The 144,179-nt window shown below is 35.9% G+C and overlaps 1 protein-coding gene across 1 annotated transcript; it reads right to left on the reverse strand.

Moving 5' to 3' along the window:
• Window positions 1-6,499: 6,499 nt before the first annotated feature.
• Window positions 6,500-118,864, reverse strand: LOC141398700 (uncharacterized). Its single transcript, XM_073976271.1, has 8 exons — window positions 116,651-118,864; window positions 37,140-38,476; window positions 33,442-33,739; window positions 32,507-33,380; window positions 32,137-32,443; window positions 31,904-32,061; window positions 31,631-31,786; window positions 6,500-13,802 (listed from the first exon to the last, which is right to left on the reverse strand). Exons 2-8 carry the CDS (start codon window positions 37,835-37,837, stop codon window positions 7,759-7,761), a joined length of 8,535 nt encoding a protein of 2,844 aa, XP_073832372.1. The 5' UTR covers window positions 37,838-38,476; window positions 116,651-118,864; the 3' UTR covers window positions 6,500-7,758.
• Window positions 118,865-144,179: the final 25,315 nt, after the last annotated feature.

Genomic DNA, 144,179 nt, shown 5'->3' on the forward strand with positions numbered 1-144,179 from the left:
ATCAAATACCACAATTTAACTGTTTTATCTTAAAATTACGAAAAAAAATACTATAAATTTCCTATACGAAAAATATCATTTGAAAAATATTTGGTAGTTAATCGTTTTTGGAAATTAAAAGAATATTAAAAAAAAAAACATAATCAAGACAAGATTAGACTCATAAATACTGTAGCGCAATTGTTATTAAAATTTTAACACATTTTGATGATTTGTAAATAATTAAAAAAATATATGAACAAAAAAATTAATATAAACAATTATTTTAACTACTTAAATAAATTACTACAAATAAAAATAAAACTTTATAAAATTAAATTATGCTAAGATAAAATAAAAGACACACACACAAAATTGAGTCATTTGCTTTTTTCCTTTCCAAAAAGTGGAAGAAGTAAAACTATTCTTGAAGAGATAGAGTAGAGAGAGAGAGACAAAATTTGTTTTAAGACTAAAATAAAAATAATTTGTTAAGCATAGATTTTTTTGTGTGATTTTTTGCATTATTTTTAATTTGAACTTTGTTAAAATCATTAATTTCATTATTTTATGTTATAAATATAAACTAGAGGTTTTTTACAATTGTACAGGGTGTGGCAAAATGGAAATGAAATGATTATCAACAAGAAGGCAGAAAAATTATTTAAATAATTCTTCGATTATTTATTCCCAATATTTCCTTACCCATTTGGGTATTAAAGAGAAATTTTATATTTTAGAAAATTTAGCATTTTCCATTGTATGCCCACATTTTGCCACACCCTGCCGCTATACATATCCTTTATGCATACATAGATATAGGTTTTTACTTATAATTAATATTTATATATTTATTTAATGATGCTGCTCTTGTGTTCTTCATATATTGTGTTTTAATTTAAAAATACTTAATTCGTAGATATTAATGTTAATTTTAAATATCTATTGGTTATAACATAGCTTGCTTGCTGTTGTTGTTGTCTTGTCTATCAAATTAATTTAGTATTAATAAAAACAATAATATTTATAAACTTTTACTGTTCCCCATAGAGAAAAAAAATACAATACAATGATAAATCGCATACTTTTTTTGCTGAGTTTCGTTTTTTCTTTAGTTTCTCAATATTTAAAAATTTTAATCAAAACCTAGTTCGTCGAAGTTGAAAAAAATATAATCACAACATTTTTAAAACTATTTGTTTGTTTTTGTATTTTTTGTGAAATTAACAAAAAAAAACGCATTGGCAGACTTTTTAAAAATAATTTTAGAATATTGCCATTCTTTAAAAAAAAAAACTAAATTAAGTTTTCGAAAAGTTTTCGTTCATTCATTCTTAATGCCGTAATTTGAAGATCCATTTGAGAAAATATTTAAAAGTTATTGGAAGTAAACCTTTATGCACGATATTTATCATTTATGAAAAGCCACGAAATTCTCCTTCGTATTATAAAATATCAAAAAGCTTCTAACAAAAATGCTCATTACAAATCTACTTACCAACCCATTATATTATCAAGGGGGTTATATCACCAGAAATCAGTGGTTATTTTCTTGGCCACTAAAATTCGACGAATAAATAGTTCAATAAAAATAGTTACGGCTTGTTGTAACCAGAGAGTAACTTATTTATCTACTTTTTTGTGGCCAAAAGATAACTACTGATTTCTGGTGGTAGGTAGGTCGATTTGCAATGAATATTTTTGCTGGGCACTGTTTCGTACACAAAACAGAACTTATCAACCTTGGAAGTTTTGAATTCCCATATTAACATTTTAAAACTACAAATATTCAGAAAAAGGAAATACACTACAATAAAATATGTTTCCTGTATGAAAACAAATATTTGAGTGCGTCCAAACAAATAACAAAGTCAATTTCGTGTGGACTACACAAACTAATTATGATAAACAAATTCACATGTTGATAAAATTATTTATCAAAATTACTTTCATTATTTGCTTGTACTCATCTTTTTCGATAGGACATATTTTTCTAGAAAATTTCAATATTTTCAGAAAACTTTTTGGCAATTTACATGAAAATGTTCGAACCTAAAGAATAATTGTGATAAACAAATTCATACATTGATAACACTGATAAAATTCTTTATCAAAATTATTTTCATTATTTGTTTGTATAATTTTTTTCCACAATTTCAATATATTCAGAAAATACTTTAATATTAACAACAAACATTTTTCGCTTTGGAAATGAAGTGTAGGTCATGGGCAATCTGAGCCAACTATATCGACACAACGGATGAAAGTTTTCTGCAAACTACGATTACAGATTGCCAAGTTGCTCGAAATTTAAAGTTTTTCTTTGACTTCATCAAATATAATGTAATGAGCAACATCCAATCTTTTAAAATTTTCAATAAATAGGCGATTACAACAAAAGTTCAGAAATTAATGGATAGCTTTGCTATATGTTTAATAAGTTTAATTGGCACTGATTTGAAGGTCTGCTAGCCTTATTGATTGGAAGGCTAACATGTTTTTACCAAACAGAAGCGGAGATATTTGTAATTAAATTAAAATTGTTATAGCCAGATAGTCGATCTTAGCTTAGTTCGGCCAGTGCATGATTTTATGAGTTTTTGTTCAATATGGCTGATAGCATGAACTTGCCCACGAAAAGAATTAAACGTTGTAATCAGAACCACAAGAACTATCTTCGATAAAAAAAAATTTAAAAGGAATCCTCGGACAGCCCTAAAACTGCCTTTAAGTGAAAATTTTGAAAAAATACGATCTCCAAAGTTTCGGTCAAATGGGAAACTCAATTCAGAAGTTATAGTACTCCTCAGTAATTTTAGTTGGTGCCGACAGGTTTTAATAGAGCTTTTGGGCCATTTTGTTTTAACGATGTATGGACTTGTCCATAAAAAAACATATACCGTCGCCATAGAGGCCGCGAGGACAAGCATTTGCAAAAACAATCAAAACGATTCGAGAGCTGATGTATGCCTGGAAGGAATATTACTAGAAACAAATTGTGGATCAGATCGGTTGATCCGATCGGGAGTTATCGAACTTCATCTTAGTTTGGACAAACAAGTAAGAAAGTATCAGTCAGCTGTGCCGACAGAGATATACCCTCAGCCTCGGACCTAAAGAAAATAATTAAACACAATACTCCTGACGTCTATAGGGGTTTTTTGACTTTTTGGACCAATTTCTCAGGAAGTATGGAACCCGAAAACAATTGTACCGACGACCCTAGGGCCGCATACACATGTTGTCAAAAATTGTAAATTGATCCCAGAGGAGTTCTTAAGCTGTACTCTTTTCAAACTTTGTGTGATTGGTGGGAGGCCGATGTAGTCAATATTCGGACGTAATCCGAGTCTGTAAGAAATAATACAAGGTGGCGCAAAAGTAATCCTCCTATCAGAAAATGCTATAAATTTTGAGATTGACCCCTAATGCCAGTTCTGTTTTGACATTTGTGTAGTAAACACATGCGAAATACACGTTAATAAACAATGTTACGCTACACTGCTCCAGAACGCGGAATATTGGTGACTATTTATTTGACCAATAATCGGTAGGTGACTTTGGCACAATTTTGGCACAAATAATCACGAGTGATGAGGCGCATTTCCATCTTAGCGGGTACGTAAATAAACAAAATTTACCCTTCTGGGGCACTGAAAATCCGCGTGTAACCCATGACGAGCCATTACACCCGCTCAAAGTCACTGTATGGTGTGTTGTTTTCGCTGGAGGAGTCATCGGACCTTTTTTCTTCGAAGATAGATGTCGCGGGACAAACGGTTGCTGTGAATGGTGAGCGCTACAAAGCAATGATCAACGAGTTCTTTTTGCCGAAACTTAATGAATTGGGATTGGAAAACATGTGGTTCCAACAGGACGGTGCAACGGCACACACTGCACGTGCCACAACCGATATGCTGAAGGATGCATTTCCCGGGCGCCTAATCTTCCGTTTTGGCGATTTGCACTGGCCAGAAAGATCGCCTGATTTGACCGCTCCAAACTTCTTTTTGTGGCGCTTTTTGAAGTCGCGGGTTTATGTCAACAAGCCTCAGCCTCTTTTAGCTCTTAAAGACAATATCCGTCAAGAATGTGAGGACCTATTGCCGGAAGTTTTGGCCAAAGTGATGGAAAATGCCATAAAAAGGGCTCAAATGACAATAAACTGTGGCGGTGGCCATTTTTCTGACATCATATTCTCGACTTAATGTAAAAAAAAAATTAAAAGACTAAATAACAAGTAAAAAAGTGTCGGTCGGCTTTGCCGACATAGGTATACCCTCAGCCAATGTGAATTGAAACTTTCATCTACGGACAGATAGAATGTATTAAGGGTCTCTTCAGAATTTTGTGGCCCTTTTTCAACATTTGAACTTGGCGACAAAAATGTGGATTAGGAATTAACACAAATGTTGAACTTTTGTGGGGGAGGTACCATTAGGGAGGACCGATATGGGCCATTTTAGAAGTTAAACTAAATTTTGACAAAATTTTAGGAGATCCAAAGTTTGCACCAAATTGGTTGCACCGTTCAAGTGATATCGTCCTAACATTTTAGTGACATTTTTTAAATATTGGGGAGAAGTACCGGAAGTTGGGGACCGGTATTGCCCCATGAAACTAAGTTTGGATAAAATATGATGAAGACCAAATGTTGCACCAAATCGGTTGAACAGTTCGAGAGCCACATATGGTGACATAGGGCTTTTTACACCTTTCGGGATGTTTTCCCAAGAACTATGGACCTGCACATGAATAAACTTTTACCGTCGTAATGGAGGTAGCGACTGCAAATAGCTTCAACAAAAATCAAAGTGATTCGAGAGCAGGTCTTAAAGTGAACTTATCCGAAATTTTGTGTGAGAGTTACCAGAAGAAGTAGACAAATATACTCCATATTCGAAGTGTGCAAAGTGTGGATTACATCGGTCACTCCCTTCAAGAGTTATGGTGCACACAATTTTTTCCAACATTTTTGAACTTTTGTGGGGGAGGTACCTGAAGGAGTGGATATGGCTTATTTAAACTATGTTTGGACAACATATTACGAAGGTCAAAAGTTGGACCGAATCGGCAGATCCCTTCGAGGGTTATCTTGCGTTTCAACCACAACACACGGTGTCACAGGGGCTTTTTGCATCTTTCAGACTATTTTCTCAAGAAGTATGGACTTGCCCCTGATGATGTACCGTCGTATGGGGGGCAGTGAATACAATATATTGCAACAAAAATCAAAGCGATTCAAGAGCAGTTCCTAATCGGAAATTATCCGAAATTTTGTGTGGAAGGTACCGAAGAAGAAGTGGACCGATTAAATCCATATTGGAACCTCATATATGTCTGGTAGAAATTTCACGATGTGCAAAGTATGGATAAAATCGGTTACTTACTACAAGAGTTATCGTGCGCACAAATTTTCCGAACATTTTCGAACTTTTGTGGGGGAGTGGACCGATATAGACCATCTTCGAACTTCAACTAAGTTTTGGGCAAAATATTACGATACCCAAAATTTGGACCGAATCGGTTGGTTGATCCATTCGAGAGTTATCGTGCGCTCCAGCTAGCCAGACAGACAGACTGACGGACATTGCTAAATCAACTCCAAATTGTCTGAAACACATTTCGTCCAAACATACTTGGAGTCTAAAACCATTATTTCGATGAGGCACATTTTGCCCGTATGAAAGTGTATATACCCTTGTTAGCATAAATGCTGAGGGTATAAAAATCAAAGCGGTTCGAAAGCGGTCCAAAACTGAATTTTCCCGAAATTTTGTGTGAGAGGTACCCGAAGGAGTGGTTAAGGTTCCAATATGGATTCTATTGGAACTTTAAGGAGTGGACGGATATGGCTTATCTTCGAACTTATACTAAGTTTGGACAAACTATTACGAAGTCCAAAATTTGTACCAAATCGGCTCATCCGTTCGCGAGTTATCGTGCTCTACAGCCATTGCTAAATCGACTCCAAATTGTCTGAAACGGATTTCGTCCAAACATACTTGCGGTCTAAAACTATTATTTCGATGAGGCATATTTTGCCCGTATGAAAGTGTATATACCCCCGTTAGCATAAATGCTGAGGGTATAAAATCCCTCGTTCGCGCTGTGCCGGATCGCACAAAATTATATTCCGTTAAATTCCGTGGCCTACAAATACCTACACTCTTCTGGAACTGAATCTATTCTATATCCAAAATGGCATCCTCTTGGTAACTTTTCGAACATTTTAATTTTTATCCCATCCCATCAGACTTATCATATCTGCTTGAGATATGCGCATCCTTTTTTAAAATATGTCAAATCGGGCGGCAAAATATAGGCTATGTCCACAAAATAAAAATGTATTTATTATTTTTTTTAACTAATCCCGCAAAACTTTGTGAAAATCGGATCGGATTTTGATATAGCTATATTGAGCCCAAAATCGGCCAAATATATATATATATATATATTGGAACTATATTAAAATTCGAAGTTGTATATCGATTGAACTATAATTGCGGCCTTCTTCTTCTTTATTGCTTATTCGGCCTTTATTGCGGCCTTAAGAGAATTTTCTTGAAAATGCGTCTCGCTCGGTTGGCACGAGTTAACTTTAACCGATCGCCATGAAATTGGATATATAGGGGGTTATCATGAACGGCAATTCCCCGTGAGCTTTTTCACTTTCTCCCTTAAGTGGCAACGGTGGAAAAACAAAACTCACGGGGAAATTCCATTCATGATAAACCCCATAAGGTTTTAGGATCAAATGGAAAAAATAGAGGGTACGAAGAAGTTCCAAAAAAAAATTTTTTGGGTCGTCCTTATGTCCACATCTCTTTGCCAAAGGGTTTCCTACCCAAAGCTAAAGCAAACTACCCGTAATAGGTTAAATAAGTAATATGAAATTACAGTCAAATCAGTTTTAATATTTCGAAATGTTTAATTGCTGGAGACTGAACCAAAAAGAGCGTTTTAATAGATAATTTTCACAAAGAGTGTTCTCTAACCACTTTCGAACCAAGAATACCAATGTCAAATTGATTAGGAAAAGTGTCCTGAAATGAGTTTTTCTATCTCAGATAAACTAATTATAAATCTTACTTTTGTATATTTTGAGAATTATATGACCTTCTTCCTATCGCTAAGTTTTTTATTGCTAAGTACGTATAAAAATATTGGCGCCCAAGCAGAGGCACTGATTGAAAGATACATATCATTCAGAACATTTACCAAGGTCCAAGGTTAAAATCTTTTTAAAATTACTAAATCATGGATGGACATATTATAGCATCCATAGTTTTCCCATACGAATCAATATTTTTTTGTTCCACATTGGACAAATGGTATTTTTCACCCCATATCCCCGAAAATTTACTTCCACATAAGCTTTGAAAACATTCAGTAACTTAATAAATATTTTCTCAAAACATTTTTGGATCATTCGGTAGCTTTAAACTGATTCGAATCTTCAAAAATTTTCTGAGCGGCAGAAGACGAAGGAGAATTAGGTTCATTATTATTCTTAATACTACTACCAGAACTATGGCTATTACTACTACTACTACTAGAATCGCCACCACCATTACCCGTATTGCTGCTGCCATCGCTTGGATAATGATGATGATTGCCGTCCACTGTCATTGTGTTATCCTCCTCCTCCTGCCCCATCGTCTCCTTGATAACAACAGGAGAAGGATTAACAACAACAAATATGTGGCTAAAATACACCACATATATATAATAGAAAAATATCAAACAAAAAATACAAAACAAACAAATGGCTAATTCTTATCTCTTACGTCTTTTGGTTTTCTTTTTTAAAGCCCCCGCAGCTGTTGTATTGAGGGCTAAGGGTGCAGCACCGGCACCACCGGCCGCCACCATTGCTGCCATTGACATTGGCAGGACAGATGAGGTGGCCGCACCGGTAAAGCCAGCAGCTGCCGAGATCAATGATGTGGGAACCAAAGGTGAGCCACCAATAATGGCATCATCACGTTCATGATGACGTCCACCCAATTCCACGCCACTTTCCTCTGCCGAGGATGTGGATGATGAAGTAGCCGCTTCAATGGCAGCCATTAAGTTGATTTTATGTTCCAATTTTTTAGTTTTAATTTTATGTTGCTGATGACCCGAAGATGATGAGGCAGCAGCCGAAGGCATAATAAAGACATTATCATCGGATGTTGTGGCAGGCATGGGACCTTCACTATCGGTTGTGGTAGAGTGGTTGAGAGTATTGTGGGACTTCAGCAAGGGTTTCATGGTGAAACTTTCATCCAATAGAGAAGGCAATGGCGATGTTGAGGGATTGACAGCGGCCGCGGTAACAGTTTCAATTTGTGATTCACTCATGGCAATCAAGGGTCTCAACTCATCATCATCCCCATGAGAATGGTGGTGATGATGATGTTGCTGTTGCAATTGTTGTTCCTTTTGTTTTTGCAATTCCTGCAATTGCTGCTGGCGCTTACGTTTCTGTTTCTTGGTCATTTTCTTTTCTTCCATAATTATGATTTCCTCGGTACCCGAAGAATTGGTGGAGGAGGAAAATTTATCATTGGTTGTATTGGTGTTGGTGGTGTAGGTATCTTGAGAACTTTGTTCCAAACTTATGTAAGGGTCATCATTTTCGGTAAGGGATTTATAATCAGCCATGGAGGGTTCATCAAGAGCCGATGAAGAACGATTGGAGGAAGAGGGAGTTGTGGGCGAGACATCTGATTTCTCAGGTGTAACTCTTGAACGTTGTTCATTTTCATAGTGCAAGGAGCCGCAGAGAGCAAAGATGAGATTTTGTTCGGTAAAACCCCGTGGAGGTGGGGTTATTTTAGGTTCCAAGGCAGGATTTTCTTGTAGGGGACTCTCGAAATTAATCAGGCTAATGTCTTTGAAGTTTGTTGAACTCTTGTCAGCGGTGGTGTCACTTAAAAGTTCCAAAGGTTCTAGAGTAGGCAAGGGTGGTAATGCATCCAAGGGCTTTAAGATGGGAAAATCGTCTAAAGCCGAAGATGAGGAGGAAGTTGTTGGGACATTCTTAGATTTCTTACTTGCCAGGGATTTGGTAATTCCACTTAAGGGTTCCTTTACCTCTTTGGGTGTGGGCAGTTCGGGTAGTAATTTTTCATTGGCTTTGGGGGTTTTTGGAATTGCCCCACCAGTTGTTGGCATGGGGGATGTGGTAGCTTTTGGTGCTTCCTGTTTGTTAAGGTTTTGTGATATCATTTGAGCTCCACTAAGAGTTTTCCATGCTGAGGCAATGGGTGGTGGCACAACTGTGGGCACCGCTGACTTCTTGTTTTTACTTGGACTACTGTCAAGGGTATCCTTTGAGGGTGTTTCTATAACCTTGATTTTATATTCCTCTTCACTGGAATTTGATTGGGATTTTGAAGATTTTTCGGAAGAAGAGGGTGTCTTCTCTTGCTTGGTAATGCTGGCCCAGGACGTTTTCTTGACCTCCTCAACTTGGGGTTTGTTGGTTTCAGAGTTTGTTTTCGTCTCCACCTCCTTGATTTCTTTGGAGGGTTTCTCAGTTTCGGGTTTCTTGGAAGAGGACTCTTGTTTCTTTTTGGGTGAAGAGGGAGGTGTGGGTTTATTCTTTAGCGATTCTTTTTTATTTTCTAGCGGTTGTTTTTTCTTGTCCATCGTTTCCACTTCCTTCGTCTCCTTGTCTTTCTTTTGCAGCTTGGGTTGCTCAACCACAACTTCATCTTTTTGAATTGATTTAGAAACAAAAGATTCTTTTGCAGAGCTTTCTTCTAATTTGGAATCCTTTTTATTTTCACTTGACTTCTTAGTAACTTCAGGAACAACTACTTGCGATTTTTGAGTTGTCTGTTTGGACTTTTCTTTTTCTGCTAAACTCTCCAAGGGATCAGATTTCTTGGGTTCCTTGGTAACTACCGATTTTTCACAAATCTCCGCTTTGTCCTTTCCGACTTGGGTAAGAGTTTTCTTAGCTTCTTCGTTTTTCGTTCTAGCTTTTGTCTCTTTATCGCTTTCATCACTAAGTTTCTCCTTTTGGTCGGATTTTTTCAATTTCATAGAAAGTCCATCTGTTTCAGACTTTTCTGTAGCCTTTTCTGGAGACTTAAGTTCTTTTACGGCAACTTTGTCTTTGTTGTCCTTAACTTCCTTCTTTCCTTTTGTAGCGATAACATCTTTTTCACTCTCTTCGTTGTCGGTGGCTTTTTTGCCACATTTCTCTAAAGTTCCTTGGGAAGATTTCTCTTTGATTTCTTCATTACCAACTTTGGTTTTCTCTTCTGATTTCTTCATTTCTTTGTTAGGCTTTTTAACTGTTGTCACCTTTGATTCTTCTTCTACTTTGCCTTCCTCTTCACTTTCATCACTATCTGCAGCTTTAAGCACTGTTTTCTTTGCCTCTTTGCTCTCTTTAATGTTTTGGGCTTTTTCATTTGCTTTCAATGACTTTGGGGTAGTTGTCTCTTTAGGGGTTTCTTTCAATGCTTCGGCAGCAGCAGCTTCCTTGGAGAGTTTAGCAGAGAGTTTCTCTTTGCTTCCCTTCTCGTCTTGCTTTCTACTATCCTCTGTTTTAACTTCCTCAGTCTCCGATTTGCTCTTTTTCTTTTCTGTTGCGCTCTTTTTGCTTTCTACTTCGCTCTTTTTGCTTCCAGATTCGCTCAGTTTCCTTTCTGGTTCGTTCTTTTTGCTCTCTGACTTACTCTTTTCATTGTCCTCCGATTCTTCAGAAGATCTCTTGGATTTTACACTTTCAGAGACTTTTTGAGAAGGTTTCTTCTCACTGCCTTCCTTAGTTTTCTCTTTTAATTCTTGAGCTTTGAGTTTCTCTTCGACATTCTTAGTTTTCTCTTTGTCACACTTATCAGAATCAGATTCAGCACTAATTGTTGGAGTTGAGCTCTTGGATTTTTTACCTTCATCTTGTTTTCCCGATGAAGTTGTCCTATCACCCCTCGATTTTTCTGAAGCCTCTTTTTTTGAAGTTATTTCAGTGGAACTTTCTTTAGATTTTGAAGCAGTATCTTTCTTTTGAGGCTCTATTTCTTTTACAGTAATTTTGTATTCCTTTTTCGTTTCATCTTCCAATGATTTTTCCTTCTCTTGTTTACTTAGATATTCTTTTACAGTAATTTTGTATTCCTTTTTCGTATCATCTTCCATCGGTTTTTCCCTCTCTTGTTTAGTTAGAGATTTTCCATCTACTGTTTCCTCGGATTTCTCTTTAGTTTCTACCTTCTTTGCATCTTCGGACTTTTGGTCCTTCGATGAAGGCTTAGGACTTTGCTCTTGGTCAATTTGAGACTCTTTCTCTTGAGATTTTGTTTTTACAGATTTCTCTTGAGATTTTATGGGTTTCTCTTCCTTCAAATCTTCATTTTTACTCTTTATAGTCTTCTCCTCCTTCAAGTCTTCCCTCTTACCTTTCATAGGCTTCTCTTTTGTCAAATCCTCACTCTTCTCTTTACGCTCTTTAGTTTGACTGAAACTAATGAACATTGTTTTCTCCATATCTTGCTCCTTACGCTCCAGCAAGCTATCTGCCAAATCTGTAGAACTTTCTTCCGAACTAACTGAGGATTTCTTGCGAATCTCTGGGGTGGTCTCCTTTTTCGAAGATGAGGATGGTTTGGTGGTAATCTCCACAATTTCTTCTGTCTCTGAGCTGGAACCCGATTTTTGTCCCTTCTTTTTATTCTTTTTTGAGATGGGCTTGGTTTCGGGTGCCTTGAATATTTCCACAGGTTCTAATGTGGGTGTGACAACCTCTTTTGTTTCTTTCTTAGTTTGTTCCTTATTCTTCTTCTGGGTTTCTTCATGGCTATCCAGTTCTATGAGACTATCAGCCAAATCTTTGACATTTAGTTGTTCGGTCTTTATACGGGTGGAGCTGGTTTTGGAATCGTCTTCCAATTTTTTAGCAGTTTTGTTAGAGTTCTCCTCAATTTTCTTGGCAGCTTTAGGTGATGCAGTTTCTTTTATGGGAAGGGATTTTTCATCTCCATCTTTTGGGGCAGTTTTCTCTGATTTTTTACCAACGGCAGCTTGGGGTTCTTTGTGTTCACTTGATGCGATTTCGTCAGAGGATTTGGTGGATTTTTCTGTGGTTTCCTCTACAACTTTCTGGGCGACCTTTTCCTTAGTAGTCTTTTGATTGTCTTTAGCGGAGCTTTTCTCTTCAACAGTCTCTTCTGCTTCCACTTTTTTCTTGGACAACTTCAGTTCTTCCTCCTCCTTCTTTGCCTCCAGTTCTATCTTATTCTTTTCGATTTCCTTCAACCTGAATTCTTCCTCCTTAGCCTTTTGCTTTTCGATTTCCTTTAACTTAATTTCTTCCTCCTTGGCCTTTTGTTTTTCTATTTCCTTCAAACGGTTTTCTTCCTCCTTTGCCTTTTGCTTTTCCATTTCCTTCAATTTGTTCTCCTCCTCTTTTGCCTTCTGCAGCTGTAATTGCTGTTGTCTCTTTAATTCTTTTTTCGTTAAAGGCTTTTGTGGAGTGCTTGCAGGTTTTACTTCCGCCTTGACAGGTGTCATTCTCTTAAATTCCATAGGCTTATCATCTTCTGAGTCATCGGTAGTAGTGGCAGATTTCAAGGCTTTCTTAGCTGCAGACCTAGGTTTGGGACTAAGTTCTCTTTCAGGTGTGGTTTTTCTATCCTCCTCTGAATCCTCAGCGGCAGAAGAAGAAGAAGTTTTAAGAGATTTTTTAGCTATGATACTAGGTTTGAGACTTGCTTCCTTTGCGGCAGGAGTTGGTTTTTTATCCTCTGTGGAAGATTTTGGTTTCTCTTTTTCTACCAATTCTCTTTCTTCACTTTTGCGTGATTTACTTAAGCTCTTAGGTTCCACTTTTGAACTTTTTACATTCTCTTCATCAGATACAGCCTTGCTCTTGACACTCTCTTTTGTCTTTTCCTTCTCTAATGGCTTCTCAGGCGACGACTTTGCTGCCTTTGACTCCGAAACAGGTTTTGAACTCTCTTCCTTGGTTGGTACCTTGCTTTTACCACTCTCCCTAGTTTCGGTGAGAGGTTTTTCCAACACCAAACATTCCTCTATGGCTTCCTGCTTTTTTACTGCATCTTTTTTACTCTCAATTTTCCCTTGTTTACTCTCCACACCACGTGGTGTTGGTGGTTCTTCCATTTTCTCACTTTTTACATCACTCTTCTCTTTTGGTTTCTCTTCCACCACCACTTTAGATTTCCGATTTAACGAAGAAAACTCTTCAAACTTACTTTGCTGCTCTTGAGCTGTCATTGCCTCACAACTCTCTTTATATTTCACCTGTTGTTTATTCTTCTGTTGTTTCTCTTTGCGATTAAGAGCATCATCAACTTCTTTAGCTATAACCGGTACAATTAATTTATTGCTAATATTTTCTGGTGGCTGACACAATTCCCGTTCTTTGCGAGCCTCTTCTTCCTGCTTAAGGCGGGTCTTTTCATCACAAAAGATTGCCACCACTGGGCGGAAAAGACTTTCATCACAATTTTCATGTATCACAGTATCTTCGGCGGCCAACTGTGACACTACCTCATCCAATATATCTGTTTTAACCTCAGCCGTTAGGCATGAAGTCACTGTGGTCACGGTACCCAGGGGATTTACAATTTTCTCTATGGACACATTGGGTTTCTTAAGGGAATCTATGGACTCATAACTAGAACTATTATCATACGAATGGATATTGGGTAAAGCCGATGCCAAGGCTGCTGCCGAGGCATTACGATCGTGTAGAAAATCCGTTTCCTGGTCATCGTGATCATCAACGTGCTCGGCCAATGCATCGTAAAAGGCAATATTATCACTAGAACACCCTGTCGTTTCACAACCACGACCTCCTATATTGTTGTTGGTTGGTTGGTTGGTGATGTTGTCGTTGAGAAAAGCAAAAAAATAAAAGAGAGAAAGAGAAGAGAAAAAATACCATGAGAAAGAGCACATTTCCGTTTTGGTTTTTGTATTTTTTTAAGAGAAAAAAGCCAAAGGCATTGGTTTTAGTGATGGTTTTTTTTTCTGGCGGGGGGAATATTTCGTATGAGAAAATGTGAATTTGAAGTTTTGTTAAAAAGTTGGGGTTAAAGTTTTGAAACGAAAGCGTATTTAGATGTATTACGAACATAAATAAAATTCTCATTTAATTTGAAAAATAAACTGCGCATTTACGAAATATAGTGCAAAAAATCTAAGTTAATTGTAGTTTGTTCTTTACAAAAGAAACTAATAAAAAGAAAAGTGAACTAAAAAAATGTGATTTGAAAAACAAAACAAAAAATTGCAAAATAATGTTAATTTTTACGAAAATTTATTGTGTGTTTTTTATGGTGAAGTTTTGGAAAAGAAATATTTGTGTTGATGAAATTGATTTTATGTTTTTATTTTTATTAATGAATAAAATTATTTTAAGCCAATAACACTTTATAAACCGAAAGAAGCTAAATTATATTTTAAATTTCATTGGTTACATTTTTAAATCAAAAGGATTTTTAGTTGATTTATTTTAAACCGTTTTGCCTTTCGTATTATTTTTTCCCACTGTTATTTAGTTTATATTATTTTTATTATTATTTTTAACATTAATTTTTCGCGTTAGTGATCCCTAAACAGTTCATTTTTTAACTACCCATTAAAAACTTATTACAAATGTTCTTACCAAGCTATTTTTACCAAGAACATGTTGCCAGAATAAGTAGTTTTTTGGCCACTTAAATAAGTAGATAAGTTAAACTTTTGCATCGTAACTAGTTATTTTAGTGGCCAAAGAATAACCACATATATTTGGTGTCATGCCCTTGTTAAAATAATTGGTTAGTAAGGACATTTGCAATGAGTTTTTGCTGGGTATGTTCTTACATTATGGTAATAATGATTTATTCAGTTTTCGAGATATCAGTCCATTTTAAAAAGTTTGCAGTAATGGAATAATTAGTTTCCTTTCGTGTATGAAGAAGACTTAATACTAAATTTCAGCAATTTCGGTAAAACAATGTGAGGCACCATTCTATGGGGGCTATTTCAAAACGTCGATCTAAACCGACAAATTTCTGACGGAAACTTTTTAGGCTCAAAGAAGACTAAATACCAAATTTCCTATATTTCGGTAAGAGAATGTGGCTAAAACTTAAAAAATACCGAAAATCAAGAAGTACGCTTCTATGGGGATGTAGGAAGACGTGGACCTATACTGATAATACTCTTCTGGAATATTTTATAACTCTTGGAAGACGAAATAACGAATTTCAGCCATTTCGGTTGGATATTGACGTCACAATCTTCAGTATTACGAAAATCGGGAGGTACCGTTCTATGGGGGCTATATCGAAACGTGGACCTATAACGTTGAATTTTAGTCGGAAACGGGGCAATATTTCTGGCGAACAGTTTTTTTATCACATTGAAGACTAAATACCAAATTTCAGCCATTTTGGTGGAATATTGAAGATATAGCCTTCAAAATACGAAAAATCGGGAGGTACCTCTCCATGGGGGCTATATGAAGGCGTGGACCAATACCAACAAATTTAAAGGGAAAGTTTGAGTACCCCCAACGAAGTATAAATACCAAATTTCAGACATTTCGGTGGAATATTGAGACCACAACGTTCAAAATACCGAAAATCGGGAGGTACCGTTCTATGGGGCCTATATGAAGGCATGGACCGATAACGACAAAGTTCTGGGGGAAAGTTTTACACCACCAACGTAGACTAAGTACCAAATTTCAGCCATTTCGATGTGATAATGAAGCTAAAACCTTCAAAATACCGAAAATCGGGAGGTACCGTTCTATGGGGCATATATGAAGGCATGGACCGATAACGACAAAGTTCTGGGGGAACGTTTTATACCACCAACGTAGACTAAGTACCAAATTTCAGCCATTTCGATATGATAATGAAGCTAAAACCTTCAAAATACCGTAAATCGGGAGGTACCGTTCTATGGGGGCTATATGAAGGTGTGGACCGATACCGACTAAATTCTGGTATGTTACATTTGAAATGAAATTATTAGGTACTTTCGATGCTTCAAACCGTATAAAAAACACAACTTTAACAGCAAGACCTGCTATTTAGACTGATAACTAATCTAATACGCCCTTGAAATCCGGATAGTATATAACCATCTAAGGGACTTTTAAATTAGAAATTCAAAAACGTTTCGGCAATTGATGTCGAGAATAAATAACCACCAAATATTTGGGGTATGTAATCAAAAAAAAGGGAATTTAGGTCATCGTATTCTTTGATTTGAGCTCATCTAGGAGAAACGCCATCTACTACCAGAAAATACAATAATCCGTCTAGCAAAGACACACACCATCGTAACCTAAATAGTCGAAGTCCACACACGAGTAATATCATGAAAGAAATGACAAATTATGTTTTGTAGGTGAAAACGAATCATTTCAAGATGTATTTGTTATAGGAAATCACCATGGTGCAGTGGTAAGCACGTCCGCCTTGCACTCAGAAGGTCTGACCAGAAAATCCAAATTTTCTGAGATTGCAAATCCCTTCAGTGTAACATTTCCTGAGTATTTGAACCATGAAAAACTTCTCTGTCGGCGATAAACAATAGGTCCCATATCATTGAGCCAATATGAATCAGCGTGCACTCATTGATAAGGGGTGTCCCAACTAGAACGCAATTTTTAAATTTGGCGCCGTTCGAAGTGTCATTTTTTGCTAGTAGCAGGTACGAGGTTAGTAAAAATTAAGCGCTACACAAATGAACAACGCATTCTCATTGTGAAATTGTTTTACTAAAATGGTGCAAGTTTTGCGGGTACATTTCGCAAATTGCGATAAATTTGGGGTCACAATAATGCTCCAAAAGAGTCAACTGTAAAGAGATTAATGGATAAATTTGCCGAAACTGGGTCTGTTAGTGATGTATAGACAACAACGCGCCTTCGACCAGTTCGATCGACCGAAAATATCGCAGCTGTACGTGATGATGTCGCTCAAACTCCATCCACCTCAATTCGACAACGAGCTCAGCAAATTTGTGTCTCCAAATCCACTATGCAGCGAATTTTGACGAAAGATTTGCATCTTCATGCATACAAAGTTCAATTGACTCAGGAACTGAAGTCAGCTGAGCATGGACAGCCAAGGGAGTTTGTTAATTGGGTATTGGAGAAACAACATGAAAATGCTGATTTTGCCGATAAAATCATCTTCAGTGACGAGGCCCATTTCCATATTGATCGCTTCGTCCATAGGCAGAATTGTCGCATTTGGGGTGAGTGAAATCCTCGAGTGATTCACGAGAAGCAAATGCATTCTCAACGTTTCAATGTGTGATATGTATTTTTGGCTGGAGGAATCATTGGACCTTTGTTTTACGAAAATGAGGCAGGTCAAGCGCAGACAGTCAATATTGTTCGGTATAGTGAAATGATAACCAGTTTTTTCTTGCCTAGAATTTGGAGGGCATGTGGTTTCAACAAGACGGCGCCACATGTCATACGGCCAGAGAAACAATTCAATTGCTGCATCAGTCATTTCCCGGTCATGTTATTTCGCGTTTTGGAGACCAGAATTGATCGCCTAGATCGTGCGATTTAACACCTTTAGATTTTTTCTTTGGGGTTTTTTGAAGTCGATGGTTTACGCGAATAAGCCGATGACGACTCAGGCCTTAAAAGAGGAAATTGAACGCTGCATTAATGAAATACCGCAGTATTTATGCAAAAAGGGTCATTTCATTAAATGATCGCGTGGGTGCCAGCAAAGCCGCGACGGCCATCTGCACGATATCTTGTTCCATACATAACCTCATTCTGTCCACATTACGATATAATAAAGTTTCACGATTTTTTAAATATCTGTGTTTTATTTAAATTTTAAAAATTGCATTTTAGTTGTGACACCCTTTATAATAGAAGTCTCTCTCCCTCCATAAACATCCTCTAGGGGGGACAAGGGAGACTTCTCTCAATGAGTGCACGCCGATGCATATTATCTCAATGATATGGAATACAATTTTTATAGCCGAGTTCGAACGGCGTTCCTTAATGCACGATAAGTAGAGAAGATTTTCATCGTTGAAATACTCGGGAAATGTCGCCTACATTATGTTGGGGGGTATTTTTGCTACTGTTGAAAATATGATGGCTTGGGAATCGAGCCCGGGCATTCATGAAAGGCAAGAGATTTTTACATTAAATAATTAAAGAATTAAGACTTTCAGTGAATGCTACATTTTCTCCATACACAATTCAGCCTAATAAAATAATGCGGCGTTCTCCTAAAAGTATGCTTCTGTTTCCTTATTGATTTAAATGGCTTTTATACTAAACAGAACGTCTTTTTCCATAAGCCGAACTAAGAATAGATTTCCAAACGTTTCTGTTGCCACTCCTTGAATTAAGGTTCTTGTATTCTTTGATTCGAGTAAATCCAGAAAAAAGGACATCTACTGACAGAAAAAATTCAACACTCAATTTAGCCACTTAGAATGTATATGGGGCCACATTTGATCAGCTGAACACCATTAGACTGTTTGATATTAAATCGCTGATCCTGTATTTCGAGTATCACTTATTTATTCCAAAATTGTAAGGTCATCTGCATCTGCTTCAGATTTTAATTGGAACACATAACGGACACTGTTAAAGCCTTTGGATATCGATGCTACAACCCTTTATCCACAACCTTTAAGCTGACTATGATGGTAGATTTGGTCCACAATTTGCATCTCGTAATATTTTGTTCAAAATTAGGTCATGTTAGAAGACAGACCATAACTATTCACGAAAACTATCGAAGGTAGCAACAGATTTGGTCAATACTTTGCACATCGTAATATTTCTCCCAGACGTAGATTAGGTTCGAATATGGACTACACCTTTTTCACATGTAATTCGAAAGATTCCAGTTGTAATTCGTAGCATTTCATTTGTAATTCGATTATTCTATTTGTAATTCGTAACATTTTATTTGTAATTCGAGAATTCCATTTGTAATTCGAATTGTTTTATTTGTAATTCGAATTATTCCATTTGTAATTCGAATTATTCCATTTGTAATTCGAATTATTCTATTTGTAGTTCGAATTATTCCACTTGTAATTCGAATTATTTCATTTGAAATTACAACTAGAATATTTCGAATTACAAATGGAATAATTCGAATTTCAAATAGAATAATTCGAATTACAAATAGAATAATACGAATTATAAATAAAATAATTCGAATTACAAATAGAATAATTCGAATTTCAAATGTAATAATTCGAATTACAAATGGAATTATTCGAATTTCAAATTGAATAATTCGAATTACAAATGGAATAATTCGAATTACAAATAGAATAATTCAAATTACAAATGGAATAATTCGAATTACAATTGAAATGTTTCGAATTACCACTGGAATTCTCGAATTACAAATAAAATGTTACGAATTACAAATAGAATTCTCGAATTACAATTAAAATAATTCGAATTATACCTGAAAAGGTGTAGTAGTATTCCATTTTTAATTCGAGTTATTCCATTTGAAATGCGAATTACAAATGCAATAATACGAATTACAAATAAAACAATTCGAATTACAAATAGAATAATTCGAATTGCAAATGGAATAATTCGAATTACAAATAAAACAATTCGAATATAAATAAAATAATATAAATTACAAATTGAGTAATTCGAATATCAAATGGTATAATTCGAATTACAAATAAAATAATTCAAATTCCAAATAGAATTATTCAAATTACAATTGAAATGTTTCGAATTACAACTGGAATTATGAAATTACAAATAAAATGTTACGAATTACAAAAGGAATTCTCGTTTTACAACTAAAATGTTTCAAATTACATCTGAAAAATGTGTATATCGGTCTTGTTGTTGTAGCAGCATAAAAACCTACATAGAACCGTAGGTTTGATGCTGGGTTGGCAGCCGCTGGCCGAACACTATGGTTTCGGGTCAATCCGGTACGAAAGAACCCGCTGCCGTGGGATTGGTGTATATCGGTCGATAGTGGCTGGTACGCACAACAACCTTCGATCCGTATACTGCGTTGGTCCAAACTGCGAATATTTTTGCGAATCTTAGATAAAGTTCGAAGATGGTGTTTATCGGTCCCAACCTTCCGGTACCTCCCCCACAAAAGTTCACCAATTTTTGTTTAATTTTGTTTGTTTGGAAATGTCAAATGGCGCCTGGCAGTATGTAGTATTGCCAAGGCTAGGTTCCTCCTTAATTTTGCTAGTGTAAGCTACATATCGGTTATAGCGACCAATTACGTCGGCCCTTTGATCGCCATTATTAGCGATTTCAATTATATTTTCTAAGATATGGCCCGATGCACAGAAAACGAAATCTTCTTGGTATGAAGCGTCTATCTGTTCCCTCTGGAATGTGACCAACAAATTGCTTCACCATTGATATCGTGTTGTTGTTGTTCTTTTAGCAGTATAAAAACCTACGTAGAGGCATGGGTTTGATGGTGGGTTGTCAGCCGCTGGCCGAAACACTATGGTTTCGGGTCAATCCGGTACGAAAGAACCCGCTGCCGTGTGATTGATTGATCTCTTGAAGCGTGAGCTTTTTGTAAGATGACCTACAGAAGTTCCTTAATTTACTGACAGGTCATCTCTGGTAAGGACCATGAGATATACCATCTATACAACGACATTGAAATAATTTAACGTACAGATGTATAACGATTGCGTTCGCAAGGTCATGCCATAGGAATGAGCAATGGTGTTCCCATTAAAAATTCGAAGCAAAGCACCGATGGAATGAGCAAGTTGCCAACCAATCATATCAAAAAGCGTCGCATTCAAAATTGTCAAGATAAGCAAGAGATCGGAAGGAATGGGATAGGCATAGATTACGTTCGAAGGTGGCCTATACAAGTCTACCTCCCCGAGTAAGTCAACCAGATTGTTTTGTAAATTTTGCTGCGGGCGACACCTTTTTTATACCCTCAGCATTTATGCTAACGAGGATACATGTATACACTTTCATACGGGCAAAATGTGCCTCATAAAAGTAATGGTTTAGACCGCAAGTATGTTTGGACGAAATGTGTTTCAGACAATTGGGAGTCAATATAGCCATGTCCATCCGTCTGTCTATGGAAAAGTCCAGTTTAGGGCCTTCTCGAATAGCTTTGATTTTTGTTGGAGAGGACGATAACTCTCGAACGGATAAGCCGATTTGGTCTAAAATTTTGCGTTCATAATATTTTGTCCTTTCCCGAAACTAAATCAATTTACTAACTACAACCCACTTAAAAAAAATCTTGTTGTTTTTATATTTTAAAAGCAACAAAAATTACAATAAGCTGATTTACCTTAAAAATAATAAGCAAAACTCTTCTCAACAAAACTACCAAAGTAAAGTCCAAACATAGTTTAGGTTCAAAGATAGACCATATCGGTCCGGCGCACTCCTTCAGGTACCTCCCCCATAAAAGTTTTAAAATGTTCGGAAAAATTGTGCGCTCCATAATTCTTGAAGGGAGTAACCGATTTGGTCCATGCTTTTCGTATCGTAATATCTTTACGGGATCTATCATAATGACAGTTGTTTGTAAATAGTAGGTAAATGGACCCCACTCACCTAGCCGTGTTAGAGAAATATTGAGGCCTACATGCTTCGATACCTCCAATAACAAAATTTGCATTTAGATCCACATCCCAGTCTGTTACCGATATCTCGAAAACTTGATGTTTTAAAGTGATACATTTTACGATTATGGTCTATATCTAAAACCCGCTCAAAAGCTTAACGCAACCACGATTTCTTTAACAAATTGTTCGCTTATTATTTTTTATTCTAAAAAAATATTAATTATTTAGCAAAATAACATTTTATTAAATAACAATAAACAACATTGAAGCCGATTTTGAATTAATCTTTTGTTCTAGGAAAAGCTTTTAAATTCATAATTTATCACAAATATGTTTTTAATGCTTTAAAAGAGGGGTAAAGGAAAAACATTTATTTGAAAAAAACGAACGAAACTTTGGCTTTTTATTTTTAAATAAATAAACAATAGTTTTTGTTTATGGCAGTGCTTTTTTGGTAAAAACGAATTTTGGGGGGAATTTTCTTTCTTTCTCTCTCTCACAGTAATTAAAACTCTTTCTCTCATTGTTTTGCTTGCTTTTCTCTCTTTCTGCTTATTATATAACACTGTTTTTGGAGTTCACTTTTTTGTTCACTCAATAAAATAAATTTCACTTGCACTTGATTTTTTTTAGAAAATTTAAAAAATTTAAAATTTCTTTTTTCATACAAAACAAAACCATGAAATTGTAAAAAGAAATAAAATAATTTTGCATTGTTTTTCTTTTCAAAAAAGTAATTTGTTTTTTGAAAAAATATATAAAAGAAATACACAAGCAATGAAGAAGAGTTGCTCCTTTATCAACTTTTATCACTGTAATAAAAGCATACTTTTAGGGGGATTTCGTATATAAAAAAAGAAAAGAACAAGCAAACGTTTTTTTGTATAAAATAAAGGTTTTTTGGGGTATGGTTTTTTGTGGGATCAAGTGTTTCTTTTTTGGGAGGGAGAAAGTTGGAAATGGATTAATAATGATAAAGAGTTGTGGTAGGTGGTGGTAGCTGGCTGGGGTTTATTTGCTGTTTTGGTTTTTTATAGCCAAAATTATTTTGAGCGGATAGTATGTTAAAGCTTAAGCTTTTAATAGAAATGTAAAAAGAGTAGGAATGTTGATTGATTTGTATACTTTTTTATTATTAGATTTTGTCATTATATAAAATATAATTTTTTTATTTATAAAGCTCACATATACACTTATTGTATGTATGGTTATATGAAAAGGACTATCACCAATTTGTATGAATGTATTTCTTTAAAGACACAAACACACATAACACTTTAAGACACACAAAATTTGTTTATGTTTTTAAGTATCAACATTTTTAAAGTTAAAAAAATAAAAAATAAAGTATATGACATGCATTACAATAAATAAAAAATAAGTTAGTTATGATTTGTTAAATAAAAAAAAAACTAAATTGTTTAGAGTCGACATGGCCGACCCACAAAAGAAAGTAGTCCTTGGGACCAAATATTTTTTTGGAAACTAATTTTAATCCAAGTGGAAACTACGAATTTAAAAATAATATACATTTCCAATAGGACCAGGAAAAACACTATTACAACACTCAAGTCCTCAGGGTTTAAGGAATATTGCCTCTAAGTCAATTTAGTCGTCATATCCAATCACAATATTTCCAAAAATATCATCTCAGGTACAGGGACTCAGGGAAATAATCTAGAAATAAAATTTAAAAAATCAATATCCATTGGACTGGAAAATGTTGTTGTATTATTTCACACGAAGAATTACAGAAAACAACGTTGTTTACATAGAGAGTTTGTTCGACTGAACTGTTGGTTTCCCCAAAGGGTCAAGGTTAGACTACTTTCATATCAAGGAATGCAGCCCGATCCTATTTTAAACTCAATAATATCATCCGAGAAGGAAAGCCGTGCTTAACATAGAACTTAGTACCACTTTGGAGTAGACAATTATGCTAATCTCTCACGGCGCGCCTTAACTAAATTTAAATGAAAGGTGCTTACACCCGGGAAGTTTTTGCGGTTTCTGAAACTATAACTAAATCGCCGGAGGGATTTTCAAATAAATCTTGGTCAAAGTTCGAATTTTTATACCCTCCACCATATGGAGGTTATAATTAAATGTGTCATTCCGTTTGTAACACATCGAAATATTCGTCGGAGACCCTATAAAGTATATCGTCTGCTCCGTCGGAAAAGGTCGTAAGTCCACTTTTTTTGGAAATCGCGTTTTTGTTACAAGATGATAGTACAAGTCAAAACACGTCGTATGATACAAAGAAAATGGTAGTATGTCGCGTTTTTCTATATGTTTTGCCCTTGTTGGAAAAGGTTGTAAGTCCACAAAACGTACAAATTTGAGTACGAAAAGGTCGTAAGTCCACAGGAAAATGTATACTTTAAAAGAATACTACAGCTAATGTAGTTCATATATAATGTTTAACGTCATCCATGGTTGGGGTACAATGTAAAGAACTAGCCTACACTTTTGGATGATAATCGGATGATATTTGGCGAAGCCTGTGGACCAAACTTTTGAACAAAAATGTGATAATTTCTATATTGCAACGAAAATTTACATTTGAAATCTATTTTCCTCTATAAGCGAACTGATTATAAAAGATGGACTTCTGGCTTTTCATTGATACCAATTAGGATGCTGTATGTGTACAAATGCCTAACATATTGAAAAATTTGTAAAAAAAAATCATAACTTTTACTGTTTTTTCTGTCGTATATCTTACTTAACTTTATCAACTGGTCATTTGTGGTTTCTCGAGGGACATTCATAGGACATAGGACATTCACATAACGAGATTAGTGTGTATTCTGAATTCAATAAAGAAATACCTTCTAACGGACGGGTAAGTGCAATGTTTATACTATTAAATGATTCTATAACAATAATTGATTGAAATGTTATTAAACTAAGAAGTCATCATGGTTTTTGCTAACAAAGAGCAGTATGAATTTGGAATGGAATTAGACGATGGTGTCATGGGTCTAGTTCCCTATGGTTTTCACGGTGATTCTGAAAGCTCTGATGATGTCAATACCAAACATCCAAGAAGTAATAGAAACTCTTAATTTCAAAAGACGGACAGACGGTCATGGTTACACCGACTTAGAATTTTACTCTGGTCGGGTCTTATTGCTAAAATATGTACCCAGGATGGGAGAAACGGAATCGTTCGTAAGTTATATATAGCGCATTTAAAAAAATAGGGCTCCGTTTTAACCCGCTCCTCCGAAATTCAACAAAATATATAGCCTACTTCCACCAAGGGACATTCCTGTGCATAATCTGAAAATTACATGGAACTTAGGGTCGGAGATTCAGCAACCGTTGTCTCGCAAATTAATTTTCTGATTCTTTCATAACTTTTGCAAAAAAGCGTTTTTTTAATAGGGCCAGCCCCGCCCCTCCGAAATTCAAAAAATATAAAGCCTATTTTCACCTAGGTTGTTCCTTGTATATTCTCTGCAATTTTCAAAAAAAAAAAATCGGTTCAGCCGTTTTTGAGTCTATGCGGAACATACAAACATACACACATTGTCTTTTATGTAAAGGATTTCACATAAACATTTTTGTCCATTAAACCCGCTAATAATTATCTCATCACCATGTTAAATTGCAAGCTTATTCTTTGTCTTAAACTCAAATCATTCTTAAAATTTCGCTCCGATCGAAATATTACTGCGATCTACAGGACAGCAACAAAGTCGGGTAAAAATTGTGGGTCTGGACCATTTCAGACCTTTCGATCATAACCAATATCTAATGGGGTCACTTCTGGTCGGAACCCGACCTCTCCACAAAATTTCGTGACGATCGGTCCAAATTTGAGGCCTGGAGCTTTATTACAATTGTTAATGGATAGACGGACACACATAGCTAGATCGCTTTATCTCATCAAGATATGAAAAAATGGCAAGGGGAAGGGGTCTACGACGAATACTTCGCGATGTTACACGAATATTGGACAAAACAAACTTATAATACCCTTTCCACAATGTTTTGTAAAGTATAAATATTTTATTTTAAAAACGTCCGTAAATTGTAGGAAAAGGTCGTAAGTCCCTACAAAAATACAAAACTGTACAAGGAAAAGGTCGTAAGTCCAAAGACTTCCAATTATCTCCCAAACGCGATGGAATTTTATCAAACAAAGTACAGATATTGAAGCGGAATAAATAAACGAAAAATACTGCCTTTACCACCATAATAAAATCTTTAATACAGAAAGCGCTGGAATGTTTTTTCTTCCTCCTGAAAAATTTATTGAGAGGGACTTACGACCTTTTCCGACGGAGCAGACGATATATATTATTGATCAGCATAAACTTCTATGTCGATTTAACCATGTCCGTCTGTCCATCCGTCTGTCTGTCTGTTGAAATCGAGATACAGCTCGCAATTTTAAAAATAGAGAGTCAATATTTGGTACAGAAGTTTTTATTACTTGCAGGATGGTTGGTATTGAAAATGGGATATATCGGTTCACGTTTTGATATAGCCCCCATAGAACGGTACCTCCCGATTTTCGGTATTTTTAAGGTTTTAGCTTCATTATCTTACCAAAATGGCTGAAATTTGGTACGTAGTCTTCTTTAGGGGTATAAAACTTTCCCCCAGAATTTTGTCGGTATCGGTCCACGCCTTCATATAGCGCCCATGGAAAGGTACCTCGCGATTTTCCGTATTTTGAAGGTTGTGGCTTCAATATTCCACCAAAATGGCTGAAATTTGGTATTTAGTTTTCAATGTGATATAAAAATGTTCGCAAGAAATTTGTCTGTATAGGCCCACGCTTTCATATTGCCCCATTTCCGAATAAAATTCGTCGATATAGGTCCACGTTTCGATATAGCCCCCTTAGAACGGTACCTCCCGATTTTCGTAATACTGAAGATTGTGACGTCAATATCTCACCGAAATGGCTGAAATTCGTTATTTAGTTTTACAAGAGTTATAAAATATTCCAGAAGTGTTATCAGTATAGGTCCACGTCTTCCTATATCCCCACAGAAGCGTACTTCTTGATTTTCGGTATTTTTTAAGTATTAGCCACATTCTCTTACCGAAATATAGGAAATTTGGTATTTAGTCTTCTTTGAGTCTAAAAACTTTCCGTCAGAAATTTGTCTGTATAGATCGACGTTTTGAAATAGCCCCCATAGAACGGTGCCTCACATTGTTTTACCGAAATTGCTGAAATTTAGTATTAAGTCTTCTTCATACACGAAAGGAAACTAATTATTCCATTTTACTTCAATACAACTTGTGGTGGAGGGTATAACAAGTTCGGCCCGGCCGAACTTAACGCCGTTTTTACTTGTTAAGGTTTTTTAGGGTTTCACGATATTGCTTGGAAACCGCAAGTCCTATCGAAATGGGGCTAAAGAAAAATTTGTAGCTGTGTAAATTCTCCAGAGGATTGACCGTTATGAATTATTCCTAGAGTTTACCATTTTTGAGATATAGAAGTTCAGGTCACATTTTTATGTTTTTTGTTAGGTCTTCACGATTTGCTTGAAAACTGTAAGACTGATCGAAATGGGACTAGAGAAAATCTTATAGCTGTTAAAATTCTCTATAAGATTGGTTTGCGAAATTTTTTGCTAGGTTATACCATTTTTGAGATATATAAGTTTAAGTTGGGAAATTGCAGTCATGACCTAGTTTTATAAGGAGACGATACAGTCAGTAAATTGTCAAAATTTGCACTTCTGTATCTCATAAATAGACAATCTTGTAGAGAATTTTCACTGCTACAACACTTTCTTTAATCCCATTTCGATAGGGCTTGCGAGTTTCCAAGCAAAATCGTGAAAACCTAAAAAAGCCCTAAAAATTTGAACTTTGACCGCGATTTATTTGAAATCCCTCCGGCGATTTTTTTTTTGTTTTTTTGATTTTTCTCATCTATGAACATTGTAGTTTCAGAAACCGCAAAAACTTCCCAGGTGCAAGCACCTTTCATTTAAATTTAGTTAGCTCTCCAAACACGAGCAAATCGAGAAACCCGTTTAATTGTTTGATTGTCTAAAAACCCAAACATATTTTTGTATGCAGTTTGACACTAGATTTTGAAGACAAGAAACTGGACGGCAACACGCTTGCCTCACCTACCTATCAACTCCTACTGTACTAAAACATATGTAAGTAAGACCAAACTTCCCAGCAGAGGCGTCGGGATTAGCAACTGAGCGTGATGAGCTTCGTCGAGCCAATCCTAATGACCCTGAGTCAGGGAGCTGACACTGGAAGTTAACAGGCTGGTTGGCGAACATAAGCGGAACAAGTGGTTAAATCATCTGAAGAGTTGCAACATTGGAGCCGGTATAAGTGAATTGTGGGCAACGGTTAAGAGACTCTCGAAATCTGGAAGGATGGAAGATAGGATCTCAGTCACATTTGGCGACGTTACTTTGACTGACCCGAAGAGGTGCGCAAGTTATTTCAATCAACAGTTTGTCGAGCATCCAGAGAGTGACAGGTCGACAGGGAGAGTATTACGTCGCATCAAATCCCTTCCTGCCGAGGATGAACTACCACAGTTTACAATGGATGATGTTGCGAATGCCATCAGGAACGCTAAATCATGCAAAGCGTTGGGCCCTGATGGAATCTCCATGGCAATGCTGAAGCAGCTGGATGAGCCGGGAGTGGAGTATCTCACCAAAGATCTCAACTTGTCGCTAGCCACCCTCGTTGTTCCCGAAGTCTGGAAAATGGGCAGGGTGGTCCCACTACGGAAGCCAGGCAAGGATGCCAGCAAAAGTGAATCGTACAGGCCGATTTCGCTTTTTTCGTCCATAACAAAGACCCTTGAGGCCTTAGTTCTCCCCAGTATCAGAAACAGCTATCAAGTTGCCGATCATCAGCATGTATTCCGTAGGCAGCACAGCACGACAACTTGCGCTGCACGCCATTACCACATATATTTGTCAAAGACTCAACCAGAGAAGGCCGTGTGATAGAACAGTGATGGTGGCGCTTGACTTATCAAAAGCCTTTGATACAATACAGTCAGGCACTCCACGCTGTTTGAGGACATTGAGCAGACAACCCTCCGTCCTAGCTTGAAACGTTAGACAGTCAACTATATGCGTGGATGCCAGTCGTACGTTGAATTCAGGAACAAGAAGTCCAAACCCCGTAGAGTGAAACAGGGAGTTCCCCAAGGTGGGTGATATCTCTGGAACTGTTTAACCTCTACCTCTCCTGTATTCCGCCCCCTCCAGACGGCATCGAGATCGTAACGTATGCGGATGATTGCACGATCCTGGCGTCGGGTACCTTCCCCGTTGACAGTAAGAGACTGAATTTCTATTTAACCGATCTTACCACCTTTTTCCACGCGAGGAATATGCAGATTTCCGCCACAAAATGTACAGCCACTCTGTTTAGCACATGGACAGCGCAGTTTGGAAGAGAATTGAATGTCGTGGTCGACGGTAGCAGAATTCCTTGTGGTCGGAATTCTGCCCCAACATTTTAGGGGTCACATTCGACACTACTTTCAAGTCGTGCGTGCACGCCACAGCTATCTGCTACAAACTGAAAAGGAGGAACACGGTCCTCAAGTCCCTAGCCGCCAGCACTTGGGGTGCAGATAAAGAAACCTTGTTGACAACACATAACGCGATAGGTCGGTCTGTGATAAGCTATGCGGTGCCAGTTTGGTCCCCGAGATTATGTGATTCGAATTGGAAAAAGATTCAAACCTGCCAGAATGCCGCCTGAGAACAGCAACAGGGTGCCTCCTCAAATCTTTAGTGGACCATCTACATGAGGAGGCAAAGATTCTTCCAGTAAAGCAACACAATGATATGCTTTCGTTACAGTACTTGCTTGGGTGTCACCGTGAGAGCCATCCCAATCACCATCTGCTGGCTAGGTCCGACACATTCAGGCATATCAGGAAGGATATCCATGCTCTAGAGGGAGAGGTCCAACGATACATGAGATAACCCCTAGATCAACAAGCATATCAAGCAGGTTTAAATAGTATTCACACTGATGCAGTTGCCAAGGCCTTAAGCAATTGTAGTGTGAATAAAGTCCTCGGAATACATCCCCCATCTATTGCAGCTGAGGAGCGTCAGCTGCCACGACAAACTAGAGTAGTTTTGGCTCAACTACGCTCGGGATATTGCAGTCGCCTAAATTCTTATTGGGCGGAAATCGACCGCGCCGTGCAAGACATCTGCCCAGTATGTGGCATGGGCCCGCACGACACAAAACACCTTTTCAACTGCCCAGCCAAACCTACTCATCTAACTCCAGTGGAGCTGTGGTTACATCCCATCGAAGCAGCCACTTTCCTGGAACTGGAGATAGACCCAGAGCCCGATTGAACAGAAGAACGAACATACAAACATAATAACAGACACTGTAACAACAACTGTACAAAAAAGCTGAGAAGTAGAAACAAGGTCCTTTAATTAATAACTAGCAAAACTTGGGGGTGCAAACAACGAACCTTATTTACCTCCAGTAATGCGACAGAATTGTATTTGCACTTTCACAGAATAGATGATTGGTGTAACAAAAAATACAAAAAGAGAGGAAACGATAAAAATGTTGTACATTTTATTATCATTTGCTACTTATCACCAATCAAATACGATAGTTCTGTGGAACAGAAAAATTTGCGAATTGAGGAAAATTTTGATAAGTGCTAAGTGAATGGTTTTTTTTTTGCGAAAAATTTCCAAATTTTTGATACGTCGAAAACGTCGTACACCTATCCAAATTCAATAGATTTTATGATTTCATACGAAGAGAAAATATTTTATATGTTGGAAAAGTGGAGTTTATCCAATTATGTAATCCAAAAAGTACTCCGGAAGGTCTCAAAGATGAAACAAACTTATGAAGTCATGGACACCAAAGGCAAATCAAGAACGACGGTCATTAAATACAAGAACTGGATGGACTGAATAATTCCTCCACCACTGACAGACAAAATGAAAAGACAACAAAATAATTTATTAGATGACAGAGAAGGAAATGCACTAAATATAACTAAATATGCCTAGGGGAATCAACTATATCAAACGAGAGAAGTCTCTAAACCGGAAAACAAACATCAACTCCGATGAACCACATTTGCTGCAAGATTGTGACCCGAAAATATAGGCCCGAAGATCTTAAATAAAGAAGACTTTTTTTCCTTTCCCACTAAAACTTGAGATGATATTTTCTTAATATCAGAATCTACAGCGTTTTTTTACGATCAAAAACGTAAAAAAATCGAAGGTCAGTTCATAGAGGCGAAGAAGACAATCAAAAATTTTAAATAACTATAATGTATTGAGAAATTAAACGCATTTAAAAAAAATTAATATAGATCGAAGCGTATCGCCAATTAACGGCGCAATCGGAATGATGTTTGTTGGTTCCACAGAACAAACGAAATCTGTTGAAATATTTATAGAAGAAATCCACGGAACCATTAGAAGAAAAAAGCGGACAATGTCTACAAATGACAAAATAATTGTAACAAAAAATAAAATATTAATTAAACTATTTATTTAAATTATAGGATTTGTTAACAGTTGAACCACGATTTTATTATCTATCTTAATGCAATTTAATAATTTAACAAAGGCTAAATTAAGTTTGAAAATTTACGACTTAAAAAATGGACGGAAGTTCGGGGTTCAACTGTAGAATACAGTAGGCTACTATTATTCTACTAAAAATTGAGTGTTAGATATTAAAAAGGTGTTCTCTGATAAAAAAAAAACAAACACCAAGATTTATGCACCATTTTTCGAATAAATGAGACAAAAAAATAAAAAATTTAAACAAAAAGAAAAAACATCAACAGATCAAAAAGTGAATTAAAAACCAATGCCAAGCAAAAAAAAAAAAGAAAATAAAATTTTAATTTTTTTAAACTAAAATTAATTAATTTTCACTATATTCAATCAGCATTCGAATATAGTAATAAACAACATGAACATGAAAAGTATTTAATTCAAAAGAATAAAACAAATAGGAAGTCAAGAAAAAGAGAAAAACAACTGGACACAAATTGGGGGATAGAGTAAACACATTTTATGCAACTTACCAGATTCTTTTGATGCGGTCGAAACAGAGGGTGATTCACGCATTGCATCAGCCAAATCTTCTTTCAAACGAGTATCACCATGGGCCACTGCATAATCGGAATCCAAGTGATCGTGACGAAAACGATCCATTAATTTGGGGCTTTGTTCAATGCTGCCTAAAAATATAAATAAAAGTTTAAATATAAACATGTAAAAAAATATTAATATAAAGAAAATAAAAAAAATGGAATGGTAGGGGTATAAGAAATATCCAAAAATTCTCCAAAACTTACTATACGATCCCGATTCTATGAGAACTGGTACAGCACTGGAACGTCCACCAGCCGATAGTGGCATGTTCAAGGGACTTGAATGATCAGGTTTTGTTGAAGCTGCAGCCTTGTTAGTGCCAATTTCAACAGCCTCACTATCTACATGGCTTAAGTTAGACCTTCAAAGAGAGAGAGGGAGAGAGCGACATTTTATTTTAATACAATTTCAATAGCGAAATTTATTTAAAACCAACCCGCTAGGTGTATTATAGGTTTTGAACACAAACTGAGGACCCATCCACAGACGGCGATGCGGTCCAGCATGTGTTACAATTTCAACTTGTGCCAGCCAAGATTCACCCCGATCATCGGAGTCATCATATTGACGTGTACTATCGGTTAACATGCAGGAGTTGCGATTTTTGACCAACCAATTGTCCGAAGATAAGGGTGGCATTATCTCTTGAGATCCTTCTTTGCGGCGACCCAAATTCCATTGGGCCTTAGCTTCAACTTCCAATTCAATGGGTGTGTCATCACATATCTTTTCTTTGGCAACATCTGCAGAAATCAAAACAAAATCATTAATCCAAGGAAACCAAAAATCGAATTCCAAATCCTTACTTGAGGCAAGTTTTGTATCCAAATCATATTGTATGAGAGCTCCATGTCCAGCCATTACAAACAATGAATCGACAGCCTTTCTTTGCATGCGGTGTGGAGCTTCCCGTGTTACATTTGGTGGATCCAATAGCCATGATCGTGATTTTGCAAATATGGCGCAAACACTTAAAGGTTTACCACTATCATCAGACAACGAGGATAGTCGTTGTCTTTGAGATCCAGATCCAGTACCACCTGTGCCAGATTTACCTCCCGCCAAAGTGGCAGAACCTGGTGGTGAGCCCAGAGCAAATGGTTGACGTAGTTGTGCCAATGGCATTACCACTGTTGGTCTTGGATAGGGCGGCAGGGTGGCATTATGATAGGGTTGTAGGGACAACGAAAATGTGGTACTTTCCGAATGAGATATGGGTGAGCTCGACCGTCCCTCTGCCGATAGACCAGCTGAACGATGAAAACGTGATAGTTTATTAACAACATGTAGTGATGTGTGGGTTCTTACACCCATTGGACCACCATATGGGGTAATGGGAAAAACGTGAGTAGTACCACGCAGCGTTGACACAGCTACCCAACGAGAATCCAGCGAAAAGGCAATATTTTGCACTTTAGCACTGGTATCACCACGATGGAGAACATACAGATGATGTACAGCCGCCAAACTGGGACCCACCGGATTGGGTTGTATGCGAAAGACATGGAAATCATGACCACGACGGTCGGCCGTTACCAAGAGCATACCCGAGTTGTCAAATTCCATGGCAACCAATGCCTCGGAATGAGCAATAAAGTGGGCTATAATGGGATCAGTGCCAGCGGTCTGGGCGCTAGACATGGGTACTCCTGTGGTGGGACTGTATTCTCGCAAGGGATTCTAAAAGAAGAAATATTATAATTAAAAGCTTCTAGAGGGGAAGCTAGGGGAGTATACTTACCTTTATATCTATTACGGTAATGATGCCTGGTTGTTTGGCATCTGGCCCTGTACCCGAATCAAAGGATGTATTTTTTGAAGTTGTACCACTGCCTGAGGTACCGGTTAAACCGGCAGCCACTTGTTCGCCCAGCTCTCGCAGTCCCTTCACCAATGATTTTGAGGCATTTAATACCGTGGCCGTATAACTGGCCACACCTTCACCATCACAGCCACCACCACTGCGCTTTGAGTGCAGCAATTTGTGTTCAGAATAGGCCAACCAACGAGGGCCCAAGGCCACGGGATTGGGATTGATGCTGCAAGAGAAAATGAAGAAAAAAGTTAGTGTAATTTTTGTGCTATGGAAAGTTTTTTCAGGTTCTAAACATGGCCTGAGGGTATTAGAACCTCAGGTACAGATATAAAATTTTCATCCTCAGAAAATATAGAAAATTTTCTTCCTCAGGATGAGATTTCTATAGAAAATTTTTATCCGCAGGATGAGATTTTTCTATAGAAAATTTTCATCCGCAGCATGAGATTTTTCTATAGAAAATTTTCATCCGCAGCATGAGATTTTTCTATAGAAAATTTTCATCCGCAGCATGAGATTTTTCTATAGAAAATTTTCATCCGCAGCATGAGATTTTTCTATAGAAAATTTTTATCCGCAGCATGAGATTTTTCTATAGAAAATTTTCATCCTCAGGATGAGATTTTTCTATAGAAAATTTTCATCCGCAGGATGAGATTTTTCTATAGAAAATTTTCATCCGCAGGATGAGATTTTTCTATAGAAAATTTTCATCCGCAGGATGAGATTTTTCTATAGAAAATTTTCATCCGCAGGATGAGATTTTTCTATAGAAAATTTTCATCCGCAGGATGAGATTTTTCTATAGAAAATTTTCATCCGCAGGATGAGATTTTTCTATAGAAAATTTTCATCCGCAGGATGAGATTTTTCTATAGAAAATTTTCATCCGCAGGATGAGATTTTTCTATAGAAAATTTTCATCCGCAGGATGAGATTTTTCTATAGAAAATTTTCATCCGCAGGATGAGATTTTTCTATAGAAAATTTTCATCCGCAGGATGAGATTTTTCTATAGAAAATTTTCATCCGCAGGATGAGATTTTTCTATAGAAAATTTTCATCCGCAGGATGAGATTTTTCTATAGAAAATTTTCATCCGCAGGATGAGATTTTTCTATAGAAAATTTTCATCCGCAGGATGAGATTTTTCTATAGAAAATTTTCATCCGCAGGATGAGATTTTTCTATAGAAAATTTTCATCCGCAGGATGAGATTTTTCTATAGAAAATTTTCATCCGCAGGATGAGATTTTTCTATAGAAAATTTTCATCTGCAGGATGAGATTTTTCTATAGAAAATTTTCATCCGCAGGATGAGATTTTTCTATAGAAAATTTTCATCCGCAGGATGAGATTTTTCTATAGAAAATTTTCATCCGCAGGATGAGATTTTTCTATAGAAAATTTTCATCCGCAGGATGAGATTTTTCTATAGAAAATTTTCATCCGCAGGATGAGATTTTTCTATAGAAAATTTTCAACCGCAGGATGAGATTTTTCTATAGAAAATTTTCAACCGCAGGATGAGATTTTTCTATAGAAAATTTTCATCCGCAGGATGGGATTTTTCTATAGAAAATTTTCATCCGCAGGATGGGATTTTTCTATAGAAAATTTTTCTATAGAAAATTTTCATCCGCAGAATGAGATTTTTTTATAGAAATTTTTCATAGAATGAGATTTTTCTATAGAAATTTTTCATCCGCAGAATGAGATTTTTCTATAGAAAATTTTCATCCGCAGAATGAGATTTTTCTATAGAAAATTTTCATCCTCAGGATGAGATTTTTCTATAGAAAATTTTCATCCTCAGGATGAGATTTTTCTATAGAAAATTTTCATCCTCAGGATGAGATTTTTCTATAGAAAATTTTCATCCTCAGGATGAGATTTTTCTATAGAAAATTTTCATCCTCAGGATGAGATTTTTCTATAGAAAATTTTCATCCTCAGGATGAGATTTTTCTATAGAAAATTTTCATCCTCAGGATGAGATTTTTCTATAGAAAATTTTCATCCTCAGGATGAGATTTTTCTATAGAAAATTTTCATCCTCAGGATGAGATTTTTCTATAGAAAATTTTCATCCTCAGGATGAGATTTTTCTATAGAAAATTTTCATAATCAGGATGAGATTTTTCTATAGAAAATTTTCATAATCAGGATGAGATTTTTCTATAGAAAATTTTCATAATCAGGATGAGATTTTTCTATAGAAAATTTTCATCCTCAGGATGAGATTTTTCTATAGAAAATTTTCATCCTCAGGATGAGATTTTTCTATAGAAAATTTTCATCCTCAGGATGAGATTTTTCTATAGAAAATTTTCATCCTCAGGATGAGATTTTTCTATAGAAAATTTTCATCCTCAGGATGAGATTTTTCTATAGAAAATTTTCATCCTCAGGATGAGATTTTTCTATAGAAAATTTTCATCCTCAGGATGAGATTTTTCTATAGAAAATTTTCATCCTCAGGATGAGATTTTTCTATAGAAAATTTTCATCCTCAGGATGAGATTTTTCTATAGAAAATTTTCATCCTCAAATTTTTCATTTTCAGAAAACATTATTCTCAGGATATGGGGAGAGGTTTTGCCTATAGAAAACTTTGTCCTCAGAGCCTTAAATGGGGTTTTCTACAGAAATTTTCATCCTCAGAGTCTGAGGAATGGTTTTCCTACAGAAAACGTCATCCTCAGGGTCTAAGGAAAGGTTTTCCTATAGAAAACGTCATCCTCAGGGTCTGAGGAAAGGTTTTCCTATAGAAATCGTCATCCTCAGGGTCTGAGCAGAGATTTTCATAGCAAACATCATCCGCAGGATCTGAGGAAAACCTCATTCTATAGACAATTTCATGCTCAGAATCTGAGGAGAGGTTATCCTATAGAAAACTTTATCCTCAGAGGATTTTCTTTAGAAAACTTCATTCCCAGGGTCTGAGGAGAGGTTTTTCTATAGGGAAACTTCATAGACAACTTATATCTCAGATCCTGAGGAGAGGATTTTCCATAGAAAACTTCAGCCTAAAGTTCAGAGGATGAGGGTTTTCTGCAGAAAAACTTCAACTTCAGGATCTGAATTTAAGGAACACAAGGAACTGAGTATGAGGTTTTTCGGTAGAACCTCAGAACCTGAGTTGAGATTTTTTTCATAGAAAATTTCAGGGTCTGAAGATTGAATTTTCTATTGGACATTTTTATTCTCAGATACTGAGGTAATACTATTCTATAGAAAATTGTCATCCTCAGATCCTTAGTTGAGATTTTCCTATTGAAAATTGGCATTCTCAGGTACTAAGGTAAGATTTTTCTATAGAAAATGCTCATTCTTAGGACTAGTGATGGAATTTTTGTATAGCAAATTTTCATCCTCAGGTGGGTGGTTTGGGGTTTTATAGACAAATTTCAATCTCAGGTCCTAGGCTGAGGGTAAGGTGGCATTTTTTAAATGCCGATGACAAGGCCACGAGGAGAGTTTGTGTTATTGAAATTGTTCATACTCAGGCACTTGAGTGTGATTTTTCTATAAAAAAAAATTTCCAACCTCACGTTCTGAGCAGAGCTTTTCTGAAAGCCAGTGGAAAAAATTGGATATTGTTTTCTCTTTAGTTAACTTACCCCGGACTTGGATAGCACGTAGTTATGGACAAACGATCTTCCAGTGTGCGGGCATCGAAGACAGCTATGCGCTCGTGAAATGTGATCACAATCGAGGAGCGATTAGCCAAGACATCTATGACGGGATTTTTAAATTTGATCGCTTTTACTTGGGTACCAGTCTTAAGGGATATGAAATTCACAGCACAAAATTGCGGCTGTGAGCCAGACGATGAACTGCCATCGACCAACGCAATAAGGGGACGTTTTTCGGCAAATGCATCTGTTGGCTCATCGGCTCGCCCATTTTCTTCAATACATGACGATGATGAGGGAGTGGGTAGGACACGCAGCGCTGATACAATACCATGACGCCATGATAGAACTTCCACCGCTTCGCCATTAGCTGGTATGGCCCATACCTGGACACCCAAACCGTAGCCCAAGATCAGCAGGAGTGGTGGTGCCACATTACCATCCAATTCCCAATCTTCACCAAATCGAGGATCACTGATGTCGGCAGCTGTTTCAAATCTGGCCCAGGTTATGGTATCTTTGGGATCTGTGTGCGGTTGATGGGCCAGAGTTACCTCATTGATGAAGCCAATGGCCGAGTCTAATATGGATCTATCGCTTACCACCTGTGGTGGTACAACCGATGGTACAGCCACTAGGCCACGTGTTGTGTTGAGGGTACGCCGTGGAGAATCCGCAGACATTTTGAATGCTTCGTCTTAATTTGTGAGTTGTTTTTTTCGGGGGGTGTGGGGAGGATAATTACCTCTTTTGTGTGATAATTACTCTCTTAAATATTTTGGAATTTATCCTTTTCTCTCTTCCTTGATTGTTGTTAAGATTTTTTCAAACCTCTCGTTCGAAGTGTGGTTAAAACTCCAAGAGAGTGAAAAAATCGTAAGAGAGTTGAAGAGAGTTTCAAATACCGAAGCTCTCTTAGCTCCCAATACTACTGGAGATCTCTGTTTCGTTATAAAAAAGATATCAATGAATGAAGTTTTTTATTTGTGCAGTTTTTCTTTTATTATTGATTTTTATCGGTTGCTGTTGAATTCTCCTCTTTTTGTTGTTGTATTGGTTTGGTGTATTTTTTCTTATTAAATTTTATTCAATAATCAGACAGTTGATGTTTGTTGCTGTTGTTGTCGTCGTCATAAAACTGGAGACTGTATGTCTGGTCTGCTACAGCCAACAAAGCGCCTTATGGCTAAAGGTGTTTTGTTTCCTTTTTTTAGTTGCGCTCCAAGACTTTCGATCGATGCCTTTCTTTATTCAATATGAAGAAACGTTGCAAACCAATTTTGTTGATTTTTTATTTTTGTTGTTGTAGTCGACGTCAATTTCTGCAAAGAAAAAAATGAATTGCATTATTACAAAATCTCAAGTATTGGTCGTCTGTTTTTTATCTTTGTTTATTTTTAATGAAAGCAAAGAAAAAATATAAAAATTCTCAAGAGTTCAAGTAGGACCTCTTGTCGTTTCACTTGATTTCTTCATTTTATTGACACCAACCTTCCTGCAGTCTTTGAGAATAAAGTGTGGAATATTTTTTTCCATAAGATAAAGATGATGTTTTTGATTATTCATTGGCTACTTTGTGGTTACATTTTGTAAGTTTTTAGTCATTGGTTGTTTGGGTTTTACATGTCAGGGTGAAATGAAAACAGCAGTAAAAGCTTATTTGTTCCTTGAAATATTTAATGAGATTTGTGAAATTCATTGCCAATAAAAGTTACTTTGTTATCAAAATAACCCAATAATAATTTTATTGAAATGTGATTGCATGAAGGTCGTTAATTCATGCAACACAAAGAGAGAACAACGGAACAATAAATTTCCACTGCAAAGAACCGTGGATTTTCTTGAAATTCGATCATAAGAAAATTAGGGTAGTCGAATAGGTTGTAGAACTTTTTATTGGTATACTAAAAAACAGGTAAAAAAGTATCAGTCGGCTTGGCTTAAATGCCGTTTTGGGGCACATCTCGGATCGGGCTGAAATTTTTACAGTATATTGCCCTTGGGACCCTGAACACACATACATACATACATATGTTCCCACAACATCCCTGAAGGGACAAGGGAGACTTCTCTCATATCAATGAGTGCACACCGATTCATATTGGCTCAATGATATGGGACCTACTTTTTATTGCCAAGTCCGAACGGCGTGTCTTACGACACCACTTGTAGAGAAGTTTTTCATGGCTTAAATACTCAGAAAATGTCGCCAGCATTACTGAGGGGGAGTTTTTTTCTGAACACAACGATATATAATTTTCCCGGGGGAAAGTCCATACTTCCCGATATATGGGTCTTGACATTTCGGATATGTCGTACTTTAACATCATTATGGGCACCTCTCGGATCGGGCTGAAATTTATACAGTAGATTGTCCTTGGGTCCCTAAACACAACAATATATAAATTTCCGGGGGAAGTCCATACGTCCCGATATGTGGGTCTTGACATTTCGGATATGTCGTACTTTAACACCATTAGGTTGTTTATGGGCACCTCTCGGATCGGGCTGAAATTTTTACCATAGGGGAAAATCCATACTTACCGAGATATGGGTCTTGACATTTTACAACTCTAACGTGGGCTATATGGGTATCGTTTTAAAGCATTTGAATTTTGTGTACATGAGGTATTTTTACACCTGTTTATAAGAGAATGTCTTTAATTCCAGGTCGAAGAAGACTACTTAGGAAACTTTCAAATTAAAAGAAAATGTTGGTCTCGTAGCCGACTTCTGCACCTGTCCATTGGATATGGTAACAATTTCAGCCCGATCCGAGAGGTGCCCATAAACAAGCGTATGATGTTACAGTACGACATGTCTCGGCTATCTATGGCAACAATTTCAGACCGATCCAAGAGGTGGCCCTAAACGACACTTGTCCCCTCTATCCCCCTATAGAACCAAAATTCGTTTCCCCAAAAGTTAGGGGTTTTCATTTAAACTTGCCGATAAAAGTGTGGATTACGATTAAAGCTCAAAAGTGTTGCAGAGAAGGTACTTGAAGAAATAGATCGACATAGTTAGGTTAGGAAGGGATCTTATTTGTGGAGTCATTTCTTTTTGATAGATATCGGGTCCACCAGTCATTTCATTTGGTCACCGTATAACTTAGAGCTTTTGGACCACTGTCAAGAAGCATGGACGTGGCCACGAAAAATATAATATCGCTGTAAACAGGACCATAAGGAGTAGCATCAGTATAAATTTCCAAAGGATCTTCGAGCAGACCCCATACCGCAATTAAACAAATATGTTGAACTTTTGGGAGGGAGGTACCCTAAGGAGAAGAAGGATCACGCGTAGCATTCTAGTGATTTTTTTTAAATTTTGGGGGGAGGTATCGGCCCCACCAGCCATTTCATTTGATCACCATATAATTTAGACCTTTTAGACCACTGTCAGGAAACATGGACTTGCCCACGAAAATATAATATCGCTGTAAAGAGGACCATAAGGAGTAGCATCAGTATAAATTTCTAAAGGATCTTCGAACAGACCTTATACCGCACTTAAACAAATATCTTGAACTTTTGGGAGGGAGGTACCCTAAGGAGAAGAAATTTCACGCATAGCATTCTAGTGAAAGACAAATTTTTATCGAATCGGTTCATCCGCTCGAGAATTATCGTGCGATCGAGCCACTACACATGGTGCTATAGGGGTTTTTTACAACTGTCGGGCAGTTTTCTCATGACTTGCCCTTGAAAAAACTTGTACTGTCGTAATGGGGGCAACGAATACAAGTTGGTACAACAAAAATCAAAGCGATTTGAGAGCAGCTCGAAAATTTGTGCGGCAGGTACCTTAAGGAGTGCACCGATATAGTCCATATTCGAACCTGATCTGTTTCGCAGAAATATTACGATGGGCAAAGTATGAACCAAATCGGTTAGTGCCTTCGAAAGTTATCGTGCAAACCATTTTAGCGAAAAATTTACAACTTTTGTGGGGGAGGCAGCCGAAGGAGTGGACCGATATTGCCCATCTTCGAGCTTAAGCTAAATTTGGGTAAAATATTACGAAGTGCAAATTTGGTTCGAATCGGTTGATCCTTTCGACAGACGGAAAGGGCTAAATTATATATAAAATACTTGGGACCTAAAACCATTATTTCTATGAGGCACATCTTTGGTCGTATCAAAGTGCATATACCCTCGTTAGCCTAAAGGCTGAGGGTATAAACATACGTTGCAGAACTTTTTGTTGGAATGTTATTACCGCAATGAAAACTTTTTGGGGTTTCGAAAGTAAAAAACGGTTGGTCTTAGTGGACTTTAATTCTCATCATGTGTTGTAGAATTCGGTCCTAGGTATAACCAGATGGGTATTGATATGGCTGAGCAGATTCTTAAATCTACGTTTTTTTTCGGTTAGTACTCACATACCAGAATTAGAGCGGAAAATAAATAACACAGTACCACAAACAACGACACGTGGCAACTCGTCGTTTCTCTTGCGTCAGACCATCTCTCCGTAATTGCCTCCATAAGCAGACCGCCCGTTTTTATCACCTCTGAACGCTGCACTTTCATCAATCATGGAAATGCTAATTGGGCAAGTTTCAGGGAGTTCACCATTCACCGCTTCAAAAAACTACCCAACCTTTCTTATCGGACGTTCCGGATATCATCGCTGTTGCAGCCGCTCGCTTTTATAAGTGCTGGTCGAATAACCGATGTGATACAGCTCAGAGCTCAGTTCTCAACTTGTCATCCACATCGTTCCCGAAGTCTGGAAAATAGGGAGAGTGGTCCCGCTACCGAAGGCAGGCAAGGATACCAACAAAAGTGAATCGTACAGACCGATTTCGCTTTTGTCGCCCGTAGAAAATACTCTTCATGATTTATGAACAATAAATCCAAGCCCCGTAGAGTGAAACAGGAAGTTAGCCAAGGTGAGGTGATAACTGTTTAACATCTCTCTCTCTCTCCTGTATTCCATCCCCCTCCACACAGTACTGATATCGTTACGTATGCGGATGATTGTACGATCATGGCGTCCCCTGATGTCCTTTGTGAATGGATGAACTCCTATTTGATCCATCTTACCACCTTTTTCTACGCAAGGAATATGCAGACATCCGCCGCTAAATCTTCGGCCACTCTGTACACCACATGAACGGCAGAGGTGAGGACAGAGTTGAATATCGTGGTATATGGTAGCAGAATTCCGACCACAATATACCCCAAAATTCTTGGAGTTACATTTGCCACTAAGTTCACGTCGTCCGCGCATGCCACAGCTAACTGCGACAAGCTGAGATGAAGCAACAAGATCCTTAAGTGTATAGTCGGCAGCACTTTGGGTGCAGATAAAGATACCTTGTTGACGACATATTACGAGATAGGCCGGTCTATGGTAAGCTATTGGATTTATATGATATACAATGGAATAAGATTTAAACTTGTTGGAATGCCACCCTGAAAACAGGAACAAGGTGCCTCCTCATGTCTTCAGTGGACCATCTACATGAGGAGGCAAATATTCTTACAGTGCAGCAGGATCATGAGATGCTTTCGTTGCAGTACTTGCTCGGGTATTACCGTGAGAACCATCCCAGAGAAAAGTGTTAAAATGAACATTTTTACCAGAAAAGTAAAGGAACGGAAAAATATTAGGCAATGTCAAAAAGAAACATAAAAAATCAATTTTCGTCTTTTATTTCACAGTTTTTAGTTTAGTTTTGTCAGCGTTCGACTTTTTCTTCTGTTTTTCGTCCATTTTTTTCTTCATTGTGAAATAATCGTCAAACAAAAGTCGAAAAATCAGTTCTACCATTTTTTACCTGCAGAAAATTTGCTGTCAGCCTGTGGTAGAAGAGAAAGGCATATGTGCTCTCTCTCCTCTCTCACTCTCTTAAAAATTGCTGCCATTTTTACCACTTTTTGGGGTTAAGGAACGCTTTGCAGGTTAAAAATGGTAACAAATGGTAAAAATGGTAACCTCAGGTAAGTAAAGGAACACAGCTATTAAGAGTTTTTGTCCAAAATTCGGCCACGACAAACCAGAGTAGTTTTAGCTCAACTACGCTTGGGATATTACAGTCGCCTAAATTCTTTTAGGGCAAAGATCGAAGGCACCGTGCAAAACATCTGACCAGCATGCGGCATGGGACCGGACAATAAATACACTGCACCTTTTCAACTGTCCTGTCAAACTTCACGTCTAACTCCAGTGGATCTGTGATTACATTCCAACGAAGTAGCCACTTTCCTGGAACTGGAAATAGACCTACAGTCAGATTGAGCAGAAGAACGAAAAAACATACAATAATAAACACTGTTACAACAACAAGCTGAGATGTACTCTCAACCTCTAGTCGGCAGCACTTTGGGTGTATACACCCATATATATAGATAAAGAAACCTTGTTGATGACATATAACGAGATAGGTCGGTTTGTGGTAAGCTAAGGGACGCCAATACGGTCCGCAAATATAAGTGCAACATGATGCAAATAGTATATTGAAACCTGTTAGAATGCCAGCCTTGAGAACTGCAACAGGGTGCCTCCTCATGACACTAGTGGAACATCCTGCTACAATCAGCACATGCTTCCCCCACCCAGGCACGTAATGAGAGACCTTCTTGGTCTAGAGAGGTCCAAGGGCACAAAGGGGACTTCTAGAGCAAGGACGCTTTAAAGTGTATCACTAAGGCTTGGATACCATTCACAGGGATATTTCGGGCCCATACCTCAAGAACTATTGGCTGGAATCCTCTAACAAAAACAACCCATTATCAAAAATTCAAAACGATCCTGAGAATTGGCCTTAAACGGAATTAAAGGACAACAAGTATAAAAGTATCAGTCGGCTTTGCCGACAGAGATATACCCTTAGCCTGTGTGAATTGAAACTTTTATCTATCAAATCTGATACCGGCTACTAAGCTTTTGTGGCACTTTTTGAAAGTATGAACTTGCCGACAAAAAAAATATATTTGGTTTGAAGCTCAAAAGTTTTGCGGAGGATGTACTTGAAGGAATGGGCCGACTTAGACAATTTTGGAGGTGGATCTTATTTTGGAAGTCATTCTTTTCGATAGATATGACCACAGTGGATCTTCGAACAGATTCCTATTTTCACAGGAAGTATGTACATGCCCCTGATAAAACTTGTACCGTCGTATTGGGGACAGCAAATACAAGTTGCTACAACAAAAATCAAAGCGATTCGAAAGCAGAACCTAAACGGAACTTTCCCGAAATTTTGTGTGGGAGGTACCACTTGAAGAAGTTGACCGATAGAGTCCATATTGGAACTTCATCTATTTCTGGTACAAATTTCGCGATGTGCAAAGTATGGACAAAATAGGTTACTCCTTTCAAGGGTTATCGTGCGCACAAATTTTCCGAACATTTTCGAACTTTTGTGAGGGAGGTACCTGAAGGTGCGGAGCGATATGGCCCATCTTCGAACTTAAACTAAGTTTGGGCAAACTATTACGAAGTACAAAATTGTATTCGCATCGGTTAATCCGTTCGAGAGTTATCGTGCCCACCATCCAGCCAGACAGACGGACGGACATTGCTAAATCGACTCCAAATTGTCTGAAATAGATTTCGTCCAAACATACTTGGGGTCTAAAACCATTATTTCGATGAGTCACATTTTGCCCGTATGAAAGTGTATATAGCCTCGTTAGCATAAATGCTGAGGGTATAAAAATTTTGTTGAACTTTTGGAGAGGGGGTACCTGAAATAATGGACTGGCATAGGTCAACTTGGAACGGGATCTAATTTTGGGAGTTATTCCTTTCCCAACAACTCATCCTCATGCAAATTCAGGGAAAATTTGGCTCTTTTGTGAGCGAGGTACCACAAGGAGCTGTCCCATCTTGGAAGTTGCTTTAAGTTTAGGGTAAATATTACGTTGTGAAAAGATCTAACAGCCAATTTAGTTGGTCACCGTTGAATTTTAAGGGGTTTGAGCCATTATGGCAGGTCACATTGACTTGTCCATGATGAAGACACATGTAAAGGTACCTACCGATTTGAAGTATTTAGTGAGTTTTCGCAAACGCTAGCACATAAAATGTCCTTGACAAAATCTGTCAACGTAGGTCCGCGTTTTGGTGTAACCCCAGTATAATGGTACCTTGTGATTTCAAGTATTTGAACGGTCTTAGCCACATTTTCCAAACGAATTACTTGTAATTTAGCAAAGTTCAAAGTTCATATTCATTATTTTTGTTTTGTATTTTTCTTTTGTTTTTCAACGTTCTCGGAAAAATTCTTGCATTTGGTTAAAATTGGAAATAATAAGAATTTCATTAAAATTCTCAGACCATAGAAAAGCAAAGTGCATGTCAATTTTTTGTTTAGGGAAGGTGTGTCTTTCGATCTGCATATTGGCTTTACAACTTATACATGTACAGTATCGGACAAAACATTTGCAACTGACACATACAATTTAGTTTTAGCGCTATAATATTTGTAAAAACCAACTTTTTGTCCAGATTTTCAGCATTAAAATGTTCTTCATACTCCGAGGAAAACCCCCACAATTGGTTTTTGTACCTTATAACGGTGGTCCACTTTTAATAGCGAATTTTAAATAAATATCCCATATTTTAGCAAGACAAAACAATTGCAACTCACTCCATCGCTATATAAATGAATACATAAATTTATAAATAGACATCGGATTTTGCATATTTGCATATTTTTTAATAATAAAGATACGAAGATTCTGATTGGACCAAAATTCGTTTCAAAGAAATCTAAATTCAATGGCAGGGTCATATTTTGTATTTATTTTGCATATTTTGCATATGTACAAAATATGCAAAAAATATGCAAAATATGCAAAAAATATGCAAAATATGCAAAAAAATTTGCAAAATATGCAAAAAATATGCAGAATATGCAAAAAATATGCAAAATATGCAAACATTTTTTGGCCGAAAATCGTCATAAAAGTCGTAAAATTGACAATTAAAGTTGGGAAAAATCATCAAAGTGTCCTAAATTAAAATTGTTGGTCGTTTAACGTCGCTTTTTAGCAGATTATTTTGAGACCCCCTAGTGTGGATATAAAAATATGGTTATATGTATATTGTAATACCATTTTTTTTATTATTAACCTATTAAAAAATATAAAATTTGTTAAATTGTCAAATATTTTATTTAAAATTCAATATTTTCTTTGTCTTAATTTGATGCATTAGTCTGGTTTTAACTCAAAGGGAAAACATCGATGTCGGATTTTTTTATGCGGCACTCCCCTAAAGTGTTTAGTGTGGTTAGATTTTAAGACTATTAAAGTTTAGCACAATTGGAATATGTTAACACATGCCACTGGGTCCTCGTAGTTATGAAAATCTCGATTTTTTGGCTACTTGACGACTTCAGCTACCCATATCTATGAAACGGTTAAAACTATTTGCCCGTGTTATGCATTAAATTAAATGCCATATATATGTCCTTTATTTATTTATGTAAGTTTTAACGTTAATACAATTATTATATACATAAATAAAACGTTCACGAGGAACATAGGGCATTAACAAAATCTCTCCATCTATCTCTATCTCTTGCTAGCATCTTTATTTGATTGCATGAAAGTTGAGCTGCTTCATATTCTTGCCTCACACAGCGTATCCATGTATTCCGAGGGCGCCCTTGGTGGCGGTACCCTTGGGGATTCCATTCGAATGACGATCTCGCTATTTCTGATGGGGGTCGTCTTAGCGTATGACCGATCCATGTCCACTTTCTCTTACGTATTTCGATGGATAATGGGCTGCAGTTCGCCATTTGCCATAAGGATTCGTTTGATATCCAATTGGGTCAGTAAATGTGTAATATTTGTCTGAGGCAGCGGTTCATAAAAGATTGTAACTTTTGTTGAGTTGCTTTAGTAAAGCTCCATGTAGTACATCTGTAAAGTAAGACAGACTTGACGCTGCTGTTGAATATTTTGAGTTTTGTTTTCATGGATATGGTATTGGATCTCCATATTTTATATAATTTCATAAAAGCTGACCGCGCCTTATTGATACGATCGTTAATATCTTTCGCTGAGCTGCCATCTTTAGATATTGTGCATCCAGGTAATTGAACGAAATTGAAATTTGAAATGAAATTGAATTAAATGCCATACTATTCTTAATATTTCTTGCCGAACAACAAAATACGTAAGTAGTACTGAATTCAAGATAATAAAGCCAATGTCCCGAAAACGCCTTAGGGTGAAAATGGAGTCTATTGTGAAAAAAACCCTTTTTACAGTGTTTAATTTAACTTGCTTTTGTGTCAAATCTAGTAACTTATTTTCCACACAGTTGTAGTTGACCAATCGAATTAAAACTTTGCACACTTTTCAGACTTGGATGACAATACACGAATATGAAACCAAAACCAATCCATTTTTTCTTAGAGCTCCCCATATAGCGGTACCACCCGATTTAAAGTATTTTAAGGATTCTGTTTAAATTGTTAGGCCGAATTGGCTATAACTTGGCATTTGGGGTTCCCAATGGTACAGAAACTTCCTTACTAAAAATGTTGGACTCTGGTCAAGGATTTGGTATAGCCCCTATATGACGGTACAACACGATTCAGGTATTTTAAAGTTTTTATCTACATTTTCGGCCTAAATTGGCTATAATTTTGTTATGAGGTTCCCAGTGGTCAAAAAATTAAATGCTGAAAAGTTAAAAATAAAAAATAGTTAAAAAAATAAGTTACAGTGTTTTATTTACAAATGCACTTAAAACTAGAACATAATAATTAATGATTAAATCTCTCAAATAAAACGCTTGCATTTCAATTAAAAATTGTGGCAATATTAAACGGCCACCAGTGTTTTATTTGAGAGAATCCATCATTAAAAATTATGTTCTAGTTTTAAGTGCTTTTATAAATAAAACATTGTAACATTATTTTTTAAAATTTTTTTTATTTTTTCCTATATTATCAATTTTTGGGAATGAAAACAATTGTCATTTACATTTTGTTCATATTTAAATTTATGTAAGGGACTGATATAATGTGATTTTGGAGACATCTGGGTAAAGATGACTACTTGGTGATGAACTCGACTCCTTGCTCTGCTATGTCGTTCACAACTTTCAAGTTGTTTAACATCCTTTACCCTTCCTGATAATTGATGTTCTGCGGTCAAGTTACAGGATCTTTTTCAAGAAATTCGGAGTTAATGCTTAATCTCTTGAACAACAAGTAAGTATACCCTGTAATTACGCCTGGTATACTTATTCTGGAAATTTCGGCAGTTGTTCTTTTGTTATACTCCGGTTACACTTAGCCGGATTAACCCAGTGGGTTTGGATTTCAAATGTCATTTCCATAGCGCAAACGTCAAATAAATCCTCTCGAAGTGGGTTAACCCGGAAAAAACTCTAGTGTAACCGTACTATTAGTTTGGGGTTTTCCATCTTCTTCTGCTTGCTTTGTTAAGATTTTTGTCGCATTTGGCTCTTTACGGTGGTTTGAACTATCAGATCAGGCCAACAAGTTCAGGACTAAGATACCACAGATGATTTATCATTTTATTATTTCCTTTATCTGATATTTGTTTCGTATTTCAATAAATCTTCAATGTGGTTTAGGTCTTTTTTGGACCTAAAAAACATTTCTGAATTTGGTTTTCACTATTTGTTGTATTAAACTCAATCTATTGTCTCTAATCCTTTTCAACCTATTGATTATGTTTACCCAATCCATCCAATATTATATCTACATAACCATTGTCTTGTTCATTATACGTTTTGTAAAATCAATAAACCACACTCTCATTAATAACACTCAGTTGTTGTCGTTTGATACAAAATACATAAACAAAATAAGAAAGATGAAAATACAAAGTGCTTCGACGACCTCTTGTTCTTGGGAAGTCAGCTAGGAAGTAGTTTTAAAACATTCTCGCCTACATCGAACTCGGATTTGTCAATCGCAGACTATTCTTATAGAAATCGCGTGAATATGTTTCTTGTTTCTCCCCTGAGCTACTGTCAGTTTCAGGAACGCCCAGGAGTTGTTCTTTACCCCCATACCAGATGATACGAGAACAGCAACCCGTTCTTTCTGCACTGTTTTGGGAATACCTGGTAATAGTTTTCCATGCGAGTGCACGCAAATAGCCTTGTTTTGGGGTATCTTCCTTAAATTATTCTCCGGAATAAACGGATAAAGCTTCTAAAGATCATATATTTGTTGGGGTCCTCTCCGAGAGCTTCTACTGTAGATAAAATGATACGACTAACGTTCCTACAGGACACTTTACAGGGATCCAGCAGCAATGACAATTTCATGGTTAGGAGTTTTTGTTGAAGCTGCGCTTGATTATTTTCGGGACAGATGGTTCTTCAGATTCTACGAAGCGTTTAGTATCAAAAGAAGATCTAGACCTCATTGAAAATCTATTGAAATGCGAAAACATAGACAGAAAAAAGAAATAAAAAATGATAAATCACCTGTGGTATCTTAGTCCTGGACTTGTTGGCTTGGTATTGTTTCATCCGACAGTGCAAAACACCGTAAAGAGTCAAATGGGGACAAAAATCTTAACAAAGCGACGATGGAAACTTCTCCGGAAATATTCGACCCAAACTTACAAAAGAACAAAGTCACATTAACTCCGAGTCGAGCTCACCACAGATTACAACCAATTAATTACAAAGGACGAACAACTAAAACAATGCGTTCTCCAAGTAGTCGGATATACCCAGATGGGCTCCATTTTCGCCCTAAGGCGTACGTAGTCACGTTAATCGGGACACTGGATTTCTATCTCGAATTCAGTAATACTTACGCATTTTGTTTTTGAATATAAAATAAACAGAATGGCCTTTAATGTAATGCATAATACGGGCAAATAGCTGTAACCGTTCCACAGATATGGGTCGCCGAGAGAGACGAGATTTTCACAACTTCGAGGCTCCAGTAGCACGTGTTAACTTATTCCAATGGTGCTCAATTGGCAATCTTAAATCTATCTAAAATGTAATCTAAGTAAACAGTTTAGGCGCACCCCCGCCTAAAAAATCCGACATCGATTTCTTCCCCTTGAGTTAAAACCAGCCTAAAGCTACAAATAAAGACAAAAAAAAATTTAATTTACATAAAATGATTGATATTTTATCAAATTTTATATTTTTGCATAGTTTAACAATAAAAAATAGTATTTCAATGCCATATACCCTACACCACACCCTCGTAAGAGGTATCAATAACATAATAATATGCTAAGAATCGACGTTAAATGACCAACAGACTTAATTTAGGACACTTTAACGTTTTTTTTGATGATTTTTTCCAACTTTAATTGTAAATTTTACGACTATTATGAAGATTTTCGCCCAAAAACTGTTTGCATATTTTGCATATTTTTTGCATTTTTTGCATATTTTTTGCATATTTTGCATATTTTTTGCATATTTTGCATATTTTTTGCATATTTTGCATATTTTTTGCATATTTTGCATATTTTTTGGCATATTTTTTGCATATTTTTTGCATATATTTTGCATATTTTTGATATGACCCCAAATATCGAAAAATTGACCCTCAAAACGCCTAGATCCAAAATTTGAGTCCAATCGGATGAGAAATAAAAAACATGCAAAAATCCGATGTCTATTTATAAAGATAGAAAGGTTACATAATGAATAGGAACAGAATATTTTAATCTTATTTTTATTTTGCACTAGATAAGTTTGGAAAAGTCCTAGGAAATCATATAACAGGTGAATATAATCTATATCATCCTTAAAAATAGCTTATAGTTGAATACGAACCCCATAAAAAATAAATTAAATGCTTTTTTTCACGTTTTTTAGTGATTCATTCTGCTGGAGTCCATAAAAGGAGGGCCGCCTTTAAAAATGGCCACATACCGGGCACATTTATGGAGGTTCCTTAAAACGACAGAAGTGAAAAATGTTAGTTTTGTATCGGAATTGACCTTAGAAAACATATTACGATTATATAATAACATTCGGACTGTATTCAGGCTAGAGTTGTGCCAATTTAGTGCAATAGAACGATCTAGTTCACTACGCAGTTCCAATCGTCCACATCGTGTGTATGAAAAAACTGCGTATACGTAATTTCACACGTTATTTTGACATTACTAATACTGTTTGGAAATAGGACAGTGAACTAAGATCTAGATTGCCCAACTCTAATACAGACCCCGTCTTACCATTACCAACTTAATAATTTGTTACATTATGCTTCGTAGGGCCTTAATCGCCAGTAAGCTTGAGAATATATCAAGAGAGGCTTCCGTATACAGTCCAAGTGTTTTTATATAATCGTAATATTTTTCTAGGATTAATTTCGATACAAAACTAACATTTTTCACTTCTATCGTTTTAAGGAACCTCCATATATGGACCCGGTATGGGACCGTTATTCATAGCACTCTCGTTTTATGGACTTCAGCAGTCTGAATCACTCAAAAACGTGAAAAAAGCATTTAATTTATTTTGTATGGGTTTCGTGTTCAAATATAAGCTATTTTTAAAGATGATTCTACATTATATTCACCTGTTATATGATTTCCTATGCCTTTTCCAAACTTATCTAGTGCCAAATAAAAATAAGACTAAAATATTCTGTTCCTATTCATTATGAAACTTTTCTAGCTTTATAAATTAATGTATTCAGTCTTAAGGAGACCCTTAACTAATAAAAATCTGGATGTGACACAAAAATAATGTAAAAAAATCATAATTTTGAGCCTTATTTATATAGCGACGGAGTGAGTTGCAATTGTTTTGTCTTGCTAAAATATGGGATATTTCTTTAAAATACGCTATTAAAAGTGGACCACCGTTATAAGGTACAAAAACTAATTGTGGGTGTTTTCTTCGGAGTATGAAGAACATTTTTTTAATGCTGAAAAACTGAACAAAAAGTTGCTCTTTACAAATGTTATAGCGCTAAAACTAAATTGTATGTGACAGTTGCAAATGTTTTGTCCGATACTGTATGTACCTTGATGACCATTGAATTTTACATGCGTATTTTTTCTGTAAACTGATTACTCATTGTTTAGTCATTTTTGTGTATTTCCTGTTTTAATATTTTATGAAAAGCTATTTGCGGAAAGCTGTTTGGTTAGAATAATTGGCATTTACAATGAAAATGCAAAGGGAATGAATAACAATGTGAAGTTTTGTGTTTTCCAGGTTAATAGGAAAATGTTTGCATGTGTAAGGGGTGCTTTGCGTTTTATTTGACGTGTTTTATTGTTGTTAATTACACACATTTAACTTGATAATATTATAGAGATATGAGATTATAAACGGATCCAAAAGCGTAAACAATGAATGAATCGACAGTATAAAGAAAAGATTAAGGTTATGTTACGTTTTTAGGGAGACCATTTAATTATGGAAAACCTCAGAGGACTTGGAATGACAATTCTATTCAAGAGAACCTCTCATTAGGCCTTGAGGATTACGTTTTGTAAAGGAAACAACAACAACAACTGGTTGGCGTTTTTTTTTTTGTTGGACTTTTACATTTTTTGGAATTTTACATCTTTGTGTTTATTTAAACTCGAGTCCATATTTTGTTGCATTCGAATACCAACAAAATGTTTTACAGTGGATAAGAAATTGATTAGTAGTTGCAGAGTCGGCGGAAAAGGGAACTGGTGAAGTTTTTATTACTGTTAGATACATACAAAAGGTGGTTGTTGTGCGAACGGAAATTTGTTTCCGACATTTCGCTTCAAAATCGTATCGAAATCGGAAGAAAAACATTGCTATATTCGAAGGGAAATTTCCTTCCGACATTCTGTGCGAAATCGGAACGATATCTGAACGAATACCCCTACGAAAAATCGTATACAAATCGGAACGAAATCCAACGATTTTGCTTCAGAAATTTTTCGTATGGGTCGGACATCCGACATTTGGTTTGCTTGTAAGTACCCAGGGTACAATCTTCCAATAAAAACAACAACAAAAATTGATCAATAAACAAGTAAAAACGTGTAAAGTTCGGTCGGGACGAACTTTTTATACCCTCCACCATAAAATATTCTGAAGTAAAACGGAATAATTATTTTCTTTCCTGTCCACAATTTTAGGAGGAGATATTTCGTGACCACTTATACCTAAATAAGGTAAAAAAATCATAAAAAATGTATTCAATCAGTCGGGAACCTTATATGGGGCAAAATCAAAGTTTGGACCTATATTTTTGGTGGAGAAGTTTTGTGACCACTGACTGGGAAACTCAAATTTCGAATTGCAGAAACTTGGATCAAAAATTGTAGATAAAATCCAAAAAACCGAAAATCGGAAGATACCATTATTTGGGGGCTCTACCAACACATGTATCTATGTGGACAGTTTTTCGAATTGCAGATAGTTGAGTCAAAAATACCGAAAATGGGGAGGCACGGTTATATGGGGGCTATACCAAAACATGGACCTACGTTGACAATTTAAAAAGGGCTATACAAAAACATGGACCTATGCTGACAGTTTTTGGTGGAGATGTTGTGTGACCATGGGAACCTCAAATGTCGACTTACAAATATTTCGGTCGAAATTTGTAGCTAAAATCTTCAAAATACCGAAAATCGGGAGGCACCGTTCCATGGGGGCTATACCAAAACATGGAGCTATATTGACAGTTTTTGGTTGAGACGTTTTGTGACCACTGGGAACCTCAAACCGCAAATTACAGGTAGTTCGGTCGCAAAATGTAGCTACAATCCTCAAAATACCGAAAATCGGGAGGTAACGTTATATGGGGGCTATACCCAAAATCGGGAGATACCGTTATATGGGGGCTATACCAAAACATGGACCTATGTTGACATTTTACGGTGGAGATATTTTGTGATTACTAGGAACCGTGCGGAGTTTTTTTCTTCTTTTTTTCTCCCATCGGACGCCTCCCCAGGTGGTGGATAGGGGAACGCTCATCAGATATGGCGAGTACCGCAAAAATAAAATATGCGGGGCGAACCAAAAAAAAAAGGAAAAAGGCAGCGTCTGATCGAGATTCGGCGGCAGCAAGCAGCGTCTGTACTCCAGTGGGGCGGCTGAAATATAGAAGGAAACTATAAACCCATCAGAAGGCAAGGGGAAACCACTGATGTATAATCCCTTGAAAATCGTACAAAACATGAACAATACAACGCAAAACAAACGGCCCTCAGTCTCCGGCCAAAAGAGGGTGCTAAGAATCCCCGGAGGTAAAACTAAACAAAAACTTGTAATTGGAACTTGGAATGTGAGAAGTCTTTACGAAAGTGGAAAACTTAATAACACAATAAGCGAGATGAACCGACTCTAAATTGATATCTTAGGTGTCAGCGAAACATGGTGGACGGAATGCGGAGATTTCAGATCAGAAAATATGACGGTGTATCATTCAGGAAACCAGATGGGTGTTCACAGAAGAGGAGTATGTATTATTGTTAAAAATCATATAGCGGCATGTGTCACGGGATTTGTTCCAATGTCAGAAAGGACAATGTTGATAAAAATAAGTGGAAAACCGCTAAATATTAATATCATACAAGTCTATGCTCCCACTGGAGATGCAAATATGAATGAAGTTGAAGAATTTTATAGTGATATAGCGCAGTTACTAAAGATGACAAAAAAACATGAAATAACAATAATACAAGGAGACTTTAATGCCAAGGTCGGAAACCAAGAAGTTGAAAATATTACGGGAAAATATGGCCTAGGCGAACGAAATGATAGAGGAGACAGACTAGTGCAATTTTGTCAGGAATATTGTATGAAAGTGACCAATACGCGTTTTCCCCTACATCCCAGACGGTTATACACTTGGAAATCCCCACAGGACAATGAAAACCAAATTGTGAGAAACCAAATAGACTACATAATAATAAATAAAAGATATTTCTCCAGTGTTACAAAATGTTCGACCTACCCAGGAGCAGATGTGCCGTCGGACCACAACTTACTCGTCGCAAATATACGAATTAAACTTGCATCGAATCGGACAAAACTGCCTCAAAATAAACTGAATATAGAAAAACTTAAAGACTCGGCAATTAAAAACGAGCTACAAAACAATATTAATAGACAATTGCAACAGTTGAATGAAGAAAATGTGCACACATTGTGGAACAAGGTGAAAGATGTTATAAACACGACTGCAAAGAACATTCTGGGAAAGAGAACACCATCAAGAACAGAAGAATGGATTACCGACGAGATTCGAGAACTATGGAATGAACGAAGCAAGTACAAAAATAAAAATTATGAAAAATACTGGGAGATAAACAGGGAAATACGATCCGCGACCCGATCAGCCAAAAATGCTCTATTGAATGCCAAATGCCAGGAAATTGAATTCTTACAAAGTATACATGATGATTTCAACCTCCACAAGAAACTAAAGGAATCCGTCGGTGTATATAGAAAGAAAATATCTAACCCAGTTTTAATTAACGAAAACAATGAAGCTGTCTTTGACTTGGATGGAAAGAAGCAGATATGGGAGGAATACATTACCAATCTTTTTACTGATAACGAACGATCACCTTATGGAGAGGTTTTGCAAATTTCAAGAAGGGGAACACCTATAACACGGAACGAAGTTGAATGCGCTATAAAATCCTTGAAAGATAAAAAGGCTACAGGACCGGACGAAATCCCATCAGAATTGCTAAAGCTTATTGATTCTAATAGCGTAAAACTATTAATCAACCTTTTTAACCACATATATAACACTGGAAACTATCCAGAAGAATGGCTCAAATCCACCTTCATCGCAATTCCCAAGATAAATAATGCAAAGAAATGCAGTGACTTCAGACTCATTAGCTTAATGAGTCATGCTTTGAAGATATTTCTAAAAATAATTCATAGCAGAATATATACTACATGTGAAGCACACATGGGAAATACCCAATTTGGGTTTAAAGAAGGAATGGGCACAAGAGAAGCATTATACTGCATTCAAGTTGTAACACAGAAATGTAGAGATGCCCAGAAGGATGTGTTCATGTGTTTTATTGACTATGAAAAGGCATTCGACACCGTCAAACATGACAAATTAATAGAAATCTTGAATACTATTGGAATACCAGAAAACGAACTCCAGTGCATTAAAAGTCTTTATTGGAATCAGTCGGCACGAATTGACGTAAGTGGAGAACCCACAAAAGAAATTGCCATATCAAGGGGTGTTAGACAGGGATGCCTTTTATCTCCCCTGTTATTCAACGTGTATTCAGAGAAAATATTCCAAGAAACACTCGAAGGAGAAAACATCGGAATCAGAATTCATGGGAAACTAATCAACAATATAAGGTATGCGGACGATGCTACGTTACTGGCAGGGAGCATATCCGGTCTACAAAAACTAGTAGAGAAACTGGCACGTGTAAGTGAGAAATATGGTCTTAAAATCAACATGAAGAAGACGAAGTACATGATCATTAGCAGAAAAAATCCCCATGCTGAGGTGAACTTAAAAGTACAAGGTACACAAATAGAAAGAGTGAGAACCTTTAAATATCTTGGGATGTTAATAAACGACAAATGGGATCCCTCGAAAGAAATAAAAAGTCGAATAGAGATGGCGCGAGATGCTTTCTGTAAATATAGTAAAACCCTGAAAAGTCATGACATAAATATAACAACAAAAATACGTTTTATAAAATGTTATGTTTGGTCGGTGCTGTTATATGGAACAGAAGTTTGGACGCTCAAATCCTCTGATGAAAGAAAATTGGAATCCTTTGAAATATGGATTTACCGGCGAGTACTGAAAATACCATGGACTGCGAAAATTTCTAATGACGAAGTACTAAGAAGGATAAATATAAGCCGGCAATTAATAACAACTATAAAAAGGCGCAAAATAGCGTATCTGGGACATGTATTAAGGAACAACAAATACATAATTTTACAAGCAATTCTGAAGGGAAAAATTGAAGGAAGGCCAGCTAGAGGAAGGAAAGAAACATCCTGGCTCAAAAATATCATGGACTGGACAGGTTATACCAACGAAACCGATCTGCTGAATGCTGCAAAACACAGAGAGCTGACAACCACTATACAATAAGATAATAATTAAAATGCGATAAATATTAAAAAAAGATGAATTGTACGATCACTTATATCCGGATAACGGATGAGTAAATAAAGAAGAAGAGGAACCTCAACTATCAAATTAAAGGTAGTTCGGTCAAACATTTTAGCTAAAATCCTCAAAATACCGAATATCGTGAGGTATGGTTATATGGGGGCTATAACAAAACATGGACCTATGTTGACGGTTTTTAGTGGACATATTTTGTGACCACTGGGAACCCCAAAAGTGAAATTACAGGTAGTTCGGTGAACATTTTTAGCTAAAATCCTAAAAATACCAAAAATCGAGAGGTACCGTTATATGGGGGCTATACCAAAACATGCACCTATGTTGACAGTTTTAGGTGGAGATGTTTTGTGATTACTAGAAACCTCAACAGTCAAATTACAAGTAGTTTGGTCAAAAATTGTACTAAAATCTTCAAAATATCGAAAATCGGGAGGTACCGTTATATGGAGGCTATACCAAAACATGGACCTATGTTGACGGTGTTTAGTGGAGATATTTTGTGACCACTGGGAACCCCAAGCGTGAAATTACTGTATTTTGGTCAAAAAATGTAGCTAAAATCCCCAAAATACCGAAAATCGGGAGGTACCGTTATATGGGGGCTATACCAAAAAGTGGTCCGATATAGCCCATCATCGATCTTGACCTGCCTATGGAAAAACGACACTCGGGTGCAAAAATATAGCGCTCTAGATCAATTATTGCGAACGCTAGAGTGATTACAACAGACGGACATAGCTAGATCGTCTTAGAAGTTTATACTGATCAAGAATATATATACTTTATATGGTCGCAAATGATTAGTTCGATGTGTTACAAACAGAAAAACAAACTTAATATACCCTCCACATAGACAAATGAATCGTATAGACAAAGAGATTGTAGTGTCCTTCTCTTTTTGTAAGTGTCGCCCTTACGGAAAGTGCTTCATCTTTTCACTCAATTGCACAATGTTTTGGGGTAAATTACAATATTTTGTTGAATTTGTTTATATGAGGATGTAGATCTGGCCAAAGATTATTTAATGTTGTCTTTTATCAGAATAAATAGTCTAAAATCTATAGTAACTATAAATAAAACTACTAACGCCATCTACCAATTTTCGAAAATTCGAAGATAAATGCTGAGAGCAAATATATGTATATACGATTCATTAGTCTATGCCTCCATACTATGGTGTAGAGTATAAAAAAGACGTCAGAGACAAAAATTTTTCCTTCGATATTCATACGACATTATTCCGACATCTTTACGAAGATTCGAAGGTACCTCCGATTTTCATACGACATTATTCCGAAATCGTTCAGAAAATGTACAAAAATTCGTCCGAATTTTGTTCCGATTTCGTTACGATGTCGGGTACGATTGGTTTGGTGGGTACATATGTAGGTATACATAGTTCTGCAAAGTATAACATTTTACACGATAATTCCTACATTTTGAAATTTCATTATACAAATTTAGCCCAATGTGCGTAGTATTATGACAATGTTAATTTGTTTTGTTTTGAGGAATGCAATGACAATCAGGCAGACGCGTTTGTATTTACGTTCCATGTCCCGCACAACTTTTTGCAAAATTTCAAAGTCACAGCCAATATAAATATTAAATAGAAAACGACGACGAAAAAACAAACAATAAACAGCTGGGGGGTAATACATTTAAAATATAAGGCGATGTACTGATACTTCGCAGTAATCGGCCAGGCCAATTTGTACAATATGCTTAAGCTTAGTCAGAGGTCAAGTTTATACTTTGAACCGTTAAATATATTTTTAAAGGTACAAATTATTCCACTTGAAAGCACTAAATAAAAACAAAAGAAACTTACTTTTGAAAGTATTGATGAAATTCTGAACTGACTCACTCACTTACGGTTCCAATTACTAGATTTCTGTTGTATTGTATTTTACTTTCAAAAAATACGCACTAATTTATTTTTGTTTTACACTTTTACAGCAATTTTCCTTACACTTAGTGGAAGAATATTTTTTTGCGCGTTTCATTTATTTTTATTTTTTGTGTTTATTTTCTTTGTGTGTGCTTAATATGCGTATCTATTGGCTTTTATCTTCAAACTTAAACTAATTTCAGAGTTTTGAATACAAATCGTATTAACCACCTCATAGCTCTCTTTCCTCAATCTTGCTGTGTGGTGTTGTCGCGCGTCGGTCTGTCCACCATTCCCCCGTATTTTTTTTTAACAAAAACAAAATTAAATCATAACAAAAACAAAACACAAACAAAAATATCAAGAAAAATGACGAAATCTAAGAAATAAAAAAATGAAAACAACAAAAGAATTGAAAGAAGTAGAAAAAAAAACAAAAATAAAAAGAGGGGTAATAGCTTTCGACAAAACACTATGACTACTATAACGGCGGGTCTGGCGGGCTACAACGCCGCAACGTTGTTATCACTGAAAACATGACCAAAGAGTTTTGTTGTTAGATCTTCCTCAACAGCTGAGCTATTTGTCCGATATAGACGTTCTGCGTTTTTTGCGAACACAACAAAATAAATAAACAACACAAACATACAAAAAATTGCGTTTTAAATGTAAGCATTACACATTGGCGACGAGAGAGTGAGGTAACTGATTAATAATAATACCAAAAGTGTTGGCAACTTGATTTGGAAACTAAAAACGTCAGCTTTTGACAAATTCTTGGGACAATCCCTGTGTAGCCCATTTCATATTAGCTCAATGATATGGACCTAATTTTATAGCATAGTCCGAACGGCGATTCCTAAAAAAAAATCCACGCTCATTTATGGTCCTCTAAAAAATATTTAAAAAAATCCACGCTCATTTATGGTCCTCTTAAAAAAATTTTAAAAAATCCACGCTCATTTATGGTCCCCTAAAAAATATTTAAAAAAATCCACGCTCATTTATGGTCCTCTAAAAAATATTTAAAAAAATCCACGCTCATTTATGGCCCTCTAAAAAATATTTAAAAAATCCACCCTCATTTATGGTCCTCTTAAAAAATATTTGAAAAAACCCACGCTCATTTATGGTCCTCTAAAAATATTTAAAAAAATCCACGCTCATTTATGGCCCTCTAAAAATATTTAAAAAAAATCCACGCTTATTTGTGGTCCTCTAAAAATATTTAAAAAAATCCACGCTTATTTGTGGTCCCTCAAAAAAATATTTAAAAATATCCACGCTTATTTATGGTCCCTTGAAAAAATATTTAAAAAAATCCACGCTTATTTATGGTCCCTCAAAAAAATATTTAAAAATATCCACGCTTATTTATGGTCCCTTGAAAAAATATTTAAAAAAATCCACGCTTATTTATGGTCCCTTGAAAAAATATTTAAAAAAATTCACGCTTATTTATGGTCCCTTGAAAAAATATTTAAAAAAATCCACGCTTATTTATGGTCCCTCAAAAAAATATTTAAAAATATCCACGCTTATTTATGGTCCCTCAAAAAAATATTTAAAAATATCCACGCTTATTTATGGTCCCTCAAAAAAATATTTAAAAATATCCACGCTTATTTATGGTCCCTCAAAAAAATATTTAAAAATATCCACGCCCATTTATTTAAAAAAAAATATTTAAAAAAATCTAAGCTCATTTATTTAAAAAAAAAATATTTAAAAAAATCCACGCTCATTTATTAAAAAAAAAAAAAATATTTAAAAAAATCCACGCTCATTTATTTTAAAAAAATATTTAAAAAAATCCGCGCTCATTTATTTAAAAAAAAATATTTAAAAAAATCCACGCTCATTTATTTAAAAAAAAATATTTAAAAAAATCCGCGCTCATTTATTTTAAAAATATTTAAAAAAATCCACTCTCATTTATTTAAAAAAAATATTTAAAAAAATCCACGATGATTTATTTTAAAAAAATATTTAAAAAAATCCACGCTCAATTATGGTCCTCTTAAAAAATATTTAAAAATATCCAGGCTTATTTGTGGTCCTTCAAAAAATATTTAAAAATATCCACGCTTATTTATGGTCCCTCAAAAAATATTTAAAAATATCCACGCTTATTTGTGGTCCCTCAAAAAATATTTAAAAATATTCACGCTTATTTATGGTCCCTCAAACAAATATTTAAAAAATCCACGCTTATTTACGGTGTCTTAAAAAATATTTAAAAATATCCACGCTTATTTGTGGTCCCTCAAGAAATATTTAAAAAAATCCACGCTCATTTATTTTAAAATATCCACCCTTATTTGTGTTCCCTCAAAAAAATATTTAAAAAAATCCACGCTCAATTATGGTCCTCTAAAAAATATTTAAAAAAAAATCCACGCTCAATTATGGTCCTCTAAAAAATATTTAAAAAATCCACGCTCATTTATGGTCCCTCAAAAAAATATTTAAAAATATCCACGCTTATTTATGGTCCCTCAAAAAAATATTTAAAAATATCCACGCTTATTTATGGTCCCTCAAAAAAATATTTAAAAATATCCACGCTTATTTATGGTCCCTCAAAAAAATATTTAAAAATATCCACGCTTATTTATGGTCCCTCAAAAAAAATATTTAAAAATATCCACGCTTATTTATTGTCCCTCAAAAAATATTTAAAAATATCCACGCTTATTTATGGTCCCTCAAAAAAATATTTAAAAATATCCACGCTTATTTATGGTCCCTCAAAAAAATATTTAAAAATATCCACGCTTATTTATGGTCCCTCAAAAAATATTTAAAAATATCCACGCTTATTTATGGTCCCTCAAAAAAATATTTAAAAATATCCACGCTTATTTATGGTCCCTCAAAAAAATATTTAAAAATATCCACGCTTATTTATGGTCCCTCAAAAAAATATCCACGCTTATTTATGGTCCCTCAAAAAATATTTAAAAATATCCACGCTTATTTATGGTCCCTCAAAAAAATATTTAAAAATATCCACGCTTATTTGTGGTCCCTCAAAAAATATTTAAAAATATCCACGCTTATTTATGGTCCCTCAAAAAAAATATTTAAAAATATCCACGCTTATTTATTGTCCCTCAAAAAATATTTAAAAATATCCACGCTTATTTATGGTCCCTCAAAAAAATATTTAAAAATATCCACGCTTATTTATGGTCCCTCAAAAAATATTTAAAAATATCCACGCTTATTTATGGTCCCTCAAAAAAATATTTAAAAATATCCACGCTTATTTATGGTCCCTCAAAAAAATATTTAAAAATATCCACGCTTATTTATGGTCCCTCAAAAAAATATTTAAAAATATCCACGCTTATTTATGGTCCCTCAAAAAAATATTTAAAAATATCCACGCTTATTTATGGTCCCTCAAAAAATATTTAAAAATATCCACGCTTATTTATGGTCCCTCAAAAAAATATTTAAAAATATCCACGCTTATTTATGGTCCCTCAAAAAAATATTTAAAAATATCCACGCTTATTTATGGTCCCTCAAAAAAATATTTAAAAATATCCACGCTTATTTATGGTCCCTCAAAAAAAATATTTAAAAATATCCACGCTTATTTATTGTCCCTCAAAAAATATTTAAAAATATCCACGCTTATTTATGGTCCCTCAAAAAAATATTTAAAAATATCCACGCTTATTTATGGTCCCTCAAAAAAATATTTAAAAATATCCACGCTTATTTGTGGTCCCTCAAAAAATATTTAAAAATATCCACGCTTATTTATGGTCCCTCAAAAAAAATATTTAAAAATATCCACGCTTATTTATTGTCCCTCAAAAAAATATTTAAAAATATCCACGCTTATTTATGGTCCCTCAAAAAATATTTAAAAATATCCACGCTTATTTATGGTCCCTCAAAAAAATATTTAAAAAATCCACGCTTATTTGTGGTCCTCAAAAAATATTTAAAAAAATCCACGCTTATTTGTGATGGGGAAATTCCGTTTTGAAATTAAGTGTAAGAAGTCAATTCGAGTTATATGAGTGTTTGAACCCCTTTATATATAATAAATGTTTTAACTAAATATTTTGGCGTTTTGTTATTATTTGTTTAAAGTTGTCATTACTAATAGTAACTTGAGAGACCTATAAAAACAAGAGACTTCCTCCACCTATTGTGCATTATCAGTCATTAAATGAAAGAGGAGCCACTGGTAATACGTGTATGTATGTAAATTATGTGTGATTCAACACAGTAGCAGAGTAGAGGAATACCAAAAACCCATACCATGACAAAAGTTATTGTTTGTAAACAACTTTGCAATCTGCTTCTTCGAGCAATTAATTGCACAAGAAAAAAAACAGACAATTAAACAAAGAGAAGTTCAATGGAAAGTAATCGAAATTGTCTGTCAGTCAATCAGTCAGTAGTATAGTATGTTATAGAATCATGACAATATAAAGTGACTTAATGACTGACTGACTTTTGTTAGTGTGGCTGGTTGTCAGTGCGAAATATCAAGGTTCCGAAAAAAACTGAGCAATAGATAGAGCGGGGGAAGATCAAACACAAAATAATAACAAATGTAAACATTTTTTTTGAGATTTGACTACGATATAAATATCAAGTTACGGAAGGTAATATGTAATATACCTACGAGGACGACCCTAAAGAAAATGTTCGTAAAAGTTGGCGAGTAGGTCAGAAATTAATGGGGCTATACCTATTAAATGTTCACAGAATTAAGTGGATAACTTGCACTTCTGGACATTACCCATCAATTTGGCATGTTCCAATGGCTTTGCATTCATGTCTTATTTAGCAGTTTTTTGTACATTTCATTACAAATTTATTGCATTTACTGCTATGCGGATAATTTTCGCCGTTCTCCTTCCTGTAACTCTATTCCATGCATTTGCTATAGAATAGAATTTGAATTTAATTCTCCATTGTTAGGCTATGTTTTGCTTTGTCTGTTTTTTATTTTCATTGACTTTGTCACGTTTTCTCAAAATTTCGAACGTATTCTCTTCGTCAAAAACAGAAGAACCTCAAATTGCTGGAAACAACAAAGGCAATGAAATGTGTTTGCCCCGATTTCGGTTTTTATTTAATACTGCTGCCGTTCCGTTGCTGCCATGCCAGCCATAGCAGTTCATAGACATTGTGGCGTAATTCAAGTCAGTTCGTTTACAGTTTTTTTTTTTCAATGCATTTCAATGTGAATCGAAATTGAATAGAATTTAGTTTGTAGTCATTCCATGGCTCTGCTGACGGAATTTGTAATCATTGTTTTTGTTTGCTTTTTTTGTTGTTGAAAAGTTTAACAAAGCTGGCTTGTAGTTTGAATTGTGTAATGATATGAAATTAAAATTAATTAGAACAATAGGTTTTTTGCTATTTTGTAATTCTTTAGTCAATTACAGCAGACACATTTGTCAAATGATAACATGTAAACTTCGATCCACTCATATTTATGGTCCCTTGAAAAAATATTTAAAAAAATCCACGCTTATTTATGGTCCCTTGAAAAAATATTTAAAAAAATCCACGCTTATTTATGGTCCCTTGAAAAAATATTTAAAAAAATCCACGCTTATTTATGGTCCCTTGAAAAAATATTTAAAAAAATCCACGCTTATTTATGGTCCCTTGAAAAAATATTTAAAAAAATCCACGCTTATTTATGGTCCCTTGAAAAAATATTTAAAAAAATCCACGCTTATTTATGGTCCCTTGAAAAAATATTTAAAAAAATCCACGCTTATTTATGGTCCCTTGAAAAAATATTTAAAAAAATCCACGCTTATTTATGGTCCCTTGAAAAAATAATTAAAAAAAATCCACGCTTATTTATGGTCCCTTGAAAAAATATTTTAAAAAATCCACGCTTATTTATGGTCCCTTGAAAAAATAATTAAAAAAATCCACGCTTATTTATGGTCCCTTGAAAAAATATTTAAAAAAATCCACGCTTATTTATGGTCCCTTGAAAAAATATTTAAAAAAATCCACGCTTATTTATGGTCCCTTGAAAAAATATTTAAAAAAATCCACGCTTATTTATGGTCCCTTGAAAAAATATTTAAAAAAATCCACGCTTATTTATGGTCCCTTGAAAAAATATTTAAAAAAATCCACGCTTATTTATGGTCCCTTGAAAAAATATTTAAAAAAATCCACGCTTATTTATGATCCCTTGAAAAAATATTTAAAAAAATCCACGCTTATTTATGGTCCCTTGAAAAAATATTTAAAAAAATCCACGCTTATTTATGGTCCCTTGAAAAAATATTTAAAAAAATCCACGCTTATTTATGGTCCCTTGAAAAAATATTTAAAACAAATCCACGCTTATTTATGGTCCCTTGAAAAAATATTTAAAAAAATCCACGCTTATTTATGGTCCCTTGAAAAAATATTTAAAAAAATCCACGCTTATTTATGGTCCCTTGAAAAAATATTTAAAAAAATCCACGCTTATTTATGGTCCCTTGAAAAATATTTAAGAAAATCCACGTTTATTTATGGGCCTTTGAAAAATATTTAAAAAATCCACGTTTATTCATGGTCCCTCAAAAATATTTGTTAAAAATCCACGCTTATTGTAGTGATGGTCCCTTGAAAAATATTTAAATGTCCATCACTCCTCTGATAAAACTCTTTCAATTAGTTGCAAGATGCATTCACTTGCACACATGTATGTACGTATGTATATTGATATTCATATATGTATCTACCACCTAAATTATACAGTTTAGATTACAACGTCAGCAGAATCGAGAGAATCCAAAGAGCGGCGTTGTTATTGTTATTGCATTGTAACAGGGACGTACGCAGGGGGGGGGCACAGGGGGCCCGGGCCCCCCCCGAAATGGTTTGGTCGAACAAAATTTGTTAAGCTACTGTAACTAGTTATTATATTTTTTTCTCATAAAAATGTTTGTATGTTTGCAGATTTCAAATTAAAACTTATATTTTCTTAAGTTTCTGAACAGAAAATGTACATCATTAACAAGTTTTGTAAGAAAATATTTAAAAATTTTTTGTTTGTATGTTGTTTTCGAGAGAAACTTCCAATGCAATCTGAATTACTTCTTCATGTCATATCATTCCAATATCAAATTCGAATTCCATAATGAATATACTCCAAGTTTATGTCATATTCGATCGATATAGAGCTCTAGAGGCTTAAAACTCATTGTGTAACAACAAAATAACGAGTTCAGTATTGTGGGAATGGAAGTCTGGTGCTTCGTGGACTACATCTTGAAAGCCAATTAGAAACTTGTTTCACTGACATCGCCACAATTTTGTTATTCTATTTTAGACAAATTTGCTGCTAAACAGTATACAGTTTTTTTTCCTTTTTATCACCGAAGTATAATTGTAGCCTCAGACTTTAAGGTTACGAGATTATATACACTAGGATACGATACAAATAGGTCTCATCAAATAATGATTTTAGACTCCACATACATATGTATGGACGATATTCGTTTCAGACAAGATGGAAGTACATACCACCGTCCGTCCGTCTGTACCTCTGTTTGTCTGGCAGGTTGGAACTCATGATAACTCTCGAACGGATCAACCGATTAGGTCCAAGTTATGGATCTCGTAATGTTTTGTCCAAATTAAATTTAAGTCCTTTCGGTACCTCCGCCATAAAAGTACAAAAATTTTCACTAAAATGGTTGAAGGGACTAACCGATTCGGTCTAAAATCGAACCTAATTTGGACTATCTCGGTCCACTCGCAAAATTACTTCCAAAAGTACATCAACTTCCAAGAGAATATGTTTGGACAACATCTTCAGATCTCTCATACAAGTCTAACATAACTGCTGTTTAAAGACTGCTCGAGGATCCTTTGGACATTTTGTAGTCTTGTTTACAGCTACATCCTATTTTTCGTGGACAAGTTCATGCTTCCTGGCAAAGCTCTAAATACTAGCTTATGGGCGCGGTAACTATCGAGAGGAGTGTATCTCAAAATAAGATCTATTTCTAAAATTAATTAGCTTATTATTAGCGAACAATTAAGTGGGGTTCAATAAGGATAGATTGTTATTTGTCAAAACTATATAGAACTAAGTCCATCAAATTGTTTGTCATCGAGTCCAAAAACTTCTAATCGTAAAATTAAGAAAAATATATAACGTTTATTTTTTTAACACTATATTAAAAGTAAAAATAATCCTGGAATAAGACTCTATCTCTTCCGGTAAATAACACTGTGCGACATTTTTACGGTAATCTTGTGTACACAATTTGAAGTGAGGATTTTTTGAAAGTATAGACCCAAAGTACAAAAGCCCTAGTTGCGTTTTGTTGAGTCAGATCCAGCTTGGATTTTATGGCCCCACCTAGAAATTTTTAAATATCGACTTTTTAAAGTAACTCGAGGCTATATCTCTGAAACCAATGCAAATCTTTTTCTGGCCTCTGAAGCAGATTTGTAGATAAGGGTCAGAATAAAATATTTGGACAAATAATGAACTGGAAAAACTACATTTATTACCTCAAATTTTATAATATATCTAATTGCGGGCCTTAAATTAATTGACTTAATTTATAATAAAACTAGATTAAAAGAACGTATGCTAGCACATAGTGCAGCACATTTATACCACTATTTAGTAGTCTCTATAAACTTGGAAAAAGTAAGAGAATGTTTATTTATTACTTATGTATTGCTTTAGCTATTAAGCACCTTTTGTAAAATGAATTTTGAAAATAAAAATAGCAATTTAAAATGCAAAAAATGCAAATGCAAAAATATAATATATCTAAAAATTCCATAATTTGTATAGATTTCGCACCATATCCCCAAAACTGTTAAATTTTTCTTAATGTTTTCATTTGGAAACATATCAACGACAACGGCAGCCGATATTCTTAAAAGTTAGGCTAAGATCATCGAAATAGTTAAAATCTTGCTATAGCAAAGACAACGGTAATTCTTTGTGGTTGTAAAATTCTGCGATAAACTATAATGTGCGCTTGTATGATTAAAAACTTCAATACACTGAAAACGGGGCGTACATTTTACATGGGGACTTTACCGAACGTGGTCCAATATTCAATTTCAATTCTTAATATCCTACTCTGTAAATATTTAAAATTGTATACTAAATATTATGAATTCTTTCTATTGAATTTATATACTTTGTACCAATATTTTATATAAAATACGAAAAATCCATTTTTTCTGCTCATTTTAAAGTACATGTAGAATAGAATAAAAATTTACCGAGATATTAGCTTTCGAAGGGAAACATTTATTGTATTTTGTATGTAGCATAGAAACTAAAAACGCCTTTTCCTCGAAGTGGCACTTTTGAAAGCGGTACCCACTGTAACTCGAAAACGGATGCTTCGGTCTTTATATGTTTTTGTGGGACTATTATACACATAAATCATGTGCTTAACCGATAGAGTCTTTAATAAACTGCTGACGGAGTCCGAAAAAATATGAATTTTTTACAGTGTTTTTTTTATACCCTCCACCATAGGATGGGGGTATATTAAGTTTGCACTACGTTTGTAACTACTCGAAATAATCATTGTAGACCCCACAAACTATATATATTCTTGATCAGCGTGAAATTCTACATCGATATAGCCATGTCCGTCCGTCTGTCCGTCTGTGGAAATCACACTAGCGTCCGAACGGATTGACGTAGGTGGATGAAATTTTGGGAAAATCTATTATATGAAAGCGGGCTATGTAGGTCCACGCTTTCGTATAGCCCCCATACAAAATGACGCGTGTCGCGTCGTCGTTTTAAGGAATTTTTAAGATATTTGTCGCATTTTACCACCGAATTGGTTGTATTTTGGTATTTTGTGTCTCCAGAGGCCAAAAAACATTCCTACCAAAGTTGGTTTATATATGTAGGTCCACGTTTTGGTATAGCCTCCATATAAAGTACGCGTCATTTTGATATATTTTGAATGTATTAGTCCCATTTGACAACAGAATCGGTTGCAACTTTGTATTTTGTGTTTCCAGAGGCTAAGAAACATTTCGACTATAAAATGTTTATATAGGTCCACGTTTTGATATAGACCCCCATAGGAATATATCTCCCGATTTTCGGTATTTTGAAGGTTTTGGCCTCATTATCACACCGAGATGGCTGAAATTTAGTCTTCGTTGGGGGTATAAAACTTCCTCCCAAGAAATTTGTAAGTATAGGTCTGCGCCATCATATAGCCCCCATAGAACGGTAACTTCCGATTTTCGGTATTTTGAAGGTTGTGGCCACATTAATACACTGAAATGGCTGAAATTTGTGGTGGAGGGTATAAAAAGTTCGGCCCGACCGAACTTACCACTTTTCCCACTTGTTTTTGTTAAAATCGAAGTTATGATTTTAACTGTTCAAAATTTTTAAAAATTAATTTTAATTAATTCCGTTTCGATAATGGACAAGACACACAAACATCCCAGAAGGGACAAGGGAGACTTCTCTCATATCAATGAGTGCACCCCGATTCATATTAGCTCAATGATATGGGACCTACTGTTTATGGCCGAGTCCGAACGGCGTGTCTGAAGACACCACTTGTAGAGAAGTTTTACATGGCTGAAATACTCAGGTTGGTTGGCCGGGGAATCGAACCCACAACCTTCTGCGTGCAAGGCGGGTGTGCATACCATTGCACCACGGTGGCACCCATTTAGGTTCGTAATGATCCCACAAAAATATATGCCGATCGATTTATTCTTTTTTAAACTACAGTGGGTACCGCAAACTGCTTTAGTAAAAACAGCGCTGTATATATTTTTCAAAAAAAAAAAAAAAATAAGTAAATAAATAAATAAATAAATTAGAAGGTAAATCAAGGTTTAATAGATTTCTTATAAAAAATGCATGAAAATGGCTTTTCTGATGCTTATAAGTGGTCATAACCCCTTAAAATAGCTTTACGTAACGCTACACAACATTTGAATTTTTCATGATTTTTGGTCAAGTTGGGCCCCCCCCGAAATGAAATCCTGCGTACGTCCCTGCATTGTAATAATCGAAACGTAAAGTTGGGGCGCGTGTGTACGGCTGGCTTGTTCTATTAGAATTCTAAAAACTAATTTAAATAAATATGGAAAAATAAACAGGCGCTGCAGCTGCAATAATAACCCATACATCTACATCGACATTGTGGGTCAATGAACAAAGTCTTTATCAGCGTCATGATCAAAACTATAATTTAATAATAAAACAACAACAAATGTAAATTTTCATTTCACTGGAAATATTGTTTTGTGAAACCAGAAAACAAATAGAGGGTGGTGGTACATTTACAAGGTAAATACACATAAATAACACATTTATTTGGTGGTTCCCCAAATGACACCTACGTGGGGGTCTAGAATGAAAGAGGAACTAAGGGAAGTCCTGGACTATAAGCTAACCTCAAGGATCGAACAGTCACACATTTCTAATTCCCTCCAATGCTGATTACATAGCAACCCATATGAATCTGCTGCTGCCCTGATGAATATGGATCTCACACCTCTTAAACATCAAACATTTATTATAATAAAGATACAAACCCGAGCAATATTACTTAAAAAATGCATTCTAAATTTAAGAACAAGAAGGCAGAATTTATTTTCAAATCACTCTCACTTAATCTATACAAAGTAAGAAAAAAATTAAACGAATAATGTTGTTCATTAACATAAACCTCATTATTGAAAATAAAAACAGAAGACAGAATGACAAGAATAAAATAGATTAGCCGACAAGAAAACGAAGATAAGAAAATATTGCATCCCGTCAAGGAGGCAAGAATTAGCACAGCCACTTTGCTACTTATTGTCACTAACACTTCTAGGTAGGTTTGGTTTGCGCAGGAGGTGTTGAAGAAAGTGGGGGGTTTGTATTTTTTCTTAACTCACAATGTCATTCAACCAAAAGACATAAAACAGAGGGCATTGCTATTATATTTGAAACTAAACACATTAATATTTGTGTTTATATTATTCACGTCTGTGTTATTGAAAAACAAAAATTACAGTAAAATCCGCATTCTACAAAAGCATCCTTCTATGAAAAATAACACCTTAGGAGTTGTAGACAGAGCCTCGAAAACTTTTTTAAGGACTATGATCTGCGAATTTGCACCTGACAAAAACACCCGACATACACAAATTCAGATCGATCGATGTCCCCACATGAAATAACAAGAAACTAAATCCATCATCCAGCCATAATAACTAACCACACGAATGGTATTCTCAACCATGTTAAAACAAACGAAAAAGTGTTTTATACTGGTTGTATATAATTCTCATCTATATTTCCAAAATAATTTTGATATAAATGTCACGTATAATCCTAGCAAACCAAATGTCGGAGTTCCGACAAGTCTGACCAATTTCGGAAGCAAAATTTTTCAGATATCTGTTTTCTATTCGATTTTCGGGAAAACGTTCAAATTTTGTACCCATTTCGTTCCGATTTCAGAGCGAATGACGGAAATAAATTTCCCTTACGAATTTCTCAAGGATTTTCTTTCGATTTCTTTGCGAAAACAGACTGAAATCGATCCGATAACGCTCCGACATTTCGTTCCGAAGTTATGTCAACCACGTGAAATAAAAGAAATTATTACGATTTCGGATCCAAAATCGAACGAAGCATCTGAATTTTGTTCCGATTTCATTACGGTGATTGCTGGGATATTACGAGTATTTATAAACACAACACATGTCGAAGAGCAGACAATATTGTCCAGTTGACAAAAGCTATTGTTGGAGACACAATACTGCAAACGGCATTTAACAAAATTTTTACATATTTTGCACTTCCAATTTTGTTAGCCAAAATTATGATATTAGAGAATTTAAGGGGTCACCCCCAGTCACGCAGACAAAAAAACTATTTTTCATGAATTTTTCAAAGAAAACTACCAATTTTTATACACTCAGCATTAATGCTAACTCATCGAAATAACCCCAAGTTTGTTCGGATGAAATTTGTGTCAGACGATTTGGAGTCGATTTAGCCATGTCCGTCCGTCCATCTGTCAGGTTGGCTGGCTGGCTGGAGTGCACGATAACTCTGGAACGGGTGGTTCGAATCGATAGGGTTCAAAATATGGCCTTTGTAATATTTTGTCCAAATATAGTTTAAGTTCAGGTACGTACCTCCCCCACAAAAGTTCGAAAATATTCTAAACAAGAGGGAAAAGCGTTAAGTTCGGTCGGGCCGAACTTTTTATACCCTCCACCACAAATTTCAGCCATTTCGGTGGATTAATGTGGCCACAACCCTCAAAATACCGCAAATCGGAATTTACCGTTCGATGGGGGCTATATGATGGCGCGGACCTATACCTACAAATTTCTGGAGGGAAGTTTTATACTCCCAACGAAGACTAAATACCAAATTTCAGCCATTTCGGTGTGATAATGAGGCCAAAACCTTCAAAATACCGAAAATCGGGAGATATCGTCCTATGGGGGCTATATCAAAACGTGGACCTATATAAACATTTTATGGTCGAAATGTTTCTTAGCCTCTGGAAACACAAAATACAAAGTTGCAACCGATTCTGTTGTCAAATGGGACTAATACATTCAAAATATATTAAAATGACGCGTACTTTATATGGGGGCTATACCAAAACGTGGGTCTATATAAACCAAGCATGATCACTTTTGGCACGGCGGTGCCGATGATTTTCGGCAATTTACACGCACACGACGCGAATGCACAGAAAGAGAACAAATGTTTTGATTTGTTATTGTTTTAGAGCTTGCGTGAATACAAATTTACTAACACACTTTTATAAGTTGCCCGTATTTTGACTACATTCACATTTTCTCCGTTCTCTTTTTGGTCATGCCTGATATAAACCAACTATGGTAGGAATGTTTTTTGGCCTCTGTAGACACAAAATACCAAATTACAACCAATTCGGTGGTAAAATGGGACGACGCGTCACGCGTCATTTTATATGGGGGCTATATGAACGCGTGGACCTACATAGCCAGCTTTCAATATCAAAAGTCCTACGTACAAATAATAAACTTTCGCAAATTTTTATCCACCTGCGTCAATCCGTTCGGACGCTAGAGTGATTTCCACAGACGGACGGACATGACTATATCGATGTAGAATTGCTCGCTGATCAAGAATATATATAGTTTGTGGACTCTACAATGATTATTTCGAGTAGTTACAAACGGAATGACAAACTTAATATACCCCCAACTATTGTTGGATATGACAAAAACAATTGTTGTAATTAACAAAAAACTATTGTTGGACTCCCAATACTACATGCGGAATCTAACAATATCTTTACAATATTTGCTCTTTGAAGATTGTTGGATCAAACATATTTTTTTCTCTGCGTGCACCCCACACGTTGACCACGACTTTTTTCTTGATGTGCTGGGACCGCGGATGACTAGAGCTGGCAAACAAAATTAACATCATCATCACATCACACCATCAAAACAAAGTATTTGGGTAATCTCTTACGAATTATTTAAAACATAATTGCTTCTGATTCCAATATAAGCAAAGCTTTACGATAGTGATCAAAACGATAGTCCGACTATCGATAGATTGCTCATCAATTCCACCTTTTGTCCGGTCAAAAAGGTGCTGGTTTGAATCGATGTGTGAGAGCTCGCATTGCCATGATGCACAATGATTCGTCTTCTCTTAGTTCGTTTTTCGAATTTCTCAGGAGACTTCAAGCGAACAAATTATAGTGTACCACTCAGAATTAATTGACCTACATTTCTCAAGACGTATTGTCGCCACACGGTTAGTTTTGCCAAAGAAACAGGCGACCATTTGCTTCGAAGTGCATGAACAGCTTTCGTTGGATTTGGCTCGCTTTCGAAGACCCAAAGTGTCGATTCCTGTTTTGTTTTGGTCTCCCAAGATTCGTCGGCATTTAAAGCACCGCGATCGTTTTTATCCACTATTCCTTTGCACCAATCCACAAGAGCCTTTTTTGAGCGATTGTCCAATTTTGCTGGATCTAACGAGAAAAATACATTTTTGCGGCCAGGTGTTTATACAATATCAAATGTTAGTTGGTGGAAAAAATGACCCAGGATGTATCTATCTCACGGTATATAACATGACGATCTTGCATTACTCGTTCAGGCACGACTTAATTTTTTTTTCTGGCACAATGGCCGATTTTTGTCGACCCTTACGACCTTCGTTTTTTGGGTAGTGAATTCTGAAATCAGTTTTTCATAGTGCTACAGGATGGTCCTTTATCGACATACAAAGATTTAATTTGATCGATGGCGCCTGGCAACATACGGTGTTGCCTAGGCCAGAAAGTTTTCGTGCAGCCCTCGATAGGGCCACAAAATTCCCCCTATCCACTATTGCTTTGCATAGCCGACAAATAAATTTTACTTGTTTAATCTGAAAGAACACACATCAATCTACGAGGGCGGTTCGGAAACTTCTTAGCCTATCAATGAAAGAGAATAGTAGTTTTTCAAAAATATTTTTATTTTTCAATATAATCTCCTGAAACTTCAATAGACTTAGTCGAACGCTTTTCTAGCAATTCTATCCCTTGATTAAAATAGTTTTCCTCAAGGTCTTCAAAATAGTGGTTTACAACTGTAATTGCATCTTCATTTGAGGTAAAACGCTTGCCAGCAAGGAATTTTTTTAGATTTGGGAACAAGTAAAAGTCACTGGGAGCTAAATCAGGAGAATAAGGTGGGTGGTCAAGCAACTCGTACTTTAATTCGTTGATTTTAGGCATTGTTAAAACACTCTTGTGCGCTGGTGCGTTGTCTTGATGAAAAATTATTTTTTGTGTTGTAAGCCAGGACGTTTTTCTCGAATTTGTACATTTAATTGATCCAAAAGGTTGCAATAGTACTCTGAATTTATTGTTTTACCCTTTTGCAGATAGTCAATCAATGCAATACCTTTGAAGTCCCAAAAAACCGTTGCCATAACCTTACCAGCCGATTGAATTGTTTTTGCCTTCTTTGGGGCACTTCCTCCAGCTCCAGTCCATTGTTTGGATTGTTCTTTTGTCTCTGGAGTATAGTGGTGGATCCATGTCTCATCAACAGTTATGATGCTTAAAATCCATTTTATTTCGCTTAAAACGATCCAAACAAGCTTGAGAAATGTTCATTCTTATGCGTTTTTGATCGACTGTTAACAAATGCGGCACCCATCTTGCAGAAAGCTTTTTCATCTGTAGTTCTTCATGCAAAATTTAATGGACTCGATCATTTGAGATGCCCATGATATTAGCAGTTTTACGCACTTTTATTCGTCGATCATTTAATACCATATCATGCACTTTGGCTACAATTCCTGTTGTTGTTGCTGTTTTTGGACGTCCACTACGTGGTTCATCTTCAATGCTTGTACGACCACGTTTAAATTCAGCAACCCAATTTTTTACTGTTGCATATGAAGGAGCACTTTCACCTAACACATTCACCATATCATTATGAATTTCTTGTCCCGATAAATCTTTTTTATGTAAATATTTAATGACAGCACGCATTTCTAATTTTTTGAACACCTGTTTCTATATGAAGGAGTTGCCAGATCGAAACAAAATTTAACATGTGTTCATAACAGAGTTGGAAGTTTCCAAAACACTTAACTTTTTTCTGTTAATACCGCGCTTTTTGTGCTAGGCTAAGAAGTTTCCGAACTGCCCTCGTACTTTCAGAATATTTTTGATGAAGAATATTACAAAGTTTTTCGGCAAATGATCGTCTACGAAAAACATTAAAACATTAAAGCGGATTGCGATGTCCACTCTAGCTCCAAAACAAATGGACCGATCACCATATCGCTCATTTACTCAAAGAGTGGCATAACTCAAAAAATGCGTATTGTGAGTTAGCAATTTTTATTTTTTTCTACGACTTTTACTTTATCTTGTGTCAAATTTTCATGCTGATATCTCTAAAACTCAACGAGTTATAGTTCATTTACTACGAGCTTCGCATAATTCAACACAACAGTTTTTTTGTTTATGAAGCACTAAAACAACTCAAATCATGCTTAAACTTGCACAGAAATTTAGCACTGATATCTGGCTAGCTGTTTGTAAGTATATATTTTAGTTTGTAGTGGCCCAAATATATATTTTAGTTTGTAATAATCATTTTAAGTTGGGAAGTCAAATTTCAATCGCAAAGTTAAAACCCGTTTTTCTTGAAACTGGCTTTTTTGAAATGTGTCACTCTTTGAGTAAATGAGCGATATGTGTATATGTGTATTGTGTTTTTTTTGCGACGCGCCTCTAGATTGTTTAGTTTTGTTTGATTTTAAGATTGCAAAAGTTTAAGCACAATCGGAATAGGTTAACACGTGCCATTGGGCCCTAAAACTTTCCATAGTAATTTGTATGGGACTAAAGGTGAATTTTTATGAAATTGTCCTAAAGGCAACATTTATTTTCCAATCGATGAGAAAATTTTACATGTTCATTACTGCAGCTAGAAAAAAAATCCTACAAAAATTTATGTAAATCGGGTAAAATTTTTATGTTGCCCCAATAGTATATTTGGCCAATAATATAGCCTAATATTTAAATCCAGCAGATTTTCACAATTTTTGTAGGATTACTTGTTTACTTGTGGCCTTTAGAGCAATTTCTTGAAAATTCACTTTGGCCTCGTACAAATTACTATGAAAACTTTGAGGCCCCAGTATTAATATATTTCGATTGTGCTCAAACTTTGGCAACCTTAAGATCTAACAAAACTAAACACTTTAGGGGGGTGCCACATAATCCGACATCGATTTTTTTCCTTTGAGTTAAAACCGAGCTGTCATGTAACTAATAATCTTATGTTTATATTAGGGATTTAAAAAACAAATAATTTGAGCATTTTTTAAGAATGTTCAATGTAGGGATAGGTAATGGAAAGCAATAATAGATTTTTTCGACTTTTCGATTTTGGTCTAAAGGCCTCGACACATAAGAAGCATGGCATTCTTGCTGAAGTCATATCTGATAAAAGACTAAAGACATTTGAATTGGGTCGAACTTGGTCTTTAGTCATTTACCAGATATGTCTTAAGCTTCTTATGTGTCGAGGCCTTTACACTAAAAATGCTATTTTTTCGGTCTGACGATTATTTATAATCATTGTTCCACAAACATCCCTGAAGGGACAAGGAAGACTTCTCTCATATCAATGAGTTCACTCCGATTCATATTAGCTCAATGATATGGGACCTACTGTTTATCGCCGAGTCCGAACGGCGTGTCTTAAGACACCAATTTGTAGATAAGTTTTAAATGGCTGAAATACTCAGGAAATGTCGCCAACATTACTAAGGGGTATTTTGCCACCGTTAAAAACATTTTTGATGTTGCCTGGCCGGGGAATCGAACCCACGACCTTCAGCGTGCACCCCAGTTGTCCTAAAACTCGACTTCAGACTTTTTCATAACCACAGCAAATCGATTATTAGTCGATTTTCGAGTTTTCTTTTGAAACTGTAAAAATTTGATTAATCGATTAATTGCCAATGTCAAAATTTCAAAGTCTAATTATCATGAGATATTGTTTTTGTCAAAAAGTCCTGAAGCCACCTCTTATCAACATTTTGAACGATATTTCCTTAAAATGCCAATATAAACTTTTAAAAGATTCCTATTTACGGCTGCGACAAAAAATTCAAGTATTACGAAAATTGTATAAATGTTACATTAAGCATTTCCATTTATAGCACGTATTTCGAAAACACACTTTCTCAATTAGCGTAGAATTTTACATTATATATAACTGGACTCATAATAAATCATTTACGTTTAGACGTAATACAAAAAACATCTAAAAATGGGTGTATCAAGAGAAAAGTACTCGTTTGACAACAGTTCAAAGTTTTCAATTTTCTATTATCAGTCAATAACTTTTTTCTTTTTGTCTGTCTGTAAGTCTGTCAATAACAGATTATCATTGCTAATAGATTTAGTAAAGAAATACAAAAAAAACAACATTCGCCTACTCTTTAGTACAAAGCCAGACAAAAAGAAATCTTGTCCATATGGATCACACACACGATTTTAGAAATTGTAACTACATATTTACATACATACATGTGTAGATATGTATACAAATCGTTTAAGTACGGAACTGGTAGTGTCATAACGCGATTCAACGCGTCATCAGTTTCATGTTCTTAACGTAAATTGTAATTCCCTGCCTGTTCCTGCTCCCCTATTGGCTAAATCGACTAGCAATTTGTTTGAAATTATTGTATAAGTCATCATCATTATGAATATATTGTTTGACTGTTTTCAGTCTCAGAGTCTATTATTTATTAAATTCTCAAAAAATATGTTTATAATGTACAAATACATATAAAAAGAAAATAAAAGCTAAAAAAGTTTATTTTTTGAAAGCGTAAAGTTGGAATAACGACTACATCTACTTCAGGGAAGATTAATCAGAAAAGGCATTTTTTGAGTTATGACACTCTTTGAGTAAAAGAGCGATATATTTAAGTATTTCATTCAAAATCTAACATTATAAAAAATCGATTTTTTAAATTGCTTGCGTTTTAAACCAAATGCGTGGCCAAATAAATATAAGACTGGGACCGATAACAATATAAGGAAATTAAAAGAAAACAAGTAAAAAGGACCTTAGGGGACATTTGGATTTTCAATTAACTAACATAATTTCGCATTTACATTTACAGTCGACTCCGCTACTGGAAGGACAAAAAATCAGCATGTTCGTTTCAGTTATCCGAAGTTTGCGCTTAAGCGGAGTTCGGATAACTGAAATTAGTTTCAGTAATCCGAACATCGCATAAGTGAAAATTTTCCAGTAATCCAAACTTCGGATAAGTGAAAAATTTTCAGAATCCAATCCATAGCATAAAAATAAATTAATTAAAAGATAAATAAATAAATTAAAAGAATCAAAATGATAACAAATTTAATTCGTTATGAAAATAGTTTGATTGGATCTTTCGACATCGTTTGCAGAATAATGCTGAGTAGACATATGCGTTATCTGCAGAATATTCGAATCTTCTGCTATATATTTGGAAGAGTTTTGTCTAGCAGCTCTTTAGCTTCACCTGTATTAGTAAAACTTTTCCACCATTAAAGTTTATGAAATAAATATTCTCTCGCATGTTCCACCTTTCGAGCCAACTATTCAATGGTTTAAAATCCACATTGATCTTCTTTTTCAACATTATTGGCTTACTGCAACAAAAACGGCCCAGTTTCTGTTTTTATTTGAAGCTTTGTCTATTCATCAACACATTTCTGTTTTTATCCTCTGGATTGGTGATCATTTGTTTATTTGTTCTAATTCGACATATTGCCGCTGGGAAACACTTAAAATATTCATAAATTTATTTTCTATGAAACCCGGTCGATCGCATTTCAATTTATTGAAATAATTTGAAAAATGCATTCTTTTCATTTGTTTCTTTATTTTGTTTCTGTTCCAAACATCCAAGTAAAATGACGAATCGCGATCTTTTCTTCTAATGAGTTTGCAAAATTTGGTGTGTTCGTTTACTCAACAATTTGTAAAAATCCAGCAAATTCTTGTAATCGACTAAGGTCTTTTGCATTGTACACGAACAACATCCAGTAACTATTCGTAAAATTTTTGAGTAAAAGAACACTAGATGACATTATGGATTTATTGAAAAGTAGTCTTTTATACGGGACAAGGGAGACTTCTCTTTTATTTCAGTAAAACGGAGAGATTTCAATGGCAAGTGCATTAATTGAGTTTAATGGCATTTCAGTTATCCGATATTTGCAGTTATGCGGAGTTTCACTAATACGGAGTAGATAGTGAGAAAATGACCTAAAAATCTAACGGTGCTGGTTTTAACCACCCGTGAAACGTTGCATAATGTTTGGATGATGTGTGGGACTTCGATAGACTCCTAATTTTTCAATGTACCTCTTAGGTCATAAGAGCTCAACTCGAAAGAAAATTAATTAAATTAAAAAAATTATTATAAATGACATTCGCCTTAATAAGGCAAAAATAAAAAAGTAAGAACGGCGTTAAGTTCGGCCGGGCCGAACTTGTTATACCCCCCACCACGATTTGTATTGTAAAATGGAACAATTTCCCTTCGTGTATGAAGAAGACAAAATTTCAAATTTCAGCAATTTCCGTATAAAATGTGGCTAATTTTCACAATAACCACATTCGGGAGGTACCGCTCTATGGAGGCTATATTAAAACATGGACCTGTACCGACAAATTTCTGGGGGAAAGTTTTATACGCCCATCAAAGATAAGTACCAAATTTCAGCCATTTCGGTGGATTATTGTGGACACAAACTTTAAAATACCGAAAATCGGGAGGTACCGTTCTATGGGGCTATACAGTATCGGCCAAAACTAAAGCACCCTCTCAGTACATTTTTTAAATGATGTTTTTTTTAAGAAAGCAAAGTAATAAAAATTAGAAACATTGTGGCGTTTTTTTTTTTTTTTTTTTTGATAGCGTTTGCAATTTTGTTTTTTCAAAATAGTCTGGCTTAATCCCATTATTGTTGTTTTAATATTTTAAAAGAACTAGTTTATTAGTGGAAAAGATTTGGCATTGTTCGCCAAGGGGTAAGGCAGGGAATACTATAGTTTCGATTCTCGCCACAGAATCTCATCAGTTCCCTTGTTTTTGTTTGTGGATATTCTCCACCGAAGTTATTTTTCAATAACTTCTTCAACAAAAAACTTGTTATACCCAAACGTCAATCGTCAGCTCGAAGTATAAAGGTAAGCAAAGAAAAAAGTTCAATGAGAAGTTTTTCCTTGGCAGACCAACCAAATTTTGGTGTGTGCATTCGTCGAAATTCGACGACACATACTCGTGGAAAAGGTTTGAATTGTTTTCGCAGACACTTTCGTCGGAGTTGTGTGAGGTTGCCAAGGAAAAACTTCTCATTGAACTTTTTTCTTTGCTTACCTTTATACTTCGAGCTGACGATTGATGTTTGGGTATAACAAGTTTTTTGTTGAAGAAGTTATTGAAAAATAACTTCGGTGGAGAATATCCACAAACAAAAACAAGGGAACTGATGAGATTCTGTGGCGAGAATCGAAACTATAGTATTCCCTGCCTTACCCCTTGGCGAACAAAGCCAAATCTTTTCCACTAATAAACTAGTTGTTTTAAAATATTAAAACAACAATAATGGGATTAAGCCAGACTATTTTGAAAAAAGAAAGTAATAAATTTATTTTTTATTTTTCTTTTTATTTATTTATATCTTTATTATTGGAAAACACAATAATAAGCAATTCAGAATTTAATAAACAAAAGTTAAAATTCAAAAAACATTTTAGGTCGCAAATATAAGCGGACAAAACTAAAGCACCCCCCAATTTGAAGTACAACAAAAACTATTGAAATCAATATTTTGTTGCGTGGATGACACAAGCACATCTTTTAGGCATAGAGGATACTAAATTATTAATTATTGCAGGCGAAATAATTGATTTTCGGAAAATTTAGCTTAAATCCCCAAAATACTGAAAATGGGAAGTTACCGTTATATGGGAGCTATACCCAAACGTGGACCCAGGTCCACGATTTTTTGTGGATATGTTTTGTGACCACTGGGGACGCTAAGTACCAAATTACAGCTAATTTAGTAGGAAAGTGTGGCAGACGCCGGCGTATACCGTTCTTCTGTGAATCGTTCTTTTGCTAATTTTTAAACCTAAGCGATTTTGTATTTGGTACTTAGCGTTCCCAGTAGTCACAAAAAATACCCACAAAAAATCGTGGACCTGGGTCCACGTTTGGGTATAGCTCCCATATAACGGTAACTTCCCATTTTCAGTATTTTGGGGATTTAAGCTAAATTTTCCGAAAATCAATTATTTCGCCTGCAATAATTAATAATTTAGTATCCTCTATGCCTAAAAGATGTGATTGTATCATCCAGAATAGAGGATGCGCAACGAAATATTGATTTCAATAGTTTTTGTTGTACCTCAAATTGGGGGGTGCTTTAGTTTCGTCCGCTTATATTTGCGACCTAAAATGTTTTTTTCAATTTTAACTTTTGTCTATTAAATTCTCAATTCCTTATTTTTGTGTTTTCCAATAACAAAGATATAAATAAGTAAAAAGAAAAATAAAAAAATAAATTTATTACTTTTTTTAAAAAAAATTATCATTTAAAAAAATGTACTGAGGGGGTGCTTTAGTTTTGGCCGATACTGTATGAAGGCGCGGACCTATACCGACAAATTTCTGGAGGAAAGTTGTATACCACCAATGAAGTCTAAGGACCAAATTTCAGCCATTTTGGTGGATTATTGTGGCCACAACCTTTAAAATACCGAAAATCGGGTGGTACCGTTCTAAGGGGGCTATATGAAGGCGTGAACCTTAACCGAAAAATTTCTGGGGGAAAGTTCTATACCCCCAACGAAGACTAAGTACTAAATTTCAGCCATTTTGGCGTATTGTTGTGGCCACAACCTTCAAAATACCGAAAATCGGGAGGTACCGTTCTATGGGGGCTATTGAAAGGCGTGGACCTATATCGGCAAATTTCTAAGGGATAGTTCTATATCCCCAACCAAGACTAAGTACCAACTTTCAGCAATTTCGGTGGATTATTGTGGCCACAACCTTCAAAATACCGAAAATCGGGTGGTACCGTTCTATGGGGGCTATGTGAAGGCGTGGACCTATACCAACAAATTTCAAGTGGAAAGTTTTATACACCCAACGATGACTAAATACCAAATTTCAGCCATTCTGGTGGGATAATGAAGCTAAAACCTCAAAAATACTGAAAATCGAGAGGTACCGATCTATGGGGGCTACATATATCAAAACGTAGACCGATATATCCCATTTTCAATACCAACCATCCTGGAAGTAATAAAAACTTCTGTACAAAATTTTGACGCTCTATCTTAAAAATTGCGAGCTGTATCTTGATTTCAACAGACAGACAGACAGGCGGACAAATGTCAAATTACAGTTGCTTCGGTTAAAAATTGTAGCTAAAACTCTTAAAATACCAAAAATCGGAAAGGTCCAAAACGTGGACCTATCTTGATAATTTTTGGTGGAGAAGTGTTGTGACCACTAAATGTCAAATTACGGCCAGTTTGGCTGAAAATTGTAGCTAAAATACTCAAAATATCGATAATCGGGTGGTACCGTTATATGGGGCTATACCGAAACGTGGGTCGATATAGCCCATCTTCGAACTTGACTTTCCTATGGCAAAAATACACTCTGGTGCAAAATATAGCGTTCTAGCTTGTGGGCGTTGTTGTGATTACAACAGACAGACATAGCTATATCGACTCTGAATTTTATGCTGATTAAGAATATATACCCAGCAAAATGTTCGATGCCATTCAATCATGGCACTATAGGTAATTTGCCCAGTTTTTGGGGCAAAAAGTCGATTTTGCAACATTTTATAATAATAATTTTTTAGTTGGCATTGAAAAAATAACATGTCAAAATTTATTAATTTGAATGATATTTTTCAAAATAGCGTCTTTATCGCGGTTTAAATTGCAGTCAAAATGAGAATTTCGAAGAAAAACTAAAAAAAATATATATTGTTAGGCATATTTCAATGTATTTAAAACCGCGGAAAAATAAACCAAATATAAATATATGTAAAATGGAATAGATAGGCAATTGCGAGAGGAATTTATTTAATATATAATATAGTTTAAAAATGTTGGGTAGCGCCCAAAAAACTCAAAAAATCAGAAATAAATATTTTATTTTTCTTAAAATCATTTCATATAGACTTATACTAAATTGGCCGTGTTTGGCCGTGATTTTGCAACCTAGAACACATTACTGAAAGTCTTCTGCATTGGTATTACTAGGTTTCAAAACCCGATTTTACCCGTTTTTTGATATTTATGAGATTTTTTTAGGTTACTTCTCAATAAAAAGTCTTAAAATTGTGTAAGTTTGGTTTGAGGAAATAAATAATAAATAGAAGAAATATTGTTGTTTACAATTTCATTGCAAATAAAATAAGTAATGACGACAAATTGTTCGGTATATCCGCGGTTTTCTATAAACGGTGCGGCAGTAGTAAGCTTTATTTTATCTCTCTATTACATATTAATCATTGATACGGTTTAAATGAGTACTAAACTCGTCTTTATTAACGTATATTAAAAAAAATATACAAAACTGTAGTAACAACTCGTTGGAAAATCTACTCGCGGGGACAAAATTGGTGTTACTTATTACCGTGATCGTTTTCATCAGTTTGTTGTGTATAAGAAAACTAATGAAAATGGCATCGGAAGAAATAGCTTTGTTCGTTATATACGTAGTTGCTTATAACCGTTGTTCCTTATATCCGATTTTTTCTGTAAAAATCTTTGTTTTATCTCACTTTTACACATAAATAATTTAAAAAGTAAAAAAAATCCTTTAATTCCGCTGTTATTAATTTTTGTCTCAAAAACGGGGCAAATTACCTATAGTGCATGGGTGAAAGTGATCTGGCATGTCATCTTTTTAGCATATGAGCGTGGACCCCATTTTCACCAATACTTTGGCATGTCATTTTCACCAATGCTTTGCATTATCATTACGACGAGAGTTATAACAACATTGATTGTGATTTCGAGTCTCCGACAACATCAATCCTAATGTAAATAATTAATCTTATATATTTAGAAAAATGTGTATAAATAAGAACACAAAATTCATCTCTATTGGATCGATGGAATGGGTTCAAATGCTGATGAAAAGATCGGATCTTTCACGACTTCCTTTGTATGGGTTCAAATTCTGATGAAGAGATCGTATATTTCACGACTTTCTTTGCATTGGTTTAAATGCTAATGAAAATATCGGATCTATCACGACTTCGTTTGAACCAATGCAAAAGATGCCATGAAATCACGCCATCGTCCTTCAAATTTTTTGGGTTTCCATTGCAGGTCATGGGTTTAAGATTATCCAGCATTAAAATGAACTGTCATCTAGTGCCAGACTTTGGTGGGTCGCAGACTAAAGCTGCCCTAGAATATGGTTTCTATGGAAAAAACTCTGTTATCTGACCACTTACATTAACATAATTGACATCAATGGGAAGGTCGAACAATTCTTCTTCCACATATGACTTACATACGTGGGCGGTATGTGTCTTCCAGGAAGAACGCTATAAGAACTAAATTTTACCAATTTTCAGACAAAAATTTTGAGAAAGCTACGCTCATGGTTTCTTAAAACAATTTTCGCAGCAGCACAAAGCTGTAACCAGAGCATCAGCTTGATATTTACACTGGAAATATTTTTGGCCACTTTTTTCGTACAAGTGGATCCACTGTGTAGTGCCAATGACTTCTTCTTATTCCCGCACATCAAGAAAAAAAGGCGTAGTCAACGATTTTCGTCGGCAAAAGATGCTGTTGAAGTGTTCAAAACCATATTTTGGAGGTGTTTCATTCGGAGTGGAGAAAGTGCATGCAAAGATGTATAAGTCATGCTGGATCAAATGTTTCCACAAGTAATTATGTATTTAACATTTGTATTAAATTCATTTCTATGATATTGATTTTTACGCATTACTTTTTTGGTCTCATAAAATGGGAGAATCATTAAAAGAATAAAAACGATTGGTTATATACATATACATGTTCATGGACGTATAATCACAGCATTGGTCATAAAAATAGCAAATCAAGGTACTTCTCTTATCAAATGTAACCCAATTGTGAAAGGCCAGTCACGAGAATTGTAATCAAATACTTCTTCATGAGAGAAAACATGGTGGCTGGAGCTGTCAGGCTGAGAACACAAAAGTTAATAGACACCTAAGTGCATTGTCCAACATTTTGATTTTTTTTCTAACACTGATATTTTTCTAAGCACAACTGTTTTGTGGGTTTGTTGCCTGTTGTTATTATTTATGTTCTTTTTTTATATGTCAGCTGATTTTTGTTTATATTTTCAGATTCATTGTAACAGAAGAGCTGGTGATTAGCAGTCACAATAAACAAATAAAAAATTAAAACAAAACAAGTTCTCCACTTCAAGTTTTTTTTCGATAGTCTTTCGCTTTTTTTACATACATACATATATTTTTTATTTCGATATTTCGTTTGTTTACAATATGCACACACAACCAAGCACAATATATCTTTGATTATTTTTTTCTTCTGATTTTTGTCATGACTGCATACACACTCATGTGTGGTTGTTACTGCGGTTCTAGCCCCACCAGTCCTCCCACTTTATTTTTTTTATTTTTTTTTTTTCAAGTTTATGTTTATTTTATGCAAGTGTTTATGATTAACGAGCGAGTAAATGTGTGTGAGTATCTGTGTGTACGAGTTTTGGAAATACACAAGAAAAATGATCTTAACCTATTGATTTTCTTGTTGTAACAGAAAACAAAAACAAAAACAAAGCAGTAAAAAGTGTGTCAGGCTTTGTAAATATGTTTTAATAAAAAAAAAACATATTTACAAAGTCGAACACCACTTGTGGCAAACAAGCAAGCGCATTTGGAAGTGGCAGATGTTATTAAAAACAGGGTTTCGGAGTCGGAGTCTACGTGTCGGAGTCGAGCAATTTTGCTGGAGTCGGAGTCCGAGTCGAAAAAAAAAAATAACTCGACTCCGACTTCGGGCATTTTTTCTACTTTATAGAAATATGACATTAAATTCGGGACAACAAAATTTTTTCATTATTCATTTAAAAAAACTTTAAAATGCTTATAATTTCGGTAAATAACAATATTATTAGGTAAGTTAGAGACCCAAAGAAAGTAGTCGTAAAGTTTTACCGACAGCAAGAGTGTTCTCAACTTTTCATAATTTTGCGTTTTAATTTTCTAGATTTTTGTCGGCAACTCAAAAAATGAGTTAGAGCATCGCAATACTGAATCTAGAAATTCATCGATCGATTTTATTTGTCATATTTTGTTGGCCCGTTTTATGACAAAACGTAAGTTTTTATATCCTCAGCCTTTAGGCCCGTTTTATGACAAAACGTAAGTTTTTATATCCTCAGCCTTTAGGCTAGAAAGGGTATATACACTTTGATACGACCAAAAATTTGCCTCATCGAAATAACGGTTTTAGACCCCAAGTATGTTTGGACGAAATTAGTTTCAGACAATTTGGAGTCTATTTACCCATGTCCGTCCGTCTGTCTGTCGGTCTGTCTGGCTTGTGCGCATGATAACTCTCGAACGGATCAACTGATCCGAACCAAATTCTGGGTATCGTAATATTTCATCCAAACTTAGGTTAAGTTCGAAAATGGGCCATATTGGTCCCCTCCTTCGGGTACCTTCCCCATAAAAGTTCAAAATTTGTCTGTAAAATGGTGTGAACGATAACTCTCGAAGGGAGCAATCGATTTGGTCCAAACTTTGATATAGATCGGGTTCGAATATGGAGTATATTGGCCCACTCCTTCGGATACCTCCCACACAAAATTCGGTTAAAGTGAAGTTTAAGGAAATTTGTTTCAGTAAGTTGTCCTTGCGGCTCGCTTTACGACGGTACAATTTTTTCCTTGCGCAAGTCCATACTTCCTGAGATATTGGCTTAAAAGTTCCAAGAAACGCTGACGGCATCAACCAAAATGACAAATCCGCAAGTAATTCTCGCAGGGAGTTTCTGATTGGCGCAGATTTTGCACATCATATTATTTCATCCAGTCATTTATCAGATTGGAATATGGACTATCTCGGTCCACTTCTTCGGGTACCTCCCGCACAAAATTCGGATAAACTGAAGTTGAAGAGCTTCTCCCGGATTGCGTTGAATTTCTTTTGAGCAGGTTGTCCTTGTGACTCCCTTTATGACGGTGCAATTTTTTTCTTACGCAAGTCCTTACATCCTGAGATGTTGGCCTTAATGTTCCAAGAAACCCTGACGGCACCAACGAAAGTGGCAAATCCGCAAAATAATTCTCACAGGAGTTTCTGATTGGTGCAGACTTTGCACATCATATTACTTTATCCTGTCATGTATCAGGTTGGAATATGGGCTATATCGGTCCACTCCTTCAGGTACCTCCCATATAAAATTCAAAAAAAGTGAAGTTTAAGAGCTCCTCTCACATCGTTTTGATTCTTTTTTCAGTAGATTGTTCTAGCGGCCTCATTTACAATGGTATACTCTTTTTCCGGAGTAAGTCAATACTTCTTGAGATAATGGTCCAAGCACCAAAACCCTCCCGGTACATACTAAAATGGCTATTGTGCAAGATAACTCTAAAACTTTTTCAAAAAGTTCTTTTAAACTTTTCAAAATAAAATTCAGAACGCAGATTTTGGTTTGTTCTTTCAGATGAAGAAAATCTAAAAACAAGTTTCGTAGATTTCTTGGATAAAATTCATGAAAAAATGTTGTTAGGGATCTCGAAGCATTCTAAATTGTTGGCTTACATCCACTTTAAAACCTTTTCATGAATTACTTATAATTTTTACCTCATGCAGTTTTTATGATTTGTATTGTCCCTTAATTTTCACACATTTTGAAAGCTTAAAGATTTTCTCAGGGGGAAGAGTTCCTTCCAAAGTTTATTCGCGTGAAGAAAAAAAGCGCAAAACCGACAAAAACTTTCTAAATTGTATTTTTTTGCCCTTTTGAATGTAAGATTCAGTAGAAATAATATAGGTATGAATGTTACTTCATATTTATGTTCCGTATTTGAGTACTAATGCCTTTTCTTAAGAATATGTTAGGGAAAGCCAACAAATTAGGAATCGGATCCGGAGTCGTGAAAAAACCCGTTCTGGAGTCGAGCCAAAAATACCTCGACTCCGAAACCCTGATTAAAAATCATCATATTTTCAAATGTGTAAATTAGCACTGTGGTACAAAGTGTTATAAAAACGTAGTTAATAAGGAAATTAATAGCTGGATTACACTCATGGAATTCACGAAATCCTGAAAAGCACCTCGTTTTTATACCCTCCACCATACTATGGAGGGTATAATTAAATTTGTCATTCCGTTTGTAACATATCGAAATATTCATCGCGGACCCTATAAAGTATATATATTCTTGATCAGGGTAAAATTCTAAGTCGATCTGACCATGTCCGTCTGTCATTCCGCAATTATTAAGATGGAGCTTTGTGATTTGGTATAGAAGTTTCTATTACTCCTAGGATGTTTGATATTGCAAATGGGCTATATCGGTCCACGTTTTGATATAGCCCCCATAGAACGGTACCTCCCGATTTTCGGCATTTTCAAGTTTATAGCTTCATTATCCCACCGAAATGGCTGAAATTTGGTATTTAGTCTTCGTTGGGGCTACAAAACATTCCCCCAGAATTTTGTCTGTATAGGTTCACGCCTTTATATAGCCCCCGTAGAACGGTATCTCCCGATTTTCAGTATTGTCATTATTTTTCGGTATTATCCCACCGAAATGGCTGAAATTTGGTATTTAGTCTTCGTTAGGGCTACAAAACATTCCCCCAGAATTTTGTCTGTATAGGTCCGCGCCTTTATACCGATTTTCGGTATTTTCAAGTTTTTAGCTTCATTATCCCACCGAAATGACTGAAATTTGGTATTTAGTCTTCGTTAAGGCTACAAAACATTCCCCAGAATTTTGTCTGTATAGGTCCACGCCTTCATATAGCCCAGATAGAACGGTACCTGCCGATGTCCGGTATTTTGAAGGTTGTGGCCTCAATATTCCCCCGAAATTTCTGAAATTGGTACTTAGTCTTCGTTAGGGCTATAAAACATACCCCCAGAATTTTGTCTGTATAGGTCCACGCCTTTATATAGCCCCTGTAAAACGGTACCTCCCGATTTTCGGTATTTTCAAGTTTATAGCTTCATTATCCCACCGAAATGGCTGAAATTTGGTATTTAGTTTTCGTTGGGGCTATAAAACATTCGCCCAGAATTTTGTCTGTATAGGTCCACGCCTTCATATGGAACCTGTAGAACGGTACCTCCCGATTTTCGGTATTTTCAAGTTTTTAGCTTCATTATCCCACCGAAATGACTAAAATTTGGTAATTAGTCTTCGTTGGGCCTACAAAACATTCCCCTAGAATTTTGTCTGTATAGGTCCACGCCTTTATATAGCCCCCATAGAACGGTACCTCCAGATTTTCGATTTTTTTGAAGGTTTTAGCTTCATTATTTCACCGAAATGGCTCAAATTTGGTAATTAGTCTTAGTTGGGGCTACAAAACATTCCCCTAGAATATTGTCTGTATACGTCCACGCCTTTATATAGCCCCCATAGAACGGTACCTCACGTTTTTGGTATTTTGAAGGTTTTAGCTTCATTATTTCACCGAAATGGCTGAATTTTGTCACTCTGTCTTCATTGGTGGTATACAACTTTCCTCCAGAATTATGTCTGTATAAGGCCACGCCTTTATATAGCCCCCATAGAACGGTACCTCCCGATTTCCGGTATTTTGAAGATTGTGGCTTCAATATTCCCCCGGAATTTCTGAAATTTGGTAGTCTTCGTTGGTGGTATTAAATGTTCCCCCAGATTTTTGTATGTATAGGTCCACGCCTTCATATAGCCCCCATAGAACGGTGCCTCCAAATTTTGGGTATTTTGAAGGTTTTAGCTTCATTATCTCACCGAAATGCCTGAAATTTAGCACTTATTTTTCATTGGTAGTTTAAAACTTTCCCTCAGAATTTCGTCTGTATAGGTCAACGCCTTTATATAGCCCCTATAGAACAGTACCTCCCGATTTTCTGTATTTTGGAGTTTGTGGCCTCAATATTCTACCGAAATGGCTGAAATTTGGTATTTATTATTTATTTGAAGTATAAAACATTCTCTCATAAATATGTCTGTATGGGTTCACGCCTTCATATAGCCCCCATAGAACGGTTCCTCCCGGTTTTCGGTATTTTACAGGTTGTGGCCCCAATATCCCTCAGAAATGGCTGAAATTTGGTACTTAGTCTTCATTATAATATAACACTTTCTCCCATAAATTTGTCTATATAGGTCCACGAACTCATATAGCCCCATAGAACGGTACCTCCCGACATTCGGTACTTTGAAGTTGTTAGCTTCCTTATTTCTCCGAAATGGCTGAAATTTGGTACTTAATCTGGGGTTATAAAATTTTCCCCAGATTTTTGTCTATATAGGTCCACGCCATCAAATAGCCCCTATGAACGGAACCGGCCGATTTCCGGTATAATGAAGGTTGTGGCCTCAATATTCCACCGAAATGGCTGAAATTTGGTATTTAGTCTTCACTTCTCCCATAAATTTGTCCATAGAACTGTACCCCCCGATTTTCAATTTGGTACTTGGTCTTCGTTGAGGGCATACAACTTTCCCGCAGAATTTTGTCTGTATAGGTCCACGCCTTCAGATAGCCTCCATAGAACGGTTCTTCCCTATTTTCAGTACTTTGAAAGTTAGACCCATTGTTTTAGTCTTCATCATAAACGAAAGGAAACTAATTGTTCCACTTTACTTCAATACAACTCGTGCTGGAGGGTATAACAAGTTCGGCCCGGCCGAACTTAACGACTTTTCACTTGTTACACTTATTTTTTGTTGATTTCAAACATATTTCAATAATCAATGTAGATGCATATGCGCAGCTGATCGATCATGAATGAAAAAAAGTTGTTGTAAATTGAATTTTTTATTTAAAATATACGAATATACAACATTACCGCTTTATCGTAAAATTAAAATTATCGTAAATTAAACAATTAATACTATCATATTAACAAATAAAAATTATTTTATCGTTGAGGAAAAAATAATTAGTAATTTGGACTGTGTTCCAGAACCTGAAAAATGGTACTACTTGCACTATTTTGTCCCCTTTTGTGCTGGAAATGCCTTCTCCTTTGACGTTTTATGGTAATTTTAACCCAAAATTGGAAAATGACGATTTGACAATTTTTCTTTTGCTAAATTTACCATTAAAAAGTACGGGAACACAATGAAAAATATCAAAGCGATTATTTTATTATTTTGATATTAAAATTTCTTTGTTGCAGCAATTCACCAAATTCACGAAACGCCTCCAATGAATGTAAACACAGCCTAACGTATAATATGAAGAAGTTTTTTCTGTGTAGCTTTATTTTATATATCATATCATTTAAAAGTGGTTTGTGCGTGACCTTTTTCAATATTTTAATGGAATTACAGTTTTTTGGTTATTAATAGGCAAAATTCCATTTTTTAGATTTTTTTCATGGTATTTTTTGTGCGGAACCTTTTTAATATTTTTAGTTCATTCATTCTCTCTACAGGAAATCATTTTTGAGAAGGTAGGTCAAAAAGTCATAAACTTAGTATAAATATGGGTTGGTTTCCAAGTAATTAAGACAACCAAAAACTACTATATAAACCATTTATTTGGTAATGGGATTTTTGTAAAATATGTATGTACTTACACAACATATAAAATGTAAAGCTCGATATTCCATGATTATGACATACCTGAAAGAAGAAAATAATAATTGAAATTAATAAAACGGTGGTAATTTGGATACGAATAAACAGACTTGGCGTTCGGCACAAATTAACTGAAATCCAGCAGTATCATTGAACGTACACAGAAAAAAAATTTAGACATTTGATAAAAAAAAATTCAAAGATTCAATCAAAAATTTATCGATTCGATAAAATTATTTGATCACAAAGTAAAGGCCTACGTACATAAGCTGCCTTGCCTGGTTGCCTTGCTTGCTTCTGATAAAAGAATAAAAAAGAAAAGGGCAACCCAGTTCGAAATTTGCTCGGCCTCCTTTATTCTTTTATTTTTATTATGTCAAAAATGAAGCAGGAAAGCAAGGCATAACAGCTTATATACCCAGGCCTTAAAATACAACTCATAAAATATTTCACATATTGACAAAAATATTTATCAAAATATTCCACATTGTCAATATGTGAAATATTTTGTCAGTTCAATATAAAAAATCGATAAATATTTTAGTCAATATGTGAAATATTTTATCAGTTGTATTTTTACTTTGTGATCAAATAATTTTCTCGAATTTCGTCAATATGATAAATTTTTTTATCGCCGGATTTTTTTTCTGTGTAATCCTTACTAAATTAACTTTATTCATCCACACATTCATGTAAAAGAAAAAATATTTCAAAATTGTCATTGATTGCGATTTTCCCTTATATTGATTTATTTAATGTAATGTCACCAGTCCGGAGGGCAATGTTCATAAAGTGCAAAGTACCTAAAGTCATTAAGAATTATGGCACGAAAAGTTCGTAATTGTTTTAGTAAAAGTTCACATTAATCATGTCAACTGTAAATTAACGTCATTAATCATTAAAAAAAAAATAAAATTAACAAATTGAATGAATCATTACCATAATGGAGTATTTTTTTATGCAGGTGAAAGTCAAAACATGTTAGTGTTATTCTACAGCCAATATTTGGCTTCGAAGAAATTTAAGATCCCGGCCGAACTTAAAGCCTTTTTTATTTATTTTTTTTTTTTTTTTTTGTATTGTCCCCCTCTTACTATCAAAATATTTTGTCACCACCGCCCTTACATAAGGCACTTCACGTTTCAGTTCAACACGTGATTATCGTAAGCACATTATCAGCCGTTTACAGCATTTATTTATTGCAGGAAATGTTTGTTAATAAATAATTGATTAAATAGCAACCTAAGCAAGAACTAATCATTTAGAAAAATGAAATCATTCGGGATTCCAGCAGAATGTAAAAGCAAACAAACAAAAAAACATTTGCTGAAATCAACAAAAATAAGAGATGATGGAATAAACAAAACAAAGTGTAAAGGAATCTGCAATATCAGCAAAATGCATTGTTAGATCAAAAAAAAAAAAAATAAATAAAATAGAATTCATGTCGACCCCTAATGTTATTAATAGACAACGGAATTTTATGCAACCCCTATTTTTGGTCCGATTCACGTCAAATTTTGGTACTGGGCATATTAAATTGCAATCGAAACATATGACATATGCAAAATCGGGAGGTATCGTTCTATGGGGGCTATATGAAGACGTGGACCTATACCGACAAATTTCATGTCGAAAGTTTTATACCTCCAAGGAAGACTAAATACCGAATTTCAGTAATTTCGGTGGGATATTGAGGCTACAACTTTCAAAATACCGAAAATCGGGAGGTATCGTTCTATGGGGGCTATATGTAGACGTGGACCTATACCGACAAATTTCAGGTCGAAAGTTGTATACCTCCAAGGAAGACTTTATACCAAATTTCAGCCATTTCGGAGAGATATTGAGGCCACAACCTTCAAAATACAAGAAATCCGGAAGTACCGTTCTATGGGGGCTATATGAAGACGTGAACCTATACCGAGAAATTTCAGGTGGAAAGTTTTATACCCCCAACGAAGACTAAATACCGAATTTCAGTCATTTCGGTGGGATATTGAGGCTACAACCTTCAAAATACTGAAAATCGGGAGGTACCGTTCTATGGGGGCTATATGAAGACGTTGACCTATACTGACAAATTTCAGGTGGAAAGTTTTATACCTCCAAGGAAGACTTAATACCAAATTTCAGCCATTTGGGAGGGATATTGAGACCACAACCTTCAAAATATCAGAAATCCGGAGGTACCGTTCTATGGGGGCTATATGAAGACGTGGACCTATACCGAAAAATTTCAGGTCGAAAGTTTTATACCTCCAAGTAAGACTTATTACCAAATTTCAGCCATTTCGGAGGGATAATGAGGCCACAACCTTCAAAATACCAGAAATCCGGAGGTACTGTTCTATGGGGGCTATATGAAGACGTTGACCTATACTGACAAATTGTAGGTGGAAAGTTTTATACCCCCAACGATAACTAAATACCGAATTTCAGTCATTTCGGTGGGATATTGAGCCTACAACTTTCATAATACCGAAAATCGGGAGGTACCGTTCTATGGGGGCTATATGAAGACGTAGCGTAAGGAAAGTTGTATACCCCTAAGAAATACTTTATACCAAATTTCAGCCATTTCGGAGGGATATTGAGGCTAAAACTTTCAAAATACCGAAAATCGGGAGGTACCGTTCTATGGGGGCTATATGAAGATGTAGACCTATATCGAGAAATTTCGAGTGGAAAGTTTTATACCCCTAAGGAAGACTTAATACCAAATTTCAGCTATTTCAGAGAGATATTGAGGCCACAACCACCAAAATACCAGAAATCCGGAGGTACCGTTCTATGGAAAGTTTTATACCCACAACGAAGACTAAATACCAAATTTCAGTCATTTCAGTGGGATATTGAGGCTATAACTTTCAAAATACCGAAAATCGGGAGGTACCATTCTATGGAGGCAATATGAAGACGTGGACCCATGCGGACAAATTTCAGGTGTAAAGTTTCTTACCCCTAACGAAGACTTAATACCACATTTCAGTCATTTCAATGGGATTTTTAGACCACAAATCCTTGTATATATTATTGCATATGGTTCTGCATGCTCATTTTATGCAAATATGTAGAAATATGTCAAAATATGCATGATATGCAAAATATGCAAAAATTTCTGGGCCTAATTCGTTTTATTTTGTGATAAAACGAGTTTCTGTCTAATCAGATTTTCTCTACGACCATCCTAACCATATATGCATTTGCATAGGATTCCGCTGTCTAATAATGATCAAGAAATTCTATGGTGGCCAACTGAAATAGCTAACTGGTGGGATCGATAACTATGGAAAGGAGTGACTGTCATTGGTACAAGCTTTGTACATCGTAATATTTCTCTTAAACTTAAATCAAGTTCGAAGATGTACTATATCGGACAACTCTTTTTTTTTTTTGTACCTCCATCATAAAAGTTGAAAATGTTCATTTAAGTGCAATTTAAGAGCTGTTCGACTATTATTTTGGAAATTTAACCTTGGGATTCTGATTAAAATGACAACATATTTTCCTGGGTAAGTCCATGCTTTCTGACATAATATACACAAACATCACAGAAGGGCAAGGGAGAAGACTTCTTTCATAACAATGAGTGCACCTCGATTCATATTAGCTTAATGATATGGGATCTACTGTTAAAGCTGAAATACTCAAGAAATGTCGCCAGTAATACACTGGTGGGTATTTCGAAAGGAATGAATCCTAAAATTAGATCCAGTTCCAAGATGGACTATCGTGTTGAAATTTTAGTAGCGACATTAAAATTTTTTCGTAGGGGAAGACTGAGATGTGGGCCCCGAAACTTTAACTCTTTAATATTGGCCCTTATGTTACAAATAAACGGCCCAAGTAGTATTCTTGCTTTGATTGGGTATTTCAGTGGAACAACTAGGACCAAATCATAAACAATGGTCTGGGCATACCCCACAATTGTCTACAATTTTATGCTGTAAATTACGCTGTGCTAATTCCGTGACCGATACTGTATATACCAAAGAACGTACACATATTAACTCAGTGTAAACTATAATATTCACAATTTCAAAAACAAAAAAAAAAAAAGAAACAATGAAAACAAAAGCCAGAACAATGACGATCAACACAACATACACTACTAACTGAGTAGACAGACAGACAACAGCGATAGTAACAATCAAAGGCTCGCTGCGAAGCGAGCAATAAAATTGCAGCAAGTTCGAGGTTACAAATACAACAATTGCGCGATCATTCACTCACTTTTTTTTATTTTCAATTGTATTTTCGTTCTTTAATTTAAACATATGCACGTTGTTGTTGTTTTAGATAGAAGTGAACTAGTATTGTTTGCAATTTTTGTTGTTTTTGTTTCAATTCTAGATATCTTAAAAGTTTAAAACTAGTTTTTGTTTAATTCGTTTGCTATGAGTTTTGTTGTTGTTACTTTTGCCAAAATTACTCTACTCTCGACGTCAATCCAACAAACTGACAAGTTGACAAGAATTGCAGCACTAGAAGATCCCAGCAAAATGTTTGCCTCCAAAGATACAGTTAAATCATATGTACAAGTGATCTGGAAGTGCATCAAATGATGCATTTTCACTCATGATTTCTACAAGAGAGTGACTACTGAAAGATGCACTCCATTAGCACTGCATTTTAACTAACCATTCGACACTGCATTTTAACTAACCATTCGACACTGCATTTTAACTATCCCTTTGGAATCGCATTTTAACTAACCCTTTAGCTCTATCGACAGGTCTAGGAATGTAGCTGCTTTGATAGGTTGTAACCCCAAAGCTACTGGAGTTAGTTTAGTAGGTTTGGCAGGGCAGGTGTCGTGAGGTCCTGTGTCGCATGTTGGACAGATGTTTTGAACTGTGTCATTAGTCATTGCGCTATAGGAATTTAAACTGCAGTACCATTCCGCACTTAGTTGAGACAAAGCAACTCTGGTTTGTCGTGGCAGCTGACATTCTTTAGTTGTTATAGATGTGGGATGTACTCCGAGGACTGCATTCACACAAAATAGGATCTGCGACTGCATTTGTGTGAATGCTATGATCTTTTATATTATTGGACCTCTCTCTAGATTATTAAGATCCCTCCTGACATGCTTGGGCGGGGGTGTCCCACACATAGCTTAGCACAGACCGACCTATGGTGTTTTATATGGTCAACAAGGATTCTTTGTCTGCAGCACAACCGCTGCCAGCTAGGGGCTTGAAGTCCTTGTTCCACATCTCAGCTTGTCGTAGATTGTTGTGACACTGCCGATAATGACCATAGAATCTTGTGGTAGTTAGTGGTCCGAATTCTGTTACCATCGACCAGGACATTCAAATCGGTGCTCCTACCGCAATCCATGTTGTGCAATCTATTGTGGATATTTTCATATTTCTCGCGCGGAAAAATGCGGCAGAATCGATCAACTATGAAGTTGAATTATTATACCCTCAGCCTTTAGGCTAAAAGAGAGTATATACACTTTAATACGACCAAAAATGTGTCTCATCTAAATAATGGTTTTACCAAATATGTTTTCGGGGGTTCCACACCTGACTGCTACCGCAATATATTCCATGTGCGTGTCATTAGAGCCAGGCGAGATAAGCCTGTATTGCACAAGGGTATATACTATGCACAAAGGCTAATAAATCTATTTTCCTCGCCAAAACCCCAATTTTTGTCGTCATTGATAATTAATTTCTATATAGGATTTGATAGTAATAATAAAAACCTAATGGCCTGTTTCACTAAGACGATTCGAATTCAAATTCGTTCGAACTACAACCAAACTTCAGTTTTTTGAAAAATATTTTTTCATTTTGTTTTCGATAGATCAAAAATTGTCTACAATAACATGAGTTTGGTAGTAATTCGATCGAATTTGAATTCGAATCGTCTTAGAGAAACAGACCATAAGAAAACCAAAACATTAGGTCAAAATTTAAACGGGCGTCGGATTAGTAACCCTCCCCTAGAAAAAGCAGACTACTATGAAAAAACGAATGAAAAGTAAACGTTTTAAGGACCATGATCTGCACCTGGAATGTTCGCACTCTTTATAGAGAAGGTGCAGTTTACGCGTTGGCAGATGTACTTGAAAAGTACAAGGCCGACATTACTGCCATACAGGAAATACGATGGAACGGGAAAGGTGTCACAACAACACCTAAAGGTTGGTTGCGGATTTGTAGTTGGTCTGAGGTTAAAACATCTGGTCTCCAGCTTCACCCCAGTGAATAAAAGACTCGCTGCAATTCGATTAAAAGCAAAATTCTTTAACATCAGCTTTATTTGCGCTCATGCTCCCACTGAAGACAAGGACGAACAGACCAATGATATATTTTACGAGCGCTTAGAAGAAACTTATGACCGTTGCCCTGCCCATGACATTAAAATTATATTAGGCGATTTTAATGCCAAAATTGGAAAGGAGAATATTTTTGCCCCAACAGTCGGGAAATTCAGTCTCCACAGTGAAACATCTGACAATGATATGAGGCTGATAGACTTTGCAGCTGCAAAAAACATGGTAATTAGCAGTACCAGATTTAAGTATCTCGACATTCATAAGGGCACCTGGCTGTCTCCAGATCAAAGAACAAGTAATCAAATTGATCAAGTTGTGATAGATGGAAGACATTCATCGAGCGTGTTAAATGTACGATCGTTCCGAGGTGCAAACATAGACTCGGACCACTACCTTGTTGCAGCAAAGGTACGCACCCGGTTAAACGTAGCAAACAAAGTGCGAACAGAAACAACACGGAAGTTGGACATCGGTAAGCTGCAATCACAACAGATAGCCACAGCATATTCCACTCAACTGGCCCAATTGCTTAATCAAACCACTCCTCGTCCCGATAACATATCAGGACAACGGCAAAACATTGCCTACTCCATGCAAACAGCCGCAAAATCAGTACTCGTGCTGCTACCGAAGAGCGACGCGTAGCGCACGAGAGAGGTATCGGGAGAAAAGGAGAGAGGAGAAACGTCTTTACCGCAGGAAAAAGAGAGAGATGAAAAAGCGGGAGTGTGAACAAATCGAGATGTACAGGAGACAGAATGATGTCCGAAAATTCTACCAAAGAGTGAAACATCGAACTGATGGCTTTGGAACTGACACATACTCCTGTAGAGACCAGCAAGGTAATCTGGTAACTGATACAGATAGTGTGCTAAGGATATGGAAAGAGCATTTTTCCAAACTGTTGGTATCCAATAGCAGCGAAGTCGACGAAGATACCACAGATCCAATCAAAGAAGATGGTATTGAATGTATACCACCCGGCCAAGATGAGGTAAAGACAGCAATAAACCGGCTGAAGAATAATAAGGCAGGAGCTGATGGCCTACCAGCCGAGCTGTTTAAAACCGGAGGCGACACGCTGATATGGTGGCAGAAAGAACGCGTACCCGACGATTGGAACCTGAGCATCCCGTGTCCCGCCCCTAAGAAAGGACATAAGACTTTATGCTCCAACTATAGGGGCATAAGTCTTCTCCCTATTGCCTACAAGATAGTGTCAGGGATATTGTGCGAACGACTAAAGCCAATGGTCAACGAAATAATTGGACCATACCAATGTGGCTTTAGATCTGGCAAGTCCACCATTGACCAGATATTTACCCTGCGACAAATCCTAGAGAAGACCCAAGAGATGCAGATCGACACCTACCACCTTTTTGTCGATTATAAAGCAGCCATCGACAGTCCGCTACGTTCAAAGGTATTCCAAGCCATGTCTGAATTTGGTACCCCGCAAAGCTCATTCGGCTTTGTAAAATGATTCTAACTGACACAAGATCTTCAGTTAAAATAGGAAAGAACCTCTCCGAGTTTTGTACCAAAAGAGGTTTCAGGCAAGGAGACAGGCTTCCGTTAGATCTTTTCAACATGCTGCTAGAAAAGGTTATACGGGAGGAGAACTTCAAAAGAAGTGGCACAATCTACACCAATAGCCAAATGTTACTTGCTTATGCTGATGATATAGACATCATGGGACGATCAGTAAAATAAATAACAGATACCTTTATGAAGGTCGAAGGAGAATCTGCTAAAGTGGGTCTGGCGGTAAACGGCGGGAAGACTAAGTTGATGGTGTCGACGCGCAATGCGTCCATAGAGATAGGGCCAACTGTTGACGTTGGTTCCCATAATTTTGAGGTAGCAAAAGACTTCGTATACCTCGGTACCGCCGTAAACACAACAAACGACGTCAGTTGTGAAATAAAAAGAAGAATTGTATTGACCAACAGATGCTACTTTGGTTTAAGTAAGCCACATCTCGTCAAACAAAAATAAATAATAAACACTGATACTACCCGTGCTGATGTATGGCTCCGAAGCCTGGGTACTTGCGCAAGCAGACATGGCAGTGCTTGGCGTGTTTGAGAGAAAAATTCTTCGAAAGATGTACGGACTGATCTGCGTTGTCGGTGAATATCGACGTCGTATGCACCACGAGCTGTATCTGCTATACAACGACATCAGTATTGTTAAACGTATCGAGATGCAGCGATTGCGTTGGCTAGGCCATATCATAAGAATGAGCGATGATGACCCCGCTAAAAAGGTGTATAAACACGGAATAGTTGGCGCAAACAAGTGGATGATGAGATGAAAAGGCGCGGTATTCCAGAAAGCGAAGCAACAAATAGAGAGAATTGGAGATCTTTTCTTAGTTCGGCCTATAGAACAAATGTTCTGTAATGGGCCAGCTAAGTAAGTAAGTACCGTTAGTAATATCATCCGTTGTAAGTTCCTCCTAAGCAGGACGAAATCTAATGCGACGTAGTACTAATCTCTTCGACATGTCTCTCCCGTGGTGTTCGACAAATTGTCGATTAAAATAACAAGCGCACTTCCTCAGATTAGTCAGCGTTATGTCCCAGGGTTCGAGAATGAATTAACGGTCTGCGCACTTTTCACTATTTCCGCCAACTCTCTAAATGATAAAGCCACTTGTTTGCTTGTGCTCAACTACCAACTTATTAACATCCAGTGTCAGCTCCCTGACTCTGGGATCACTGGACTTGACTCGACGAAGCTTATCACGTTCATTTGTCAGTGCAGGTGACACGATGGTTGCCACTAGCGAATTGGGACACTCTCTCCTAATTCTGGTAACGGTAAAGAATGTAGTGATATCAATCCGTTCAGCCAGTCCTATACCCTACCTTGGACCCTAAGACCAGTCAATTATGACCTTCCAAAAACGGGGTATTAATAGGCAGAGTGTACACGTTAAGCAAGTCTATCTCGGGGGTTCCAGAGGCAGGCGAGATATTTGTAGCCGACTTAGCCATGTCCGTCAGTCTGTATATCTGTCCGTCTGGCTGGCTGGTGCGCACGATAACACTCGAACGGATCAACCGACTCGAACCGACTTGGGTATGGTAATATTTTGTACAAACTTAGTTTAAGTTCGAAGATGGGCCATAACGGTCCATTCCTTCGGGTACCACCCCCACAAAAGTTCAAGCATTTCATGTACAATGGTGTGAACGATAACTCTCCATGGGAGCAATTGATTTGGTCTAAGCTTGGCTCATCGTATTATTCCTTCCAGATATATATCGGGTTCGAATAAGGACTATATCGGTCCACTCCTTCGGGTACCTCCCACACAAAATTCGGATAAAGTGAAGTTTAAGAGCTCCTCTCGGATTGTTCCAAAATTTGTTTCAGTAGATTGTCTTGCGGCTCCCTTTACGGCGATACAATTTCTTTCTTGCGCAAGTCCATACTTCCTGAGATATTGGCCTACAAGCTCCAAGAAACAATGATCGCTAGGGCGGCATGGGTTAACGTAAACCTATCGCCATAAAATTTCATATATTAAGTTTTTGGCATGGTATTGTGGAATTGTACCTTGAGTTTTTGGAAAAAAAATGAACAAAATGTTGTGTAGGAGTTCAAAAAAATGGGTCAGTACATTAAAATTTTTATAAAAAAAAAAAAACAAGTTTACCGATGGTAAGCGTTGATCTTCCAACTCTTGATTTTGTAATTGGAAACACACATTCTGTGCCACGATATTGTTTACTTAGTAATTAATAAAATAATTACTTTTGCTTGTAACATTTTAAAGAAATTATCCATTATTTGACCACAGACAATGCAGAAATTAGCTCGTTTGCAATAATGGGTTATTCGGCAAATATGGTTCACAAATAATTGCTGAAAAGTAAGTAAGTAATATTACAATAATATTAAATGTTTTAAAAATGCAAAAAGTTTTCATTACAATGTTTCCCAGATTGAATTCCAGCGGAAATGTCACATAAGAGAACGTGATGTTTGCACTTTTTGTATGCACTGTGCAATGCGACAAATGATTAATATGCAATTAGCAAACGGGCCATTTAATTCATTACGTTTTTGTTTTCTAGCTTTTTTGCCATAATCAACTTTAGTTTAATTAACAATTCCAAATGCACACACAATTCAGCTACAAAGAAGAAGAAAACATGCAAAAACCACAATAATAAAATAAAACCTCCTAAAAGGAAAATAATACTCAATGTACCACCCCCGCATTCGCGTAATACTTTGTATGGCCAAACGCATTTCGTATTTGGTGTGAATTTTGCATAACACATTGAATTGCCTGACGAGTCAAAATAAAAACAAAAAAAATTAAGAAGAAAAACAAAAATGATACAAAACATAAACAATAACAAAAAAGCACCTTGAGTTTCTTAATTACCTAAAAACATATTAAATAATAATTACTCTGAGACACACACACATCCACATATAAATTTAGTTTAGGTGTGTCTTACGAAATCAACAGAATATTAAGATGTAAATTGTTTATGTCAATAAAGTTCAGCTGATGACAATTTTTATTTTGTTCTTTTTCTGAGTTTATTCATACTAAAATAAATTGGGAAATTCGAATACTTGTACAAGATTTTGGAATAATGTTATATTTATGTTCAATTTATGTCAATATTTATTTCAAAACTTTCTATCAAATTAACCCAAATCTCCTATTATAATTTTTGTTTTCATTTAATAACAAATTCCCATTTTGAAAATTTACCTTCTTTTCAGGATGACGTGCATTAGCAAATAGACGAGGAAAGTGCTCTGGTGACTCAATGGTTTTACATTCCTTTTTATCAAGCCGAATGAACGAACCGAACCACGCCATGCAATGCAATGCAGGTGGGTAAATTGTTTATTTTATTTATTCGTTTATTTGTTTGAACATTTTCGTTATATTCTCAATGTTTGTTTATTTCTAATTTTTTCATTATCAAAATGTTTATATTAATTAAAATGTTTAGTATAACAACATTATTTCGTACATACGTAAACCTTTCATAATATTATTATGGCTAGTGTCACAGAAAAACATGATTGTACAAAATTTTGTATAATAAAATTTGACTTTCGTTTGTTATTGCAACGGAGGAGGTTATTGTTCTTGGCTAACTGAATGCTGAACGCTGTGCCGTGCACCTACCCACCTTCGGTTACTTGTGTGTGCATATGGCTCAAAGATTAGAAATGCAAATAAAAGTGTATATTATAGATAACGTTAATTAGGTTATTGACTATATTACATGGTAAATGTGTTGATAATGTTGAAATAACCAAATAAACAATTTGGAATGAAAATTCTACTAATTTTACAAAAACGAAACTAGTTCTAGAGAAAATGTTTACCGATCTTGTGTGTTTCCAAAAAAGATAGCTTCGTTAGTAATTCAACCTGTGCTGATGTTGACGACCCTTGCAATTGTTTGAAGGGCCGCGATCAGGACTCGGAATCTTCGCTGAATGTATAATGCACATCCTATACTAATGTAAAGGGTGCCACCGTGGTGCAATGGTATGCACACCCGCCTTGTACGCTAAATGTCGTGGGTTCAATTCCCAGGCCAGACAACATCAAATTTTCAACGGTGGCAAAATACCCCTCAGTAATGTTGGCGACATTTCCTGAGTATTTCAGCCTTGAAAAACTTCTCCACAACTGGTGTCTTAGGACCCTCCGTTCGGACTCGGCAATAAACAGTAGGTCCCATATCATTGAGCTAATATGAATAGGAGTGCACTCATTGATATGAGAGAAGTCTCCCTTGTCCCATCTGGGATGTTTGTGGAACAATTATTATAGAAACATAAAATTATTGCCTAAACCATTGATGTTATTTTAGCTACACTTCCTGGGTATTACAGCCATGTAAAGCTTTCCTGCAAGTGTCGTCGAGCTGCATTCTATGCGATCATTAGGCAGTGGAATTTTATGCAATCCCTACTTTTGGTCCGATTAATGTAAAATTTTGGGGATGGGCATATTTGTGGTTTCTGATTAAGTTGCAATCGAAATATATCACATATACAAAAATATGCAAAATGCATAAATTATACATATATTATTTTTTGCATACGCAAAATTTATGCATTTTACATATTTTCGTATGCAAATATTTCAATAATATCTTCAAAAATGTTCAAGTGTACATTTTTTTCTGTTTAAAATTCTCTTCAGACAAGTCAATAAAATAGAGAAGTGTATAACCACAGCCACGACCTTCAAAACACCGAAAATCAGCAGGTGTTGTTTTATGGGGGCTAAATAGAGGCCTGGACCTATACCGACAAATTTCAGGTGGAAAGTTTTATACCCACATCGAAGATTAAATACCAAATTTCAGTCATTTTGGTGGGACATTGAGGTCACAACCTTCAAAATAACGAAAATCGAGAGGTACCGTTCTATGGGGGCTATATGAAGACGTGGACCTATACCAACAAATTTCCGGTGGAAAGTTTTATACCCGCAACGAAGGCTTAATACAAGATTTCAGCCATTTCAGTGGTATGTTGAGTCCACAACCTTCAAAATACCGGAAATCGGGAGGTACTGTTCTATGGCAGCTATATGAAGACGTGGACCTATACCTACAAATTTCCGGTTGAAAGTTTTATACCTCCAAGGAAGACTAAATACCAAATTTCAGTCATTTCGGTGCGATATTAAGGCCACAACCTTCAAAAAGCCGAAAATCGGGAGGTACCGCTCTATGGAAGCTATATGATGTTTTAGACCTTTGCGGAAAAATTTCGGGTGGAACGTTTTTTACCACCAACGAAACAAAATTTCAGGCTTTTCGGTGGAATATTGGGGCCGTAAACTTCAAAATACAGAGAATCGAGAGGTACTGTTCTATGGGGGCTATATAGGACCCTCAGCTTTCTCACAGATTTTCATTCACTATCAAAATGTGAGTTCATCCCACACTGTCTCGCACTGTGATCGTCCTTGGTAGGATGGATATTACCGTGACTTGGTTGAGCGAAAAATGACCCGCAACTGCATATATTTATAGGATCGAAAACTATTATTGGGAAATATGATTTTTTAAATTAAAAGATTGAATGTAATTTTATTAAAATAAAATATTTGAAAATATCAATTTTTAAAAAAAAAATAAAAAAATATATTTTTTTAAATTAGAAAAATTAAATTTTTTAATAAATTTAAAAAAATAAATAATCCATAAATAATAAAAAAAATAATTTTTTAAAAAAATTTAAAAAAATTAAATATTTTGATATATTACAAAAAAAAATAATAAACTAAAAAACTAAAGACTATAGTTTGGATCCCCGCCTTACCCCTTGGCGAACAATGCCAAGATTTTTCCTCTGACAAATTCGTGGTTTTAAAACATTAAAATTTTGAAAGAAAAAAACAACATTGCAACAGCTATCCCAATAAAAACGCCACCCATGTTCAATTTTTCTCAACTGTGCATTTTACGGACATGTCTATGATCGTTTTGAAATTTTTAAAGGAGGTATTCTTTCTGCCTCATATTACGACAGTACAATATTTATCGGTAGTAAGTCCATACAGGGCAATAATCTTTAAGGGAGTTCTCGTGTTGGTTCAATCTTTACACATCGTAATAGGTTTTCCAAACTTATGTTATATTCCAAGATAAACTACATCTTCTTCTTCTGGTACTTCATTCACAAATGTTCGTAAGAGTAGGTTCTGACCTGTTCGAGGATAAATTTTTAACTTTATTTCGGATGTTTTTAAACATGGACTATAGCCGTCCTCTTTTTCGGGTACCTTCCCCCAAAGCTTCAAATATTTATGCTTTATAACAAATTCAGTCGTGTTCGCGGATAAATTTTGAACTTTATTTCGGATAATTCTTGCAGTACTCATTACAGCAGTAATATTTTGGAAAAAACCTATACTGGATTTGCTTCTTTTAATTATGTCACAGGCTGAGGGTATATCTCAAAGCCGACTGATATTTTTCAATTTTTATACCCTCAGCATTTATACACTTTCATACGGGCAAATTGAGCCTCATCGAAGTAATGGTTTTACATCCCAAGTATGTTTGGACAAAATCCGTTTTAGAAAATTTGGAGTCGATTTAGCAATGTCCGTCCGTCTGTATGTCTGTCTGACTGGTTGGTGCGCACGATAAGTCTCGAACAGATGAACCGATTTGGTCCAAAATTTTGATTTCGTAATATTTTGTCCAAACTTGAAGTTCGAAGATGGGTTATATCGGTCCACTCCTTCCGGTACCTCCCCCACAAAAGTTCGAAAATGTTCTTGAAGGGCATAACCGATTTGGTCCATACTTTGCACATCGTGAAACTTATAACAGACTTAGATGAGGTTTCAATATGGACTCAATCGGTCCACTCCTTCGGGTACCTCCCACACAAATTTTCGGATAAGTTCAGTTTAGGGCCTGCTCTCGAATCGCTTTGATTTTTGTTATAGCAACTATTATTCACTGACACCCATACGATGGTATAAGTTTCTTCAGGGGCAAGTCCATACTTCCTAAGAAAATAGCCTGAAAGGTGCAAAAAAAAACCTATGACGTCGTGCGTAGTGGTTGGAGCGCAAGATAACTCTCGATTCGGTCCAAATTTGGCCTTCGTAATATTTTGTCCAAACTTAGTTTAAGTTCGAAGATAAGCTATATCGGTCCACTCCTTCAGGTACCTCCCCCACAAAAGTTCAAAAATTGTTCGCACCATAACTCTTGAAGGTAGTGGCCGATTTGGTCCATACTTTACGCATCCGAATATATCTAGCAGATATAGAACAGGTTCGAATACTGGCTATATTTGTCCACTCCTTCGGGTACCTATCACACAAAATTTCGGAAAAGTTCACTTTAAGACCTTCTCTCGAATCACTTTGTTTTTTGCTGAAGCAATTTGCATTCGCTGCTTTAACTACGACGGTAACATTTTTTAGGGTCAAGTCCATACTTCTTTAGAAAACAACCCTAAATGTGTAAAAATGCCTATTGCGCCATATGCAGTGGCTTGAGAGCACGATAACTCATAAACTGATCAACCGATTTGGTCTAAAATTTGGCCTTCGTCATATTTTGTCATAGTTTCAGTTCGAAGATAAACAATACCCGTCCACAACTTATGACTCCCAAAATAAGATCCACTTCCATAATGGACTATGTCGGTCCATTCCTTTAAGGACCTCCTCTGCAACACTTTTGAACTTTAATCCTAATCCACATTTTAAATGTCCAAAAAAGGCCACAAAATACTGAAAAGATTCTAAATATATTCGATCTGACCGTAGATGAAAGCTTCAATTCACATAGGCTGAGGGTATATCTTTGTCGGCAAACCCGACTGATATTTTCAATTTTTTGTCTCGTATTTGCTTAACTTCTTTTTAAAACGAATCATTTTCAATGAAAACTATCCTTTGCAATAATTTAAAAAAAAACAGCTCAATTTTTATTTCACATATGTATGTACAAATAAGCGGTTTCTTTGAAATTTCTACAAGTTCTTCTGCATTTTATTTGCTATTCGTCGTTTATTTCCTTCTGTTTACTTCTATTAAATGCCGATTTAATTTTTTATAACATTTTTGTTCTTATGTTCCTCTTTGAAATTTAATTTGTCCTGCTTTATGTTTTCTGCTCAATGAATATTCAATTCCCTTTTTATGAATTGAAGGTAAATGGGACTAAAAGGTGGAGTAGAGAGGAACGATTGAATCCTGCGCACAAAGTATTGCAATTCTGAGTACTCTCAATAACATAAAAAAACTCTCCGAAACATTTCTCTCCTTTTGAATTACTTTCCAAAGTGCAAATGAAAATTTGCAATGGTTTCGAAGAGCTAATAAAAACTTATTGAAAGGGTAGAATTTATTGAAAATAATTTTATAAAATATTTCTTATGTACCTATCAGATGTATTTCATTTCTTTATTTTAATAATAATTATTTTATTTTCTATGGTTGTTTCTGTCTATCGGTGATTTCTTTGTTTCCTTTTTTCCATTTTTAAAAATAACCACCTTCTTTGTGCTGTTTTTATATTCTTTGGTTGTCGATTTTATGTTTTTTGTTGCTATTGTTGTAGGTCTGTCTTTTATATTTTATATGATTGCAAATTTTGTTGCTTTTGGTTTCTTTTTTCTTCTTGTTCTTCTTATTCAGTTGCTGGCTATTTATTTGCTGCTCTGTTGTAGCTACTACTTGTTGTTCTTGTGTTGCCTGAATGACTGACTGGCTGGCTGGCTGTTTCCATTCAATTGAGAATTTCTTTGTTCTATAAGTAGCTGTGATACCTGTACATACATATATATATTTGCAAATCGACCTCCCCCAAACCGTCCGTCTCTATACATACATATGTATATGCATCTCATCATATTTATTTTGATTTCAATGGCATACAAATGCAACAAAAATTTCCAATGCATTTTGTGATTAGATTTGAATACACGAAGGGCATATTTTTGGCATGGAGGGGTATTGATAGGCTTCTTGGTCTATCAATTGACAAACGATTAATAAAAGGTATGGAAAAGTATAATTTGATACTGCATTCGCCTTTGTTTCAAAGACCCATTTTTATTTTGTTTACTTTAAAAATAAACAAATCTAAGCAAATAAACATTAATGTTCAAATAAAACTGAATAACACTGTTAAAGAAATTGCATCATCCACATGGAATAAATCGAATTTCAAATAAAAAGGGGGAATTACAAATTATTTTATGGTTAAATCTAGATCCTATAAAGTGAACAAATAAAAAACATAAAGATAAAAATTTTTGTATATAACCGGAATTATTGTTGCATTGGCATAATTGTTATTTCAGAATTATTCTTGTACTCTGTCTGGCTTGCTGATTTGCACGATAACTCTCGAACGGATCAAACGACCAACAAAATTTCGCCACAACAACGCCTAAAAGTTCAAAATTTTGTTTAGATTCAGTTTAAGGCCGTTTGAGGATAGTTTTAAATTCTTAACGAAGATACTTCTTGTGGTCCATGCTTCCTGACATAATAACCCAAAAGCTTTAATCATAATGTGGCCAACTAAACCATGGGACAACCATGTTAGTCCTTCTCCGCAGAAGTAATTTATTACCAAAACGTCCACATTTATTCGAAACGATCAAATACCCCATACGATTCTATATTTTTGTCGGTAAGTTCATAGATCCGAAAAAGACCAATTCTGAAAATCCCTTAAATATTTGGTATTCAATCTGTTCATGGCTGAAAGTTCCAACTCACGCAGTCTGAGGGCATGCCACTGTCCACAAAGACGACTGATCACGTTTTAATTGTTTAAAGTCAAAAAATAAAATGTTTCAAATAACAAAAATGAATTTTTTCAAATTACAACTCAAACAATTCGAATAACATCTTGAGAAGGTGTAGATTTTTTTCAAGTGTATTTACCAGAATAGCCATAAACAAGGGTTATTAATTCTAGCTATAACGGAATATAACACATTGACATCATTTCAATTTATTAAAAACCAGATATGAAAATTTCAAGGAATATCGGTTATTGACTCAAATCCAAATCATTTATGCGATTAAAAAGAATTAACTTGAAATATACTTTGGTGACTGCAGTAATTAGGTGTTGAGAACACAGTTATTATATCCGATCCTATTTTCACAATTTTTTGTGGGATTTGTTTTTTATCCACAACAATGAATTGGAAAAATTTATTCATCGATTGGACCATAAAATTTTCTTGAGAAGCCGGAAATTTTACTGACCAAAAGTTTTAGAGTTGAAAAAAATATTTGGTTTAAATATTTTAAGCTTCTTGAAGAAAAATAGAACAACGTGGGCCAAAAATTAACACGTTATGGACCAAATACTTAACACGTGCCTTAACACTTTGAGGACCAAAACTGAAAAGTCTTTTTAATTGCAAACAATTTCCGATCATCAAGCTTAACTCTAAACGAGAAAATTAATAAAAATCATTAAAAATGATCTTCGCCCTAACAGGCAAAATTTCAAAAAATAAAAAAGTCTTTTATTTGTCCACAGAATTGAAAAAAACAAAACTGATTTGAAATGTAAAAACTATTCTGATGACCATGGGACACACTTTTACTACTATATTCTGTGCATCTGCCAACACTCAAAACTTAAAAAAACATAAATCTTTTGTAAATACCAAACAAAACCTCTCAGAAGTTCGTAACTTAAGAAAGTTTTATATTAGTCGGGTATTGAACTATTCGGCCAACAAATTCTGGTTTTCACACATAACGCTTGGAAATGTGATTATATTTGTTATAGATATTTGCAGAAGAAATGTTGGAACCTTCAACGTGTCACCCTGATACCGAGAGCAGGCCTTAAACAGCACATTTCCTAAATTTTGTGTGGGACGTACCCGAAAGAGTGGTAGAAATTACGATGCGCTTTTTTGGAGCTTTTGGGCCATTATCTCAAGAAGTAAGGAGTTGCCCCTGAAAAAACATGTACCGTCGTAATGGGGAAAGCAAATACAAAGACTGACTCAGATTCATTGCATTTTGTAAACTTCGTCAAAATATTTCAGTTGAACACTCATGCATTGTTCCGCGCTAAAGCGACTAAATACATCGGAAATAAAAATGATACATGTTTGCTTATTACCTACATTAAAAATGCGCAATTATGACGTTTTGAAGTACATAGCTTCACATTTGTGGCGTTATAAAATACAATACTTAAGACATTTTCGGGCATTTGTATAGCATCTGACGATACGGACGTCGGCCAAGTTTTTTCAACAAAAATCAAAGGGATTCGAAGATCAGATTTTGGACCATTTCTGCTGATCCGTTTGACCGTTATCGTGCGCTCCAGCCACTGCACATGGTCCATAAGGATTTTTTTACAGCTTTTCGACCATTTTCCCAGGAAATATTGACGTGCCCCTGAAAAAACGTGTACTGTCGTAATGGGGACAGCGAATACAAATTTTTACAAAAAGAAGCAAAACGATTCCAGAGCAGGCCTTAAACTGCACTTTTGCCAAATTTTCTGTGGGAGGTACTCGAAGGAGTGGACAGATATAGTCAATATTCGAACCTGATCTATGTCCCGTATAAATATTACGATATGAAAAATAAGGACCAAATCGGTCACTGCCTTCGAGAGTTGTGTAGGGGAGGTACCTGAAGGAGTGGACGATATGCCTATCTTCGAACATAAACTATTTTTTGGACAAAATATTATGAACGCCAACTTTTAAAATGAATCGGCTGATCCGTTCGAGAGTTATCATGAGCTCCAGCCACTATACATGCTGTCATAGAGTGCCACGAAGAGCACTCCGCTAAACACTGAGCGTAAATGAAATCAGTGATTATATCACAACAAATGAACTTCGAGGCAATAAATTTACACATACAACACAGGAAAGCCTGAGCCCACAACTGCAACCTTTAGACGGAATAGAGATTTATACCGATGGATCCAAGAGAACCTGAAATAGGAGCATATAAGTTGAAATTATAGTGTCTTTCAAGTCGAAATCTTTGCAACCAGAAGTGATAGTTCGATAGTCAATCGGTTCTTGAATCAGTCAGGTCCTACTCTACCATATCTGGGACAGTTTTGGAATACTGGAACGTCTTGGAGACCCTTAATCAATCGTAACATTGTGTTGCATCCCTAGTTATTGCAACATGGGAGAACATGAAAAACAAATTAATGGGCGCGGAAAATGGGCACCAGGATAAGGCTAACAATATTTGACTCATTGAAAAGACAATCTCACCAATTCCCTCTAAACGTAGAACAACCTCTCCATTTTCTCTATGGAAGTAGGATCTAAAATTAGAAGTAGGAATACATAAGATGGTAGGATAGGACAGCATATTAAGAAACAATATAAGACCCTAAATGCCCCATGAAAAGAAATTGAGTTTTCGTATGTGACAAAAGACCTTTAGAAGGGTCCCCTTGTCAGTTTTTAGGCGTTCGTTGGGTTGTTTCATAAACAAAGGTCACAAAGACTACGAAAAAACTTTTGTGAAGTTTCTAGAGTCACTACTTCTCTCCACAATGAGAAGCCGTTTCCCAGTTGCCGAAAATCAGTATGTATTCCGGAAAATGTACAGTACCACAACAGTATTACACGCCATATCCATGTGTGTAGAGCCACATTAATCAGAACAACGAACATACAAAAATATAATAAAGAAACACTGTTAAAACAACAACAACAACATCATCTCCATACATATCAGTCGAGGACTGAACCAGAACAGACAATGCGACCTAATAGCTATGGTGACACTACCTATCCAGCCTTATTCAGACAGAGAATCTTGCTATCAGGAAAGCTGTAGAATTGGTGAAAGGACTTGAAAGTAATCCTAAAGGGCCAGCGACTATATACGTCGATAGTCAAGAGGCCATCAAGGCTTTCTACGCTCGGACCATCAATTCTCGAGCTATCCTTGTTTGCAGTATAGGTCTGCACGACATATGCAATATCGTTAAACTATATTGGGCTCTGGGTCATAGTAACATATAATGGGAAACGAAGCAGCAGATGAACTAGCTGGAGGCGGCTCTAAGTCTATCGACCTACCAGTTGATAAAACTGTCCGGTCACCAAAGTGCTACTACATCGGCAAATACGAACATGTACACACTGAGGTGGCAGCCGCTGGCCGGAACATTGGTTTTGTGTTGTTCCGGGTCAATCCGGTACGAAGAACGCTGATAGAGTTGCTGAATGTATACATCCCGCCGAGAAATAGCTGTATCCCTGATTATAGGCCTGACATTAGCCCGCTCTTGCAATGTCATAATCGTCTGGTCCTGGGGGATTTTAATGCGCATCATGAGATGTGGCATTCGGCCCTCGGAAACGACCAGAGAGGTACAGCGCTGGCTGAGCAGATTGATAGCTCTACGTTTTGCACGGTCAATGAGGACGCCCCTACCAGAATTAGAGGAGAGCGTCACAGTTCGCCTGACATAACCATCGTGTCACCTGGTCTGACAAATGACGTTACCTGGCAACCCGTCATTTCCCTTGGATCAGACCATCTCCCCATAATTGTCTCCATTAGCAGACCACCCGATTTCATTACCTCTGAATGCACATTCGAATCATAAGAAAGCTGATTGGCCGGGTTTCAGAGAGTTCACCAATCACCGCTTCAGAGAATTGCCAATCCTTCTGATGTTCGGGTAGCGGAAAGGACGTTCCGAGACATCATCAATGCCATATACCTGCTGGTCGATTACCCGAAGTAAGACCAAGTTTCCCTGCAGATTCGACGGGATTAGCAAATGAGCGTGATGAGCTTCGTCGAACCAACCCCGACGACCCCAGAGTCAGGGAGCTGACAACAGGCTGGTCGGCGAACATAAGCAGAACAAGTGGTTAAATCATCTAAAAGAGTGGCAACATTGGAGCCGGTATAAGTAAATTGTGGGGCAACGGTTAAGTCACTCTCAAACCCCGGCAGGAGGATGACCGGACAGAACGTTTGGCGACGTTACGTTGACTGACCCGAAGAGGTGTGCAAGTTACTTTTATCGACAGTTTGTCGAGAACCCCGAGAGTGACAGGTCGAAGAGAAGAGTGTTACGTCGCAATAGATCTCTTCCTGCCGAGGATGAACCATCACAGTTTACAATGGATGATGTTGCGAATGCCATCAGAAACGCTAAATCATCCAAAGAATTGGGCCCTGACGGAATTTCCATGGTAATGTTGAAACAGCTGGATGAGCCGGGAGTGGAGTATCTCACCGAAGTCTGGAAAATGGGCAGGGTTGTCCCGCTACTGAAGCCAGGCAAGGATGCCAGCAAAGGTGAATCGTACAGGCCGCTTTTCGCTTTTGTCACCAGTAGCGAAGACTGATCCTCCCCAGCATTAGAAATACCTATCAAGTTGCCGATCATCAGCATGGATTCCGTAAGCAGCACAGCACGACAACAGCGCTGCACGCCATCTCCACACATATTTGTCGAGGAGTCAACCAGGATCCGCCGTGTGATAGAACAGTGATGGTGGCGCTTGACTTATCAAAAGCCTTTGATACTGTCAAGCACTCCACGCTGTTCGAGGACATCGAGCAGACAACACTCCGGCCAAGTCTGAAACATTGGATAATCAACTGTATGTGTGGTCGCCAGTCGTATGTTGAATTCAGGAACAAGAAATCCAAGCCCCGTAACAGGGAGTTCCCCAAGAAGGGGTGATATCTCCGGAACCGTTTAACCTCTACCTTTCCTTTATTCCGCCCCCTCCAGACGGCATTGAGATCGTAACGTATGCGGTTGATTGCACGATCCTTGCGTCAAAGACTGTGAAAGACTGAACTCCTATTTAACCGATCTTCCACGCGAGGAATATGCAGATATCCGCCACTAAATCGACGGTCACTCTGTTCACCACATGGACGTCGCAGTATAGAAGAGAGTTAAATATCAGGGTCGATGGTAGCTGAATTCCGACCACAAACTGCCCCATAATTCTAGGGGTCACATTCGACACTACTTTTACGTCGTCCTCGCATGCCACAGCTATAAACTGAAATGTAGGAACAAGGTCCTCAAGACCCTAGGCGGCAGCACTTGGGCGCCAGTTTGGTCCCCGAATTTATGTGACACGCAGTGGGATAAGATTCAAATTTGTCAGAACGCCGCCCTGAGAACACCAACAGGCCGCCTCCTCAAATCTACAGTGGACCATCTACATGAGGAGGCAAAGATTCTTCGAGTACGACAACATAATGAGATGCTATCGTTGCAGTACTTGCTCGGATGTTACCGTGCGAGCCATCCCAATCACCATCTGCTGGCCACCGATACACCCAGGCATATCAAGAAGGATATTCATGCTCTAGAGACGGAGGTCCAACAATATAGGAGAGAACCTCTAGATCAACAGGCGTATCAGGCAGGTTTGAACAGAATTCACACGGACACAGTTGCTAAGGCCATAAGCAATTATTGTGAGAATGCAGTCATCGGAGTACATCCCCCATATATCGCAGCTGAAGAGCGTCAGCTGCCACGACAAACCAGAGTAGTTTTGGCTCAATTACGCTCGGGATATTGCAGTCGCCTAAATTCTTATTGAGCGGTAATCGATCGCACCGTGCAAGACATCTGCCCGTATACGACATGGGCCCGCATGATACTAAGCACCCCCCGCCCGCCAAACCTACTCGTCTAACTCGACCCAGAGCCAGATTGAACAGGAGAACGAACATACAAACATAATAATAAAACACTGTTACAACAACAATCACTATGGTTTCGGCTTAATCCGGTACGAAAGAACCAGCAGCCTTGTTCATTAGGGAACAAGTCGAGTTTATGCACTACGCGAACCAAATTTTCTTTAAAAATGTAAATTTTTTTAAATAGCCGGTCTTCGGCCGGGGATTTAAGACTTTCTCCTATGAATAGGAGCTAATTTCGGGCACGGCAACAAAATATTTTTTAAATTCTAAATTTTCCCTTTAACAAGGGAATTTTTGCAACTTCAGAGGCCTACATCTCGGGAATTATGGACTTCCGCAAAAAATTTTATCTATATTTGTGATCAGGGTGACGAGATATAACTGTGATCCGAGCTTAGTGGGTAAAACTCGGCTTATGCCATGTTCTTTAATTACACTGATATGTCCCATCTTCTAATAATATTTTGTCCAAACATACCTAGATCTAGTTCGAAGATGGGCAAAGTTTGGCTCAAAATAACAAACAATACGCTTTGTATTTAGTCCAAGTGATTACACAAATATCCCATTGAATCACACTTTAAACAATTCCTCAGAAAAACGAAACTTAATTAAATAATTCTTTGAACTCACCTTTCAAAGTTGTGTTGTGTGCTTGTCTTGTCCACAGATGATTGGTGCAATTAAAAGCTAATCCATTGCCATTAACAGCTGAGAGATCAAGACACCTTTTGTCGTCGGTCGCAGTAGTGGTCGTCGTTAAGTAGCCACCACACAAGTAAAAAATAATAATTATGACATCCCAAGACGAAGAATGTGTTGTGTAGAATAGAACAGCTGTCGCCAAACTTCCGATCACGAAAGCAACATTGAAACGTTCGTTGCTGGACACAAAGAAAAGAGGGGTGGCTGTGGTTTAAAGAAGGCGTAAACGGGGTTTACTTGGACAAGTTAAACAGGCGATCGCAGCAGTACTTAGTAATTTAATGACAAACAAAATTAAAACAACAACAAATAATGTTGATGAAGATGGTGAGAGGTAATATTCACAAAACACCAGTATATGAGAAGGGGACTGGACTTCACTTGGCTGTTCTTCTTCTCAAACAATTGCAATCATTTATTTGTAGAGAGGAGAAAAAGTGGCACTTAAGTTGCCTGTTGTTGTTGTGTTTGAGAAATTACTGCTGTTGTTTGACGAAAAGGAGACGCAGAAACAAAACAAAAATCATCTGTTTTCAAATGCAATATAAACTTGTTTTGCTGTTTCTTTTTTATTGTTGTTGTTATTAGCTGGTTTATTATTGTTTATTTTTTTCACTTGTTTTTATTTTGTGTTTCTCTTTTCGTTATTTTCCTTAGTTGTCTTTTATTTTTGTTCGTATTATGTTTTATTACGCTGCTTCGTCTTTTGTTTGTTGTTAGAGAGGCAGCAGCTGTTTGATGTTACTGCTCTGTCGTCGCTCTGCCAATTAATGCTGTTGCTACTTGCAGCTAATGTTCTTGTTGTTGTTGCTGTTATTTTTGCTAGTTTTTATTCTTTGTTTTTTTATTTGTGTAAAAATTTTTATTTACATTTATTTTGTTGTATTTCTTTGCCTTTTGTTATGGGGGATTTATATTCTTTCTGTTGTTAATTTAGTATTCCCGAGTATTTATTTCACGGCGACGAGGGTAATGGTGACGATTACGGCAACGTTGATGATGTTCCTGGCCTCTATTGTGCCCTGCCACAGCCACTGCTGTTCACTGGCTGTTCTTGGCCAAAGTCAAAGTCACAACAAAGAGTGGAAAGATAGAGTGCAACCAGCCAGCCAGCAACGATAATAAATAAAGTTGAAACAGGAAGGGACAGCCACAGGGTAAAAAATGACAATGAAGAATATAAAAAACACAGGAGCAGTAAATGCTTCCACTATTTCTGTTCGCTGTGGTGCTTCACAGGGATTTTAAACAAAGCAATCCATATCAGCGAAAAAAGGGATACGCTGATTGATTTTTAACACAAACACACGCTCGGCTTGGCTCGCACAAAACACTGACTTGTCCTTCTCCACCACCTCCTGTTGTTCCTGTTGTATCGCGACGACCGACCGACAATGATGATATGTAAATTTTTCGTTTTATTCTGGCCTGTTTTTCATTTCCTCTGTAATGACCTTCAGTAAGAGCAATAGATGTTGGTTGCTTTTGCTTGGGTTGTAAATGATTGCTTGAGCAGTGACGGAAGGGGTTTCAAATTTATTTTTCAAAAACCTTGACTCATTTTTTTGCACTTTAATTTTTTTATTGACTATAATTTTTTCAAGTTTCCAAAGGATATTTTTTCCAAATTTTATTTGTTTTTATTGTGTGGGAGGAGGTTCGTTTGCAATTTTTTTGTTGGTTTTCCAGATTTTTTCACATTCACATTCGTTTGTTTCACAATCACATATTACGACGTTTCATTTTGTTAATATTCTATTTTTTCGATTTCAGATTTTCACTTTACACACTGCACTCTGCACTTCAGTAGAACGACGAACATTTTTCAATTGAAAGAAATAATTATTAATTTATTTGTTTAATAATAAAAACAGTGGAAAAAATAGACACTTTTGTAAAAAACGAACGAACGAATCTTATCATCTCCTCTCTAGAAAAAATTCTGTTCTACTTCGTTGTTGTTTGAAAACGAACAAAGAAATATTGAGCACAAAATACAATATTTTTTGAGATGAACGACGGACGACGACGTTGAATTGAATGTATACAACAACAGAGCAGAACACAAAATGCAGAGTGGAAGAGCAACGAACAACAATTACGAAATTCTATGTGACCAATTAGACGAAATGTTAACGTATCATTGACGTAGCGTAATGGAAAAGATGATGACGACAGCTGTGGTTTTAAAGGGTTTTTGGGTAAAGCAAAATCTAGACAGTATCTACATTTCACTGAGGGACAACCAGAATTTAGAAAAAACGTTAAAATGGCATCTGTCGGTTGACCCAGTTATATACCTTCAGCCAATGACGGGAAAAATTAAATAAACCCAGAGTTAGAGAGTAGAAAGAGAGAGGTTGATAAGCATTATCCCTTTCGACCTCAACAACTTCTTCAAGGAGGGCTCTGCCACGACATCAGCAGGTCACACCTCAAAGTTGAAGTCTGCCTGCTCTCGAAAGACTGATAACCCGAAAAATACCATTGTCAAAGTAGCCACACTAGTTAACCACCCACTTTCATCAATCATTGGAAAGCTATTTGGCCTAGTTTAAGAGAGTTCACTAATAACCGCTTCAGAGATCTGCCCAACCCTTCTGATATTCGTGTAGCACAAAGGACGTTCCATTGCGCCCGCTCGCCATATTACTCCTGGTCCAATACCCGAAGTGATTTCCCGGCAAAGGAGACGCGATTAGCAAATGAGTGCGATGAGCTTCGTCTTTCCAACCCCAGTGACCCCAGAGTCAGGGAGCTGACACTGGAAGTTAACTGTTTGGTCGGTGAGCATAAGCGGAACAAGTGGCTAAATAATCTGAAGAGTCGCAACTTGCAACATTGCAGCCGGAATAAGTGAATTGTGGGCAACGATTAAGTCAATCTCGATCCCTGGAAAGATTTAAGATAGGACCTCAGCCAAGTTTGAAGACGTTATTCTGACTGAAAATGGGCAGGGTGGTCCCACTACGGAAGCCCGGCAAGGATGCCAGCAAAAGTTAATCATACAGGCCGATTCGCTTTTGTCCACCGTAGCAAAGACCCTTGAGGCCTTAGTCCTCCCCAGTATCAGAAATAGCTATCAGGTTGCCGATCATCAGCATGGATTCCGTAAGCAGCTCAGCACGACAACTTGCGCTGCACGCCATCTCCACTTATCAAGAGCCTTTGATACTGAGGACATCAAGCAGATTGCCCTCCGACCAAGTTTGAAGCGTTAGATAATCAATTATATGTGTGGACGCCAGGTGAACGTGGTATTCAGGTACAAGAATTCCAAGCCCCGTAGATTGACACAGGGAGTTCCCAAGGAGGGGAACTATTTATTCCATCTCCGCCAAAGGGCATTCAAATCGTATACGGATGATTGTACGATCTTGGCTTCGGATACCTCACCTAATGACATTTCGTCGGTGTCATCAGAAGTCGATGGTGTCCCAGACGATCCTCCCGTCGTGACTCCCGAACGACTTGCGCTGGTCTCAGAAACCTTTTGTTCCTCCGCTTTACCCTCGTCAGTTGGGGTAGGATCCGGATTTGGGACAGTCGCCTTCCCCAGTTGACTACCCTTACGAGAATCTTTTGGTGTCGGATTATGCCCCTTATCCTTTTCCAGTCCATTCTGATCCGGGTTCGGTTCCGGAACAGCTTTAGGTTCCACCTTACTGCCAGAAGTATTGTAGGATCCGGATTTGGGACAGTCGCCTTCCCCAGTTGACTACCCTTACTAGAGTCTTTTTGTATTGGATTATGCCCCTTATCCTTTTCCAGTCCGTTCTGATCCGGGTTCGGCTTCGGAACAGCTTTAGGTTCCACCTTACTGCCAGAAGCAGCAGGCTTCACCTCCACTTTTTTGCTTGTCACCGCAGTCTCTTTCGAGTCTTTGGCTGAAGCAGCGACAGGGTCTGGGAGGAAGATCTTGTCCACCAAGAGTTCGCATTTGGGTGCGTTAGGATAAGTTCTTTCGAACTTCCTAACGTACTTGAGCTTACTCTTGATGAATACGAGTTCCCGTCCCTTCCCACGAACTTGCGCAGATACGAAATCGCACGTTTTGTAGTGCCTCGTATCTGCAGCCTCTGGCGGATATTGCAATTAAGTTGGTGTCCGTCGATGAAGTCTCCTTGGATTCCCCAACGCAGGCCGGAGACTTAGGGTCAGTGGCTATTGTTGGAGTTTTCGTTGATTCCTCATTGTTGGCCATCCACTTAGAGTCAGTGGCTGTTGATGGATCCTCTTTAGATTCTCCATCAACATCCGTTGACTCAGTAGCAATCTGCCTCCGAAGCTTCGTATCGGCGGGTGCCGTTACAGGACCAGACTGGATCAGATTTGTTGGGGATTGCGAACCAAGTTCCACAACCTCTTCGACCACATCACCGTCAGTGGACATGTCATCATCAGACCTCCTAGTTGACTCAGCTGGGATCACCGTAATGTCCAGTTCGTCGTCAGTGAGGGTGAGATTATTTAGCATGTCCTCTGGTGGCATGGTCGGAACAAGTCTCTCCACTTGGTCAAGGAGTTCCCTACACTGTCTCTCATGACTGTCTCCAATAACTTTGAGATTTCCGTGTAGGTCGTCTCCGCCCAAAACTACGGTCCTGTCAGCCGTGGACTGATTTACACCAGTTATGGCTAAGGCGTTGTCCCTTGGGAATTGCCGGTTCGTCAACTGTATTTCGGATTGAATTCTCTGCACTTGTAGCAGTTACAGCTGTAGGTGCCAAGGCATCCACACCTAAGACAGCCGGATCACAATCGCTTGATCACGACAGCATGTGGCTTGCGATCTCACCAACGCTTACCGCCGGTACTGGGTTATTAACTCCCTGCACCGTAACTTTACTCCTTTTATGTCTTTTACCCATCTTAGTTGATTCATTTAAGGTAACTACCCCGATCCAATTTAGGTCCACGGGGGGTTTGAAAGAAAAACCCCCAGGGTCTTTGAGATATGTGAAGACAGAATCGCCTTCGGTTTCCCTCGGGCAGTGCTGACCCCACATAACTCAGAGACCCCTTCCCATCCGCCATCCGGGAAGACACGCCCAGTAGAAGATTGGCAACTAATATATTTAGTCAAAAATATAAATATTATCTTTAGTCAGCTCCAAGCAGTTGTAACGCAAACATTAAAATGCGATTATCTCAAAACGAGAAAATGGCGTATGGAGCACTTAAGCATAACACCGACGATTTGTGAACGTATGAACTAATATTTAACTGATTTTACCTCCTTTTCCCACGCGAGGAATATACAAATATGTACCACTAAATTTACGACCACTCGGTTCATCACATGGATTACAGAGGTGAGCACTGACTTGAATGTCATGGTGGATGGTATCAGAATTCCGACCGCTAAATACGCCAAGATTCTAGGGGTCGCATTAGACAGCATTACTAAAACCTGTGGTACTCGTTTTAAAGCGCACGAAGAGTACTTTGAAATGCCTCCAAGTTACCATAAGTAGCGGGCCTTCGACCGGAGATTTAAGACTTTATCCTATGGACAGGTGCAAAAATGGGCTACGTGAACCAAAACTTTCTTCAAAATTGTAAGTTTACTTAAGTTGCCGGCCTTCTGTCGGAGATTTAAGACTTTCACCTATGGACAGGGGCAAAAGTGGGCTACTCGAACAATTTTTTTTCAACGTTATAAGTTTTCCTAAATAGACGTCCTTCGGCCGGGTATTTAAGGCTTTTTCCTATGGACAGATGCAAAAGTAGCCGAATAAAAGTGCTCTTCATAAGCTTTAAAACGATACCAATATTGCCTATGTAAAATGTCAAGACCCATATCTCGGGAAGTATGGACTTCCCCGACAAAGTTATATATCGTTGTGATCAGGGTCCCCAGAACTACCTATTGTAAAAGTTTTAGCCCAATCCGAGAGGTGCACATAAACGAAACTTAAGCCCAATCAATTAGTTTCATCGTATAGCATCACTTTGGAAAGTATAAGCTATAATGAGGGTCCTACTTTTTGAGGTCCAGCGTGACAATTTCAATAGGCTTTCCAGTGATCGGTTAACCAGATCCGGGTCTAAGCCGGTTTTTGTACCCGGACTTTCGCGTCCGTTCGCTCACGAAAATGATATATTCTCCTAATCAAGGTAAAAAATCTGAAAGTTTTTACTTAACTAGTTCCGTAAAAATGTTATCTTACAACACATGAATATTAAATAGTCTTTGTAAGCTTTCTTTGCATTGATATTGAATAAATAAAAATGTCAACCTTATTCGAGAGGTGTGTCTAAACCACAGAAAAATACATATTTTTAATAATTAAGTGATTAAAATTATTAAAAATAGGGTAAGTGCACCAGTAGTCGGCACTTTAAGGATTCTCGTATCTTCAGCCGTATGTCATTCCGAGACTAAATATCCAATCAAATTAAATTTAAGTTGTTATGATTCGTTATTTTGTGTAGTTTTAGATTATATAAACAATTTTTTGATTATTTCTGTTCAACATGCAAAAATACAATTTTAGTGAAATACTGCTTTTTCACCAGTAGTCGGCACCATTCCCCAATAGTCGGCATGATATGATCCAGTAGTCGGCATGTTATATTTAAATAAAGAAAAAATGCATACTTTACATTTTTTCTTAAATATTTGAAAGAACTATAGCTTAAGCATTAGTTATTTATACATTTCTAGTTTATTTGTGTACATTTCTATTGATTTTACTTCAAAAAATAAGGGAATTTAAACATATTGTTTAAATAAATTAGTTCGTACCAGTAGTCGGCATCTATTACCCAGTTGTCGGCACCCCACAACGTATGTACTTCAAATCATGGCTAATATTGCTTAAAATCGCTAAAGTTCCTTTCAAATTGAAACTATTATTTTTTTAATTAGCCTTTAAAGTATTTCTTTAGTATTTTTTATAATTTTTAGCTAAAAGTAATCGATATAAATCAATGTTTATAACCCCATGCCGACTTCAGGCAAATTTTATATTTGTTTGTCCCTAAAGTCGGCATCAGCAAAAATTGCACAAATATAAATATTTTTTAAAAATTTCTTTTTCTGAAGTGTTCTTCTCTCTACATATATAACAAAAATGTTGTGGAAAATTTCTTCATTTTAAAATAATTACAGAGGTTATAAGGTTAACATCTCCACAATTTTTTTCTTAAGAAACATGCATTTTCGGTTGTGGTGAAAAACCCTCACTGACAAAAACTTAAATTTCGATATAATAATTGGTCCTAGCCCAATGAAATTTTATATAAAGTTAGCTGACAATATTGTTGAAGAATTTTTAAGATTATTTTCGTATTTTGTTTTCTTAATTTTTAGTTATCTGAGTTCAAATTCAAAAGGTGCCGACTACTGGTACATGTCGACATTAGGTGCTCTTACCCTATGTATTTTTTCTGGAACATGATTCACTTTCAAGTATTTAATATAAAAAATCTTTTTATATCAACACAAAAAATAGATGCCAAGTTACATTGTAAATATAAGCAACATTAAACCTACGTCGCATTTACATTTGTTTAATTGGTCACACAATTTATTTAGTTAAATTCTCTATCTCTGCTATTACAGAAACTGCGTTGCGTTGCGTTCTCCTCTGTTGTTCTCCATTTATCGTTTTTTTTTATTTCTATTTCTTAAAAATTGCAATACAGTATACAATATTTTTTTCATTATTTTTCTGTTCTCTTCATTTGATTAAATAATTAATTTCTTGTGTATTTTAAATTTTTATGGAAAGTTTTTTTTTTTTTATCACGTATTCCCCAACTACTACTAGTCTGTGTGTTTTAATTTTTTCCAGACTTGGTATTTCACTTTTTGCGTCGTTATTAACTTTTAGCTACCACTGCTGCTGCCTGCCACTTCATTTTGTGTTGCACTCCACCAAAAACACACAGTTCATTCTTCAGTTCCTTTGTTTTCCAAAATCATCATCAACACAACACAAACAAATTGTTTTTGTAGAGGGGGGAGGCACTCGGTGTGGTGGTGGTGTTTCTTCTACTACTCTTTTTCTTGTATACATGCCTTCTGTATTTTTCTTTCTCGACTGACTTCCACGAAATTCAAAACACAACTGTTTTCATTTGTTGCGAACATCGAAAAAAGTAAACAAACGAAGCAGCAGAACAAGTTAAACAGCTGATATCAAAGAGAGTGGAGGAACAAATGTTTGTTTTGTTTGGCCCTCTCTCACTCCCTCTGTTTTCCTTTTTTTGTTTAGCAAACAAAATACAAATGGTAGAGTTGCCAAGGCCTAAGGTAAAGTCGTTCAAAGGGTATTAAAAATTTGTGATGATAAAAGTTACGATATCACCCCACCGTGTACTAATTTAACATTACATTTCTCGATATTGATTTCTGCAAACATTGCACACACGTTTCCTGTTTCAACATTGCAACCTTATTTTTTATTTTACCATTTCCTGTTTTGCAGACAAAATTATGGAAAACATAATTTTTCTTAAACACACTTTTGCTAACCAATAATTCTATGAATTAAACCATAATGTTGCAAAGAAACAGAAAACGATTAATAAGCTATTTTATTTTTCAATTCTGTTATTTACGATTAATAAGCTATTTTATTGTATTCAATTTAGTTATAAGAACGGAATGTAATTATTTACCTTTCAGTCATATTTTTGATTCGCAATAATAAAGTTATAGGTAGCAGAAGCTACGAAAAACAAAAAATAATTTTTGTTTTTTTTAATAACTCGGAAGAGTAAAACTAAAACTGGCGACGAGGATGGGATATCGCGGAAAGGATCGTAATTAAAGAATTAATTATCCCTTTTGAACATTTCAATGTTATAACGCGGTATCGAAAAAGAAAAGTGATTTGTTAGAAAACAAAACCCACCAAACAAAAAATAATTTTTGTGAAAAGTGATTTGTTAGAAAACAAAAACAACCAAACAAAAAATAATTTTTGTGAATAAAGATCTTCGATTTGTTAGAAAACAAAAACAACCAAACAAAAAATAATTTTTGTGAATAAAGATCTTCGATTTGTTAGAAAACAAAAACAACCAAACAAAAAATAATTTTTGTGAATAAAGATCTTCGATTTGTTAGAAAACAAAAACAACCAAACAAAAAATAATTTTTGTGAATAAAGATCTTCGTCAAATCTTTTGACAATTATATAAATTAAAATATCGTTAAAAATAAAAAGAACTTTAAAACTTTTAAATAAAAAACATCGTTAAGAAACTGTGGAAAAAATATTTTATCCTAAAAAAAAGGATTGTCAACATTTTTGTGAAAATTTTCGTGAACCTGTGAAAAAAATGTAAAGATTGTGAAAACTCTAAATAAAATTACTGTAATAAAATTGTCTGAGAATCTGTGAAAAAATAAAAGGATTTTCAACATTTTAAGTAAAATATTGTGAAAATTTGTGTGAACATTCTAAATAAAATCACTGTAATAACATTGTCTGATAAACTGTGAAAAAATAAAAGGATTGTCAACCCTTAAACAAAATATTGTGAAAATTTTTTGTGAACCAGTAAAAAAAAAAATGAAAAGTATAAAAATTATGAGCATTCTAAATAAAATCACTGTAATAAAATTGCCTGAGAAACTGTGAAAAATATAAGAATTGTGAATATTCTAAATAAAAATATTGCGATAACATTTTTGCGAACCTAATAATTAGCACCGTAAAATAAAAATTAGAAAAACAATCTAAATAAACTTATTGAAGAAAATCTTGTGAATCCTATAAGAGAAAACCAAAATAAAAAAAAACCAACAAAAGTGCCTTAAAAAGAAGAAAGCCAAGTCAATCCAGAAGAAGAAAGCCAATCCAAAGGAGACGAAAGCCAAGTCAAGCCAAGCCAAATAAAGAAGGACGTATCCATCAACCACTGAAACAAAGCATAACAGATATATACAGATTAACAGTAAGCTATAGTTTTTAAGATTATTATTTCATAATTTTTAGATATACACGTTTAAACTATTAATTTCAATAAATACAATAGAAAAGAAAACTTAAAACAAAAATTCAAAATGGCTCAACCTAACCAAATTCAATTAGACCCCATTAAATATCTGAACACAATTCCCCAATATAATGGAAACCGAAACGACCTTACAAACTTTACGAGACTTATAGATAGAATACACCCTATGTTAAGGACATATGACGAACTTTCGCAGCTATTATTTTCAGACATAATAAAAAGTAGGTTAATAGGTAGTGCCAAAGAAATCATTGAAATCAATACACAAGCTCAATCATGGACAGAAATTAAGAACATATTAGAAAACAATTTTGGTGAAAAGAAGAATTGTGAACAATTATTCGACGAATTAAGATCCGTCACTTTCGAGAATACTACGGTTGATTTCTATAATGAAATAAAGCACCGTCTAAGACGACTCAATAATAAAGCCCTTCAAGTCTTAGGAGAGGGCGAGGCCGCCAATCAGGTAGCCTTAAACAATAGGAGATCTGCTTTGCATATCTTCAAGAATAAGATGCCAGAACCTATGAAGACCGTATTAACTTGCAGGAATCCCGAAAGCCTGGAATCGGCAATGGATATATTGTTCGAGAATGGATATGCATACATGGGAAAAGATGGTCGCATAGTCAAAAAGAACCGAAACAATAAAGGACAAGATGGACACAAGGAATCCTCAGGAAACAAGACAAATACAAATAAAAAGCATAATTATAATAATCGTAATAATTATCAGCGTGATAACAATTATAGACAAAACAACCAAAATTATAATTATGATTGGAATCAACAAGGAAACGCAGGAAATCACAACCAAAATTATAACGGACAAAATTATAATCAGCCTCAACAACTGGAACCAATGGAAGTAAATAATGTACAATATTTCCAACCAAACAATTATCAAAACCACGACCACAATCAACAAAATAATGGGAACAATGGACAAAACTGCAATCCACAAAGACAAGCAGAAGAAAACGGGACCAATATGAACAATGCCCAAAATTTTCAGCCGACAGCCTCAACGGAAACCTACCATATATAGTAATCAAAACCAAATTAGGACGTCTAAAATTTATTATTGACACTGGAGCAACACACTCTATAATTAATCCTGGGATTTGCAATCCTAAATGGAAAATACCTTGCGATGTAACGAACGTTAAGACTCTCCAGCATACTGTTACAATTTCTGAAAAAGTAGCAATTCCAGCTTTTAAGGAATTCGGCTTACTTACTGACACAAAATTAGAATTTTTAGTTTGCCAATTTCACGATAAATATAATGGTATAATTGGTAATAATATATTAAGACAAATGAAAGCAATAGTAAACATGAAAGATAACTTGTTAAGAATTGAAGAAACTGACATCCCCATTCGATATACCAATGACGGTATTGAATACTATTTCGAAAAAAGAGGACTGCATCAAGTAATGTTACAAGTTGAACAAAAAGACGGACTAATATATAACCCACAATCCATACTAAACGATAAGAATATCGAAATAATGGAGGGAGTATATGAAGCGGAAAATTATAAAATTAGTGCTTTCGTTAAAGTAAATGGAAATTTACCACAACGAGTTATGTTAGAAACACAAGGAACAGATGAAGTTACATCTGAAAATTTTTATACATTTGATTTTGATGAAAAAACAGAAAAACCTGTAATGGAACTAATTCGGTTAGATCATTTAAACGAAGAAGAACACAAGAAACTTATACCAATTATTAAAAAATATAAAGACATATTTTATACCGAAGAGAGTGATCTTACTTTTACCAATGCAATCAAACATGAGATAAGGACAGTTAATAATATACCTATTGCAGCAAAAACATACAGATATCCTTATATACATAAAGACGAAGTCAAAAAACAAATAAAAGAAATGTTAGACAAAAAAATAATAAGACCCAGTCATTCGCCTTATTCAGCACCAGTCTGGATAGTTCCAAAAAGGATGGATGCGAGTGGCAAAACTAAATGGAGACTTGTCGTAGATTATAGAAAACTCAATGAGGTAACAATAGACGACAAATACCCAATCCCAAACATTGATGAAATCCTGGAAAAACTAGGACGCTGTCAGTACTTTACAACACTCGATTTGGCGAAAGGATTCCACCAAATCGAAATCCACGAAAAGGATATTCCAAAGACAGCATTTAACGTGGAAGGTGGTCATTACGAATTTCTTCGTATGCCATTCGGACTGAAAACAGCTCCGGCCACTTTTCAGCGTTTAATGAATAATGTTTTGAGTGATTTAATCAACAAAATTTGTTTAGTCTACTTAGATGACATAATCATATTCTCGACCTCTCTCCAAGAACACATAGAATCAATAATAAAAGTATTTCAGAGACTTAAAGAAGTCAATTTGAAAGTTCAGCTAGATAAAAGCGAATTCATGAAAAGGGAAACAAACTTCCTTGGACACGTAGTATCAGAGGAAGGTATTAGACCAAATCCCGATAAAATAATATGTGTACAAAAATTCCCTTTACCAAAGACTCAAAAAGAAATAAAACAATTTCTTGGATTATCCGGCTATTACCGTAAGTTCATGAAAGATTATTCTACCATAGCCAAACCAATGACAAGATATCTCAAGAAAGATTCCGTTATCGACGTTAATAATATAGAATATATCGAAGCATTTGAATCTCTTAAAAGACTCCTTACAAATTCTCCCGTTTTAGTATACCCAGATTTCAATCAAAAATTTGTTCTTCAAACCGATGCAAGTAATTTTGCTCTAGGAGCTGTTCTATCCCAGAATGGTCATCCTATTTGTTATGCTAGTCGAGGTCTAAATGGCTCAGAACAGAATTATAGTACGATAGAGAAAGAGCTTCTTGCTATAGTGTGGTCAACAAAATATTTTAGACCATATCTTTTTGGAAGACGATTTATAATTGAAACAGATCACAGACCTTTAGTTTGGTTATTTTCTATGAAGGAACCAAACTCAAGGCTAATTAGATGGAGACTTAGCCTACAAGAATATGATTTTGATATACAATATAAGAAAGGAATTATGAACGGTAATGCAGATGCACTATCTAGAGTAGAAATCAACTTCAATGAAGAAGAAGACTTACCTAATATTATTTCTGAAACAAATAATCCAATCAATTTTTATCGACGACAAATTGTAATACAAAAGACAGTGTCAGGATCACTGAAAATAAAAACTGAACAAATTTTCAAGAATAACAGGAAGACAATTTATGCTAAAAACTTTGATGAGAATACACTAATAACTCTTTTAAAAAATCATTTTAACCCTGATAAAACCAATGCAATTTTTATAAATGACGAGTCTGTTTTCATTGGACTGAAAAATGTTTTTGACAAATACTTTGCTGAGAACAAGGATTTCAAAATTATACGTTGCAAATATCTTCTTAAAGATTTAACAGATGAAAATGAACTAACGGAAATAATAGAAAAAGAACATCTAAAAAATAATCATAGAGGAATTAACGAAAATTTCGCGCAACTTAAATTCGAATTTTACCACCCACAACTAAAACTACGTATAACGCAATTAATTAATAATTGTGATATATGTAATAAAGAAAAGTATGACAGAAAACCCATAAAACAACAATTCAAAATTACAGAAACACCCGATAAGCCCGGTGAGATTGTTCATGCCGACGTTTTTTATACTTTAGAAAAACATTATTCTTAACATTTTTAGACAAATTTTCCAAACACGCTCAAGCTATAAGAATAAAAGATAGATCCTGGATCGAATTCAAAAAAGCACTTACCCAATACCTTTCAACAGTCGGAAATATAAAAAAGTTGATTATGGATAATGAACTAGGATTTAAAGCTTTACCCCTACGCGAATTTTTAAGAGAACAGGATATTGAAATACACTATACATCTAACAATAATCATACTTCAAACGCGGATGTCGAAAGACTCCACAATACAATCAATGAGCATATCCGAATTTTAAAACATGACCCTAACAAAGACACAGAAAGCGTCGAAGAGAAAATGTACCGAATAATAATGTATTATAATAATACAATACATTCGACAACTTCTAAGAAACCCATAGACTTTAAAAACGGAATAGTAAGCCAAGACGAGTATCCCTTGATTAAGGAAAAAATTGTTAAAACAAAAGAAAAGATTATAAATAAATTAAATGAAACACGTGAGAACATAGATATTCAAACAGGGCCAATATATTTAAGAGATGAACGAGGAGGCAAAAACCATTCTAAATTTCGGAAAATAGTAGTATCTCAACTAGACGATGATCATATAGTAACGGATCGGAATTTTAAGTACTATAAATCTCATATAAAAAGGAAAAAGAAATTTCAGAATACTGAGGAAAATCAAGCGTCAACATAACCTAACTAGTATTATCCTTTTTAGATGCAACTTCAAATATGTATATTTCTGCTCATTTCAATGGTGAATATTGCTAAACCTCAATCGATGGAAATACAAGACTTAACAGATAATGAAGGCTACATCCCAATCAAGGATTGCGACATAAGGATCATAGATCACTACCGGAGACTTTATCACTTAATAAATTTGACACACTATCACAATACTATTGAAATTATTGACAACAATATTAACTTATTACATGGGTCTATATCAGACTTAATGCCATTACTTGACACAACTCTAAATAATTTTAATCTTTTAAAAATTAAATTAAATAATCTTTCACCGAATTTTAGAATTAAACGAGGATTAATAAATGGATTAGGTAAAGGAATCAAATTTATAACAGGAAATATGGACAGTGATGATGAACAAGAAATAAGATCGGTTATCAAGAATCTAACAACAATTACTAATACTAACTCAAACGATATTGGAAACATGGCTCGTATAAATAAAAGACTTTCGATACAAATTCAAAATATTACGACTCATATCAACAGACAACAACATATAGTAAAGACATATATTAATAAATTTCGTAGTGAGATTCAGAATAAAATATCTACATTAGAAGATGAAGTGTCCTTTCTAAGACATATTTACCAAATTAATAATGACATACATTTACTTAAAAACCATATTGACGATATTGCAGGAGTAATATTTACAAGCAAACTAGGTATAATACCAACAGACTTACTCGATGAACAAGAAATTGACATAATCAATGACTTTGAACAATATACTAAGACAAAAGTTTCCGTTTCCTTTGAAAAAGACCAAATTATCATTATCCTTTCCATTCCCCAATTCTCCAATATATCATTTGCACAAATAATTTTTGAGCCAATACCTAATAAACTTAATAAATCATTATTTTTAAAAGAAAACAAAATTTTAATGGATGAAAATCAAAACGTATATTTTCCAAATATATCTAGTCTATATAGAAATTTAAGACCAATTGTTGACCCATGCATAGTAAACATTGTTAAAAATCAGACAGCTAGTTGCACACTTAAACAATATAAAAACACCGAAGTTAAAGAAATAAAAGAAGGAATTATAATATTTAAAAACTTTTTTAATAACTTTACAAATAATTGTAATTATGAAGGAAACCTTACTAATATAAGCCACAATTTTATAATAAAATACGAAAATTGTGAAATCAATGTCGGAAATTTAACGTTTAAAAATGAGAAATTAATAATAAAAGAAAAAGTAATCCAAACCTCACTTTTAAAGGAAATAAAAGAAAACGGAACAATACCTGAAATTAATTTAGAAGACCTATATATCCAACAGATCAAATATGAAGACAATTTTACAACTTTGAATAGAAAACAAAAAATAAACAAAATAATTAATATTACTGCAAGTAGCACTACAATTTCTATAATAATTATTTTATTAATTCTGATTCCTATATTTTTTAAAAGAAAAGCAACTATTCTTCATATTTCGTCGGAGCCTCAATCTAACGGAGGGGGAGTTACGATATCACCCCACCGTGTACTAATTTAACATTACATTTCTCGATATTGATTTCTGCAAACATTGCACACACGTTTCCTGTTTCAACATTGCAACCTTATTTTTTATTTTACCATTTCCTGTTTTGCAGACAAAATTATGGAAAACATAATTTTTCTTAAACACACTTTTGCTAACCAATAATTCTATGAATTAAACCATAATGTTGCAAAGAAACAGAAAACGATTAATAAGCTATTTTATTTTTCAATTCTGTTATTTACGATTAATAAGCTATTTTATTGTATTCAATTTAGTTATAAGAACGGAATGTAATTATTTACCTTTCAGTCATATTTTTGATTCGCAATAATAAAGTTATAGGTAGCAGAAGCTACGAAAAACAAAAAATAATTTTTGTTTTTTTTAATAACTCGGAAGAGTAAAACTAAAACTGATAAAGTCAGACATTACTCCAAGAATTTGTCACTTTCCAAAACATCACACCAAAATCAGTTGCAAAGTAATAACGGGTTTTGAATGGAGATTTACAGTGTCGGCCAAAACTAAAGCACCCCATCAGTACATTTTTTTAAAATGGTTATTTTTTTAAGAAAACAAAGTTGATTTTTTTTATTTTTCTTTTTATTTATTTATATATTTATTATTGGAAAATACAAGGCTTAAGGAATTCAGATTCAATAAACAAAAGTTAAAATTTGTAAGGGGAGAAATATCCAAATATTGGAAAATACTTCCCTTAAGTTTTGGGTTTATTGGTTTTTATTAATTTTATTATTTATACTGGGACATGAATAAGTCGCAATGCAGTATTCGTCCTCAGTTTCGCTTGCTATTGTAGCCTTTAGGCTTCCAAAGTCTTAGCGAATAATTTTATTTATTTGTTTATTCGTTTTCCAAATAAAACAAAGGCAGTTAAGCTTTACCAACTTTATTGTTCTGCAGCTCGATCACAATAGAAAGAATTTGAATCATTTCTATGACCAGCTGGACATCATTAAAATCATTTACATTGGTTAGAACTTATCTACTACAAATATTGCAAATATTGGTATGAAAGTTAAAACATATTGAGTCATAATTAGTTGCAATCATATATAATTTGCATAGTTATTGAGTATTTGAGTATAATTGAGCAAAAGAGTAAGATATACATAAATCGATTTGTCGTTAAGTTTTATGGTACGAGAGAACACGAAAGTATTGACGAGAGCAATACAATAACAATGATAATAACTTGTTCGTTAAAAGTAAGAAGAAGCATGTATATTGAGAAATAGAGAAAGTTAGAGATGCTCCTTCGAGTGAAATCGTTTTAAGGTTCTGTAACAAAAGATACTAATGTAACGTAACATTGGATATTTAACATTAAAATGTAAACTGACGTTAACATATACATGTACAAATGATGTTAACAAAAATTAAATGAAATTATGTTGTCATATAATAAAAATAATAATTACTAATAATGTTGAATAAACGGGCCGCTACAACCTCCCCCTCTGTTGCATTAATCGTCCCGATGATGCAAACAGGATACCATCATTTCTTCCAAAGATCTTCTCAATTGCTGGTTGTTGGGAATGTTGTTAGCAACTATGTTTTGGCTGCCTTTGACCCTCTTTTTGTAGCACTTGGCGTATTCCACCTTGTTGTTTCTAGCATTGACTGCCTTTTTGATGATATTGGACGTCTTCTGTCTGGCAATTTCGTTATTCAAAACGTTGTTAGATCTAATGTTGATTGCCTTGTTGCTGACAATTTGCTTGTTTTTGAAATTGACCTTATTGTTGTTGTAAACGTTGTTGACTTTTCGTTCCTGATGTTGGTCGTCATGCGGTTTAATAGTTCTCCTGCTGTTGACGTTGGCCATCATCTTTCTGGAAATATTGTTGTTGAAGACGTATTCTGCCTTGTTGACCATGTTGTCATTTTTGTTGTAAGCGTTTTCGGCTCTGATATTGGAGTTGGCATTGTCTGCCCTGCTGTTAAAACTATTGTTGTTGACGTTGTCCGTCGTTCTGTAGACAACTTCGCTGTTTCTGACGTTTTCCGTCTTATTGTTGACAATTTTGTTGTTAAAAGCATTTTCCGCTTCGCTGTTGGAATTTTGGTTGATGGAAGCGTTTTCGGCTTTACTGTTGTTGGATTTTTGGCTGTTGTAAGCGTTGTCGGCTTTGTTGTTGTTGGATATTTGGTTGATGAAAGCGTTGTCGGCTTTGTTGTTGTTGGACTTTTGGTTGTTGAAAGCGTTGTCGGCTTTGTTGTTGTTGGATATTTGGTTGATGAAAGCGTTGTCGGCTTTGTTGTTGTTGGACTTTTGGTTGTTGAAAGCGTTGTCGGCTTTGTTGTTGTTGACATTTTGGTTGTTGAAAGCGTTGTCGGCTTTGTTGTTGTTGGTATTTTGTTTGTTCTTGTTGGCATTGTCTGCCTTTTTGTTGAATAAATTGTTGCTGAAGTTGCTGATGACGTTGTCCGTCTTTTCGTTGACAACTTCGCTGTTGTTGACGCTTTCCGTCTTATTTAATGCACAGTTTTTGAAAATATTGGCTCTGTTTCTGTTTAGAAATTCGACGTTACCCGCGCTGTTTTTGACCTTGTCGATCCTGACAGTACTATTGTTAACGCTGTTCGTCTTCTTTTTCAATGGTTTGATGTTGCTGACATAGTCCGACTTCTTCTTGCAAGCTTTTTGTGGCAATTGTTGTCTGACTTGTCGTTGCACTTGTTGCTTTCGTGGATTTTGTGAATGTTGCCAATCAATTGTTTGATGATAATTTGGGGTTCTCCAAGATTGAAATCTTTTCCTTTTTGAATAAAATACCAGCTCCTTATCGACTTCATGTGAATTCAATGGATTCTGGTTGTTGTTCTCCCCCTGGAGTACTACAGTTCCGCGTCTATGTGACTTCAAGGGATTATGTTTGTTTTTCTCCCCCTCGAGTAACACAGTTCCTCTTTTAGACAAAGTTAACGGTTTCTGGTTGTTGTTCTCCCCCTGGAGTGTTACAGTACCGCTTCTGTATGGTTTCCATGGATTACGATTGCTTTTCTCCCCCTGGAGTGATTCAGTCCCGATCGATACGGTTCTTTTAAAAACTGGGGATTTTTGCATTTTCTCCAATTTCCCGAACGATTTATTGTGTTTTCCTGACACTTTCCAAACATCGTTCTTTTTCATTATCTTGGATAATGGGCTTCCCTGGATAACGTTTTTGGAGATTGATCGTTGGTTGGAAACAGAAACATTATTTTGATTGGTGACATTTCCAAAATTGTCTTCGTTGGAATCAATCAGGGTACATTTGTTGAAATGGACAGAGTTCAATTCGAATCCAATTGGGCTACATATAGTGGTATTCTTGCGAGATTTCTTCAATGGTGGAAAAAGATCTGGTTGATTTGGCATCTGAAAATCATTAGGTAATGTGTCAGAAAACATCCTCAGTAAACCACCAGGCGAATAATCCTCGGGTTTTGAATAAACTTCTCCCAAAGTTGGGGGTTCCTTTTCATAGTTAGATTCAAACCAGGATATAAAATCGTTTATATTGGTTGCCGCTCTTGGATTTTCTTTTTGAATTAATGTCTGATTGATGTTCAAGTCTTTCAAATCAGACGATTTAGATTTAAAAGAAAATATTTGTTTTGGTGTATCCTTAAAGTACCACGTCCTTTGGGCCAAATCCATTACAATTCCGGCTTGTTCAAGAAAATCGATGCCTAACAAAGTTCTGTTGTTTTTGGCATTCGGGAAACATATGAACCGGATTCTTTTCAGTCGTTTTCCTATCATAATTTTGACAACAGTTGAACAAACTAACTCCTTTCGTACTATGCCATCATCCAATATTATTTCAGCATGTACTTTTTGGAATTCCTCCTTCATATCAACGAGTTTTCGGAAAAGATGGTAACCAGCAATGCTTGTCCTTGCGGCTGTATCCAAATAAGCTTCTCCTTTTAGACCGTTGACGTTGATATCCACTATGGGAACATTATGACCAATAATAGTCGTTTGGACACTATTGAAGTCCAAGAGTTTGGGGCTTTCCATGACGTTTTTATCATTACACGTCGGGCAATTTGATCTATAATATCCTACAGCACCACATCCATAACAGCTGAGATTGGTTTCTCCAGGTTTTCCCCGCTTTTCCGTCTCTATACGCTTATAACATACGTCTGCTGTATGGTTTTTCTTCCGGCAATAGGAACAACGTAACTGGGACCTTTCTTCAAAATGAAATTGATTAGAAGACGTTTCCATTTTACTTTCTTTTATGGACAATTCAATATCCCGAGCTCTATACAGAAGTTCTTGGAAAGATTTTACACTTTCTCGTGGTATTTTCTCTCGAATTTGAATAGAAATCTGGGAAAAGATCATATTTATGATTGTGCTCTCAGGTAGCCTTTCTTTTAATTGAGCGAATAGACTCCTTTTACGACACACAAATTCATCAGTCGACTCATATGGCCGCTGTTTATCTTGGAAGATTTCCGCATAGATCCTCCAATCTGGTTTTGAGGGTGAAAACGCATTTCGAATTAGTTCAATGGCTTCGTTGAAAGTTTTGGCCTCATATTGTACACCTTGCCACCAAGAGGATGCATAACCTTCTAAAAGAAGTGGAAAGCTACGAAGGGCCCTTTCATCCGAAACATTTTCGGTTTCCTTGAAAACTAGGATAGTCGCTATAAAATCTTCTACTTTTGACGTATTTTTACCACCATTAAAACGTGAGCTACATGAACTGAAACTTGTTTTTATCTCCTGACGAGCGTTAATGCTTCCTATTAAAGAAGACAGCTGACTCAAATCGGAGATATTGAGACTCACAGGGGCATTACTTGAAGCTGAACTGGATAGAGAAGAATTTGCGTTTGATTCATTTGATGCCGCATTTTGTTTGCTACCAGACGGTGCAGTAGAATGAGTAGATTGGGGGTTAGGGGAATTTATTGGGGAACTAAACTCGTCAGAACGATTTTCCTGCTCTGCGAGGGGAATCATGGCACTAATGGAATTCATCGTTGTTCTCGGCATTTTAATTTTTCTTAGTTTCTCTACCAAGAACCAAATAACCACCACAATAAATTTCCACAAAATTCTAATTTTCTCCAAATAACTTCCTTTCAACACTCGTTAATTTTCTTAAAGCAACAAACAACACTTTATGCGCAGGAATCAGCAGTTCAGTTGAAGTTTCTTGTGTTGAACAACAACGCTTTGATGACACAACCAAACAACGAACACTTTTGTTACACAACAACGATGTTGATGGCGAAAATGACCAAATGCTTAACAAAAAATTCACTCCAGTTGTAAGACGCAAAAATATTCCTCAGCTTCAAATGAATTATTCACGTTGGGGCGCCAGTTGTAAGGCAAAAATTTATATTTCAGCTCCAAATATTTTATTCACGATGGGCGCCAGTTGTAAGGCGCAAAAATTATTCCTCAGCTTCAAATATTTAATTCACGATGGGCGCCAGTTGTAAGGGGAGAAATATCCAAATATTGGAAAATACTTCCCTTAAGTTTTGGGTTTATTGGTTTTTATTAATTTTATTATTTATACTGGGACATGAATAAGTCGCAATGCAGTATTCGTCCTCAGTTTCGCTTGCTATTGTAGCCTTTAGGCTTCCAAAGTCTTAGCGAATAATTTTATTTATTTGTTTATTCGTTTTCCAAATAAAACAAAGGCAGTTAAGCTTTACCAACTTTATTGTTCTGCAGCTCGATCACAATAGAAAGAATTTGAATCATTTCTATGACCAGCTGGACATCATTAAAATCATTTACATTGGTTAGAACTTATCTACTACAAATATTGCAAATATTGGTATGAAAGTTAAAACATATTGAGTCATAATTAGTTGCAATCATATATAATTTGCATAGTTATTGAGTATTTGAGTATAATTGAGCAAAAGAGTAAGATATACATAAATCGATTTGTCGTTAAGTTTTATGGTACGAGAGAACACGAAAGTATTGACGAGAGCAATACAATAACAATGATAATAACTTGTTCGTTAAAAGTAAGAAGAAGCATGTATATTGAGAAATAGAGAAAGTTAGAGATGCTCCTTCGAGTGAAATCGTTTTAAGGTTCTGTAACAAAAGATACTAATGTAACGTAACATTGGATATTTAACATTAAAATGTAAACTGACGTTAACATATACATGTACAAATGATGTTAACAAAAATTAAATGAAATTATGTTGTCATATAATAAAAATAATAATTACTAATAATGTTGAATAAACGGGCCGCTACAAATTAAAAAAAAAAACATTTTAGTTTCCAAATATAAGCAGACAAAACAAAAGCATCCCCCAATTAGAGCTACAACAAAAACTATTGAAATCAATATTTCGTTGCGTATCCTTTATTCTGGATGGCACACGCACATATGGTAGGCATAGAGGATATTACTTTATTAATAATTAATTTTCGGAAAATTTAGTTTAAATTTTCAATGTACTAAAAATCGGATAGTACCGTTATATGCGGACTATACCCAAACGTGGACCCAGGTCCACAATTTTTGTCGGACAATTTGAAACCCTAAGTATAAAATTACCCTAACCCTAAGTATAAAATTAAGGCTAATTAGCAAAAGAATTATAACTAAAATAAAAAACCAGAATTGAATTCCCCAAGACCCATCTGAACTGGAGTATCTAAAATTGGAGGACTGTGCTGTTTTCTGATGAACCAAAATTTTAAAGGATTCGGATGGCATTAGGGGATAGATCAAACGGGTAAGGGTTAAATCCTAAATATTGTAAGGGCACTGTAAAACATGGAGGCGGAACATAATGGTCTGGAATTCATAAAATTAATGGAATTATGGATCGTTTCAAATATCGGAATATATTAAAAGACGTCATGTTGCCTTATGGTGAAGAAGATATGCCACTTAGACGGGCATTCCAGGAAGATAACGAGCCAAAACGTGTATCGAAAATGGTTAAGGAGTGATTCCAAAACAAATCGACAGAAGTTCTCCATAGGCTCGCCCAATCCCCTGATCTTAGCTCTCGATTGGGGCTTGTGGGAGATCGTTAACACAAAAATCAACCGAAAAAAATGCAAAACCAAAGAAAATTGATTTGAAGCCGCAAAAATAGCCTGGGAAGTATTATCGCACGCAATAATTAATAATTTAATATCATCTATGCCTAAACGATGTGCTGGTGTCATCCAGAATAAACGATACGCAACGAAATATAGATTTCAATAGTTTTTGTTGTACATATGTACCTCGAATTGGGGGGTGCTTTAGTTTTGTCCGCTTATATTTGCGACCTAAAATAATTTTTTCAATTTTAACTTTTGTTTATTAAATTCTGAATTCCTTATGTTTGCATTTTAAAACTGATCGGTAAAAAGTAACTAATGGCCTGTTTCTCTGAGACGATTCTAATTCTAATTCGTTTCTGTTGTTGTAGGAAATGTTTGTTTGATTAAAATAGAAACAATTCAAATATTTAAAAAAAAAAAACAGTAGTTCGAACCAAATTGTATTCGAATCATCTTAGTGATAAGTGTGTGCCACTGTTATCGTTAGAACAGAAACTGGGGACCAAATGAATTAGAGGCGTTGACGCCAGCTCAATTGCTCATTATTCCCTTCTCCAACATTAATAGATGGGAAAAACTAAAGGCCATGCATTACGAATTCAATACCATTGGATTCAATAGAAGATGGACGACTGAATATTAGCAAAGAAGGCAAAAACGAACAAAATACAGTATCTAGAACAGTATTTAAAAAAGACGAGTTTACATTCGTCAAAGATGTACTTTACCACCAAACGACGGGACGATGGACACATGAAGTAGCAGACATGGTACAACAAAAATACACATTACAAGTCTCTGTATACTTCCTCATAAAAATACCTATTAGAGTATAGTCGATTGGACTATAAGCTTTCTATTTTCTTCTTTCTTTTCTATGCATACAGCATCAGAATCGAAGGTACCTCAAAAAAATTTAAACTTTGTATGCAAATATCTATAGAACGGTTACAAATACAGTCTCCAAATTTGGAATGCGTGACGGAATTTGGCCTACAAAAAAAGTGCCAAAATATATCGAAATCGGTTCAGATTTGGATATATGTAGCTCCCATATATATTTTCGTCCGAAACGCTATATATGTCCGATTTTAATTTCGGGTTCAGCTAGTCTATAGATAAAAACGCAAAACTCATAAATAGCTCTTATATATATTTAGAGAAAAACAGCTGTTTAATGGCTTTACTATAGAGAGAATTCGTCCGATACCGATAGACAAAAGACCTCCTAAATGTGTCTTTTGTACAGAGCTTCTATGAATAAAAAATGTCCTAAGTGGCTATATTCTATGTATAGGAGACCCCAAGAAGGGGATTCTATATACAGACCATCATTTGAGTTCTGCTTAATATGGATCTAACACCCGGTGTATGAATATTTCTGCTTCAAGGGTTGTAACCACAAATCTACTGGAGTTAGTTGTGTAGGTTTGGCAGGACAATTATCAATCCCTGCCCTATACAAAATGAGGCGACTCCACCGATCGATTGTAGTTGAGCCAAATCTACTCTGGTTTGTGGTGACAGCTGACGTTCTTCAACTGCGATATACGATAAACCTACTTTATACGTTTTTTAATCTAGGAGCAACGTTGGACCTCTTTTTCTCTCTATATCATAAAAATCCCTTCAGCCATGTCTGGGTCAGGGGTAGTATCAAGCATGTGGCGATTAAAAACTCTAGCGATAACACAAGAGCAAGTACTGCAACGAGAGCATGACATGGGATTGCCGTAAATCTTCGTCTCGACATGCAAATGGTCCATTGATGATATGAACCGGTACTATTTTGCAATTCTTTAGACGTCGTTCTGACAAGATTTTGATATTAATAAATCCCGTTGAATTATTCGATGCTTCCCTTCGCGCAGACCGACCTATCACATGTGGTCAATGAGGTTCCTTTATCTTTTCTGTTCGGGTTCTTTTATTCCCACTGTTGAATATGTCAGCCAAATGTTGTGGAGAGATTTTCAAAAGGCACCGTCCCAAAAACCAGTTTTTGCTATCATTTTGGAACCGGTTAAAAACCATATAGTTACGTTATTGTCCCATATACATTCCCTTAACGGTTAGAGTCTTAGCCAGTTTTTGCACTCTGACCTCCGAATGACATAAACGGCTTTCCAGTACCTACCCGCAAATACATTTCCCTAATCAACGCATGAATCAGAGATATACCATCAGCCCCAGGCCGGTTTTGTTGAGTTTTTGGGCGAATTTCTCAGGAAGTATGAATTTGCTCCCGAAAATAATTGAAGCATCTTAAAAATTTAAAAACGATCCCAGACGAGTTCTTAATCTGCACTCTTTCCAAACTTTGTGTGGAAGTAACCCGAAAGAGTGGTCCGATCCGACTCATGGCAGTAAGAAATAATAAGATGTTCAAGGACTTGCCCCAAAAAAATACACCGTCCAAGAAGAACTTTTTAAAAAAAATTCAAAACAATTCGAAAAGAGCTGTTCAAGTGCACGTTGTCCAAAGTTTGACTCATGACTAGATGAAAAATACGATGTGCAAAGTTTGGACCGATCAGAAACTCCCTGCGAGATTTATCTTGCGGATTTGTCATTTTAGTTTGTGCCGATAAGGTTTCTTGGAGCTCGGGCGTAGCAGACACACGGACGGACGTGGCTAAATCGTCTTCAAATTGCCTGAAACGAATTTCTTCCAAACATACTTGGCGTCTAAAACCATTTTTTGATCGTATTAAAGGGTATTGTACCCTCTTTAACCTAAATACTGGTGTAGGCCTTAAAATTAAAAAAATGTAACAAGTGTCGGATCGTTCTGAAATATTTACCATACGTAGCCCTTGGGACCCTGAACACAATGATATATAGTTTTACGGGGGGAATTTATACTACCCGAGATATGGGTCTTGACATTTCGGAAATTTCGTAATTTAACACCATTAGGTTGTGTATGGGCACCTCTCGGTTCGGGCTGAAATTCTTCACCATAGGTAGCCCTTGGGACCCTGAACACAAAGATGTATAGCTTTCCGGGAGAAAATCCATATTTCCCGAGATATGGGTCTTGACATTTCGGAAATTTCGTACTTTAACACCATTAGGTTGTTTATGGACACCTCGGGCTTAAATTTTTACCATAGGTAGCCCTTGGGACCTTGAACACAACGATATATAGCTTTCCGGGGAAGTCCATACTTCCGAGAAATGGTTCTTGACTTTTTTACTTTTATCACCAATATTTCTAAAACCTTAGCAATATGGGACTCGTTTTAAAGTTGACGAAGAGTACTTTCCAATACCGCCAAAAATTAATAATGGTTAATAGATTTTCTAATAATAATTTATTAAATTATAATACGTCAACGCAATAAAAAAAAGTGTTAAGTAGCCGGCCTTCGGCCGGGGATTTAAGACTTTCTCCTATCAACAGGAGTAAAAGTGGGCTGCTCGATCAAACCTTTCTTTTAAATTGTAAGTATTCTTAAGTAGCAGGCCTTTGGTCGCGGATTTAATACTTTCTCCTATGAACAGGTGCAAAAGTGGGCTACGCGATCAAAACTTTCTTTTAAATCATAAGTGTTCTTAAGTAGCCGGCCTTCGGCCGGGGATTTAAGACTTTTCCTATGGACAAGAGCCAAGGTGGGCTGCGCGACCAAAAAATTCTTGTGAATTGTGTTATAAAGTAGCCGGCCTACAGCCGAGGATATAAGACATTCTCCTATGGACAGGTGTAAAATATGTCGCGTGCACAAAATACCCATATTGCCCACGTTAGAATTGTAGAATGTCAAGACCCATATCTCGGGAAGTATGGACTTCCCCCGGAAAATTATATATATCGTTGTATTCAGGGTAACAAGGGCTATCTACTGTAAAATTTCAGACCGATCGGAGAGGAGACACAAAACGTCATTTAAGCCAAAAAAGCATTAAATATTCAAATTATGTAACTCTAACTTATGCTTGGTATACGTTTACGAAATCCACTCGATTTTAACTGTCAATTGCGTATACGTCAAATGAAAACACATCGTTGGTGTTTAAACAATGGAATTGACAGTTGAAAGCGAGTGGATTTCGTAAATGTAAACTTATAGTGCGTTTATATATAACCGGATTTAACAAACCCACTGGGTTTCAAATGTCAATTCCATTGCTTATATTTCAAATAAATCCTCATAAAGTAGGTTAACCTTGCAAAAGACTGTAATATAAACATGGCCTTATGCCATTTAACTCATCACTCATTACATTTAACTCATCCGAAATCCATTGGATTTCATTTGACGTTTAAGCAATAGAATTGACAGTTGAAATCGAGTGGATTTCGTAAATGTAAACCAAGCTTACGATTAGCCCTTCGACTTGTCCATGTTTTACAATACCAAGCTCCTTATTGGCATCAGATATTTGGCAACCCTAAAATTTGTTATTTATTAATTCCACTCTCAACCATACC

The sequence above is a fragment of the Musca autumnalis genome, unplaced genomic scaffold, assembly GCF_047663935.1.
Source record: "Musca autumnalis isolate F117 unplaced genomic scaffold, ASM4766393v1 scaffold_3, whole genome shotgun sequence".
NCBI lineage: Eukaryota > Metazoa > Arthropoda > Insecta > Diptera > Muscidae > Musca > Musca autumnalis.

Coding starts and splice junctions, on each gene's coding strand:
- LOC141398700 (XM_073976271.1), bottom strand. CDS start 37,837: ATGTCTGCGGATTCTCCACGGCGTACCCTCAACACAACACGTGGCCTA. Junction 32,062..32,136: donor ACCTATAATACACCTAGCGG/GTTGGTTTTAAA, acceptor CTCTCTTTGAAG/GTCTAACTTAAGCCATGTAG. Junction 13,803..31,630: donor GACCGCATCAAAAGAATCTG/GTAAGTTGCATA, acceptor ACAACAATATAG/GAGGTCGTGGTTGTGAAACG.